Source organism: Macaca fascicularis, chromosome 13 (genome assembly GCF_037993035.2).
Source record: "Macaca fascicularis isolate 582-1 chromosome 13, T2T-MFA8v1.1".
NCBI classification, from domain to species: domain Eukaryota; kingdom Metazoa; phylum Chordata; class Mammalia; order Primates; family Cercopithecidae; genus Macaca; species Macaca fascicularis.
Window position 1 is genome coordinate 19,268,259 of NC_088387.1, and position 144,179 is coordinate 19,412,437.

A 144,179-nucleotide genomic window follows, 5' to 3' on the forward strand; every position below is an offset into this window, starting at 1 on the left:
ACAGCTGGGAAGTGAACCAATCAACCTGGGGGCAGACAGCAAAAGGGCACTGAGAGATGACTTGCTCTTCATTCTTCAGTTTCCTGCTTCTAAGGGTCTAGGATTTACCCTTGTTTCCTGCTTTCTTTGGTCTTGTCTGATAAACCTTTGCTTGGAGTTGATGCAATTCCCTTTCTTGCTTTAGTGGGATTAGATAACAACGAAAATAACTTTGATTCCTACTTTCAAATAGGACTTGGCTAAGAAGTATCACTAGCTTTGGTGTACTCTGTATGTCCAGCAAGTTGGTAATAGTATTACTTTTCCCAGCAATAAAACAATATAATGACGAGTTTCCATTTCATAGTATTTGTCCAATAATAATATTACTATATAAAACTGCATATTTAGAATCTCATTATTATTTGTACTTGGAACATTTTGTATTTGAATCTTGTGTTAATGATACCATCACACTCCTAAAGTTTGTAATTTACACAAGTGCATAATATGACTACAGTTTATAAACCAATGAGAAAGATAAATATTCTTATATTTTAACAACAGAAAAGTTAGGAACTCCAAATTTAGAAATGGTATAGTAAGAGATGTTGTTTCACTTTATTTATAATAGTAAGAAACTGGAAATAAATGTCTAACAATAGGAAACTGGTTTAAAAAAATCATAGAACCGTAATTTAAGCCCTAAAACGAACAACCATTAAAAATATGTTGTGAAACTATTTAATGTCATAAAGAGAACCAACTCTGTTTTTATGGTCCGTCTACCAATGTCTTCCGAGCAGTTCTCTCTCCTCAAACCTCCTCTACCTCTTCACCCACCCTCACTCAGCCTAATCTTGCTTCCTATTTTATTAAGGAAATCCAATCAATCAGAAGAGTTTTCTACAATTTACGATCATATTTACCCATCAGCCAGCATCTCTGCCATATATGCTCCTCTCCTATTCCAATGGCTGGAATGTCTCAGTGAAGACCAAGCCCTTCACTTGTACATTAGATCCCAGCTCTCTGTCCCATCCATTATGGAAGCTGCACATCACCCCAGTCACACAAGAGGGCACTCTGAATGAGGAATCTTGTAAACTACTCCAAATCACCAGTCTTGAACAGTCTTGAACAGGCATGGGTGTTAAGTACTCTTCATCTGTACAATGCTACCTACAGAAGAAAACAGAGAACAAAAACACATCAGCTCATGAAAATTACCAGCTTAGCCGCCCTTACTCCCAGCTCTCACCTCCCAAAACAACAACAAAAAACATACAGCTGAAGAAAACAATTAAGCAAAAATCCAAACTGAATTAAATACCCCTCTTTGGGAAAATTAAAGAACATTCTGAATTGAAATTCAAAAACTAAGACTAGAACTGAAGCAAAAAATATATATATAAATAATGAGACAAGAATTGACTCACCTCAGAAATGACAAACAAGAAAAAAATAACATTACAAATTAAGAGTATATTACAAGAAAGAATAAATTTGAATGGAAACATGATAAACATTATCAGACAAAAGCAGAAAGAGAACAAAAAATGAGATGAAAAAAGAAAAATTTAATAGAAAACAAAGAAAACACATTATAAAGAAAGAAACAGTAACAATAAAATGACAGAAACTAAACCAAACATTTGGTCATTTTAATAAATGTGAATGATCTTAATCCACTTATCAAAAGAAAAAGATTTTTGGTTCAGTCTGCAGAGCAAAACCCAACTACATATGTTCCATACAAGAAACAAACCTAAAAATTATTCAGAAAAGCTAAAAATAGACTGGGCGCAGTGGCTCACACCTGTAATCCCAGCACTCTGAGAGACCAAGGCGGGTGGACCACTTGAGGTCAGAAGTTTGAGACCAGCCTGGCCAACATGGTGAAACCCCGTCTCTACTAAAAATACAAAAAAATTAGCCAGACATGGTGGCACATGTCTGTAATCCCAGCTATTCAGGAGGCTGAGACATGAGAATCGCTTGAACCCGGGAGGCAGAGGTTGCAGTGAGAGAAGATCGTGCCACTTCACTCAAGCCTGGGTGACAGAGCGAGACTCCATCTCAAAAAAAAAAAAAAAAAAGAAAAGAAAAAAAGAAAAACTAAAAATAAAGTGATAGGTGAATGAATATTAAAAGCAAATGGAAACAAATTTTCAAGTTGCAGTATGAAATCTGAAACCGCATCAATGAACTTTTTATACTGTTATATTAAAATCCATTGGTCTTTATAGGGTGGATGGGTGCTTTATGCATGTATAATTTTGTCATATTGTGCATTGTTTATGTGGAAAATATCAGTTTACTAATCTATGCGGATCTTCTACATTTCATTATATAGTACAGTGTTTTTTAAAAGTCACATTCGTTAATATCACCAATGAACCTTGCCAAAACAGTCTTTAGGTAAAAGGAAAGCTTTCAAGCTCACAGGGACAGAGCAAATGTTCTAAAACTGTAATTTGTGCTTAAAAGCTTGAATTTTATCATTGAAGACATATTTTCAGTTGTCCTCCTCAAAGTGACAGTCACTCTGTTCATTTCTGAAAAAGTTCCTGTCAAACACCTATATCTGAAAAAAAAAACTGCCCCTCAGTTTTGTGTGTTTCTGTTTGTGTTTGTATGTGTGTCTGGTTTGTTGTGTGTTTTTTTTTGTTTTTGTTTTTGTAGAAATGGGGTCTTACTGTGTTACCCAGGCTGGACCTGAATTCAAACTCCTGCCTCCACCTCCGGAGCAGCTGGGATTACAGGTTTATACCAGCACACCCAGCTCTCAGTTGTTCTTTCATGTAAAAACAGCAGTCATGAAAAACAACTCATTCAGCTTGCAACTCAGATAGCACAGCACATGTACTTTTCTTAGGAATACAGTTGCAGAAGTACTTTGTATATCTTCCCATTCTGTTAGGCATAATATTGAAAAGACTGTATGTGAGGTTTAATAACATTAATAATTGTTACTGCTTCATCAAGGACATTCTTAAATGAACCTGACTCCAAAGGCAGATGTTTTTAGAAGGAAACTCTACTCAAGGTTTAGAAACCAGGCAGTCTCAATGGAACACAGACTCTTCTAGTGGAAATGCCTGTACTGTTTGCCCTATTGAGTATGGTGCATTCCTATTAAGGTATAGAATATTTTATCATGTTAAAAAAGTATCCCCCCAATGATCTTCTATGTAGAAAACCTCAACACACAATAATCAGAACAATGAACAGTCTAAAAAGGAAATTAAAACAATTCCATTTACAATACCCAAAAAGAATAGAATACAGTTGACTCTTGAACAACACAAGTTTGAACTGTATGAATCCACTTATATATAGATGTTTTTCAATAAATACTTTGGAAAATTTTTTGGAGATTCACTACAATTCGGAAAAATATATATATAGATAGATACGAGTCTACTTATGTGTTAATCGACTGTTTATGTTCTTGGTAAGGCTTCCTGTCAACAGTACGCTATTATTAGTTATGATTTTGAGGAGTGAAAAGTTATATGCAGATTTTTGACTGCACAACAGTTCAGTAATCATAATTCCTCTGTTGTTCAAGGGCCAAATGTAATTAGGAATTAATTTAATCAAGGAGGTGAGACTTGTGTAATAAAAACTATAAAACACTGCTGAAAGAAATCGAAGGCACATAAATAAATGGAAAGACATCCCATGTTAATGGCCTGTAAGACAATATTGTTAAGATGTTATTACTACCCAAAGCAATCTATGTATTCAATGCAATCTCTATCAGATTCAAATCGACTGTTTTTTCCAAATATAGAAAAATCCGTCTTAAAATTCACATGGGATCTGAAGGAATAGCCAAATATATATATATATGTGTGTGTGTGTGTGTGTGTGTGTGTGTATATATGTGTATATATATAGAACAAATTTGGGGGACTCACACTTCCTGAGTTCAATACAAAGTGATAGTAATCAAACGGTGTGCTAACAGCATAAAAGACAGACATATAGAGTAATGGAACAGAGTGGAGAGGCTAGAAATAAACCTTCACATCTGTGGTAAATAATTGTTGACAAAAGCACCAAGACCATTCAATTAAGGAAGGACAGTCTTTCAACAAATGGTGCTAGGAAAACTGGATCTCCTCATGCAAAATAATGAAGCTGGACCATTGTCTTAGACAACAAATTAATACAAAATGGATCAAAGATGTAAATGTTAAGAGCTCCTAGAGGAAAACATAAAGTCTTCACAACACTACTTACAATATTATTTACCCAGAAGCCATTCAGGACCAGGTTAACTTCCATGTAACTGTATAGTTTTGTGCAATTTTCTTTCTTTATTATTATTATTTTTTTGAGACGGAGTCTCACTCCGTCGCCCAGGCTGGAGTGCAGTGGCGCAATGTCGGCTCACTGCAAGCTCCGCCTCCTGGGTTCATGCCATTCTCCTGCCTCAGCCTCCTAAGTAGCTGGGACTACAGGTGCCCGCCACCACGCCTGGTTAATTTTTTTGTATTTTTTAGTGGAAACGGGGTTTAACCGTGTTAGCCAGGATGGTCTCGATCTCCTGACCTGGTGATCCACCCGCCTCGGCCTCCCAAAGTGCTGGGATTACAGGCGTGAGCCACCGCGCCTGGCCTTGTGCGATTTTCTTAGCATTGATTTCTACTTTTCTTGCACAGCGGTCTGAGAGTGTGAGTGGTGTGATTTTTTTTTTTTTTTTAATTTGCTGTGGATTATTTTATGCCTGGTTGTATGGTCAATTTTAGAGTATGAGTCATATGCAGATGAGCACATACAGGAGTATGTGTCATCTGCACATGAGCACAGAATGAGTACCTTCTGATGTTTTTGGGTGCAGAGTTCTGTAGATGTCCCCTAGGTCCATTTTGATCAAGTACAGAGTTCAGGTCCCAAACATCTTTGTTACTTTTTTACCTCAATGATCTAATACTGTGAGTGGAGTGTTTAATGTCTCCCACTATTACTGTGTGGTTATTTAAGTCACTTCATAGGTCTTTAAAAATCTTTGTTGGTTTAAAGTCTGTTTTGCCTGAAATAAGAATAGCTAACTCCTGTCTTTTTATGTTTTCCATCTGCTTAGTAGACTTTTTTCCATTCCTTTACTTTGAGCCTATGGGTGTCACTGAACGTGAGATGATCCTCCTGAAGACAGCATACCATTGGGTTTTGTTTCTATATTCAACTTTCCAGTCTGTGCCTTTTAACTGGAGTGTGTAGCCTATTTACATTCTAGGTTAGTATTGACACATGTAGATTTGATCCTGTCATAACACTGTCAGCTGGTTATTATGCAGACATGTTTGTGTGGCTGCATTATAGTGTCACTGGCCTATGTACTTTTAAGTGTGTTTTTGTAGTGGCCAGTAATGGTCTTTACTTCCCATATTTAGCACTCCCTTCAGGACCTCTTGTAAGGCAGGTCTGGTGGTAACAAATTCCCTTAGCCTTTGCTTGTCTGAAAAGGATTTAATATTCCTTTGCTTATGAAGCTAAGTTTGGCTGGATATAAAATTCTTGGTTGAAAATTCTTTAAGAATGCTGAGTATAGGCCTCTAATCTCTTCTGGCTTGTATGGTTGCTGCTGATAGGTCTGCTGTTAGCCTAAAGACCCCTTTGTAGGGCCAGGAGCGGTGGCTCACACCTGTGATCCCAGCACTTTGGGAAGCCAAGGCAGGTGGATCACCTGAGGTTGGGAGTTCAAGACCAGCCTGACCAACATGGAGAAACCCTGTCTCCACTAAAAATACAAAAATTAGCCAGGCATGGTGACGCATGCCTGTTATCCCAGCTACTCGGAAGGCTGAGGCAGGAGAATCACTTGAACCTGGGAGGTAGAGGCTGTGGTGAGCTGAGATCGTGCTATTGCACTCTAGCCTGAGCAAAAAGAGCAAAACTCCGTCTCAAGAAAAAAAAAAAATCCCTTTGTAGGTGACCTGCCCCTTCTCTCCAGTTGCCCTTAACTACTTTTTCTTTCATTTTGACCTTGGAGAATCTGATGACTATGTGTCATGAGGATGATCTTCTTGTGTAGAATTCTGCAGAGGTTCCCTGTATTTCCTGAACTTGAATGTTGGCCTCTCTAGCAAGGTTGGGGAAATTTTCATGGATGATATCCTGAAATATGCTTTCCAAGTTGCTTGTTTTCTCTTCCTGTCTTTCAGGGACACAGATTTGTCACAGATTTGGTCTCTTTACATAATTTCATATTTCTCAGAGGTTTTGTTCAGTCTTTGATATGGTTTGAATCTGTGTCCCTGCTCGAATCTCATGTTGAATTGTAATCCCCAATGCTGAGGGTGGGGAGGTGACTAGATCATGGGGGCAGATTTCTCATGAATGGTTTAGCACCATCCCCCTTGGTACTGTCCTAGCAAGAGTGAGTGAGTGCTCGCAAGATATGGTTGTTTAAAAGTGTGTAGCTCCTCCCCACTCTCTCTCTCTTGCTGGTCATGCAACATGCTGGCTCCTCATTCACCTTCTGCCATGTCTGTAAGTTTCCTGAGGCCTCCTCAGAAGCAGAAGCCTCCGTGCTTCCTGTACAGCCTGCAGAACCATGAGCTAATTAAACTCCTTTTCTTTATAAATTACCCAATCTAAGGTATTTCTTTATAGCAATGCATGAAGGAATACAGTCTTCTTTATTGTTTTTATTTTTCTCTGACTGAGTTATTTTGGAGAGCCAGTCTTCCAGCTCTGAGCTCCTTCTTCAGCTTGGTTGATTCTGCTGATAAAACTTGAGATTGCACTCTGAAATTCTTCTCGTCTGTTTTTCAGCTCTATCAGGTCAACTCAGTTCTTTCTTATAATGGTCATTTGGTCTATCACCTCCTGTATTGTTTTATTGTAATCCTTAGATTTCTTGGATTGGGTTGACTATCTCCTGTATGTCATTGATCTTTGTTCCTATCCATATTCTGAATTCTATTCGTGACATTTCAGCCATTTCAACATAGTTAATAACCACTACTAGGGAACTTGTGCAGTCATTTGGAGGTAAGAAGGCACTCTGGCTTTTTGAGTTGCCAGAGTTCTTATGCTGGTTGTTTCTCATTTGTATGGGCTGATGTTCTTCAATCTTTGAAGCTGCTGTCCTTTGGATGGATTTTTTGCTTTTTTCTTCTTGATAACCTTAGGGGTTTGATTACAGTATAAGATGGGTTCAGTTGACTGGCTTAGATTCTAGTCTGCTCCTGGGTCTTGGAGGAGCCCTCTCTGATTACTGTCTCTGTGCCCGTGTTTCTTTTGTTGAGTGTTCTTGTCCATGGGGCTCTCCCTCAGACAGGAACCTCAGTTGACAGACAAGTTGTATCCTTGCTAGGTCAGCCCTAATCTGTTGTCCGTGTACTTCCTGGGTAAACATGGGGTTTGCACCTGCCTGCAGAGTTCAAGTAGAAGTGGGACCACTGGGTTGGAAGCTCTAGCAGGTGTGGCCTGGCCTGTCTGGCTACAAGAGGTGGGGGTGGATGGAGTTGCCTACCCTTCTGTTTGGGTGTTTCCAGGGCAACAGGAGGCTGTGCCCTAAAGAAAGAAGAAATTCTGACATGCTACAGTATGGATGAATCTTGAGGACATTATGCTAAATGAAGTAAGTCTGTCAAGAAGGACAAATACCATATGATTTCACTTCTATGAGATACCTAAATTTGTCAAAATCACAAGGGACAGAAAATAGGATGGTGGTGACAGAAATGTCTGTCAAAAAGGATAAATGCTATATGATTTCACTTATACGAGATATCTAAAGTAGTCGAAATCACAAGAGACAGAAAACAGGATGGTAGTTGTCAAGGCCTTGAAGACAAGAGGAAATGGGGAGTTTTTGTTTAATGGATACAGGGTTTTAGTTTTGAGATTAAAAACATGAGCTCTGGTGATACACGTGGTGGTAATGGTTTCAAAACTATACGAATGAACTGAACATTACTTAACTATACATTTACAAATGGTTAAGATGGTAAATATTATGTGTATTTTATCACAATAAAAAACTTTTAAAGTATCCATCTATTCCTATTTTCTTTAGTGTTTTTTTAAAATAAGAAATGAGTGTTGAATTTAGCAGAAAGCTTTTCCAGCATCTACAAAAATAATCATGATATGAAGGACTGCTGTTTTTCCATGATTCTTGTATAACCTCTTGACTTTTTAAACTATCTGCATATATTACTTTTATAAGAATATTTAATTTAAAAACTTTGGGGATATAAGTAAAAGAGTACATTAAGAGAAATTTATAGGTTTAGATGTGCTAAGAAAGAAGAAATGCTAACAGTCAATCTTTGGGCAAAATAAGCCCAAACAATGTAAAAGGACTGATATAATCTAGAAGATAAATTGATGAAATAGAAAATTAGTATAAAATAGAATTAAGGAAAGCAAAGTTGGTTCTTTCTAGAGAATAATGTAACTATGAAACTCCAGGCTAATTAATCAAGAAAAACAGAAGGCACAAATAATCAACATAAGGAATAAAGGCCAGGCATGGTGGCTTAGGCCTGTAGTCCCAGCACTTTGGGAGGACAAGGCGGGTGGATCATTTGAGGTCAGGAGTTTGAGTCCAGGCTGGCCAACATGGTGAAACCCTGTCTCTATTAAAAATACAAAAATTACATGCCTGTAATTCCAGCTACTCGGGAGGCTGAGGCAGGAGACTTGCTTGAGCCTGGGATGCAGAGGTTGTGGTGAGACGAGATCACACCACTGCACTCCAGCTTGGGTGACAGTGAGACCCTGTCTCAAAAAAAAAAAAAAAAAAAGGAATAAAAAGGTAAACATAACTACAGATTTTTACAGCTATTAAGATACCATTAATATTATGCCAGATGTCTTCATATAATATTAATATTTGAAAACTTCACATTTATATTTAAAAATTTAGTTTATATCAGGAATGTAAGGGTGGATTAGTATTTTTAAATACATAGATATAATCTGTCGCTTTAGCAGAATAAAAAGAAAAACTCTGGTCACATCAAAAAGCATTCCAAAAAAGTCAACATCTCTTCATGATTATAAAACAAAGAAACAAAAAGCCCAATAACTCTTATCAAACTACAATTTGAAGAGAATTTCAGTAACTTGATAGAGTTTCTACCAGAAAATTGCAGGACACATTGTATTCAGTGGGGAAAATATTAACAGCAGTCTCTTTTAAAACCCAGGACAAAAATACACTATCACTGCTTTTATTTCAAATTACATTGCCTCAAAGACTTGAACACAAATGTTCACTGAAGCTTTATTTATAACACTCAAATGTCGATCAACAGATGAATAAACCAGTATATCCCTACAAAAGAACACAATTCAGTAATAAAGAGAAGTGTGCTGCTAATACACACATAAAAAAGGGAAGCATCAAAACACCATACTGGGCAAAAGACACAAGAGTGTAGACTATAGAATTCTGCTTATATGAAATTCTACAACAGGCAAAACTAATAGATACTTACTGAAAGAATACTAGTGAATGCCTGAGGTCTGAGAGAAGGAGAATGAGTTGTAGTAAAGTGTCACAGGGAACATTCTGGGGTGATGGAATGTCCTATTTATTGATTGTGGGGGTAGATACATGGTTATACACTCATGTCAAAACTGGTGTCCAAACTCATTGAACTGTATACTCTCCATTTATTTAGATCTTCAGTTTCTCTCAGTTTTGTAATTTTCAGTGTACAAGTGTACACCTTTTAAATTTATTCCTATTTTATTCTGTTTGATGCTACTGAATGAAATTGTTGTTTAAACCTCATGTTTAGATTGTTCATTGGTAGTATGTAGAAACAGAATTTATTTTTATGTATTGATCTTGTTTCCCGAGACTTTGCTGAATTTGTTTATTAACTCTAGTAGGTTTTATTTTGCATGTGTGCATTTAAAATGGGTGCAATTTATTGACTGTTCTGTATACCTCAAAATAGTTAATTGCTAAAAAAAAATATGCAACCCACTGGGGAAAATAATAAAATGTTATCAAAAGACATTTTGAAAGACTACAGACAACAATTAGCGAGGTGTAGTAGCACACACCTGCAGTCCCAGCTACTTGGGAGGCTTAGGTAGGAGGACTGCTTGAGCCCAGGAGTTCGAGGCTAAATTGAGCTATGATTGTGCCACTGCACTCCAGCCTAGGCAACAGAGCAAGACCCTATGTCTAAAAAAAGACTACAGTCAACATATTCATAGATTAAAAGCCTCAGTATCACAAAGCTGGCCAGGCAAAGTGGCTCATGCCTGTAATCCCAACACTTTGGGAGGCTGAGGCGAGCAGATCACTTGAGGTCAGGAGTTCGAGACCAGCCGGGCCAACATGGTGAAACTCGGTCTCTACTAAAAATACAAAAATTAGCTGGGCACGGTGGTAGGTGCTTGTAGTCCCAGCTACTCAGGAAGCTGAGGCAGGAGAATCACTTGAATCCAGGAGACAGAAGTTGCAGTGAGCCAAGATCATGCTACTGCTCTCCAGCCTAGACAACAGGGTGAGCATGGTGGCTCATGCCTGTAATCCCAACACTTCGAGAGGCCAAGGCAAGTGGATCACCTGAGGTCAGGAGTTCGAGACCAGCCTGGCCAACATGGTGAAACGCCATCTCTACTAAAAATACAAAAATTAGCCAGGTGTGGTGGCACACACCTGTAATCCCAGCTACTTGGGAAGCTGAGGCAGGAGAATCACTTGAACCCAGGAGGTAGAGGTTGCAGTAAGTTGAGATTGTGCCACTGTACTCCAGCCTAGGCAACAGAGTGAGACTCCATCTCAAAAAAAAAAAAAAGGAAATATTTTTATGACACAGAATTCAAAAGGTTTATAAGATAATACTATAAACAAATTTATACCAACAAAGTAGACAACTTAGATGAAATAGCGAAATTAATAGAAAGATACAAATTACCAAAGCTGTTTTTTTCTAAAAAAGAAAAATCTGAATAAACTTATAACAAGGACAGAAATTGAATCTGTTATGTAAAATCTTCTAATTAAAAAAAAAAAAAGCAGCCAGGCGCGATGGCTCACGCCTGTAATCCCAGCACTTTGGGAGGCTGAGGCAGGTAGATCACGAGGTCAGGAGATCGAGACCATCCTGGCTAACACGGTGAAACCCTGTCTCTATTAAAAATATAAAAACATTAGCCGGGCATGGTGGTGGGCACCTGTAGTCCCAGCTACTCGGGAGGCTGAGGCAGGAGAATGGCGTGAACCCAGAAGGCGGAGTTTGCAGTGAGCCGAGATTGCACCACTATACTTCAGCCTGGGCGACAGAGCAAGACTCCATCTCAAAAATAAATAAATAAATAAATAAAACAAAGAAGCTCAGGCCCAGTTATCTTACTGGTGAATTAAAGGAGAAATAATAACAATTTTTCATGAATTCTCCCAGAAAATAGAGAAAGCTGGAACACCTTTCAACTCATTCTAGGAGGCCAGTATTACCTTGATATGAAAGCCAGAAAAAGACATCACACAAAAAGAAAGCTACGCATGAATACCCCTCATAAACATGAAAAGATGCAAAAATCCTTAATAAAATATTAGCAAATGAAATCCAATAATAAATTATATACAACATGACCAAGTGGGGTTTATCTCAGGAATGTAAGATTTGTTTTACAACTAATATATCATGTGAATAAAGTAAGGGGAAAATTATATGGCCATCTCAACAGATGCAGAGAAATCATTTGATAAAACCCAAGATTCATCCATGATAAAAGTACTCCAAAAACTAGAAATAGGAGAGAACTTCCTTGAACTACAGTATCTATAAAAACCTACAGCTAAAATCATATGTAATGGTGAAAGACTGAATGCTTCTGCCAAATATCAGGACAAAGGCAACATTACCTGCTCTCACTTCTATTTAACCTTGTATAGAAGGTTTCAGCCAGTAAAATCAGGCACAAAAAGAAATGAAAAGCATCTAGTTTAGAAAGGAAGAGGTAGCCAGGAATGGTGGCTCACACCTGTACTCCCAGCACTTTGGGAGGCCAAGGCTGGTGGATCGCCTGAGGTCAGGAGTTTGAGACCAGCCTGGCCAACATGATGAAACCCCATCTCTATTAAAAATACAAAAATTAGCTGGGCATGGTGGCAGGTGCCTGTAATCCCAGCTACTCGGGAGGCTGAGGCAGGAGAATCACCTGAACCTGGGAGGCGGAGGTTGCAGTGAGCCAAGATTGCGCCATTTGCACTCCAGCCTGGGGGACGAGAGCAAGAATTCATCTCAAAAAAAAAAAAAAAAGGAAGAGGTAAAACTAAAAAAAAAAAGGAAGAGGTAAAACTATCTTTATTCTCAGATAACATAATCCTACATGCAAATTCCTAAGGAATTCCTAAGGAATACATGCACACACAAAATAAAACCTACTAGAGCTAATAAATGAATACAAAGTCTTGAGAAACAAGATCAACAAAAAAATAAATTATGTTTCTACATACTACCAGTGAACAATCTAAAAACAAAGTTTAAATGGCAATTCCATTCAATAGCATCAAACAGAATATGTAGGAATAAATTAACAAAAAAGTGTACACTGTACACTTGTACAATGAAAATTACAAAACTGAGAGAAACTGAAGATCTAAATAAATGGAGAGACATTCCACGCTCATAGATCAGAATTCTATGTGCAGTTTTCCACAGATTCAATGCAATCCCTATCAAAATCTCGGCATAGGTTTTTTGCAGAAATTTACAAGCTGATCTTAAAACTTATATGGAAAAGCAAAAGATCCAGAGTAGCCAAAACAATCTTTGAAAAGTAGAACAAAGCTAGACAGCTTACACTTCCTTATTTCAAAACTTAGGACAAAGTTATAGTAATCAAGACACTGTGATAGTGTATAAGGACACACATATAGAGGTCAATGGAACACAACTGAGTACAGAAATAAATCCATACATTTATAGTCAGTTGATTTTTGACAAAGGCGTGAAGGCAAGTCAGAGGGAAGGGGCAGTCTTTTTTAAAAATGGTGCTGGTGGCCAGGCACAGTGGCTCACCTTTGTAATCCCAGAACTCTGGAAGTTCAAGGTGGGCAGATCACCTGAGGTCAGGAGTTCAAGACCAGCCTGGCCAACGTGGTGAAAGCCCGTCTCTACTAAAAATACAAAAAGTAGCCAGACGTGCTGGTGCATGCCTATAATTTCAGCTACTCGGGATGCTGAGGCACAAGAATCACTTGAACCTGGGAGGCAGAGGCTGCAGTGAGCCAAGACTGTGCCATTGCACTCCAGTCTGGCAACAGAGTGAGACTCTGTCTCAAAAAAAAAAAAAAAAAAGTTCTGGGACAACTGGATATCTACATGTAAAAAAATTTTGCCCTTAACTCACACAATTCCTAAAAATTAACTCAAAATGAATCATAGACATAAACACAAGAGCTAAACCTAGAATATTTTTAGAAGAAAACATAAGAGCAAATCTTGTGACTTTGTGTTAGGCAATGAATTCTGAGATACAACACGGAAAGCATGATCCATAAAAGAAAAAACTGATAAACTGTACAATATCAAAATGAAAACTTTCATGCTTCAAAAGATAACATTAATAAAATAAGACAAGCCACAGATTGGGATATTTCCAAATAAAGTATCTAATGAAGGATCTGTATGCAATATATGTAAAGAACCCTAAAACTCAGTACGAAAACAATCTAATTTTAAAATGGGCAGAGATCTAAACTGGCTAATGGCCAATAAGCACATGCAAAGATGTTTATAGTCATTAGAGAAATGAAAATTACAACTACAGTGAGATACAGCGTCACTCCTACGGCAAAAGCTATAATCAAAATGACTGATAGAAACAAGTGTTGCTACAGTAATTAAGATAGTATATGCTGGACAAAAAAAAGACAAATGGAGAACTGACATCCCAGAAACAGACCTTCAGATCTTCACTTGATGGAAACTTGACATATACCAAAAGGGGCATTACAGGTTAGTGGGGGAAAGCAGGCTTTTTAATTAAATAATACTTGGGAGATTGGTTATCCATATGGGAAAAAGGGAACAACAAAAAAAAGAAAGGTATGAGGCCTCTGATACCATTTTTAAAAAGTCAATTACTATTATTTTTTCTTTTCTCCCTAGAGTTATAGTTATACTCTTTTTTCATTCATTCTAACAGTTCCTCCCACATGTAAAGTACAAAAGGTGGAGTACAGTTTCCTTCTCCTTGACTTTGGGCTTGGCCACATGACTTACTTTAGCCAAGTCAATGTGCTGTAAACAGGGCTTTGCCCTCTTGAGTTTCTGCCAACACCATGAGAAGAACATGCCCTAGCTAGCCCACTGGTCCCAGGAAAATTAGATAAGAACTGTCCCAGCAGATCTGCCATATGAAACAGAGCCAACCCAACCAAGGCCAGATGAGATCAGCCAACTCCCAGCCAATCTATATATGCATAAAAAATAAGCACTTTGTGTTATTCACTACTGAGAACCTGGTAGTTGTTTTTGCTAAACACCATTACTGTACCAACTGTTAATACAATTCCCAATGGATTAAAATATAAATGTATAAGGCAAAGCTCCAAAACTTAAAAAAAGAAAGTTAAATTACTTTACAGACTCACGATAGGGAATAATTTCTTAAACAAGACACAAAACATAAAACTAGCCATAAACAAAAAGATTCCCAAAATAAGTAATTCTACTCCCTGAGATGCCTAAAAAAAAAAGAAAGAAAGAAAAGAAAAGACCGTCCACAAAATGGGAGAAGGCCTGCCACACATAACTCACAAAGAATTATATAAGGAATATATAAAAATCAATGTATAAAGGGCAATCAGACCAATAAAAACATAGGCAAAAGACATTAACAGGCATTTCACCAAAGATGAAACTCAAAAGCCAGTAAGCATAAGAAAAGATGCAAATTAAGTTATGAGATTCTATTTTTACATCCACTAAATTGGTTAAAGTACTGACAATATAAAATATTGGCAAGTATAGAATGACAGGATTTCTTCTACACAGTTTGTAGGAGTATAAACTGGTATAACTACTTGAGAAAAAACTGATATTACATTTTATGATGATATGATTCTACACCTTGGCACATACTGTGGATAACTTGTACACATTCATACCAAGAGGTATGTATATGGATACTTACAAAAAGAGTTTGTATTTTTAAAAATTGAAAATAACCTAAACATTCACTAATAGAATGACTAAACAACTAACATAAACATAGAATGAAATGTTATATAGGAGTAAAAATGAATGACAGCTGCATGCATCTACATGAATGAATAATGTTGAGTGAAATAGCCATGTCATCAATTAATACAGAGAGTATGATACAGTCTGAATAAAATCCAAACATAAGCAGAACTAAATATATTGTTTTGTGACTTATATGTATTTGGTAAATCTACAAAGAAATACAAGAGAAGAATAAAAATATACCTGATAGACAAGCCCACACAAGGAAGCAGGCTGATGTCGATCCATATAGGTATGTAAATATATCAAATATTTTATAATACTTTTTTACTGGGGGAGGAAGAAGAAAAATACTTCTATTTGAGAACCCTATTGAGGTTGACATGCCAACTTCTGGAGATGTTTAGACAAGAAAAAAAGAAATGTGGTAAATTCTAATTTTACCTTTTTATGTCTATTTTATTTACATGGCTTCTTTTCAGTATCCAAAACCTAATATGAAAAAAAAAATCACATAGTCATTTTTATGCATTCATGTCTAATTCAGGTATACTGTCATACTCATAACTTTCAAATGATTCCAATCAAATTCATCCTAATAATCACCTAATATTATTTACTAATACTACAGGAACTGAAAAACTTATTTTATATATATCACTTTTCCATATCTATTTCATACAAATAAACAACAGAATATTTGGTACAACTTCTAATTCCACATTAACCATTCATATTTTACAACCTAAAAATATCTATAAACAAGCACCTTTGACTTTGTAATATTTGCATATGCTCAAGGGAACATTTTGCCACAAGATCGTATGGTTGGCTTCAAAAGAATCTTTTAAATTTTTATGTATACTTAAATTTTTAAGAGACTAGCTCCAACTAACATGAGAAATGAAAGAATACAAATGGCTGTAACTTTTCAATTACCTTTTCTCACAGACTGCAAGAATATCTGAAAACATTTTGAAATTACTACTTAACTATTATCTGATGTAATTCTAAAATGTTTATAAACCTGTAACTTGTAACTTTCCTTCCAAGAGTCTTTATAACAGGCGTACTGTTTTTCTTATTTGATTTGCTTTGTTTAGCTTAGCTTAGCTATTAAAATGGCTTACACTGAAGATTTTACATCATTCAACTTAAATCAGCAATGAATATACATCTTCCTTTCAGTTACAAGGAAACATATACAAATGAAAAATATTTAAGCTGAATTCTTAAGTTATCAGTCCTAATATATCCCATATGCTAACCTAAGAGGCACTCTCCTTAATTATCTTCAAATTCTCATCCTTAGTTCAAACATATTCCTTAAAAAAGAAAAAACAAAAGATTATTAAAAAGTATACTTACTTTAGCCAACAATTCTTGTGTTTCAGGAGTCAGTGGAGCATGAGAAAACTTGCAATATTCTCCCTGATAACATTTTGTTCCTGTATGGTAAAACTTACAAGGATATTCATGTAACCCAAGTGTTAAGGAAAAGAACAATTTTAATCCAACTGAAATGTTAGTAACTTAATTACTTTATTTTTCCTAAATAAAGACCTTTGTGGCCAGGGGCGGTGGCTCATTCCTGTAATCCCAGCACTTCAGGAGGCTGAGGTGGGCAGATCACTTGAGGCCAGGAATTCAAGACCAACCTAGCCAACATGGCGAAACCTTGCCTCTACTAAAAATACAAAAAAATTAGCTGGGCATGATGGCACAGGCATGCCTGTAATTCCAGTTATTCAGGAGGCTGACGCACCAAAATCATTTGAACCTGGGAGGCAGAGGTTGCAATGAACCAAGATTGTGCCACCGCACTCCAGCCTAGGCAACAGAGCAAAGAAAAAAAAAAAAAGAAAAGAAAGAAAAGAAAAAGACCTTTCCTACTAGTAGAAACTGGATTTCTCTATTTAAAATATGAGATAATAAATTAACTGGAATACATTAAAAAATCTAATTTTAGAAAGACTACATACATAAATCAAGTTTAACGGCTATCACAGGACATTTTCTTCCTTCACATCCATTCTTATAATAGAGTACAGGCATGTTTCATATATGAAAGGGTATATTTTAAATACCTTGATAAATGTGATCATTTTTAAAGCATTCCTTTGGGGGTGGAGGAATCAAAGTCAAAAACAACATATCTTACAAATCTGGATCCTTTGTACATTAGACTTGTTTACAACAGAATAAATCTATATAACTTCAATATTGTTTTCTAGGAAAACAATCCTCAAATTACATTTTGATACTCCTTATACTGAATGCCTGAAGAAAAAAAAATTTCGTGATAACTAAAGGTGCTGTTAACCTAAAATGTTTATATTCCATGTTTTTATAACTTGTCTGTGCCATTTGCACTGAAGAGCTAAGGCTATTCTACAAATTAAGGGACAATTAATTTCTACACAGTACAGAATACACAGAAAACAGGTACTCCCAAATTACGTAATCCCTGCCTTTTTATGAAGTAGCTTATTTGAATATAGATTCAATTAGTCAGTGTCACAGTAGAAATTGTGATATTCTTTCTGGGACTTGAAGAGGTCTCATGGACCCTCTATATCACCCATGTTGAACAGAAAGAATCATCATTTGAGAGATTTTCTAAAGAATTCCTCTTTTCTTGCTTATGAAAAAATCCATGTACAATTTAATCACTTTGATACTAAGTTGGACTTGAATACTATCATCTTGGTATAGCTAAAACACTGGTTTCATTAAAAATTTTGCACATTTAAAATGTTCATGTAAATATTTATAAAGAATAAAGTCACTATATCTTGTGATAAAGGATATTATGCAAATACAGACAGTTTTCACCTCTGGTACAATATCCTTGTACATAAAACTTACACATTTCCTTTTTCTTCTCTATCTCTGCATCATGATCAAATTTACACTGGTCTCCCTAAGCCAAAAGAAGGAGCAAGGAAAAGCCATTATTTCCCATAGTCATTATGATTTAATTCCCACTAAACTTTAAATAAGCAAACGATTCCAGAAAGAACCAAAGTCTTAGAGGTAGCACATTCTAATGGTTAATAAATTATAACCACATCACATATATTTGATTAAAATTCTCTTAAGTCCCAAACATTTTTAAACACAAAGCATTTTTAAAAATTATCGGTGGCCCACGCCTATAATCCCAGCACTTTGGGAGGCCGAGGTGGGCAGATCACGAGGTCAGGAGATCGAGACCATCCTGGTTAACACAGTGAAACCCCATCTCTACTAAAAATACAAAAAAATCAGCTAGGAGTGGTGGCAAGCGTCTGTAGCCCCAGTTACTCGGGAGGCTGAGGCAGGAGAATGGCATGAACCCGGGAGGTGGAGCTTGAAGTGAGCCGATATTGCACCACTGCACTCCAGCCTGGGTGACAGAGCGAGACTCTGTCTCAAAACAACAAGAACAACAACAACAACAAACCCAAAAAATTATCTGACTTAGGTGATCCACCCGCATCGGCCTCCCAAAGTGCTGGGATTACTGGCCTGGCTACTTTTTTAAACATAAAAGAATACTTCACTAAAAAAGAAAAATTATCTTTTTTCTTTTTGAGACAGAGTCTTGCTCTGTCGCCCAGGCTGGAGTGCAGTGGCTCAATCACAGCTTACTGCAGCCTTCACCTCCCAGGTTCAAACGATTCTCCTGCCTCAGCCTCCCGAGTAGCTGGGACTACAGACATGCGCTACCACATCTGGCTAATTTTTGTAGAGACAGAGTTTCACCATGTTGGCCAGGCTGGTCTTGAACTCCTGACTCAGGTGATCCACCCACCTTGGCCTCCCAAAGTGCTGGGATTACAGGCTTGGCTACTTTTTTAAACATGAAAGAATACTTCACTAAAATTTTCTAACTGAATTTTTTCCAGAATGAAACAGCTTTAAAAACCTAAAGGTATGAATTAGATAAGTATCAAACAGAAAGAGCAGTTTTACATTTTAGTAGATTTTTGCTTACACATTTTTATACCTTAATACATTTCCTTTCAAGAAAATATTTACAAATTTGTTTTCCCTTGCGTTCCACTGTATGTTGGTTGATGAATGCCTGACTCAAATGCTGCTGCTTCTCTTTAGGTTTACCATCCTTTAAAAACAAAAACAAAAAACCTAAATGTAAGAAACAGAAAATTAAATATTTTATTCTGTTACACAAAATTATTTAAACCAACTTCAAAGCCTTAAAGGGTGATTCTTCTAAATTGGCCTTCATATGTAATATTTGGATTTCGGTACACCAGGTTAAAAATGAATGTTTTGTCAGTTTCAACAGCATTCCATCATTGAATATCAGTGTTTGTATTGATTTGTATATTTTATTATACATTACCCTTATTTTGTAAAACTGAATGAAAAAAAAATTTTAAATGGGCCAGACGCAGTGGCTCACACCTGTAATCCCAGCACTTTGAGAGGCTGAGGTGGGTGGACCACTTGAGGTCAGGAGTTCGAGACCAGCCTGGCCAACATAGTGAAACCTCATCTCTACTAAAATACAAAAATTAGCCGCACATGGTGGCAGATGCCTGAAATCTTAGCTACTCTGGAGGCTGAGGCAGGAGCATCTCTTGAACCCAGGAGGCGGAGGTTGCAGTAAACCGAGATTGCACCACTGCACTCCAGCCTGGGCAACAGAACAAGACTCCGTCTCAGGGAGAAAAAAAAATTTTTTTTTTAAAAAAGTGATAATATTTATGATTAAAAAATGAAGTCTAAGAACAAAGATCTTTAGAGCGATAGAAACAAAGATGGAAATCAGAGTGAACCAAAAGCAGTAGAATCTATAGTTTCAATGAGATGCTCACTGGGTGTGAGTTGAGCACACTTATCAGCCCAAATTAACAAATACAAGTAGCAATACACCATCAAAGATGGTGATAAAGGTATAAAAGGAGATTTTCATATTAAAAAAAGGAAGGAGATTTTATAATGCATTTAAGCTCTTCAGAAACATAAGGTAATTTTTACATGTTAACTTATGCTACAGCTTATAGCTTCTGTATACCAAATTTCTGAATACAGTCTTAGGAATACAGTATGTGCAAACAAGGGAGCTGGCTGTACAGTCATTTACAATAATGTCAAATTTCCACTTAGCACCATCAAATTTACGTCTTATAAATATCTGCCAGTTTAAATCTTTTGTTTTATTTGGTAATGTTACTAAATTCTACTATGTATGTTTAGAATTTATTCCTTGTGTAGGAGGGCTGTCAGCTTTGGCTGAATAATCATTTGAGCCATGTAAATCAAATCAAAGAGAATACTGACAGGGTGTTGGGAAACAAAAATCCTAGTCCTGGCTCGGCCCTGTGTGACTATGGGTAGTTATCTGAACCATAGGGCTTCAGATTCCTCATTCATAAAATATGGAGGCAGGGGATAGACTGTATATAAATGCTTTTCAATCTAGAATATTTGGCATTTCTAATATTTTACCACCCTTTACCCTTGTCCCCTATAACCAAGTATAATAAAAAAGGTTGCCATCCAGTTAAAAGCCCTCAGAAAAGTGGAATCCAGAAAAGGTACTTATTATTCTACCCTGATTACATCTACAGACCAAGGAAAAGGAACTTCTAAAAAACAAAATCAAAATATAGGAAGTTGGGGAGATTTGGTAAGGCCAATGCTCAGAAATATTCATTTTTAATTTCCAGAAGGAGCCAGGATGAGGGACTTTAGATAGTAAAAAATTTGTAAGACTCAGTGACCTTTGAAATGCCTCATGACTATTTGATCTTCTCTGGCTTCCCATTTTTCCGGAGTCATTGATAGTATAATACTAAAAAAAAAAAAAAAAATCAAGGCGCCTAGGCTGGCCACAGTGGCTCATGACTATAATCCCAGCACTTAGGGAGGTGGCGGGTGGTGGGAGCCGAGGCAGGTGGATCACCTGAGGTCAGGAGTTCAAGACCAGCCTGGCCAACATGGCAAAACCCTGTCTCTACTAAAAATACAAAAATTAGCTGGGCGTGGTGGCATGCACCTGTAGTCCCATCTATCAGGAGGCTGAGGCAGGAGAATCGCTTGAACCCAGGAGGTGAAGGTTGCAGTGAGCCAAGATTACAACAGCCTGGGTAACAAGGCAAGATTCCATCTCAAAATAATAATAATAATAATAATAATAAAAATCAAGGAGCTTGTGTGCATATATTCAGGAACAATAGTGAGAACACTAAGGCTTAAAAGTAGTGTTGGCAGCTAATTAGTGGGAAAAAGAAAGCTGCAATAAGAAGGAAGAACACGGAGAACCCAGTGATAGTAAAAGGACATCTTCATCTGAAAACCCTGATTCTGTAGGATGCTTCCACCTCTCCATATCACACAGCACTTCTTGTCACTGAAGTGTAAGATAAAGTCCAAAAGCATGCAGGGGCCAGGAATTCCTAGAAGCATATGTTCTTATACCTCTTCCTGTGAGCCACTGTTCCTCAGCAAAGCATTTGATCCTTTGTTTCCAGTGCCAGGCCGTTTTCGCTTCATTTTCTTCTGTTTGCCGTTTTTGTGACCAGCTTTAAGATTTTTATTTTTTTGTTTAGCAGCTAAAAGTAAAAAATTAATTTAAAAAATGACATAAAGTTACAATAGCAGTTTACTTTTAAGAAGTACGGGGCCAGGTGCAGTGGCTCATGTCTGTAATCCCAGCTCTTTGGGAGGCTGAGGCAGAAGGACTGCTCAAGGCTAGGAGTTCAAGGCCAGCCTAAGCATTCAAGGCCAGCCTAGGCAGCCTAGAGATCTTGTCTCTACAAAAACTTAGCTGGGTGTGGTGGGTGCACGCCTGTAGTCCAGCTACTCTGGGACTATAGGCTAAGGCAGGAGGATTGCTTGAGCCAAGGAGTTCAAGGTTACAGTGAACTACGACTGCACCGCTGCACTCCAGCCTGGGCAACAGAGTGAGACCTGTCTCCAAACAAACGGAAAAAAGAAGTGTGATTTACAATAATTGAGGAAACTTCTCTAAGCCTCAATAAGTGAAAACTGGCATGATACTGACCAGTCTTTCTAGAAGCTCTGGGATTAAGGGACCAAGAAGAGAATTATGATAATACACCCTGGATTCTCCATTCATTGTTTTTAAAAATATATAAGGTATTATCAAGAAAAAAGTAAGATAATAAAATCAGTCTTACAAGCTCTAAGGCAGATCCTTTTGAAGTGTTCAGAGTATGATGGATCTAATTAGGAACTGTAACAGTAAAAGCTTTAAGTGTTTAAAATGACCTCATATATTACTGTCAGATTTTTCACTGAAAACATTTTAAATAGATTAAGTTTTTATTTATTTATCTATCCATCCCTGCATTTATCCATCCATCCTGCAATGGCATAATCACAGCTTACTGGAGCCTTGAACTCCGGGGCTCACAAAAAAATGACAGCATTAAAATTTTAATTTTTTTTTTTTTTTTTTGAGACAGAGTCTTGCTCTATTGTCCAGGTTGGACTGCACTGTGTGATCTCGGCTCACTGCAACCTCTGCCTCCTGGGCTCAAGTGATTCTTGTGTCTCAGCCTCCAGAGTAGCTAGGATTACAGGCGTGTGCCACCATACCCTGCTACTTTTTTTATTTTTAGTAGAGACAGGGTTTCACCATGTTGGCCAGGCTAGTCTCGAACTCCTGACCTCAAGTGATCCACCCGCCTTGGCCTTCCAAAGTACTGGGATTACAGGCGTGAGCCACCATGCCTGGCCAAAAATTTCATTTATAATTGCCATTTACCCTCATATTTATGGCTAAATCTCATTTTAGTAATCCAGAAGAATATATTTCTGAGTTACAGTCTGACATACAACCATTCCAGTCAATTCCTCTTTAAATGACAACAATACAAACAGGCTATCCTATCCTTCATACATGCAGAGGCCAGGGCTTTAGCATTCTCCCTTTAGAAATAGACATGGCCTTTGATAACCCGCCTCCATCCTCCATCCTCCTACAAACTGAGCATTTAATGCACCAAGTGGCCAGGTCTCGGATGAGGTCTCTGGCCATGCAAGCTCATGTCTGGTATAAATATCCATGAAAACCACAGTCTTACCATGAGAGAAAGTGCAAGGAAAAATCCTCTGTCCATATATGGACAACTGTGACTGCTTCTCTAGATAAACTTTAAATGATAAAATAGTTTGACTCTTACCCTGTGGGGTATCTTTTACTCCTTCTTTCTTTGTAGATTCTTCAGGTTGTGCAGCATTTGCCATTTCTCTGGCTTGTATGTACTGTTGAAGCTCTTTGGCAAAATTATCTTCTGATTCCTGACCGCAGGTATCATTATCACTATATACATCATAGTCCTTACTTCTTGATTTTCTATGCAGCGAACTTTTTGGTGATACTGCAGAGTTTCCAAAGTGCCTAAACTAAGTAAAAATTAAAACTTCAATTTTAAAAACCTAGCATGATTCAAAACAATCTGGCCATACAGAAGAAACAAGATTGGCTATGAACTGGTCATTGTTGAAGTTGGGTAATAGGTACATGGGGTTCATATACTATTCTCTCCACTCATATATTTGAACATTTCCAGAATTAAAAACAAACTAACAAACCACTATGACATATCTATCCTTAAAGATGATTTGAGGGAAGATTCTAAATTTGTACATTGTATGCATTTGACTGAATTAAACGTCTAAACCCCCAAATCTTAATTATTTGCTGTGAGAGGATTACAGTATTACAGTTCACACATTACATTTCTGCCTTTGCATTGACAGTACTTTTAAATGTCTTCAATAACTTATCATTTTGTAAAACACCAAGTAAACTGTAATGGTCCATATGAAAACCCACTTACACTTAAGATACATCTAAGTTACCAAAGCCTAGTCTTTCTCCTATAACTCACAGGAGTGGTAGCAACAATGATGACAAGGAATAAAGAACTACCCTGTTCTCTATAATCGAGTTAACTTCACTTTCAGAAAGTTTCCTAACTCTGTTGTTGCAAGTGCCCACGGAAGGGTGAAGAACCCAGGTATGGGAGCTAATCCTAGAGGAGCCCAAGGATCAAAGGGCTCTTATTCTGATGTCAGGAAGAAATGGCATGCCTATCATTACAGTGGACAATGATTCTGTTTCAAAGCATACTTTGGGGTCTGGTCCCTTATTTGCTTTCACATGATAACTAAGAAGCAAACTCAAAACAAACAAACAAAAAACAAAACAGAAGACTCCCTATTATAAAATATATTAGGTGGTCCGATTTAACAGTTTACTTTTTTTTTTCTTTTTTGATGGAGTCTCACTCTATTGCCCAGGCTGGAGTGCACTGGCACGATCCTGGCTCACTGCAACCTCTGTCTCCCAGGCTCAAGCGATTCCCTCGCCTCAGCCTCCCGAGTAGCTGGGACTACAGGTGTGTACCACCATGCCCAGCTAATTTTTGTATTTTAGGTAGAGATGGGGTTTCACCATATTGGCCAGGGTGGTCTCGAACTGCTAACCTCAAGTGATCCGCCTGCCTTGGCCTCCCAAAGTGCTGGGATTACAGTCATGAACCACCGTGCCTGGCAATAGTTTACTTCTGATGTTTAACTTCAAAGTTAGGAGTTGTTCCACCAGAGGATTAATTATAAGCCTAGAAAATGAACTTGCTCCCTGCTTAAAGAATCCAAACAAGCTGAGGAAGTTTCTTGATCTGACAATGGCCTCAATTATACCTTATCTTCACTACAACAGACAAGACTACCAACCAATCTAATATCTTCGGGCCACCAAACTTCTTGTCTCCAAGTCTTCAAGAAAGAGTGCCTTTTTCCCAATAACACCATAGAATAAACTTGTAAATATAACTTCTGGACTGATAGATCAGGGGTTGGCAAACTTTCAGCTTCACTACCTGTTTCTGTAAATACAGTTTTACTGTAACACCAATTACATCCATTCATTTACATACTGTCTTAGTTGTGACAGAGACAACATGGCCTACAAAGGTGAAAAGATTCACTAACTGATCCTTTATGAAAAGGTTGGCTGACTCCTGTGATAGATTATGTTTACCTTGGTTTTGGCCTTTAATTTTATTTAGTAGGAATGGGGGAACCAAAAAGATTATTCAGTATGTATTTAAAAACGACTATTATTATGTACTGAATTCTATCAGTCAAAGGTTGTGGAAATTTTTTTTGTCTCCTTCATTATATAAGTACCTACATAACATCCTCAATTTTGCTTCTTGGCTTAAAAATCTAAAATATTTATTGTCTTGTCCTTTATAGAAAATGCTTACCAATCCCTGATCTACAGAACATAACAAAAAAGCAAGAAAATGACTGAAAAACAGATCCAGAAGAAGCAACCATCATTTGAGAAAAAGAACTCGAAAATTAAAAAATACACAAAGATATTCAAAATGTATTCAAAAACAATGTTAGCCATCAAAACAAGAATAAGATCTCAGTTAAATTGTAATTTATGAAATGATGATAAATAGAAACAGAGGAGATATCTTGGGATACAAAGAAAAAAGAGATAAAAAGTAAGAGATCTGTCTCATATAAAAGGATGTAAGTAAATAATCTCACCACAATAGCACTAAGCAGAATAAAAAAAGATTCACAATCTCATAGAATTAAGAATGCCAAGAATGAAGAGAAGAGCCTTAAAGCTTCCAGAGAAAATGGGATACTTACAAAGATATTAGAATGAAATTGGTAAGACTTCACCTTTGTAACACTGGATAGTAGAAGACAAAGGAGCAGTAACCTCAAACTTAATCCTATTTCAGCCAAACTATCTATCAACAATGAGGATAAATTCAAGATATTCTCAGAAATGTGAACAAGAACTCAAAAAATCTGTCTTCCATGCATCCCTACATATGTGTGTATGCCAACCACTGAGAAACCAACAGCCAGAAAATGATACTTTAAAAAAATTATTCACAATAGTTTCATTAAACACTTAGCAATAAATATAACAAAAGGTATATAAGATGTGAGATATCTACAAAGAAAGTTATAGGAATATCTTATTTTAATGTCCTTCATTTTACCGTGTGTCACAAATAGCGCATTTCTTTACAAATTGAAGGTCTGTGGCAACCCTGCGTTGAACAAGTCTGTTGGCACCATTTTTCGAAAAGCATGTGCTCACTGTGTCTGTGCCACATTTTGATAATTCTCGCAATATTTCAAACTTTTTTGTTATTACTATATCTATTACAGTGATCTGTGATCAGTGGTCTTTGATGTTAATATTGTAATTTTTAAATTTTATTTTTATTATTATTATTTTTTGAGACGGAGTCTTGCTCTGTCGCCCAGGCTCGAGTGCAATGGCACAATCTCGGCTCACTGCAAGCTCCGCCTCCTGGGTTCATGCCATTCTCCTGCCTCAGCATCCTGAGTAGCTGGGACTACAGGTGCCCGCCACCACAACCGGCTAATTTTTTTTTTTTTTTGTATTTTTAGTAGAGATGGGGTTTCACCGTGTTAGCCAGGATGGTCTCGATCTCCTGACCTCGTGATCCTCCCGCCTCGGCCTCCCAAAGTGCTGGGATTGTAGGCGTGAGCCACCGCGCCTGGTTACTACTGTAATTTTTGAGGGAGTGCCATGAACCATGCCCACATAAGATGGAGAACTTAATCAATAAATGTTGCATGTGTTCTGACTGCTCCACCAACCATCCTGTCTCCTGTTTCTCTCCCTCCCTCTCTCCTCAGGCTTCCCTATTCCCTGAGACACTAAGATAGTGAAGTTAGACTAATTAATAACCCTACAATGACTTCTAAGTGTTCAAGTGAAAGGAAGAGTCATATGTCTCTATTGAAATCAAAAGCTAGAAATGATTAAACTTAGCGAGGAAGGCATGTCAAAAGCCGAGACAAGCTGAAAGCTAGGCCTCATAAGTCAAATAGCCAGCTTGTGAATGCAAAGGGAAGGTTCTTGAAGGAAATTAAAAGTGCTACTCCAATGAACACACTAATGATATGAACACAAAACAGCCTTATTGCTGGTACAGAGAAAGTTGTATTGGTCTGGATAGAAGATCAGACCAGTCACAACATTCCCTTAAGCCAAAGCCTGATCCAGGGCAAGGCCCTAACTCTCTTCAAATCTGTGAAGGTGGAAAAAGGTGAGGAAGCTACAGAAGAAAAGTCTGAAGTTAGCAGAGGTTGGTTCTTGAGGTTTATGAATAGACAATGTCTCCATCACGTAAAAGTGCATGATAGACCAGGCACAGTGGCTCATGCCTGTAATCCCAGCACTTTGGGAGGCCGAGGCGGGCAGATCACTTGAGGCCAGGGGTTCAAGACCAGCCTGGCCAACATGGTGAAACCCCGTCTCTACTAAAAATACAAAAATTAGCCGGGTATGATGGTGCACACCTGTAGTCCCAGCTACTCGGGAGGCTGAGGCAGGAGAATCGCTTGAACCCAGAAGGCAGAGGATGCAGTGAGTCAAGTCACGCCAATGCACTCCAGCCTGGGCAACAGAGCAAGGCTCTGTGTCAAAAAAAAAAAAAAAGAAAAAAAAGTGCATGATGAAGCAACAAGTGCTGATGTAAAAGCTGTAAATTATCCAGAAGATCTAGCTAAGATCATTGATGAAGGTGGCTACACTAAACAACAGATTTTCAAAGTAAATGAAACAGCATTATATTGGAAGAAGATGTCACCTAGGACTAGAGAGAAGTCAATACCTCACTTCAAAGCTTCAAAGAATACCCTGACTTCACCACTACAATCTATGCATGTAATCCAAAATTGCACTTGCACCCTGTAAATTTATACAAATAAAATACTTTAAAAGGTTTCAAAAAGACAGGTTAACTCTTGTTAGGAGCTAATGCAGCTGGTGACTTTAAGGTGAAACCAATGCTCATTTACCAGTCTGAAAATTCTAGGGCCCTTAAGAGTATACACTATATACTCTGCCTGTGCTCTATATATGGAACAACAAAGCCTAGATGGCAGTATATCCGTTTACAGCATGGTTTACCGAATATTTTAAGCCCACTGTTGAGACCTACTGCTCAGAAAAAATACCCTTTTCAAAATATTACTGCTCATTGACAATGCACCCAGTCACCCAAGAGCTCTGATGGAGATGCATGTTTCCATGTCCACAAACACAACATCCATTCTGCAGCTTATGGATCAAGGAATTGACTTTCAAGTCTTAAGAATGAAATACACTTTTTAAGGTTATAGTTGCCATAGAACGTGATTTCTCTGATGGATCTGGGCAGAGTAAATTGAAAACCTAGAAAGGATTCACCATTTTAGCTGCCATTAGGAACATTCGTGATTCATGGCAGAAGGTCAAATGTCAATATTAACAGGAGTTTGAAAGTTGATTGCAACTCTCAGGGATGACTGAGGAGTTCAAGACTTCAGTAGAGGAAGTAATTTCAGGTGTGGTGGAAATAGCAAGAAAACTAGAATTAGAAGTGGAGATTGAAGATGTGACTGAATTGCTGCAACTTCATGATCAAACTTGAACAGATGAGAAGCTGCTTCTTATGAGTGAGCAAAGTGGTTTCCTGAGATGCAATCTGTATCTGGTGAAGCTGCTATGAACATTGTTGAAATGACAACAGATTTAGAATATTATATAAACCTAGTTGATAAAGCAGTGGCAGGGGTTGAGAGGATTGACTCCAATTTTGAAAGAAGTTCTACTGTGGGTAAAATGCTATCAAACAGCATCACATACTACAGAGAAATCTTTTGTAAAAGGAGAAGTCAACTGAGGTGACAGACTTTACTGCTGTCCTATTTTAAGAAATTGCCAGAGCAATCACCACCCTGAGCAGCCATCAACACTGAGGCGAGACCCTCTGCCATCAAAATGATGACTCGCTGATTGTTAACATTTTTTAGCAACAAAGAATTTTTAATTAAGATATATACTGTTTTCTAAGATATAGTAGTATTGCACACCTAACAGACTACAGTATAGTATAAATATAACTTTTATATGCACTGGGAAACCAAAACATTCCTGTGCCTAGCTTTACTGCAATATTTGCTTTATTGTGGTGGTATGAAATCAAACCCTCAATATCTCTGAGGTAATGCTCTTTCTTAACTTGCAAAGTGTTTACCTGGGCGTTCTCTTTTAAATAAGCTGTGGTCGGGCATTGTGGCTCACATCTGTAATCCCAGCACTTTGGGAGGCCGAGGCGGGCAGATCTCGAGGTCAGGAGTTCGAGACCAGCCTGGCCAACATGGCAAAATCCTATCTCTACTAAAAATACAAAAATTAGCCAGGCAAGGTGGGTGGCAGTCACCTGTAATCCCAGCTACTCGGGAGGCTGAGACAGGAGAACTGCTTGAACCTGGGAGGTGGAGGTTGCAGTGAGCCAAGATTTCGCCACTTTACCTGCAGCCTGTGCAACAGAGCGAGACTCTGTCTCAAAAATAAGTAAGTTAATTAATTAGCTGTGATATTTATTTGACAATGTATTCACCTTTTGTGTACTTGTGAGTGAAGAGCCTGCGCTGAAGCAAGCCTGGTTGGGAATAACCTAGGAGTCCATCTTCTCACAATACTGTTTTGTGGAAACTACATAAGACAGTTGTAGAATGTTGTTTCTGCCTGTCTGCTGTGCAAGGTTATAACATATAATACAAAGACTGGAGGAGCTAAAAGTGGGCATAAAAGACTGAGGCCTATGTGACTCAAGTAGTAGAGAAAACTTGTGGGAAGTTGAAGTTGCAATTTCTTGCCGTCAACCTTGGCTCTCATCTTTGGAAGCCACACAGGCCCCAGAGGGCAAAAGAAGCTGCTTACTTGGGTAGCTCAGAGGCTTCCAAGAAGATGAAGATACTGTACCTGCTTTATCTTCTGTCCTGTATTCTTTTATAAAGCTAAGGAGGCTGGGCATGGTGGCTCAAACCTGTACTCCCAGCACTTTGGAAGGCCAAGGCTGGCGGATCACTTGAGCTTAGGAGTTTGAGACCAGCCTGGACAACATGGTGAAACCCCATCTCTGCTAAAAATACAAAAATTAGCCAGGTGTGGTGGCATGTGCCTGTAGTCCCAGCTACTCGGGAGGCTGAGGTGGGAAAATTGCTTAAACCTGGGAGGAGGAGGCTGCAGTGAACCAAGCACGCTACCGCACTCCAGCCTAGGCGACAGAGACTCCATCTCAAAAATAAATAAATAAATGAATAAATAAGCAAGCTAAGTAAAAGATATACTATTAAAAGTATATTTCTGTCTTATGAGTCTCGGTGACAATTTAACCCATTCTTCCATAGTGTGTTAAAACTCAATTTTTTTTTTTTTTTTTTTGAGACGGAGTTTCGCTCTTGTTGCCCAGACTGGAGTGCAATAGCACGATATGAGCTCACCGTAACCTCCGCCTCCCAGGTTCAAGCAATTCTCCTGCCTCGGCCTCCCGAGTAATAGGCACCTGCCACCATGCCTGGCTAATTTTGTATTTTTAGTAGAGATGGGGTTTCTCCATGTTCAAAAACAGAAAAGAAGGGCAAGACGGGAATAGACATTATCTGTGTTATGGGTTGAACTGTGCCCTCCTAAAATTCTTATAATGAACTTCTAATCCCTAATACCTCAGAATGTGATCTTTTCTGGAAATAGGGCCACTGCAAGTGTAATTAATTAAGATTAGGTCATTAGAGTGGGCCCAGTTCAATGACTGAGTTCCTTATAAAAAAGGGAAATTTGTCCGGACACAGTGGCTCAGGCCTATAATCCCAGCACTTTGGGAGGCCGAGGCGGTCAGATCACTTGACCCCAGGAGTTCGAGACCAGCCTGGGCAACATGGCAAAACCCATGTACGTTTTGTCTCTACAAAAAATACAAAACTTAGCTGGGCGTGGTGGTGCACCTGTAATCCCAGTTACTTGGGAGGCTGAGAATTGCTTGACTCCAGAAGGAGGCTGCAGTGAGCAGAGATCGTGCCACTGCACTCCAACCTGAGTGACAGAGCGAGACTCTGCCTCAAAAAATAGGAAATTCAGACAATTCAGACCCAGGCATGCAGGGAGAACACCATGTGAATATGAAGGCAGAGATGAGGATGATACTTTTGCAAGCCAACACCAAAGACTGCCAGCACTCCATCAGGAGCTAGGGGAGAGGAATGAATAGATTCTTCCCCACAGCCCTCAGAAGGAACCGACCCTGCCAACACCTTGTGCTGGGACCTCCAGCCTCCAGATCCTTGAGACAATAAAGTTCTGGGGGTTTTTTTGTGGTTTTTTTTTTTTTGAGACGGCGTCTCGCTCTGTCGTCCAGGCTGGAGTGCAGTGGCGGGATTTTGGTTTACTGCAACCTCCGCCTCCTAGGTTCAAGCAATTCTTCTGCCTCAGCCTCTCTAGTAGCTGGGACTACAGGCGTACAGGTGCGTGCCATCATGCCCAGCTAACTTTTTTTTGTATTTTCAGTAGAGATGGGGTTTCACCATATTGGCCAGGCTGGTCTTAAACTCCTGACCTCATGATTCACCCACCTCAGCCTCCCAAAGTGCTGGCATTTACAGGCATGAGCCACTGCACCCAGCTTAAGCCACCTGGTCTGTGGTACTTTGTTATAGCAGCCCTAATGAACTAATACGGGCTTTAAGCTATATAAATCACTAAGGTTGGTTAAGTTAACAAATCATAACCCTCAAAAATGTCAACCCAACTTGAAAGCAGCTTTTGAAACTGTTTACAATCCATTTTGGAAACAACAAAAACCAAAATAAAGGCAATTATTAAAAATAGGTCATGTTAAATGACAACAATGTTATTGAATAATAATTTCTTTAAAAAGTATAACCAGGTTTCTTTGATATAAGTAACTGGGTCCCGAATGCTGGTTAAAATGAGACAAGTAGGATCCTTCATTAATTTCTCATATCCATTTCTATCTGTTTTTTCTTTTTTTGTTGTTCCATGTGAAACTGAGAAAAAAAAATATGTGTTTTCAACTTAAACAGTTGTCAACTTAATCTTACTTTTTTGGGAATTTGCTCGTGCTCCAGTTTAATTTTCTCCTCTTGTGTTTCTTCAACTTCTGCATCATCTATTTCATCATCGATTCTGCAAAAATATCAAATAACACAAAAGGGTTTTTTCAACCTGAAGAGTTTATACCACAGTGTTACAATTCGCTGCTTTGGCTTGTCTTCACCTTGCCCTCAAATAAATTACAAATTCAAATTCTACACCAAATACTCCAGGTAATGTACAAAATTATGATGACCAATATATGTTTACGAATAACCTATAAAACTAAAATTTTAGATTATACCACCTTAATGTTCAAGCATTAGCAGCTATATAAATCATTCATTCATCTATCATTCCATTAATTCAATAGGCTCCAGGCCTTAGGCCCTGGACTACAGCAATGAAAAATACAGACCCTGTCACTGTCTTCTGAGAGCTTTCTATCTGCTTGGGAGAAAAAAATAAAGCTATTTCAATATGGTATACGTAAGTATAGGGGCATATACGCAGAACACAACCCAGACTTGGGGACCAGAGGCATTCAGAGCCTAAATGATACTTATGAGTTAGCCAACAAAGAGGAGAGAGGAATGTGAGGGAGAAGGGTATTTTAGGCAGAATGCAGAGTGCCTTTTGAGATTAGGAGCGAGACAAACACATTTAAGTGTAAAGACGAAAAAGAAGAACTGTTTTTAGACTTACAGGACTGAGAAGTTGACCATGCATATATATAACAGTCTGAGACAATTACTTGAGCATATTCCAGCGAAACTAAATATGAACCCAAGAGGGATGGGAAATATAAGAAACTGGTGAACAAAGAAGCCAATAAAATGTATAGGTGTATCTAAATAATGGTTGATACTAGAGATACAGGGAGCTGAAGAAAACAGTGTCTTAGTAAGTGGGACTACTGAACACAAGATTGGAAAAAGCTGTGAATTAAAATATGAGTTATGGCCGGGCGCGGTGGCTCAAGCCTGTAATCCCAGCACTTTGGGAGGCCGAGACGGGCGGATCACAAGGTCAGGAGATCGAGACCATCCTGGCTAACACGGCGAAACCCCGTCTCTACTAAAAACACAAAAAATTAGCCGGGCGAGGTGGCAGCGCCTGTGGTCCCAGCTACTCGGGAGGCTGAGGCAGGAGAATGGCGTAAACCCGGGAGGCGGAGCTTGCAGTGAGCTGAGATCTGGCCACTGCACTCCAGCCTGGGCGACAGAGCGAGACTCCGTCTCAAAAAAAAAAAAAAAAAAAAAAAAATATGAGTTATACACCAGATAAAGGCAAGGAATTGGGCAATATGTCCCATCTCAAGGAAACATGTTACAAAGGGAAAGCACTGACAGCACAAGGAGAATGTGAACAGTGGCTCTCTGGCTCTTCCTTCAAAGTTACAGGAGCTCAGGCTTCACGGCTTTGTCCAATTCAACAGTTTACACTGACTCAGAGCTCCTGAGTTACATCCATCAGATGAGGTACCAAGTTGTGAGCCTTCTATCGAAGCCACCATTACAAGAACCAAAAATCCCAAATACTTGTGAACCTTTATTGCTATACTTTCCAGTAATGAATCACCTGATGGAGTAGGAGGCAACCTCTCCTTAGGCAGAGGAATAATGACAATAATGACCTCGATAGCAGTAACAGCATCATCCAACACTTGAATGATGCTTACTCTGTGCCAGATGCTGCTCCATACACGTAACACTTATCACAAACAACAGTGTTATGACATACATACTAAAAGCCCATTTTACGGATGAGAAAACAATCACAGAAAGGATATGTAACTTGTCACAGAGCTAATACATGGTGGAGCTGAGATCTGAGCCCCAGCAGGCAGGCAGGGCTCCCAAGTATCTGCCCTACAATCACACTGTTATTCAACACTGCCCATTCTAAATAGATGTCTACTTTCACTATGAAGGTCTACAATACTCAGCACCCATATTAGACCTATGAGCAGGATAGGACAGAGTTGACCACCTCTTCTGTGTAAAACATGTTCTTAGCTTCAGGGATAGTGGGCTCTTCTAGTTTCTTCTTTCCTCACAGCTACAACTTGTCAGTCTCCTTTGTTGGTTCCTCATCTTCACGACTTTAAAAGTCAGTTCTCACCTCTTCTCTTTGTCTATATTCTCATTCTAGGCTATCACTTTCCATATCATCACTATGAATATCATCTGTATGTAGTTGATTTCAATATCCAAGTCTCCAGCCCAAACCCCTCCTCTTAAAACCAAACAGAGCTAACTTCCTACTCAACATAACCACCTGAACATCTACTAGACATATGTAATCTTAAAACATCCAACACTGAACTCTTGCTCTTCTCTCTGAAGCCTAATCCTTCTTGCTATCTAAATCGGCAGCGCCATGCCTCTCAAGATCCCCACCAAAACCTTAAAGTCAATCTTGATTCCTCTCTTACATCCCCATCCAATCTCGGAGGAAATCCAGTTTGTTCTATCTTCAACATACCCAAATTTGACCACTTCTTGCCACTAATACAACAATCCGAGCTGCTCTGGCACCCCTACATTCTACTCTCAACACAACTAGAATGACCCTGCTAAAATATTTCAAATGTCACTCTGCTGAAAAACCCTCCAATGGTCTGTTGTCTCATTAAGAGTAAAAGCCAAAGTCCTTATTTTGGCACCTACCAGTTACTCCATGATTGGGCTCCCATAACCCTACCCCAATACCTCGCAGACTTCCAAGTCCCTCTTACTCCACCCCAGCTGTCCTTCTGGCCACTCTGCTCCCCTAACGCAATCACACCAAGCTCACTTCCCCTGAGGACCTTTACACAGACTCCTCTCCACTCCTCTAGACTATGAAACCCCCTCACCTCCTTCAGGTCCCTACACAGGTTTTTAAAACTTACCAACGTTATCAGTGAGGCTTTCCTTATCTACCTTCTTAAAATATCTACACCCGCCTGGCCGGGCACGGTGGCTCACGCCTGTAATCCCCCAGCACTTTGGGAGACGGAGGTGGGTGGATCACGAGGTCAGGAGATCGAGACCATCCTGGCTAACACAGTGAAACCCCATCTCTACTAATACAAAAAAATTAGTCGGGTGTGGTGGCAGGCGCCTGTGGTCCCGGCTACTCCGGAGGCTGAGGCAGGAGAATGGTGCCAAAGCAAAAGGTGGAGCTTACAGCGAGCTAAGATTGCACCACTGCACTCCAGCCTGGGCGACAGAGCAAGACTCCGTCTCAAAAAAAAAATAAATAAATAAAAATAAAAAAATAAAAAAATCTGCCCCCTCCCTACCACCCCAACAGTACTTATTTTCCCCTTAGCCTTCATTCATTTTCTCAGGGTATTTAAATACGATATATTTATGTATTGTTTGTCTCCCCCTCCCCCTAATAACGTAAATTCATTAGTACAGAAATTTTCATCTCTTGTTCATTTACCGCTATATCCCCAAGGCCATAGCAGGTGCTGAATACAATTTTTTGAATGAATGAGAAGTACTCCCATCACAAATTACTAGGAAAAAAACCAGAAACCATATGAGAAAAGACTGATTCATTTGACTGGATAAAACAAAACCACAACATCCCCATTCCTTTATACCTTGAAAAATAATGCCATAGGCATGACAATTGGGAGTAAAGTACTCTCAAATAAGAGATCCTAGAATTTGAAAAAGACCAAAAAGAAGAAAAATGGGCAAATAATATGGACAGCTCACCATACTTCCATACCATCCTTCACCCATCATTTTGGCAAAATTCCAAGTGTCTTTTATGTATTGCAGTCAAGTTTTTGGGAATGGAATTTTCGTCCAATACACTTTCAAACTGATAGCTGCTGTTGGGATTTTTACATGTTGTTATCTTTTTTTTTTTGGTGATGAATTCTTATGTATTTTACAACGTATCAATTAGTTCCAGTTATTTTTCTTAGTAAATTATATCATCTGCAAGTAATTAGAGTCTTTGTCTCTTTCCAATATTTATAGGCCTTATTTTATTTTAGTCATTTTGCATGAGAAGCTTGGTGATAAAATCATGGGTCCTGGACATAGTTTTTCCACTTCCACTGTGCAATCTCGGCAGGTTATTTAGCCTCTCCGTGCCTCATTTTCCCATTTGTAAAACAAAGACAGCATCATCTTCAAGTTTGTTTTGAGGATTAAATGATTTCATGTAAAGCACGAGGTAAAGCTCTGGATGATCAGTTAAAATTTGAGATAGAGTGAACAGCTGAGCAATATCGAGAGGTAAAATCAACCATAATTGGAAATATATCTCAGTTGAGGGAAATAAAAGACGTAGGTTTAAGAACAAAGATACTTTTTAGCATTTCAAATTCAAAGAATAAAAAGAATGAACATCTATCTGGGTGTAAGCACTATGCACTGCTCCAAAAATGAAATCTACAAATTAGGGCCATTTGACCAAAAGTCTCCTTTGCTTTTCCAACCTAATGGAAATTTTAAGTCCAAATGATGTCTGTTGCTTTATTGTGGTCTTTAGGGTCTTTCCATGTCAATCGGTGGACTAATGGCAGAGTATTCCCTATTCTTTACCTTTTAATAAACTTGTGATTTCGTCCTTTCTACAGAAAAGAGCCTAGCATGTGTCAGTGAAAAAGGTCCAATCAGTGTCCTCTGGGAGTTTACGGTCTCGTGGAACCAAGCAATAGTAAAGACAGACGCTACCGGACCACAGAAGCGGGCTCCTAACCCGCTGCTGTGCAGAGAAAGGGGCGCATCCCGGAGCCTTCTCGCTTCCACCCCGCTCCCCCGCCCAGGCTCTCGGCAGCCCCGGCCGTGGCGGCCTACGCCTGAGCCCCGTGTTCAGCTTCTGCTCCCACCCGGACCCTGCACGACCTCTATAGGTCAGACGGTGGCGTCCGGCCGGCCCACGTGCTCCCCACGGGCTCTCCCGACGCGGCCCGGACGTGGTTCCGGACGGCCTCCAATCCTGAAGAAACTAAGAGGCGGAGTCCCGCTGAGCCCCTGCATTCAAAGGATGAAAAGATGGGGGATCACCTTTCGTCAGAGTCCGTGGCCGTTTTGCCGAGGGCCGGGTTGGGGGGTTTTGAGAAAAGATTCTCAAAATCCATGACCCAGACAGGTCCTCCCTTTCGCGAGCCGGGAAACTACAGAGTAACAACCCGAGAGAGTGACAACTGGGACGCGACAGGACGGACCCAGAGCCGCACCAGGGCCACAGGCTCCGCCCCGCGCAGCCCCACCCACCCCGCACATGCGCCGAGCCGCCCTCCGCGACTCTGGGCAAGCCCGCTCCTTCCCTGCCACCTTCGCCTCGGCTCTGCGCAGGCGCCGCCGTTGTTGCCCTTCCGTAGGCTTTTTCGTCTGTTACCTCAGATAGTAGACTTTAATTTAATTAAATTACTTAATTTATTATTTATTTATTTATCTATTTTGAGACAGAGTCTAGCTCTGTCGTCCGGGCTGGAGCGCAGTGGCATGATCTCGGCTCACTGCAACCTCCGCCTCCCGGGTTCAAGCAAGTCTCCAGCCTCAGCCTCCTGAGTAGCTGGAATTACAGGTGCATGCTACCACGCCCGGCTAATTTTTGTATTTTTAGTAGAGACGGGGTTTCGCCATGTTGGTCATATTTTTAGTAGAGACGGAGTTTCACCATGTTGGCCAGGATGGTCTCGATTTCTTGACCTTGTGATCCGCCCGCCCCGGCCTTCCAAAGTGCTCGGATTACAGGCGTGAGCCACCCCGACCGGCCCCAGCCCAGAATTTTTAAAAGGATTTGTTAGGATTCTGCTTTCACCTTGGTGAAAACTGTTCCATCAAAATCACAGTATTTCTAAGGGATGGTAGTAACAGCTAACATTGATCTGAGCACTCCACTACTATTCCTTAGAAATAGCGTTTCATATGTTAGCTAACTTAATCCTCACAACAGCCCTGTAAAAGATGTTCTATTACCATCCACATTTTTGAAATGAATAAGCAGATATGTAGTCTGGTAATGTAACTTGTAGGGTCTCTACAATTGAATGGGATTAAAATGAATACACAAGTAACCTCAAGACCGAAAAGTCCATTAAAAAGTACCAAATACTAAGAGGATTCAGAAGAGGGAAAAAATTGCATCCAGTTGGGAAGGCTTCTTGAGAAGGGAGTATTTGGGCTGGGTCTTGAGATATTTCCATAGGAAAAGATGAAGTTAAGAGTAAATGGGCATTCCAAGTAGAGAGAATTGTATTAAGGCAGGAAAACAGAGCATGCTGTTGCAGAACGGGGAATTGCTCAGTTTTGCTCAGTGTAATACCATTTAAGGCAATAGTAGAAAGGAAGGCGCAAACCCTAGTTTGGGCCAATGATAGAGAACCTGACTTGCTTCTGTAAGTGAAGGAACTGATTCTTGGCATGAGTCAGGATCCCTCTACCAATTAGTGAAGGGAACTATATGAAGCCAGACATCTTCCCTGGGGAAATTCTACTTTCCCGTGTTGTTTATGTTATAGGCAATCACCTATGGAACATGAATCATTACTAAAAATGGAGAGGAAAAAATGAATTAAGGAAATGAAAACTAGAATTACTCCCTCTTTAGCAGGAAGCACTATTATAGAACTCAAATGGTTACTATACACATTTTTTTATATAAAATGTCCAGCATACAGCAAAAGATAACCAGACACAAATGAAAATTCAATTAGCAGGTAAAAAGCAGCTAAAACATCTGACCTGCAAAGGCATCAGACACTAGCATTTTCAGACCAAGACTATATAAAAGGCTACATATGTTTGTGTTAGATTGATGCCAAAAATGGCCCCAAATTCTCCAACTTTTCCCGTATCCATGTCCTTTGCGGTGTGACTTTGCAGCTCCTCCCACAAAGAGGTAGGATCAGTTTCACCTCCTCTTTAATCTAAGTTGACTTTGCCTCATAGAACAGCTTGTTTTAGCTAGTAGAATGCAGAAGTGGCCTGCCAATACCAAGCCAAGGCCCCAAGGGGCTTTGTATGTGTTTGCTCTCTCTTCTATGCCTGCTTTCTTCAGGACAATAAGTTCAGGCTACCCTGCTGACGATAAGGGAGAGACATGTGGAAGATAAGGCAAATGGAGGAGAGCGAAAACACCCAGTCAACAGCTAGCAAAACCCTAAAAGCAAAGCCTCCTAGGCAGCATACAGCTGAGCACACACATGATGAAGTCCTGCAGAGAACCGAAGACTCTCAGATGATCCCAGTCCAAATTACTAACCCACATTAATTGTGAGCTAAATAAATGGTTCCTGTTTTAAGTCACTAAGTTTTTAAGTAGTTTACTATATGGTAATATCTAACTAATGAAAAAGAAACTATAAAAAATGTCATAGAGGAACTGGGGAGAAGTAACCAAGTAGAACTTCTAGAAATAAAAAATATAATCCTGAAATTTTAAAAAATCAGTGGATGGGGCCGGGCGCAGTGGCTCACACCTGTAATCCCAGCACTTTGGGAGACCAACGTCAGTGGATCACGAGGTCAAGATACAGAGACCGTCCTGCCAACATGGTGAAACCCCGTCTGTACTAAAAATACAAAAATTAGCTGGGCAGGATGGCACGCACCTGTAGGCCCAGCTACTTGGGAGTCTGAGGCAGGATAATCGCTTGAACCTGGAAGGCGGAGGTTGCAGTGAGCCGACATCGCGCCACTGCACTCCAGCCTGGCGACAGAGTGAGACTCCGTCTAAAAAAAACCGAAAAAACAAAAAACAAAATCAGTGGATGGTGTGGTCATATTAAAACGTGTTCAAAAATTCCTTAACACTTCTCCCTGCAACAGGTGGAGACTTAGTCCCCTCTTCTTTAATGTGGATAGGGTTTACTGATTTATTTCTAACAAATACAATGTGGCAAAAGTGATGATGCATGATTTGTGAGGTCGTAAGAAGACATTGTAGTTTCTGCCTTATTCTCTTGAATCATCTGCATGAAGGGAAGTCAGTCACCATGTCCTGAATCACTCAGGCGCCTGTGGAGAGCCAGCCGTTTGGGTGAGGTACCTTGGAAACAGATCTCCCAGCACTAAGCAAGCCGGAAGCCATCTTGACAGCAATCCCATGAGAAACTGTGGGACAGAACCACCCAGCTAAGCAGCTCACAGATTCATGACCCATAGAGGATATAAGAAGATCAATGTTGGGCCAGTTGTGGCGTCTCACGCCTGTAATCCCAGCACTTTGGGAGGCTGAGGCAGGTGGATCACCTCGAGTCAGGAGTTTGAGACCAGCCTGGCCAACACGGTGAAACCCCATCTCTACTAGAAATACAAAATTAGCTGGGCATGGTGGCACATGCCTGTAGTCCCAGCTACTTGGGAGGCTGAGGCAGGAGAATCGCTTGAACCTGCGAGGCAGAGTTTGCAGTGAGCCTAGATCATGCCATTGCACTCCATGGGCAACAAGAGTGAAACTCCATCTCAAAAAAAATAATAATAATAAAGAAGATCAATGTTTTTTTTTTAACCACAAAGTTTTAGGCTAATTTGCTATCCTGTATAGCAATAGATAAATGAAATTCCCTATTATTATAAAGCAGCTGGCCTAAACATAAAATTATCATATGACCCAGCAATTCCACTCCTAGGTATATACCCAAAAGAATTGAAAACAGGGACTGAAACATATATTTGTACATTCATGTTAATTGCAGCATTATTCACAATAGACAAAAGGTAGAAACAAACCAAGCGTGCATCCACTGATTAATGGATAAATAAAACGTGATACACACATAGGATATTATTTACCCATAAAAAGGAATGAGGCTCTGATACATGCTGTCAGAACTGAATTTTGTATCCTGGCTGAACTTTGAAAATGGTATGCTAAGTTAAATAAGTCAGGCACAAAAGGACAAATATTGTATGATTCCACTTATACGAAATATGTAGAATAGAGAATTGTATAGCGACAGACAGTAGATTAGAGGTTACCAGGGACTGAGAGGGGGTGAAACGGGGAATTGTTGCTTAAAAGTGACAGAATTTCTGTTTGAGGTGATGGGAAAGTTTGGAAATACATAATGGTGATGGTTGCACAACAATGTGAATGTAACTAATGTCATTGAATTATACACTTAAAAATGGCTAGTTGCTCACTCCTGTAATCCCAGCACTTTGGGAGGCCAAGGTGGGTGGATTATCTGAGGTCAGGAGTTCGAGACCAGCCTGACCAACATGATGAAACCCCGTCTCTACTAACAATCCAAAAATTAGCCAGGCAGGGTGGCAGGCGCCTGTAATCCCAGCTACTGGGGAGGCTGAGGCAGGAAAATCGCTTAAACCTGAGAGGTGGAGGTGAGTAGGTGGTAGTGAACCGAGATGGCGCCATTGCACTCCAGCCTGGGCGACAGAGTGAGACAGCGTGAGAGTCCCTCTCAAAAAAAAAAAAAAAAAAAAGGGTTGAAATGGCAAATTTTATATTTCTTTTACCAAAATAAAATAAAGCAGCTGACATGTTAAAATGGTGAAATGGCCTGTGATAACTCAGTTCCAGTATGAGCTAGGTATAATACCTCATGAGTTTGTGCTATAAATCAGCAATCACCAATACGTGGTGCTGTTTCTCCCATAGCCAGGAGACATGGGGTCTGGGAATCAAAGCTTGCAAGTGGGAGTAGATCCTCTCTGTATTATTCCTAGTGATGCCCTAGAATAATGTTTGCTTCCTATCTCCACAACTTTGGGCTCTGCTGGTTTAGAGGAGACTTTTTCAACCTCAACATTATTGTCATTTCGGCCTGGATGTTTGGGAACAGTCTTGCGCACTGTAGGAAGCTTGGCGGCATCCCTGGCCTCTACCGCTAGATGTCAGTAGCGGCTGTTCCCCAGTTGTGGCAACCCAAAATGTCTCCAGACATTACCAAGTGTCCTCTTGGGGGAGCAAAATCTTCCTCACTTGAGAACCACCGGTGTAGAGTTAATCCCGAAAGTAGGAATGTTTGCCTCGAGGAGCATGACAATGAGTCCATTAAACTTGAGGTTGAGACTGCCGTTTGACCACCTCGGGTTCCTCATGCCAGGGAATTAACAGGTAAAGAAGGGGCTTATTGTATTGGCAGGGGTGATTAATCCTAACTAACAAGTTATCCTGACTACACAGTGAAGTTAAGGAAGAGGATGTCTAGAATGCAGGTGATTTCCCGGGCAGGGGACTCAGTAATCCTACGTTCCATGATTGAAGTTAATAGAAAACACCACCACCACAGGCAGCGCTGAAAGTGCCCCAAACCCTTCAGGCAAACCACCTGTTATCGGAAGGCGGGTACTTGAGTGTAAGTTGTCGTGGTCCTTGGTATTTTCAACAAAGAATTAGACAAAACTCACAAACGAAGTGACAAAGGAATGAAACACACGAACGAAGCAGCAAAAGCAGGAATGCATGAAAGCGAGAAAGCACTCCACAGGGTGGGAATGGGCCAGAGCAAGCAGCTCAAGGGCCCAGTTGCGAAGTTTTCTGGGTTTTAAGTACTCCTTTTGAGGTGCCTATAGATGAAGGATTTGGTCTCTGGCTAATTAAAGGCTGAGGTGTATTGGCACCCCATGCAGATGAAGCGATGGTCCCTACTAGGCCCTCGGCCAATCCAGGGCACTTTCCTTTTCCATCTGAGATGTGGTAGAGGGGAGAGAGTTGTAGGGAGAGTAGCCTTTGATCCTTTGCTACTCTGGTGTGAGGAGATGCGGGGGCGGGGCGGGGTTCCTTTTGGTTCAGCTTTAGGATATTTACAGTAATTGGTCTTAGGGTCCGTTTCCCCCAGACCCAGGTGTTTTCCTTTTGATCCAGCTTTGAGAAGTCAGCGTGAATTGGCCTCAGATTCCCTGCCCCCAGACCTTGGTGTTTTTCCTTGATTCAGCATGAATTGGCCTTAAGTTCCCTGCCTCTAGACCCTATTCTCCTGCCTCACACCCAGCAAGGAGTCAAGACCAGCTTGGGAGAGCAAAGAGAACATGGCAAAGGGTAGGAGCAGAAGGTGGTTGTACAAATATCAGCTGCAACTGATACAGGAGCTTAAAAGAAATTGTTTAGGCTGTTAGTGAGGGTAAGAGAGTCCTCAGTAAGTTTTCCCTTTTAATAAAAAAGCAGCTCCAAAATCATTTCTTTTCTAACAAAGAGCAGCCTGAAAAATCAAGCAGCAGACATAGAAAAGCAAGCTAGAACCTTGCAGAGGTAAATGCCGGCAGCTGTGCCAATAGAAAAGGGCCACCTAGGAGCCAGGCATATTCAACATGGAGGCTGCATCTTTCCTTTTCTTTGTCACCACATGTATAGTCAGGGAACAGACAACATGGCGCCAGTCACGCAGCAAACCCATCTGCATAATCAAAGGTTAGGGTGAGTTTGCTAGCTTCTTCAAGCACCATATAAATGGCACACCTGGTCCAACCAATCCTTTGCACCCTGTGTAAATCAGATACCACCTCCTCAAGCTCATCTATAAAACCACATCTCTCTCTGAACCTGGAAATTTTGGGGACCCCTTCCTCTGCACAAGGCAGCTTTTCTCTTTCTTTCACCTATTAAACTTCTGCTCTTAAACTCAGTCCTTGTGTGTCTGCATCCTTGATTTCCTTGGCATGAGACAATGAACCTCAGGAATTACCCCAAACGAATGATGCTGCTTCCCAACTACATGACCAGTAGCAAAAATGATTGCAATATTTATGAATATATCATTCTTAATTTGATATAAATTTGTGGAAATATGGGTGTAGAAATACACACACATAGACACACACACACACACATATATATTTAAAATTTTCCCTTCTACTATTCCCCTACCATCGGACACAAAATATGTTAATAGTAGTTAACTTTATATCTCATTTAAGTTATAGGATATAAAAGGAGGCATGTGACTGAGCTAAAAGAAGAATTCAAAGAAGAATGAACATCACCCAAAAGTGAAAAAGGTATGTTTTGTCCTTTCTTGGGAAAATAGGTAGCATGTTTTTGGTTGAATGGGGGATTGTTGCATCATGTTAGGCTGAGGCATGACTTTGCTCTTGCTTTTATCTGAAAACTAAATACGGGTTAAAGAGACATTTATAGGTACCTAGTTAAAAAGTGTATACTTGAACCAGGCACAGTGGCTCACGCCTGTAATCCCAGCACTTTGGGAGGCTGAAGTGGGCAGATCACGAGGTCAGGAGATCGAGACTATCCTGGCCAACATGGTGAAACCCCCTCTCCGCTGAAATACAAAAAATTAGCCAGGCATGGTGGCAGGCTCCTGTAGTCCTAGTTACTTAGGAAGCTGAGGCAGGGGAATCGCTTGAACCCAGGAGGCAGAGGTTGCAGTAAGCCGAGATCACTCCACTGCACTCCAGCCTGGTGACAGCACAAGACTTTGTCTCAAAAAAAAAGTGTATACTTGGTGATTTTGTAACATGTCATCTTAGTGTATACTTGGTGATCTTGTAACATGTCATCTTAGCTAGGCTAACCCATGTTTTCCAGGATTCTTATCCTGCATTTTTCTAGTTAGGGTGAACCACAAGATAGATTTTGCATAAAATTTGGGAGGTGGAAGTAAAACAGCAGCCATATTGCTTTTTACATTCGGGAGGTCAGTGAAGGGGCAGAAGATGCTATTGCAACTCATGCACATTGTTGTTTACTGATTTACCTTGTTGATATGGGACAGCAACAAGACCTGATATAACTCACCCCAGATCCTCCTTCAGATTTTCTAAATTCTGGGCCAAGCATGTCTTTAGTTCCATGATAAAGGGCTCAAGATTCTCCTGCACAACACCTACATCATTAAAGTAGAGCAGACTAAGACACTAATACAGGTTCTGGTTTATGCTCAGGGATTCTAGTTTGTCCTCATTCTCCCCACTTTACATCCAAATTCCCTTCCTGAATATGTGCCTTGCAGATTTTAAAAGTTTTTTAGACAAGGTCTTGCTCCATCAGTGGCAAAATTATAGCTCACTGCATTCCCTTGGGGTGTCACTGTGTTGCCCAGCCTGGTTTCAAACTCCTGGTCTCAGCAATCCTCCTACCTCATCCTCCCAAAGTACTGGGATTACAGGCATAAGCCACTGTGCCTGGCCCCACCTTGTAGCTCTGAAGCTCCAATATCAGACAAGATCTTTACAGACTGTTTTAAACAGCTCCCACAATTGCATAAGGTCAAATCCCTGTAAATCTAGCTAGCTATCATCTGTCATCTATCTATCTATCTATATTCTAGTGATTCTGATTATCCGATTAGACTTTGAGTAATAAGATGGCATCAATAGAGTAGACAGGGTTTAAAAGAAAATTGTGAACTGGAAGATAAGTCAGAAGAAATTATCCAGAGTACATCATAGAGAGACTGCCACCCAAAAAAGGGAAGTTACAGAAGAGATTATTATAAAAACATAAATAATATATTTAAATGTCTAACATATAACTAATAATAATTATAAGAAGAGAAGAAAAAAAGAATGAGGAGAAGGACATATTTGAAAAGAAAAGACTGGCCGGGTGTGGTGGTTCACGCCTGTATTCCCAGCACTTTGGGAGACCGACACGGGTGGATCTCTTGAGGTCAGGAGTTCAAGACCAACATGGTGAAATACTGTCTCTACTAAAAATACAAAATAGCCAGGCGTGGGGGCTCACACCTGTAATCCTAGCTACTCAGGAGGCTGAGGCAGGAGAATCACTTGAACCTAGGAGGTGGAGGTTGCAGTGAGCCAAGATTGTGCCACTGCACTGCAGCCTGGGTGACAGAGCAAGACTCTGTCTCAAAAAAAAAAAAAAAAAAGAAAGAAAAGAAAGAAAAGAAAAGGCTGAGACTTTTCCAAATTGTTGAAACTCACCAATTTACAGATCAATACATTAAACAAATACTAGGCAGGATAATTAAAAGAAATCCAGACTAAGACACACCATACTGAAACTACAGAAAAGCAGAGAAAATATGTAAAATAGCCACAGAAACGTTTTAAAAGTTTACCTTCAGAATAACGACAATTAGACTGCCAGTTGTCTTTATAACAGCAACAAGGGAATCCAGAAGACAATAAAATTGTATCTTCAATAAATTGAAAGAAAATAAAACTTCCAAACTAGAATTAATTCTATACCTTGAAACTATATTATTCAAAAATGGAGGTGATCTATAAGATATATTTAGGAAAACAAAAACAGAGAGGTCACTATGAGCAAATTAGGAGAATTCTGAATAAATTTAGAAATTAGAAAGAATGAATTTGATAGCAGCAAATCTTAGGTGAAAGGTTTGAGTTGTAAGAAAAAAAATGGAGAATGAAGAAACTGATCATTCTAAGTAAATATTTAGTGAATAGAACAATATTACTAAGGTATTTGGTGGTTAAAATTTATATATATTGGGATTTCTGGTTCTCGGTAACATAGTAAAGGCACACTATATCCCCTGAATACAGGTTTACCTAGCTAGGATGCATGGAATTGTTTGAAGACTCTAGAAAATAATTAAAGGAGGTGTATTGGTGATGAAGATGAGAATTCAAAGTACCACTGAAATAGTGTTAAGGGTTTTTTTTGTTTTTTTTTTTTTTTGAGACGGAGTCTCGCTCTGTCGCCTGGGCTGGAGTGCAGTAGCCGGATCTCCGCTCACTGCAAGCTCCGCCTCCCGGGTTTACGCCATTCTCCTGCCTCAGCCTCCCGAGTAGCTGGGACTACAGGCGCCCGCCACCTCGCCCGGCTAGTTTTTTTGTATTTTTTAGTAGAGACTAGTGTTAAGTTTTTAATTTTCTTTTTTCTGTGGTCCTCCTGCCACCAAGCCCAGACATAGGTACAATTGCAAACGTGTGCAGAAGTGGGGGCTAACTGAAGCTCAAGCTTTCTGGTTGGACAACCAAAAACTAAAGCTCCAGGGACCTGAAAAATTTCTAGGAGACCATAATGAAGAAGGGGCCTAGAAAAGTGACATCATCAATTTCTGAACCCCTGGGCTTACCACTGAGTTGTGCACGCATGGATGTGATCATAGTTGGCATGCCAAAGACTTTTGAGAGTTGAATAGACATAATTCATCCATGTCCTGACTGGTCCCTGGTAGTACAGATCTAAGATTCAAATAGCATTGCAGAGGCATTCAGTTGAACAGGCACTGGAATCGCAGTGGGTAGAAATCGAGGCCTGAACCTAACCAGGTCTATTACCTATAAAAACAAAAACATAAACATTCTGCATAAGATTTAACCAAGATCCAGAGGCTTTATAGCATATTATTATTCCTAATCTCCAGGATACAATTCAGACTTATTTGGCATATGAAGAACCAGGAAAATCTCAAATTGCCTGGGAAAAGACAATCAACAAATGCCAAAGCTGTGATGACTTATATGTTGGAATTATCTGACAGACTTTGAAACAGCTCTTTATAAAAATACTACACTAAATGCCCTTGAAACAAATGGAAAAAGTAGAGCATCTCAGTAAAAAAAGAGAAGACATAAAGAAGAACCAAATGGAATTTTGAGAACTGAAAAATATAAAAACTAAAATTAAAAACTCAATGAATATTCAAAGACACAATAAATAAATCAAATATGGAATATCCCAAAATGTTAAAGCAGAAAAGAAAAAAAATAGAAGAGCACCAAGAGAATGAATAGAAAAAATGTTAAAGATAGACTTAAAATCAAACATATTAATAGGTACATTGAATGCAAGTGGGATAAATTTACCAAATAAAACAAAGGGGTTGTCAGAATGGATAAATATGATCTAGCTATGTGTTCTCCACAAGAAACTCATTTTATTTTACTTTATTTTATTTTATTTTATTTATTTAGTTTTTGAGATGGAGTTTCGCTCTTGTCACCCAGGCTGGAGTGCAGTGGCACAATTTCAGCTCACTGCAACCTCTACCTCTCAAGTTCAAGGGATTCTCCTGTTTCAGCCTCCTGAGTAGCTGGGATTTCAGGCGCACTCCGCCATGCCCGCCTAAGTTTTGTATTTTTAGTAGAGATGAGGTTTCACCATATTAACCAGGCTGGTCTCGAACTCCTGAGCTCAAGTGATCCTCCCACCTCAACCTCCCAAAGTGCTAGGATTACAGGTGTGAACCACCACCCCTGGCAAGAAACTCACTTTAAACATGATATGGGTAAGTTAAAAATAAAGGTTGGCAAAGTACATACTAAGAAACACTAAACCAAAGAAAGCCAAAGTGACTGTATCAAAGTGGACCTTAGAGTAAAAAATTAGCAGAGATAAATATAGATGTTATGTAACTACAAAAAGGTAAATTCACCATAAAGTCATAATGGTCCTAAATAGGTGTGCACAATATCCAAAGCACATGGAAAATTCACCAAGATAAATCATAAACTGGGTTATAAAATAAACTTTAACAAATGTAATAGTATTGAAATAATACAGAGTATATTCGCTAACCATAATGGAATTGAATAAGAAATCAATAATAAATAACAACAACAACAACCACCTCCAAATACTTAGAAATTAAACAACATACCTCTAAAAATTCCATAGGTCAAAGGAGAAATCACGAAGTGAATTAGAAAATACCTTGAACTGAGGCCAGGTGTGGTGGCTCACACCTGTAATCCCAGCACTTTGGGAGGCTAAGGCGGGTGGATCACTTGAGGTCAGGAGTTTGAGACCAGCCTGGCCAATATGGTGAAACCCTGTCTTTACCAAAAATTAGCTGGATGTGGTGGCACGTGCCTGTAATCCCAGGTACTCGGGAGGCTGAGGCAGGAGAATCGCTTGAACCAGGGAGGAGGAAGTTGCAGTGAGCCGAGATTGCGCCACTGTACTCCAGACTGGGAGAAAGAACAAGACCCCGTCTCAAAAAAAAAAAAAAAAAAAAAAAAAGGAAAGAAAGCAAGATAGCGAGAAAGAAAGAAAGAAAGAAAGAAAAAATATTTTGAGCTGAATGAATGTGAAAATGCAACATAGCAAAATTTGTGAGATACTGCTAAAGCAGTGTTTATAGGAATTTTAGAGCTCTGAATACTTAAAGATCTCAAATAAATAAACTTCTACCTTCAGAAATTAGAAAAAACAAGCAGAAAGAATGATACATTAAAGATAAAGGCAGAAATCAATGAAAGGTAAGAGCAGAAAAACGATAGTTAAACCAAAATCTAATGATTTGAACAGATAATTGATAAATCACTAGCAAAACTGAAAAAGAAAAAGGAGAAAAGATACAAATTACCAATCAGATATGAAAGAGGATATTTCAGTACAGACTGTACTGATAAAAAAAAACAGAAACAAAAACCGTAAGTCAATTTTATGAAACACTCTTAGATTAAAAGGCCAAATCCTCACAAACTACAAACCATGTAAACTCATCTAAGGTAAAGTATACAATCTAACAGAACAATAACTATTGAAGAAATTAAATTCATAGCTTAAAACCTTCGAAAATAAGAAATCTCAAGCCCCAGATGGTTTTTCTGGAGAATTCTACCAAACATTTAAGGAAGAAATACCAGTTTTATATGCTGTCATGCAGACAACAGAAAAGAAAGGAACACTTCCCAAATTATTTTATTAGGCATGCATTAACCCAATTCCAAAACAGTCAAAAACAAAGAAAGAAAACTGCAGACCAATATCCCTCTTGAACATAGATTTTTAAATCCTTAACTGTTTAAAATCAAATCCAACAATATAAAAAGAATAATATGCAACAACTAAGTGGAGTTCATATCAGAAATATAAGGTGGTTTGCTACTTGAAAATCCATCAGTGCAATCCAACATGTTAGGAGTCAAAACAAGAAAATCTATATGATCTCATCAACTGATGCAGAAAATTATTTGACAATATCCAACATCAATTCAGCAAATTAGGAATAGATAGGTTTCCTTAACAGAAAGATTTCCTTAATAGATAAACCTCAACAAATGTAATAGAATTGAAATAATATAAGTATGTTGTCTAACTATGGTGGAATTAAAAAAGAAATCAATAATAAATAACAAAAAAACCCCTCCAAAACAAAAAAATAGATTTCCTCCATCTGATAAGGGCATGTCAAAAACTATGGCTAATAGCATACTTCATATGACTGAATGTTTTCCCTCTAAGATTTTGAAAAAGCAAGAGATACAAAAACTGAAAAAAAGACAATTTTTAGCATAAAAAATAAATGAAGAAAGTCATTTTTCTGAGTGAAAAAAGCCTTATACAAAACAGCATTTATTCTATTTATAAATCATAACCATGTTTTAAATCAGGCAAAACTAATTTATAGTGAAAAAAGTCAGAGGAATGGTTGCCTCTGGATGCAGATGAGGATTGAATGGGCAGGAGCAGAGGGAAATTTCTAGGGTATAGTCATGTTTTATGTTTTCATAAAGATTTGGGTGACGCAGGTGTATGTATTTCCTGCATTTTTCAGAACTCATCAAATTGTTTTCTCAAGATTCTGTACCTCATTGTATGTAAAATTTACCTTAAAATGGTAGTGTAAAAAATATTACATTCTAATTAATGATTTGTATGCTGAAGTGTTCAGAAGGTGCTATAAATGGAATGTTTGTGTTCTCCCCAAATTTATGTTGAAAATTTGAAATTCCATACGTTGAAACGTAATCCCCAATGTGATGGTATTTGAAGATGAGGCCTCTGGGTGGTGATTAGGTCATGAGGTTGGAGCCCTCTTGAATGAGATTAGTGCCCCATAAAAGAGAACCCAGAGGGTTCCCTTGCCGATTCCACCATGTAAAGACGCAGTGAGAAGACAGCCATCTGTGAATCAGGAAGCAGACCAAATCTTCTGGCACCTCGATCTTGTACTTTCTAGCCTCAAGAACTGTGAGAAATAAATTTCTGTTGTTTATAAACCACCAGTCTATGAAAATTTGTTATGGTGGCCCAAACAGGCTAAAACCAGTGAAGTCTGCAACTTACTTTGAACTGTGTCTAAGGATACAATCGGCTGATGGATGGATAAAGGAAAGAATAGATAGCTAATAGTGTAATAAATATGATAAAATGTTAACAAAGTAACAAGTAACAGAGAAATTTGTGCAAAATGTCTGGAGATGCAATAGTGATGGTGGAGTTTGTGGGACTAGGTGCTGTTTTAAACTGATGTCTATGGGTTGGTGTCTTAGTATGTTTTGTGCTGCTATAACAAAATACCTGAGACTAGCTGACTTAGAAACAACAATTCTGAACAACAGTTCTGGAGGCTGGGAAGTCCAAGATCAAGGCACTGCCATGTGGCCTGGTGAGGGCCTTCTTGTTGTGTCCCCACTGGTGGAAGACGGAAGGGCAAGAAAGGGAAGAGCACCATGTCCTCACATGGTGCAACTGCAGAAGAGAGAGAAACAACTCCTGCAAGCCCTTTTTTTTGGCAGCATGAATCCATTCATGAGGGCAAACCCCTCATGACCTCTGCACCTCCCATTTGGCCCGCCTTTCAATACTGTTGCATTGAGGATTAAGTTCCCAACACATGAATTTTGGGGGTCACACTGAAACCATAACAGTTGGTGTCTTGGGCCTGGGGCAGGAAGCAGCTTGGGAAGGTTATGAGAGGAGAAATTAGAAAAGAAACAGTTCCAATTGTACCCTAGTTTCCCTCACCACTGCCTTGGACAGACAGTGACCCACATTTTATATTGGTGTCCTCCAGACAAAAATCAGGGTAGTACAGAGCCTTGAGCTTGTGAAATGCTGAAAGGACAATGGAAAAAAAAAAAAGGCTCATTAGACAGAAACTAAGAAAGATTTTATAGCTATATGAATATTAAAAAAAGATTTAAAAGACTTTAGGAAAACAGCATCATTAGAAAAGGAGAAAGTTACTAAATAACTTACTAGGAAGGGAAAACAACTTTAGACACTTATGTACAATGTCCTTGTAATAAATGAAGACTATGTGATATAACTGTAAAAGAAGTGGAGAAATACATCATTGTGAGGGATTTAAATTACTTTACTTGATTGTTTTATCAAACAGACGAAGAAAAATCTGCAAGGATATAGAAAATAAGAACTTTACAATGAATAATCTTGACCTACTGGACATATATAGAGTTCTGCATTTAACAATGAGAGAATTTACATTTTTAAAGCCCAAATGGAACATTTACAAAAATGAATCTTATACACAAAACCTCAAAATTGTAAAGAATGGGTATTATACAGACCAAAACTTATGACCTCATGGCAGTGAAGCTAGAAGTACTTCTAATGTGAAGCTAGAACACTTCTAAGTAACTCATAGGTTAAAGAATAAATTATAATAAAAATTGTAAAATAACTGAACGAAAAAAAAAATACCACATGTTAAAACTTATAGGATTCAGCTAAAGGAGTTCTTCAAGATAAATTTATAGCCATAAATACTTATAATAGAAAAGATGCATCAAAATTAATGAATGAAGAAGTTAAAAATAAAATAACCAAAAAGAAAGCAGGAATAAAGATATAATATGATTGAGTGAAATTGATGAAAGAAACAATAAAAATAAGAGTGAAAAATTATGACCTATAGTAAAAGGTGAATTCTTAGGGGAAAAAACCAAGGATTCACTTATATGAGAATTTGTTTCAACCAGACTTGGGAGTAGCATAGGGGTGCAGAAAGCAGCGTATATAAAGGACCCACTTTTCATATAGTAGAGTTGCCAATAGAGTTTCATATAATATGCATGGATTTTGGTACATGCAGGGGTCTTTGTACCAATCCCCCATGTATGCTGAGGGACAACTGTATATAAAATCTCCAGATATCACCCTAAATGGGAAAACTTTATAGTCATCTGGGGAAACAAGACAAGGATATCCAATAAAACCACTTCTATTTAACACAGGATTGAATGTCCTAGTGCTGGAGATCCTAGCCAGGGCAGAAAAAGAAACTGGAGTCTAAGGATTGGAAAGGAAGAAATAAAACACTAGGTGTGTGGTAACTTGTTATGCAGCAACAGAAAACAAATACAAATACAAAATACTTAAGAATAAATCTATAAAAGATGCAAGATATTTATATAAATGAAAGACACATAGGAAAAATTTCAACATTGTATTAAGAGATAGGAGTCCTAAATAAATGGAGAGATATTACATATTCATAAAATGTAAGACATAACTAAGCAATTGTCAGTTCTTTCAAAATTGGTCTATCGATTCAAGGCAATGCTGATAAAAATCTCGTTTTCTTTACGGAACTTGATAACTCTAAATGTTGTAGCAAATTATAAATTCTAAATTACTTCTAAACTGTATATTAAAACTTAAGGCCATGTGTGGTGGCTCAATCCTGTATTGCTAGCACTTTGGAAGGCTGAGGCTGGAGGATTGCTTGAGGCTGGGAGTTCAAGACCAGCCTGGGCAACACAGTGAACCCCTGTCTCTACAAAAATAAAGACATAGGAAAAACTTACAAAATTGTATGAAGAGAAATGAGTCCTAAATAACACAGTGAGACCCTGTCTCTACAAAAATACAAATAAATTAGCCAGCCTGGGCACAGAGTAAGACCTCGCCTCTACAAAAAATAAGCTAGATATGATAGAGTGTACCAGTGGTCCCAGCTACTTGGGGCGGTGGGGATATGTGGGGGGTATGGACAGCAGGTGATGATGGTGGCTGAGGTAGAAGGCTGCAGTTCTAGTTCTTGTATTATCTAGTGTGATATCGGCAATACATGCACTCCTCCTTAACTGAGGCAATTAAAGACAAGGTGTCACAGACCACTAAACACTATAGTTGTGCCACTGCACTCCAGCACATCTGGATGTGCTGAGGTCATAACAAGGCTTGAGGTGGCACATCTCACACGTGCTTTTGAAAATCTAATCATCGTGCTTATGAGCTACAAAAGAATTGGAGGCAACATTTTAAAAATACTTTTTCAGGCCAGGTGCTGTGGTTCACACCTGTAATCCCAGCACTTTGGAAGGCCCAAGCGGGTGGATCATCTGAGGTCAGGAGTTAGAGACCAGCCTGGCCAACATGGTGAAACCCCGTCTCTACAAAATACAAAAATTAGCCGGGTGTGGTGGTGTACGCCTGTAGGCCCAGCTACTCAGGAGGCTGAGACAGGAGAATCACTTGAGCTCAGGAGGTGGAGGTTGCAGTGAGCCGAGATCATGCCACTGCACTCCGCCTGGGTGACAGAGTGAGACTCTATTTTAAAATAAAATAAAAGCACCTTTTCAAAGACATGGCTACTGTTCAGATGCTTGTATTTTTAGGGTATGTGTGTGTGTTAAAAAACTTTCCAGTGAATAACGCAAGTATTTATTCGTAACCTCAATGTGTACTGTACAGGGAATTATTCCTGCCAAATTAATTCTGCCTCTAAGCCCCTATTTTGGTAGGTAGGCAGAAAATAGTTGTAACTGGGGCTCCCTCCCCCTGCCTAGGGCCACATACACATTTAGGGTTTGTATAAGCTACCAGGAAGGATGGGGAAAAGTCCCCCTAATCCTCCAGCTAGGATGATCACCTAGGAGATGTCTTTGTCCCAAGCCTGACCAGTCTCTGAATGTCTAGTGGTCCGCAGCTCCTGTGTCACTTTGTTGCACTGTAATTTGTGCCAATATTGGGAGCCTTGGGATACCAGGGCTTATTCTTACCATCTGGGACAAAACGCGGGCAATAAAAGGAATTTTTCTTACACTAAATGTAAAGGAATTCAGGGTGGATTAATTGGCTTTTTAAAGTATATCCTTGGCCAGGCACAGTGGCTCATGCCTGTAATCCCAGCACTTTGGGAGGCCGAGGCGGATGAATCACTCAAGGTCAGGAGATAGAAACCAGCTTGGCCAACATGGCAGAAACCACCATCTCTATTAAAAATACGAAAATTAGCGAGCATGATGGTGCGTGCCTGTAATCCTAGCTACTACTCAGAGGCTGAGGCATGAGAATTGCCTGAACCCAGAAGGCAGAGGTTGCAGTGAGCTGAGATGGTGCCACTACACTCCAGCCGGTGACAACGTGAAACTCTGTCTCAAAAAAAACAAACAACAAAAAAAACCAAGAAACAAAAATAATGATATCCTTTCTACTTTTTTGATGTTAAAATGTCTTTTATGAAATAACCATAAGATGTTTAATATGTTTAATTTATTTAGCAAAATAAAGTGTTGGTACCTTTATGTCCATTACAATTTTTGTGTGCGTAGGGGGTGGGGAAGGTTGTCAAAGATAAATAAAACTGGACATTAAAGTGGTGAAAAACAATTTTATTCAGTAATTACTAACAGTAGGGGAAAGAGCAGCGTTCCATTTCAATGTAGAGGTAATTGAGCAGCTTACAGAGAGAATAAAGGAGGGTGAAAGAGCCGGAATGCATGCAAAAAATTTCAAAGTCAGTCAGTATAAAAGTGATTAGACCAGCTGTGTCAGCTAGCCGGCGATTATCACTGAAGTCAGGATTCTACCCTCCCACCAAGAATGGGAGACAGTAACCTTCCAGATGATTAAACTTCAAAGGAATGGCTTTCAGGTCCTTAGATACTCCTGAATTGTAGGAGAGAACACATACATGTCAAGGGGACAGAGGAAGGACTCACAATTGTAAGCTCTTTTTTTGTAAATGCTCCAAGAAAGGGGGTCAAGGGCCTACGGCCAGGTGGGCAGTGTTGAGTTTTCTCTGGGAGACATTTAACTGAGAGGCCTGGGGAGAGATCTGTAGTCATCCTAGGAACACGACCTTATGCTGCTACAAGCCTCACTACAGTCTGGTGGTCTCTTTTTGCTGAGGTTTTGACAAGGTCATTAAGTAACAAGAATTCTGTGGTTCTCATGATCCATATGTCATTATTAGGTAAAATCCGTTAGGTTTAAAATTAGTGTAATCTCTTTGATACCTACATTGCTCCCTGAGGCAATTAAAGACAAGGTGTCACAGATGTCTAAGCACTTCTAGATTCTACAAACCCACAGCCTCAAAGGAGCACTGCCCCTCAAAGCTCACCCACACACACCTCCCCTTTGTTACCTAGAGAAAAAGACCAAGGCCTGATGACAAATTTTATCATCAAACTTAAGTGGCACATGCCAACAATTAGAAAAGGAGGCTTTTCATCCAGAGAGAACTGCACTGTCCTACACACCATCACAAACCAAACACCTTAATTAAAGTTTTAAAGAAATTCTCAGACCTCCAGATACAGGGGACAGGGAAAACAGAAGTGCAAGAAAGAACAGCAACTGTTTACCACAAGGGCCTTTGGATAACTTCAAGAAATCGGCTACCCAAATGAGCTGCAGAAAGGCCTAAATTAACTAAAACAGTTACAATAAAACCGAAGTCCTGAGATTTTAATGTAACTCCAAATGCTAATATAGTTTCTTCAGATCTATCTTTTGAAAGCTTCCTAGAAACATATTATGGCAAAATGTGGCTGTAAGTACAGGTCTTGTCACTGGCTGTATTCAACTTAAAAAAAAAAAAAAGAAAAAAACAAAGCGCGACTTTTTTTTTTTTTTTTTTTAAGATGGAGTTTCACTCTTGTTGCTGGAGCGCAATGACTGGACCTCGGCTCACTGCAACCTCCTCCTCCCAGGTTCAAGCGATTCTCTTGCCTCAACCTCCCGATTAGCTGGGATTACAGGCATGCACCACCAAGCCCAGCTAATTTTGTATTTTTAGTGGAGACGGGGTTTCTCCATGTTGGTCAGGCGGGTCTCGAACTCCCGACCTCAGGTCATCCGCCCGCCTCGGTGTCCCAAAGTGCTGGGATTACATGCGTGAGCCACCATGTCCGGCCTTTATTTTCAATGTATATGTTAATATCAAAAACTTTACATTTCTAATTTAATCCACTCATTGCAATTGTTTCTGAATGCATTCCATTTATGCATTAGCAAAATGCATTATTAAGGAAAGACAAATTAAGTCAGATATTTGGATTAATCATTAAGTCTATTGTAGTATAAAGCAAGGAACTTTCCTTCAGGACATTTAATATATTACATGGGCCAAAACACTGACTTGTCATTTAAAAATGTAAGGTCACGTTCATAAGTGTAAAAAAAAAAGTCATGCATAGCCGTGCGCAGTGGCTTACGGCTGTAACCCCAGCACTTTGGGACACCCAGGCAGGCAGATCACCTGAGGTCAGGAGTTCGAGACCAGCCTGGCCAAAATAGGGAAACCTCATCTCTACTAAAAATACAAAAATTAGCCAGTCGTGGTGGCGCGTGCCTGTAGTCCCAGCTACTACGGAGGCTCAGGCAGGGAAACTGCTTGAACCCAGGAGGCAGAGGTGGCAGTGAGGGGAGAGCGCCACCACCACACTCCAGCCTGGGTGACAGAGCGAGACTCCATCTGCCCCCCCCCAAAAAAAACCATGCCTAATGGTTATTTCTAAAATACTCGCATACATTTTACGTTAACATTACGAAATAAAGTAACGTTTATATAATTATTTCAATAGCTATTCCTATTTCAAGTAATAACGGGTAAATTTAGCACTAAATATTAAAAAAAATTGCATGGGCGAGCTGTTTTCCTTAAAACACGATTCTGAGCACTAAACGTTACAAAAACCTGCTACAACTGTGAAGGATAAACCGCATTTCCCTATTATTGCAAGAACAAAGGTTTTAACAAAAAATTTCAAGGACTCTACAGCCGCCTTGTTCTTTGTTATCCCACCCCTGCCCGCCTCGGCTAATGGTTTTGGGGGCCGTTTGCTTGGTGCGTCTGGAACTCCTCAGGCGGCGGGCCTCTGGCAGGAAAAACCGCGGCCCGCACTGGGCCGGGAGCTGAGGCGCTGGTGGCCCTCGTTGGTCCCGTGGGCCGCCTCCCCCTCCTGCAGACACTCGAAGAGCCATCCGGCCACGTCTCTCGCCGCCCGGCCCCGCCACTAGGCTGCCGCCTCCGCCGCCGCACGGAGAAGGGCGAAGACCCGCCCCTGCAGGTGATTGACGGGCAGTCTCCTCCAATGGTCAACGCGCTCGGCCCCGGCGGGCTGGGCAAGGGCCGCGGCTCGCGGAGGAATCTCTCTTGCCCTTTAGTCCCGGGCAAGGTGTTGCGGCCGGCGCCATTTTCTCGAGCCGCCTGTTTCGGGTGCCGCCATGTTGGTGAGGAGAAATCACCGTTACGGCCACTGTCCAAATCCCCGCGTCGCTGCACGCCGCCCGCCCGCTCCCACGCCACAGCCACCGGCGGCGAATAGAGACTAGAGCGGCAGCGCCGGCAGCGCGGGGCCGTTGCCCAGTGTTTGCAGTTAGAGCCCCACCTCTCTGGCGTGGTTGTTAATAGACTGGAAAGTCTGTGTCTGTGTCGCTCACTAGTAACCGTGAGTTTTTACCACTTCGTCACCTGTCGGCGGCGGCCGGGAGCAGGTTCCCGCAGGCGGCGCAGGGGTCTTCCCCGCGCCCCGTCGCCGCCGGCCTCGCAGACCTGCCCTCCAGCCCCGCCCCGTTCTTGACCAAACATGACAGACTCTGAACATGCAGGGCACGACAGGTCGGGAACCCTTCTTGTCTGTCTTTCTGTCGGATGAGAGGAGGGGTCTGGGGCGGCGGGAGCGGGCCGGGGCCGGGCGCCTCCTGCATGACCTAGACGTCTCTGTGTGGCTCCGTCAGTTCCATGACGCGCACCCTTATGTAAACTGCTGGATCGCGGCCGCGGGGGAGGTCGGCCCGGCCGCGCCCGCCTCCCCGAGCCGGGGTCGCTGCTCGCCGGCGCCGGCCCCGCCCCCGGCTGGGCACGTGCGAGCCCCCCGCCCCCGGGCGGGCTCCGTGTGCGCCGGGCGGCTCTCAGCGTCCCGGCTCGGTGCTGCGGTCCTGCCTCTTCCCGTCCAGGGGTCGGTGCTCCCGGCCAGATAGGACCAGCCAGGAATTTTCAGGAACGGGTGTTTTAATATTTGACTACTTCCCGAGAGCCGAGAACACCTCTAAAAAATAAACATGTTTGGTTTTCAGGGAAGTTTTAAGCAGCACCAAAAAGCCATCTGTTGTATACAGTCTTACCCCTTGGAATTTGAGATGGCAAGTTTCAAGTTCAGTATGTTAACACAAAATAGGGTTTGCAGAAACTTAGTGTAGCATAGTTTTACCCTAACGGAAAAACTCCATCGATTATTCAGGCTTGCCCAATTTTCTAGTTGGTGTGTATCACTTGAATGTTTAATTGAGATTCTGATTTTTTATTTTTTGCTCTGTGCCTTAAGAGGCACATTCTGGATTCCACTCAAGTTTGGGGACATTTACAAAGTATACTGTAGTATACTTAAATTTTGGTTATAATTCAAATTTTCGTTCGTATATATCTTTAATAATGAGAAAGGGGGGCTTTCATTCATTAAACTTACTGAAACAAAATCCATTGCATCTGATTCTTACTTAGAATATTAATTTGAAAATTTAGAACCTCACAGTTACTACTTTGTGAATAGAAGTAATCAAAAATATACATTTTACTGTAGACTATATACATTGCTGAAGTTTGATCTGTAGTAATGTGATCTGCTTGGTAAAGCATCCTAAACCCGTTTTTAAAACCCAGAAGGAAAAATCACAGACACTGCTGAAATTTGAAATATCTAAATGCCTAGCAATCTTGAGAGGGATAAAAGTGATATTTCAACAACTTCAGTATTGTAATAATAAAAGTGGATTGCCAGACGGCACGTCGATGAAAGGTATAATGATTTTTAGAAAGTAAAATGCACTCTTAAAAATGATAAGCTTGCACTTGGCATATTTTTAATGATTTTTTTAACGTTATCTTTTCTATTAAAAAGAATGTTCTTAGAATGGGTTGACTAATACCTTGAGAAGTTTCCCACTCTTGAGTATCTATGGACAAACCAATGATGGGGTTTTGCTAATGGAGCGAAAATCCTTTTTTTATATGGAAGAAGGAAATCTGTTTCCCTCTCTTAGTGCACAATGTAACTTCAATATATGGAGTTATGTATTGTACATCATGAAAAAACCATGTCATCAAATTCAAGTATCAAAATAATTTTGCTGGTAAGGAACTGTGATGACAGACCTTTTAAATAGCTTGAAATTTTAAAATACTGATTTAGAGGTTAAAAAGAAAACCTTAAATAATTATTTGTAAGATATGTTAATAGCTTGGTAGTAGGAGCTAAAGATTAGTCTATTTTATTTAAAATTAGGACTAAGAGTATTTTCCAGCGATTTCTGAAGCAAAAAGATTAGCTCCACTTTAACTTAGCCATTGTTAAGTGGCATCTTGGTTCTGAGGTGAAAGAGATGGTTTATTTTTTTTTCACACTTTTTTGTCAACCCACATGAAAAACAAAACAACTACATCAAAAACAAAGTGAACTAGAAGTCAGGAGAAATTCTCCAAGATCAGATCGATGGTTCTAACCTTCCCTGGGGAACTTTTTTTTTTAAGTATTGCTGCTATTTCTGTTGGTCTGGACCTCCGCCTGGGTTTTAAGAGTTCTAAAAGCTCCCCAGGAAATTGTAATATGTGCCAAATTGAGAACTGCTGTACTTGATCAGTGTTTCCCAATGTTAGTTAATCATCAGAATCACTTTGGGGAGTAAATTTTTGTTCTGCCCAGAACAACTGAATCAGAATCTCTAGAGTATTTTTCATAGGATCCCTGGATAATTCTTAAGAAATTTGGGGAAAAAATAGACTAATCTGCGGGGTCCCAAAATACTGTATCTTGCCATGTTATAGCTATTTTATGCTGTTATAAAAGTTTCTGTGAATTAAGTGGAGAAAAAGATATGAAACTTGGTGTATGGAGCTAGGCTTTGTCTCAAGGATTATTACTATTTTTTATTTTTATTTTTTTTGAGACGGAGTCTCGCTGTGTTGCTCAGGCTAGAGTGCAGTGGGGTGATCTCGGCTCACTGCAAGCTCCGCCTCCCAGGTTCAGGCCATTCTCCTGCCTCAGCCTGCCTAGTAGCTGGGAATATGGGCACCCGCCACCACACCTGGCTAAGTTTTTGTATTTTTAGTAGAGACCGCGTTTCACCATGTTGGGCAGGCTGGTCTTGAACTCCTGACCTCAAATGATCCACCATCCTTGGCCTCCCGAAGTTCTGGGATTACAGGCGTGAGCCACTGCACCCAGTCAAGGATACTCTTTTTATAACATTTTCAAAAATTAAGGCATATTGTGTGTGCAGGGAAAAAAACGAAGCCTATGATTTATATTTACAATTGCTTTGATTTTATACAAATTAAAATATTACTGTTTATGTGAGAATGAGATTCTAAATGTAAATGGAATTCACAGAATGCATAGTTTTTTTCTCCTTTAAAGAATAGAGTCTTGCTATATACCCAGGCTGGTCTTGAACTCTTGGGCTCCAGCCATCCTCCCATTTCAGTCTCCCAGAGTGTTGGGATTACAGGCGTGAGCCACCATGCCTGGCCTTGTACATGTTATATAGTGAACATTTTGCACAAGATTGTTTGCCAAATGAATAACTTTAAAAAAAATCCATTTAGTGTACTTTCCTTTAAATATTTTCACACCTGGAGTTAAAACATTGTATTTTATAAAATGTTATTAATATAAAAATATTTGTAAATAAATTTGTGGCTATGTAGAATATAGTAGAGGACTTTTGCATAAGCCTAGAGCCTAGCTTCTAAAGGTCTTTAGAAATAGATAATAGACTTGGAGAGGAAAGAGTTGGGGGAAATCAGAGGGAGGTATAATTCTGGTCTCTTGTCATTTAGTTCTCTTTCATTCAGTTCTCTCAGGCACAACTTCAACCGCTTAGTTTTATATTTCAGCTGGATGTTCACCCAATTAAAACAATTCACAAACAACAACTGAAGACGAAACACTGAGTCCCTTCTTTGGACACATCTGTAGTAGAGTAGGAAAAGATAAATATAACCCAAGTAATTGTTACAGAATTTTCTGAAATATACTAATGGTAAAAGGTTTTATAGGGAATGTACTGGGGAAAAAGATAATTTTTTAACATGAACCATCTAAGAGCTTGTAAGTCTCAAAGAGTCTTTGATTGATAGGTGGTATGAATAATACTCTCCTTTGGGAGGAGATTTATAATATATGAACAACCTCCCCACCCTGCCCTCGCTGCTTGTGTCCTGTACAACAAGAACAACAAAACTCCAGCTAGTCAGAATTGCAAGTGGTTTATGCCCCCCCGCCCCCCCAATATAGATTGAAAACTTGCTAAGAGACTGCACTGGAGAATCTGAAGGGATGAGGATGGAAAGGTGATTATACTTTTCATTTGCAACAGGGCTTTCATTTGATTCTCACATTAATCCCATGTAGTAGTTAATTAAGGTAGTATTACAAGGTTCAGTGAATTGTCTGAGAACTCACAAATACAACCTAGATAAGAACCCAGGTATTATTATTTTCACTCTTGCAATATTATTTTCCTACTTGGATATTGTTTTCCCTCTTCATTAAGTTTGCACAGCAAAGTAATGGAATAAGTTCTGGGCTTTGATTCTTGAGTAGCTTGGAATTGTAATGTGTTATGTTTGAGAGAGAGCCCTTCATTTTGAATAAAACCTTGATTCTGATCCTAATCTTCTAAGTTGGTTAAAGCTCTTCCCCTTTTCATGATTTTTTTCACTTGTGAAATGGAGTAGTTGCACTAGATCATTTTCAATTTTCCTTCCCTCTTTAAAAAATCAATTTTAGTTTAAAAAATTGCAGATGCCTTTTCTCAGATCAGAGTACACTTTTTGCTTCACACAATATCTGGTTTGTAAATTAGTATGTTCCGTGGAGTAAATACCTTTCCTGACTAGCCATTAACTCAAAACTTTTTGACTCCTGAATCCACTAATTTAATTATTGTTGAAATTACTAAAGGAAATTTTTCTTTAGCAAATGTAAAAACTCCTATCAGGTCTCAGGTTTGATGTTGGAAAGCACTCTTACTCTTAGGAAGACTCTTTTTTTCCCCCAACCTCTCATAAAGAAATTATTTCATTCATTTTAAAATTTCATTTATTACATTTTCATTCTTAAGACTTACAGTGTTTCCTCTCTGCTAAGTATAGTGTTAAGCACTGGCAAAACAACTCTGTACACAACATCATGAACTTGCTCTCTGGGATCTTATAATCTAGTTGCAGAAACAGATTGGTAAATACATAGTTATAGCACAAGTACTATAATGGAGGCCTGAACTGAGTGTTGTGGGGGTACAGATGAAGGCTTCTGGGAGACATCATGGCATAGCTAGACCTGGAGGATGAATAAAACTTGGGCCAAGTAAATGCAGAGATACACAAAAAGCTTGGAGAAATGGCACAAGTAGGTTCAGGGATGATAAAAGTGTTAGTATGTGGAGAGTGTACAACTATTTTGGGGAATGGGGAAACGGATTAAATTTGCAGCCAGACCCTGAAGGATGTGGGGATCCCATCAAAGTCCTTTAAGCAGGAGAATGATCAGATGCATTTTTTGGTATACTACCTGGGGGATAGGAAGACATGGACTACAGAAGGGGAAATCAGTAGAAGGAAGACAAGTTAGGAAGCTTTTCAGTCATTTTCATTAAACATGAAGCTTAATGCATATTGTTCTAGGATTAGGAATACAGCAATGAAGAAAAAAAAATTCTTGCTGTAATGAAACTTACGTTTTCTTGGGAGAGACAGAAAATAAATGTGAAAAACAGATGTGTTAGATGGTGATAAAGCAGAAAGGGAGATGGGGAGTCAAGTGGATGTGGGGAGGGTGTTTAGGGAAGCACTTGTGAAAGAGTAACATTTGAGCAAAGAACCCTGATATAACAATCCAGACCCAAGGTATTTGAGGAAAGAGCATCCAAATAAAGGGAATGGGAGGTAGAGAAAGCCTGGGCCAGGAATGAGCCTGATTTGATTGAGGAAAACACAAGGGATGTGGCCAGAGAAAAGAATGAGCAAGGGGGAGAGTAATAAGAGAATAAATTAGAGGGGTAATAGGCAATTGTATAGGGCCTTGTAAGCCATTGTGTGGACCTTGGATTTCACTCTTGAGTGACCTGGGAGCCACTGGGGGATTGACCATAGGAGGGACAGGATCCTCTATGGTTATATGGTAAATGAGTAGTATGGTAAATGCAGTAAATGAGTAGTAACAGGAACTGCTGTGGTAATTTAGGTAACAGATGATGATGGTTTAGGTGAAAATGGTTGGATTCTGGATATGGTTTAATTGGTGTTAGAACCAATAGGATTTGCTGGTGGCTGGCTGTGGACAATGAGAGAATAGAATGAGCCAAATCTATTGTAAACATCTGGAAATCAGATGAGGACTTAACCAAAGGCATTGGCAATGAGGAAGTAGACAGGCAAAATTCATGAGGTATTTCTTAGCATTGATAGAGTTGGATATAAATATCTGGAATTTTTAGCTGATTGAAATGTTAGTTGAAATGAATGATACCACTCCAAGTATGTATGTCAAGAGGTATGAAGAGCACAGAAGTTTTTGGAAACCAAGGGAGAAGAAAAGAAGGGATAGTCACAGAGCAGTAAAGAAAAATTAAGGTTAAAAATAGGTCACAGGATATACCTTATTCTAAGTTAAAATATTTTAAAGTTTGAATGAAAGGGTGCTGCAGGGTTTGCACACTGGTGGGCTTCAGGCTTAAAATCTGCCTATACTGTTTTTGCCTGACAGAGTGTTTTAAAATATCTGTATTTGAAAGCATTTAAGGCTTGACTTGTGCTCTGCCCTCCACAGTCTTATCACTCATAGTTTCTTGGCAAACTCACCACTCAAGGTGTCCCTCACTTATCTAGGGGATCTGCCTCACTAGGATAGACATTTAGGTTTATGACTCTTATGTATTAAGTCAAGTTTTTGCCTGGACAGATTGGCTGCAAAAAAGAACCTCACAGATGGGTGACCTTGAATTCACCAGGTCATGCCTTTAGTTCAGAGCAGCCGGCAAACTCTATTCTCTTGTGCATTGATGCCCCCGGAGTTGTGGAACACAGTGGCCCTGCTTTAATTTTTCAGATTTAGAAACTGATCAGTGTCAGAGCAATCAGACACAGGAATGTTAATTCATGTTCAAAAATAATAACAAGGCTAGCATTTGTTTAGCACTTGCTATATGACAGGTGCAGTTTTAAGTGCTTTACATGAATTGTTTAATCCTCACAACAACCTTGGGAAATAGGTCCTATTATTAGGCCTCTTTTCTACAGATGAGGAAACAGACAACAGATTGGTAAGTTTCCCAAGATCACAAAGTCACTCAGTAGGAACTCAAAGTAACCTGACTCCAGAGCCCACACTCTTATCTGAGCATATACATCCCCATCACAAGAGAATGCCAGTTTATTTAAGTAAAATAAGGACTAGAAATTTACATCAGGGAGTGTATTCTTTCAATGTAGAATGCTGAATGGAAAACCAAATTTCAGCATGAGATAACAAGGGAGTTGATTATAAATGACTAGAAGTTTTAAATGGCATCAGCTCTGATAAAGTGATAATCCCAGCTCCATAATATACTTGTCAAGCAGTTGCTTACATCAATCTGCTTTATAGGATATCCTTTCTCCTGGGTAATGCTTACATGATAGTGTTTGGTACCTTTCCTTTTTCACTGCTTCCATTGCTGACTGAACTACTCACCTCCATATTTCTGGTAGATATATTTCTTTTCATTGCATGTTAGTATCTTAAATTTAGTTAGTCCTATCTTTTACTTGATCCTCTGTGCTTGACTTCCTAATCTCTGTTCTGGTTTATGTTTTAGTTTTACAGTTGAGCTTTCTGAGGACATTCTTATTCCCAGTATCTTTTTTTGGGTGGTTGGGTTCTGGGAGGTGTTATTTGATTGCTGCTGATGTGTACCAACCAAGACAGTAGTCATTGAGTGACTAACAATAATCAGCAGATTATTATTATTCTTGGCAAAGAGCAAGCTTTCTCTATTATGATTTTGTATTTGTTTTGTTTTGCTTTATTTGTAATTTGAGTTCTAGCTTAACGTTAATACTTCAGATAACTGTTAATACACTTTCATAAATCATACCCGCATTCTTGAGTGGCAAATAAATAAATAACCAAGTTCCAAGTAGTTTCTAAAGAGAGTAAACATTAAAAGTAAGCATAAAACTACATAAAAATCAATTGCAGTCTGTTCATACAGTTGGTATGAAAATAACCTAGATTTGGAACCCTCAGATACTCAATATTTTACATATATCAGAGTTTATAATTTCTATAACTTCATTTGGTACATATAGACAGAGAAGATATTAATATATTCATTTTATAGTTTAGGAAACAGACTTGGAAGGGCAAATAACTTGTCCAAGATGACTAAGCCCTGGGTGAGAACCACAACCTATCTATGGCATTCAGTTTCAGCCGTCTTTCCCTTGCTTCATAATGATGGTTCTTCTGGTATCAGTTGCTGGATTGGGATTTTGGGCATTTATAAATGTGTTTTATTTTGGATATTACTGAATCACAGACAATTTCATCTTAGTTAATTAGAAATTCATCTTATGTGACACTTGTCTAAATCTTAAAATATACCTTTTTCTAAATCTTAAAATACTAAAATTTTAATGTATAAGGATGTTAATAATCTTTATATTTTAAGAGACTATGAAATCAAGTCTAGCTAACTTAGCTCTGTAAGTTTTTAGCTGTAGAAAGCAATTCTATTGTGTACAACTTTCAGCCTGTGAAGGGAATTCATTGAAAATGCATAGAGATCAGAAGAACTAACACCTTTCTTGCATGGATTTTTCTTGATTATTGGCAGTTAACAATAAAATGTTATTAGATCACTGGTGCTTCTGTGTGGGGTTGAGTTTTTGTGATATCCCCTGTTAGATCCATAAGGGAGGCTGTTTTCTACATCCTTGAGTTGTTTTCTACATCCTTGGAATATATAAGATCCTCTTTTAAAATTACATTTTGTATAAGCACATGAAAATGGAATTAAATAATGAATTGATACAGGAATTACCTAAGTATTTTGGCTGTACATTTAGTGCACAAAATACCCTTTTTTGACTGCCAAATGGCCAAGTGTGAAAACAAATATTTGTTAAAGCTAGAGCAGAAGTCAGTATCATCATCATAGAGTAAACTTCTGGCATATGTTAAGATATGAAATGTTATCCCTGAAGTTATTATAATTTATTCTTAGAAATATTAGTAATCTTATTTTAAGAGTAGGACATTGTAGTGCAGTAACGATAATTTTCTCAGTGCTGCCTGTTGCTAAATTGTTCCTGTGATTGCTGTAATGCACATACACACACTAAATTGAGGGTCACTTTCCACTAAAGTTAGTGGAATACAAAATAGGTGGAGGAACTTTCTTCCTCTAACGTCTTTATATGTGTCTGTGTTTATATATATGTGTGTGTATATAATATCAAGCAAAAATGATTATGTTGTATATAACTTTGGAGGTTTTCCTCATAAAATTCTAAAGTGGTAGAGTTTATAACATTCTGCTGTTAATTTATCTACAAAAAAAGTGAAGAATCCTCAAAAAAGGTTTTCTCTTAGAAGATTCATGGATTTTGAGTGAGTCTCAGAAAAGGAAGAAAAAAATTCATAGAATAAAATAAAAATTAAATATAGTCTTTAGAAATGATTTTGTTTAGTATAATGAATACTGGTAATGCAACTGAATACAATTGAAATTATGACAAAATTTCTATTCTGCTTTGTATTTTTCATTAAAGGTTTTATAATTATTTGTTGTCTGAAAAAGGATTTAATATTCTTCTTAAATTCGTTAGCTAACTCTCTCAATATTATTACACTATTTGCCTATTTGAAAAGTGTTAATTTCTTTTGTACATAAATAGCATTCATAATTATTGTGACATTTTCCTCTTGCATTAATGTACATTTATACTTCATCTAATTGAGAAAATTTCAACATATAAAGTGAAACAAAAAGATTTTCATTCCAAGTTTTATGTAAAACACCTTAAATTGGAAAATGAATATTTAGATACTAAGAGTAAATTTTTTTTCTTTTTGAGACGGGGTCTTAACTCTGTCACCCAGGCTGGAGTGCAGTGGTGGGATCTTTGGCTCACTGTAACCTCTGCCTCCTGGGTTCAAATTATTCCCCTACCTCAGCCTCCCGAGTAGCTGGAACTACAGGCCTACAACGCCATGCCCGGCTAATTTTGTATTTTTTAGTAGAGATGGGGTTTCACCATGTTGACCAGGCTGGTCTCAAACTCCCAACTTCAAGGAATCTGCTGGCCTCACTCTCCCAAAGTGCTGGAATTACAGGCATGAGCCACTGCACCTAAATGACATACTTGAAAAAATATTCTCAGGCCAGGTGTGGTGGCTCACGCCTGTAATCCCAGTACTGTGGGAGGTCGAGGGTGGATCACCTGAGGTCAGGAGTTCAAGACCAGCCTGGCTAACATGGTGAAATCCCATCTCTACTAAAAATACAAAAATTAGCTGGGTGTGGTGGTGTGTGCCTGTAATCCCAGCTACTCGGGAGGCTGAGGCAGGAGAATTGCTTGAACCCAGGAGGCGGAGGCTGCAATGAGCCGAGATTGCGCTGCTGCACACAGCCTGGGTGAGAGAGCGAGACTCCTTTAAAAAAAAAAAAAAAAAAAAAAATTCTCACTTTTTGTTGTTGTTGTTCAATGATTAATAGACTATTTAAGCAAGAATACATATAGTCATCATTGCCAGACTTTTTGACAGGTTAAATTTTGGATCCAATTTTCGTTCCCAGATAAGTTTTTCTTTCTTATCCCTGTCAGTTTGAAAACATAATACCAGAAGAAGAGGGGCCCAATTCCACACAGAGCTCCCAAGAGTGAGTTTTAAGGAGTGGGTCTGAAAGTAAATCAATTCTAGCTTAGATACCCAAGAGAGTAAATGAAATATAAAAAGAGACTCGGGAGGCTGAGACAGGAGAATGGCGTAAACCTGGGAGGCGGAGCTTGCAGTGAGCTGAGATCCGGCCACTGCACCCCAGCCTGGGCGGCAGAGCAAGACTCCGTCTCAAAAAAAAAAAAAAAAAAAAAAAATATATATATATATATATATAAAAAGAATAACTTTTAAAGTGTCTCAAAAAAAGCTATGGCAAGTTAATTCACAGTTTGGTTTATTCACGCAATAGTCTGTCTCTGCTTATGACATAAAGTATAATATATTTTAGGAATAGTGTGGTTTTCTTCATGATGTCAAACATACAAGCTTATGGATATATTTACAAATTCTTAATTTTCTAGATTAATGTTCAGCACTACTTCTTCCATCTTGCATTGGATGGGGGCAGATAATTAATAATTAGCAAATATTTTCTTATCAAAAACCAATTTGTTGGAAACATTTTGAAGGAACTCTTTGTAAATAAAATACATGGCATGCCTTTCTGTTTTACCAGACAGTTGCTGATTTATCCTTTACTTGGTTACTTTGAATCATCATTAACATCTATTGTCACCATAATCCCTGTGATCACTAGATGTCATACTCCATTTTATGTTTTAGTGTTGCCTTGGGGAGACTTTGAGAATATGAGAGGTGTTCATGCAGACTGCTGCTGTGTGTTGCGTAGAGATGGACTGAAGTACAAATATCTTCAGGAACAGACTCCAAACTTGGTTTATTCCAGCTTCCTTTCCTTTTTTTTTAAAACCTGTTCCAGATAATTTTTCATTGTTATCCTCTGAAGGAAAATAAGAGAAATTTCCACTTAGAATCCCTTCTCCTTGGATTTATAACCTTTCCCAGTTCATTTCTGTGGAAGTATTTGTAGTCCAGCGTAGTAATTCTATTCAGATATGTATAGTTAGGTAAGTCACGAAGGGAAAGGAAGCTTTCATTGAGGGCTATCTACTAGGTGGTACAATGATAGGTAATTACTTAACTTTGTCTCAATCCTTAAACAACTCTGCAGTGGTAAGGGTGATTAATTCATCCCGTTTTGTAGAGAAGGAAACAATATTAGAGGGATGGCATAATTTGTTCATATTCATATAGGTAGTACATTGGGAAGCAGAATTTGAACACAGATCTTTCTGATTCAAGAGCTTTGTGTTCTTCTACCTTACTATGATGCTAAGTAATTAATTTTAATGTGCCACTTAAGTTTAAAGCCTTAAGTAGTCCTTTTAAGAAATCTTTTGTTGCTGGTTATTCTCATTTAACACTCCTATTTTAATTTCCAGGTTCAGGTGATCTCACTTTGCCAGAACCGTGGGTCTTCATTAAATAAGAGATTTCGTTCGGTTTTTGTTTTGGTTTGGATTCTCTCTAACTTTAGGTAGAAATTGCTGTTCTGGCAATCACCTACCTCACTATATTCCACTCTCTCTTCTAGATATTGGTGCTCAGCCCTTTTTTGAACTGCAAACCTTATTAATAAAATAGTTTTCATTTCTTTGAGCATTCTTCTTCTCACTGCCACCACCCCCCACCACTGACTTTGATGTGTAGCTGAACTGAGACACTCTTTTTTTTTTTTTTTTTTTTTTGAGACGGAATCTTGCTCTGTTGCCCAGGCTGGAGTGCAGCGGCACAATATCGGCTCACTGCAACCTCCACCTCCCGGATTCAAGCGATTTCCAGCTAATTTTTGTATTTTTAGTAGAGACAGGGTTTCAACATGTTGGCCAGGCTGGTCTCGAACTCCTGACCTCAAGTGATCCACCCGCCTCGGCCTCCCAAAGTGCTAGGATTACAGGCGTGAGCCACCATGCCTGGCCCTGAACCACTCTTTTTCTTTTGAGATGGAGTCTCGCTCTGTCACCCAGGCTGGAGTGCAGTGACGCGATCTCAGCTCACTGCAAGCTCTGCCTCCCGGGTTCACACCATTCTCCTGCCTCAGCCTCCCGAGTAGCTGGGAATAGAGGCACCCGCTACCATGCCCGGCTAATTTTTTGTATTTTTTTAGTAGAGACGGGGTTTCACCGTGTTAGCCAGGATGGTCTCAATCTCCTGACCTCGTGATCTGCCCTCCTCGGCCTCCCAAAGTGCTGGGATTACAGGTGTGAGCCACTGCGCCTGGCCCTGAACCACTCTTTACCAACTTATCTGGGACCCTGAAATGAAATAGGGTGACCTATTTTCTAGCTTTATATGATTTTCTAGCTTCATATGGTTAAGCCTTTTTACCTTTTTTTTTTTTTTTTTTTTTTTGAGACAGGGTCTCTGTCACCCAAGCTGAAATACAATGGCCCAATGATAGCTTGCTGTAGCCTCAACCTCCCAGGCTCAGGCGGTTCTACCACCCCAGTCTCCAGAATGGCTGGAGCCACAGCCACGCACCGTCACACCTGGCTCATTTCTGTATTTTTTTTATAGAGACAGGGTTTTACTGTGTTGCCCAGGCTGCTCTCATGCTCCTGGGCTTGACCAGTTTACCCTCCTCAGCCTCCCAAAGTGCTGGTATTATAGGCATGAACCACCGTGCCCACCTTTTGAAAAACCTGTACAGGCCGGGCGCGGTGGCTCAAGCCTGTAATCCCAGCACTTTGGGAGGACGAGACGGGCGAATCACGAGGTCGGGAGATCGAGACTATCCTGGCTAACACGGTGAAACCCCGTCTCTACTAAAAAAATACAAAAAACTAGCCGGGCGACGTGGCGGGCACCTGTAGTCCCACCTACTCGGGAGGCTGAGGCAGGAGAATGGCGTAAACCCGGGAGGCGGAGCTTGCAGTGAGCTGAGATCCGGCCACTGCACTCTAGCCTGGGCAGCAGAGTGAGACTCCGTCTCAAAAAAAAAGAAAAAAAAAAAAAAAAAAAAGAAAAACCTGTACAATAAAAGGTTTGGACTAATGTTATCTGAGCACTTAAAAAAATGCTATTCAATTAAAAAAAAAAAAAAACCTATAGCATCTTATAACTCCAAATCCCATGCTGTCACCCAGCTGGTCTGCCCTGGTGGCCACCATTTCCTGACAAACATTCAAATAACTCCTGAGGAATTGAAGTAATTCACATTTATGACTCAGTGACACTGGCCTTGTCTCAGTTCCTATAGTGTATCATACTCTTTTCTACACAGAAGTTTTGCTCATCATATTCATTTGTTTGCAGAGGTCCCTTCCCTATCCCCTGTCTCTCAGGCAGACTCCTCATCTCAGTTTATTTACGACTTCCTCAGGGAAAGCCTTCCACACTTCCCTGATGGATGACTTTCCCCTGTTGTGTGCACTCATAGCACCATTTACCTACTTCATATACTTGTGTGGTTATTTTATGTTTATTTGTGTGATTCTTCGGTGTCTGTGCTACCCCAAGATTAAAAACTTCATGAGAGAAGAAATCATGTCTTTTTCTTGTTTTTGTTTGCCATTGTATCCCCACTGAGAATGTGGTGAATAAATATATGTTAAATGAATGAATGGCCTTTTTTTTTTTTTTTTTTAAGCTGGAAGGACATACAATTTTTACATGCATATAGTTTTTAAGAATTGCGACTCCAGATATTTTGGATTTCATCTCTGGATTAAGTCAGAATGTCAGACAATTGTGTACTCGCACAGTAGTACTTTGTTCCTTTACATAATTGTTTTTTCTTAATTGAACTTTGGTAGTGTGCCCTTGGCTCAAATTGGCATATTCTGTAAGCAATAAAATGTTGCATTGATTGTATGGACACTCTTGAGGACAGTGTCTGTCATATCAAGTACTGTCCATTACATCAGGTAATATTGTCATTATGAGGACTCAGAGGAGAAATTTCTCTCTGATCTTACTCTCAGAAAACAAAGTGTGGTTTTCTTGAGCAACTGGTCTGTTTTTTGTCTTGGAAGTACTGTTGTCTTAGGCCTAATTTTTGTTTCTTGAAGCTCAAAGCCAGATTTGCCACTCACATCTAAAAATTAGTTAGGGGTTTCTGGCATACACTATGTAAGCTAATCTTAGTTTCATCTTAATCTCTAGAATTTTAACTGTGATTATGTGATTATTTACATATTTTATAGATTGTTTAATAAAATACTCTTTTTTTTTTTTTTTTTTGGAGCAGAGTCTCACTGTGTCGGCCAGGCTGGAGTACAGTGGCACGATCTCAGCTCACTGCAACCTCTGTCTCCTGGACTCAAGCAATTCTCCTGCCTCATCCTCCTGAGTAGCTGAGATTATAGGCATGTCCCACCATGCCTGGCCAGTTTTTGTAATTTTAGTAGAGATGGGGTTTCACCATGTTGGCCAGGCTGGTCTCGAACTCCTGACCTCAGGTAATCGCCCACCTTGGCCTCCCAAAGTGCTGGGATTACAGACATGAGCCATCGTGCCAGGCCTCAATAAAATATTTTATAAATACTTCTAAGGAATAATATAAATACCACCAGGGCTTAAATAAATAAATCTAAATCAGTCTGCTTGCTGGTTAAGTAATGTTTCTCGCCACACAGAAAGTGGAAGAGATGGATGAAGAAGAAAATAAAGCTTATTACATGTTGGGAGGGATTCTAGGCGCTAAGTTCCTTTTTTTTGAGACAGAGTCTCATTTCTGTCGCCCAAGCTGGAGTGCAATAGTTGGATCTCAGCTCACTGCAACCTCTGCCTCCCAGGTTCAAGAGATTCTCCTGCCTCAGCTTCCCAAGTAGCTGGGACTACAGGCACCCGCCACCACGCTTGGCTAATTTTTGTGTTTTTAGTAGAGATAGGGTTTCACCGTGTTGGCCAGGCTGGTCTCGAACTACTGACCTGAAGCAGTCTGCCCACCTTGGCTGTCAAAGTGTTGCTATTACAGGCGTGAACCACTGTGCTCGGCCAATTCTAGGCATTACGTTCTAATTGGTTCACTTGGGGACTGGAAATTCTCCATTTTATTTTATTTTATTTTATTTTTTCTGCTTATGTCACAAAAGCACAGACATTCTTAACAAAGAGGTCTGAGATGGGATGTGAGTGTTTGTTAAGCTAAGGGACATAGGGTCAACACTTTTGAGTGCACAGACTGGGAACCTGGCAGAGGTTTTTGTTTTTTGTTTGTTTTGGTTTTTTTTGAGATGGAGTCTCCCTCTGTTGCCCAGGCTGGAGTGCAGTGGCGTGATCTCAGCTCACTGCAAGCTCCGCCTGCCGGGTTCACGCCATTCTCCTGCCTCAACCTCCAGAGCAGCCGGGACTACAGGTGTGCGTCACCACGCCCGGCTAGCTTTTTGTATTTTTAGTAGAGATGGGATTTCACCGTGTTAGCCAGGATGGTCTCGATCTCCTGACCTCGTGATCTGCCCGCCTCAGCCTTCCAAAATGCTAGGATTACAGGTGTGAGCCACTGCATCCGGTGAACCTAGCGGAGTTTTAACAATTAGCTCCCCTATTTTGACCATCCCTTAGTCCTGTAGAAATAGAACAGATGATTACGTATTCACTACTGTATGGCTTATTACCTTTGTAGGAATTCTGACTGAAGGACTTGGCATTTGGCCTGACTAAATGTCAGAATCCCTTTATTTTTCCTTCCATTGCAAAATAATTTTTTGTACCATCAGTGAAATAACAGCTATGCAGTGGCATATACAGCTCTGGAGACCAGGCATTAGAAGAACGAGAGACAAGAATAACCAGAATGATGATAAGGAGAGACTGGAAGTCACTTTAGGTTGATGACCAAAGATTTCCTTACTTTGACCAGGAGATCAGAGCTCAAGGGTCCTTCTGAGTCCACTTGTGATGAGCCAGATTGTCTTTTCTTTCAGTTTGGCTGTAGGTTAGTCAACCTTCCCTCCACAATCATCAGGGAATATTAGTGATATGTCCTATTTTTTTTCTTGGCGTGCCATTAAGAAATCTAAAGCTATGCTGTTACCCGTAACCACTTGGATTAATTATTTTAGATTAGTTTGTTATACTTCTAGGGCTTTATGGCTTAATCTTTTCAGTCAGCATTATTAACCAAGTTTTGATAGCTTTTTCGAGTTTTGTAACCCCCATCCAGGGAGATCAGTGTCCTCTCGGACACTCCCAGGTAAGCATGATCTCCTGGAAGACATGAGAAGTCTCTTAAATCATCTAATTATTACATTGTTACCAAGAGTTATTATGTGTATATGCAAGTTAGGTTCTAATGAGGCAAATATAAGTAAATATGTTGTTGATTCAGGAGGTAAAAATTAGGAGAGCCACCTGTAGTTTCAAAAACAAAAGAGGAATTACTTGTAACAAAAGTAAATAAGAAAGGAATTCTCAGTTAGCTCTTGGGTAGAGATATGGTGCATAGAGTTAAGCAAAAATTGCAAAGGTTGTCACAGGACTATGGAGGCCATTAGGCTAATTAAAATTTATAATATTGCCCATATATTTGTACTAAGTCTCATTCCTGAAGGATTTTATATTTGGGTTGAGGCTTTGACAAATTCTAAGATGGGCTTGAGTAGTAAAACAAACCAAGTAAAAATTGCCATTGCTGTAGATAGTCAAAAAGGGGTAAGCTAAGTTTCTGCAAATTAAATAATTTCAGAAGGTGTAAGAATGTATTGGATAAAGGATAAAGATAAAAAACACTTTGAAAACTATTGATACTCATCAGATTTTACCAGTAATTTTTCAAAAGGAACTGTTTATGAAACTATAAAGAGAAAATGGAGATACGGAAAGCCATCCAAGATACAAATGCCCAAGGCCAAGTTTTGAGATGAACAGAAAATCACAAAAACTCATGTCAAGTGGATCTTCCATGGCCCCAGTATGAGCAGACAGTATTTTCCTTGAGGAGAAATATCTAGTTTGGTAGGGGTAAGGTAGGGAGTTAGTTTAACAATTAATCAAGAGAACTATACATGTGCTATTTAGGTTGAGGGAAAAGATCACAGTAGGCATGGGCAAAGCCTAGACTCAATCAAGTTATCTATCAAGCATGCTGACAGATTCAGACAGTTTATTAATTACATAGACAAATGCATGATCAGCATGGTGTCAGCTCCTCATGTCCCTCATCCACAGGATAACACTGAAACCAAACGGGGCCAAATGATAGGTAATGTGAGTGGTGGGCACTCTGTTGCTGAGGAACAGTTTCCATCCTGTAGCTAAGCAATTTTTTAGCCTACGGCTACATCCTAAGGAGTGGGCAAGGTGGTGAATCTCAGACCTCATGGAACCAGGGAAGGTGGATGAGAAACTGACTCCCAGCAAGCTCCCACAAAATATGGAGGTAGGTAAGAAATAGCCTTGTAGCAGCACCTCACAAGACTGCCTGTCTTTCCGTATTCTGAAGGAACACGGGGCATTCTGCCAAGGCTTAGGTCAGCCTATCGTTGGGCTTACCTAAGTGGCCTGTGTGGAGGCATGCAAGTTTTCCAGGGCAGCAGTACAGAGCAGTTATCCTACCCTATCATCTATAGTAAGGAAGAAATGACTGTGTGAATTTGTACAAAAGCAGAAACAGAAAAATGTTACAAGTAATCATTTCAAACATCTAGGAAATTTTGTTCTGTTGGTCTTAGGGTAAGCAGTCTAATTCTATTAAGTCGCTTGCTCCTGGACTGGAAAGAAATCCTAGAGATTCCGACACAGTCACTTGGTACATTCTGAAGATTGTCTTTTTTGTGATTTTCATATTATCCCAAGAAGTTTGCATTCATGAGTAATGTCTTTGTACTGTCATCTATCAGGAGTACTTGTATAGTCTTTTATAGAGGCTTTTGTGTTTCTTCCAGAAGACTCAGTTTCTGATCTGTAGCTTGTAACAGGAGCCTTTAGGCAAGCATAAAGAAAAAGCAGAAACTACCTGTGGAGGTAAGACTGAATAGTTCAGGTTAATTTATTTTAATAGCCATCAATATCAGAATAGAAAAAAGTAGAATCTTCTATTAAGGCATATCAGTTTGTAAAGATTTAATGAATAATTACCTTAAAATAAGAACATCATGAATGACAAGGGTACTGACCATTTTCAGAGTCTTGAATTTTTATATCATAGTGTATTACGATTTTCCCCAGTTGTCTCCAATCTAGATATTTAAATCTAGAGAAAAAATATTTTTAACTGTTTTTAAAAATAACAGCTTTATTGAGATACATTTCACTTTTAAAGTGTACAGGTTTTTAGTATATTCAGAGTAGTACAGTCATTACCACTATTTAATTTTACAATGTTTTCACCACTCCACAAAGTAACCCTTTACCCACTGGCAGTCACTCCCTGTTTTTCCCTTTAATCTACCTGGCAACTCCTAATCTACGTTGTATCTATATAGATTTGCCTAAGAGATAAAATCTATTAAAATTAATTTTGTTTATTAACTGGACAGTTATTTACCAGTCATTGGTACAAGAACATGAATATGCTCCTTTTTAAAAAAAGACAATCTCTCTATTATGTTTATATTAATAAAACATCACCTATATATAATTAATTGACTTAGGAACTTATTTGATGTATTACATTTTTAAAAAATCTTTAGTAAACAAAACAGCTCTTGTAGTATTAAGGTAGTTCAAAATCTGGAGAATGATAAGCAGTCTTAATTATTTCTGTTACCTCTTCTAGGTGTTTCTCAAGATCACTAAGTTAGTATCTGATACATTACTAGGTGCTCAATTAAGAAAGCTTTTTTTTTATTTTGGTGATAGAGCTGGAGTAAGAATCCAGCTTTCCTCCCATGAAATCTCCTTCTCTTTCCATGATACCACACATGCTTTCCACATGTGTCCAAAACTGACTTTCAAAGAGTATGGAAGCAGTTCATAGTGTGAATTGTTGTTCTCTATTTTCTCTTTCTTTCACATTTTTTGTAGCCATACAAAAATGTACAAGTTTAAATCTGCTATTGTATGAATGCTGAAATAAGTAGGGTAAGGGAAAATAAAGAGAAAATTTTAAAAGTTTGCAATGTTTTATGTCTCATAACAAATATAAATGGCCCATATTTCACACTTAAATAATGTATGTAAAGTAGGACATGAATTTATGGGCATTTTTAGCCTGTGTACTTTGTTTTTAAATAGCTCTAGTTAAAATGCTAAATATGAAGCAGTGATTTCCAGGTGTAATTTTTTTTATGCTTTAAGGAGCTCACGTTGAAGGAGAGAGGCAATAAAAGAAAGGATAAACACAGATATTTTTGTCATTTGTGTTTTAAATTTTATTGTATAAATATAGGTAACAAAGTACACAGTACTTAAATGTATAACTTGATGAGTTTTTACAAATATGTATAGTGTATATATAGTAATCACCACACAGATCAATATACAGAATATTTCAATACCTCAGAAGTTTCCTTAATACCCCTTTTTTTGTCACTTGCACTTCTGCAAGAGGTAATCACTATTCTGACTTCTGTTATATATTGGTTTGTCTGTTTTCGACAGACAATCTGTCGAAAATGAAATCATTTCATTTATGAATGAAATCATACAGTACTGTCTCGTGTCTGGCTTATTTTGCTCCTCATTATGTCTATAAGATTCCTCTATATTTTTTGTAGCAGTTGTTAATTTTTTTCTTTTTAGTATTCTGATATAAATAAAGTATAATTTATTTATCTGTTTGCCTGTTGATAGAGATTTGTTGTTTATAATTTTTTACTATTATGACTAGAGCTGCCAAAAACATTCTTATACTTGTCTTTTAGTGAATAGGTGCACTCATTTTTTTGGATTATAAGGTTTTATAGTTTATAAAAGTTCAAAACATTTTAACTGAAATAGCCAGAATGTCAAGACTGCCTCATAAGCAATTTTCAAGTCTAAGTGAATATATATCTCTTTGATTTTATAATAGAAGCTGGGGAAAATTCCAGTGACTTTATAGCCACTTTAGGATAGTATCATATACCTGTTCTATGATGCAAGAGTTATGGGTATTATACATTCAGTCATTCAGTAAATAGCAAAGTGCCATGCTAGGTGCTAGAGATACCTCTGTAAAAGACAGTCATACACCCTGCTTTCACCAACGAACAAACAAGTCATTTGACATAATGTACAGAGTGCAATGATAAGAGAAATGAGAGCTAGCAGAGGAGTACTTAGAATGAAGCATCTCACCTAAACCTGGGTAGTAATGGGAGACATCTTATAGGAAATGACATCTAAACTGCATCCGAAATATTGAATTGGAATTAGCCAGGTGAAGGAGTTGTGGTGAGGCTGGTGACGTGAGCTGGGCATTGAGAGATTTTAGGCACTTTTTAAGGCTTGTAGACTTGAGAAACTGAAAGTAGCTGAGTAAGCAGAGGGAACCATTGAAGATTATGTTTTTATTACAGAACCTCTTAAATGTATAAAGAATAGAATGAATCCTCATATACACATCCCACAGTTTCAGCAGTTTACCAACTCATGGCCAATCTTACTAAGACCACTTCCACTATCCGTAGTGGATTATTTTGAAGCAGATTTGAGATATCATATCATATCATTGAAGATTTATGGCAGGAGAGTGACATTATCAGTTTCATGTTTTAGAAATTACACATACCTGGTAATTCTAAATTACCTTTAAAATGCACACACCATAGTTTAGTTGTTTTTCATTTGCTGCCATATATACATAGACATTTGCCTTTCTGCATGTACTATTTGTAGTAGTTTGCATTTTTTCAAACTATAGTGTTTTGGAAGTATGATTAAATGTTAAAATTGTTTTATGTATTCATCTTTCCATGTGTATCGATTGGTTCATTTGCATTTTAAAATACTGTTAATGAATATTTTGGTTTCCATCTTTAAAAATGTCGTAATCAATATAAAAGTCAGCTTGTTTCTAGGATTCAACCTCCACAATAGCAAAGATACTAGTATTTGGAAAGAAATTTGATTTATAGTTTTATTATGAAGCCTTTTTACAGATTCACGTTAAGGAATTGTTTTGTGGCTTGAGTTTTGTTACTATCTGTATGAAAATTTTTTTTTTGTTTGTTTGTTTACTTAGTGTTTTACTTTGTTGGTAAGAATTAATATAGACTGGCTGGGCATGGTGGCTCATGCCTGTAATCCTGGCATTTTAGAGGGCCAAGGCAGGCAGATCACTTGAGGTCAGGAGTTTGAGACCAGCCTGGCCAACATGGTGAAACCCCCATCTCTATAAAAATACAAAAATTAGTCAGGTGTGATGGCGTGTGCCTGTAATCCCAGCACTGGGGAGACTGAGGCATGAGAATCGCTTGAACCTGGGAGGCGGAGGTTGCAGTGAGCTGAGATTGTGCCACTGCACTTCAGTCTGGGTGACAGAGTGAGACCCTGTCTCAAAAAAAAGCTTTTTAAAAACTTTTTTTTTTTCAAATTAGGAAAATCATTTGTATTAAATATGACCAACAGTACTAGTTTTGAATAAAATTTTATACAGATAAGCTTAAAAAAATGGTGTGACCCCAATCCAAAAGAAGGACAGTGACACAAACAGATAAAGTATGCATGCAATATAACAGGCAGGGAAAATTCAACTTCACTAGTCATCAAAGAAAGTAAAATTTTAGACCTATTAAGCTGGCAAAAAAAAGCAACTGAAATTCCACCACCACCATTAGTAAAGTTGTAGTAAAACTAATCCACTGATTCACTGCCAAAGATGATCTAAATTGGTGCAGCCCCTGTGCAAAGCATCATGGCGATACATGTCAAAATTCCTGAGCATGGTAATTTCTGTAGACCAGATATCTGACTCTTAAGTAAGCCCCATATCAAGAATAAAGTTCAACCAAAGAATAACTTCACACTTAAAATGCTTATTGCTGAGTTATCGGCAAGCAGTCAAATGCCCAGCTCCATGTGAATTATTTATGATATAAAAGAACTTGATCAAATAAATATACAGCCATGAAATGTATAATATTTAAGTACAAAATACAAATTCTGCTATGCACATCTACTAAAATTTCTGAAAATATGTAAGCACAGGAAAGGGAACATATAATAAAGAAAAAAGAAGTTATGATATTCAAATGAAGAAATGTTTAATTATTTGATAGTGATACAGTATTTTTTAACCTAAAATGAGACAGATCCTTTTGTGCCTTTTGAGGTTTCCCTTTAAGCCACATGCCTGTATTATCTATTTAAAGAATTATTTTTTAGAAATAAAATAATAATTTAAGGACTGTACGCATAGTGACAAGCCATAAGCTGAAGCCATAAGCTGCATCAACCGGATTCTAGATCCTCTTTCCCCAAGGGCAGCCCATTCTTGGTTCTTAGGTTGCTTTTAGTTTAAAACTATAGCTGTCTATGAGCTACTAAGTTAAAAATACCTTCTTGTAAATCGAGTGTTTCTTGTAGCATTTTAGTTTAATTCCTTTTTTTGAAGAAAGTTTAGTAGATGGTAACTGTTGCAGTACTTTGGGATAGCACTGTATTCATTCATGCATTCATTTTGTGAGAATCAGTGATTGTAATCTAAGAGGTTTGCAAACTTCGGCTGCTGAGAATGGTTCTTACATTTTTAAAGGAATGTTAAATGAAGAAGAATTCGCAACAGAAACCATATACAGCCTGCATATGTAAAATATTTACTATCTGGGCCTTTATAGAAAAATTTTTCAAGCACTTGTCTAAATGAATATAACATAAATTCTTAGCATATGCTTTTTTTCTTTTGAAAATCTTTCTGTAAGATTTGTTTTAGAATTGATATTTGAAAATTAAAATTTTCCTTCTGTAGAGAAGATGGCGAATTAGAAGATGGTGAAATAGACGATGCAGGATTTGAAGAAATACAAGAAAAAGAAGCAAAAGAGAATGAAAAGCAGAAAAGTGAGAAAGCCTACAGAAAATCAAGAAAAAAACATAAGAAAGAGAGAGAGAAGAAAAAATCCAAAAGGAGAAAACGTGAGAAACATAAGGTTAGTTAGAATCTACTTTTTATTCTTTGATAAATTTTTATGAAATATATTAAAAATTAGAAAGCAGAAGTCATGATTTTATTATAAAACATATGGATTAGATATTTTCATTTATGTGGTTAAACTTTCTAAACAAAGATTATATTAATTATCTTAAAGATTTAAAAAGTAATTAAGTTAAATCTTTTTTTGTTGTTGACACAGGGTCCGTTGCCCAAACTTGAGTGCAGTGGCACAATTTTGGCTCACTGCAGCCTCGACCTCCCAGGCTTCGGTGATTCCCCTACTCAGCCTCCTGAGTAGCTGAACTACAGGTGCATGCCACCACACCTGGCTAATTTTTTTTTTTTTTTTTTTTTTTTTTAGTAGAGACAGGGTTTTGCTATGTTGCCCAGGCTGGGCTCAAACTCCTGGGCTCAAGTGATCTGCCGATCATGGCCTCCCAATTTGCTAGGTTTACAGGTGTGAGCCACCATGCCAGGCTTCAGTTAAATTTTAATACAGATTGAAATAAATAATATTTTAATTGATGGAAAATTGTATACATGGATATTGGAAGGTTAAGGAAAGACAGTTTCATTCTCTACAGATACAGATTAGTGCATTCGCATTGTCCATCTATTTATTTACGTATTCATTTATATGTATGATCGAGTGCTTACTATGGAAACCTTTATGCTATGTGCTGAGGGTTATAGTAGTGAGTGAAATAGTTGGCTCTTAAAGAGATTACATTGCAATGGGAAGGAGAGAGGCAACACACAAGTGAAAAACAAATGCTATCAGAAAAACAGCAGGGTACTGGATGGAGAATTATGTGTATTTGGGGTAGGGAAGAAGGGGAACCTATGCTGACTGAGAAATCATGGACAAGTTGGCAGCAATGGAGGAGCAGGTTTTGAAACTCCCTGAATTTTCTCCATTAAAATCGCATGAATTAGGATAACACAACCAAAACCCATTGACAACATCTACGAAAGAAGAAAGAAACAAGTTATCTCTAATAAACCTAAAAAATACAAATGATTGGAGCCAAACCATAGACAGCAACAAGACCAGTGTCGCAACAGCATCAGTACAGATGAAGCAGAGGGAAAATAAAGGGACTTCCAGAAACCAAGTTGCCAACAGATATTCACCTCAAATGGTCCATGCCCAGCATGGAAACCTTATGGGCCTGAAAACAGCAGCAGAAACTGGGAGGGGCTATACTATCACCAGTTCATGCATGAATGTAAGGTGACCACAGAAATTGGATGGTGCTGAAAAGATCTGGACCTGATGAACCCCTAATACGAATCAACCAAATCCCTTTCTACGACAGTCCCACACTGAGGAGGTAACTGCTGGAAGTAGAATCTACATTGAGAAACAGGCATATAGGGCCAAGGAAAGAAATAGATAACAAGTGGGGGAAGGAAGCAGAAGAGGCATAGCTCAGAAAATAGCCATATTTTTGAATACTTCATGCTAACAGCAGAAGAGATAACCCTAGAGCTATGAAGCTAGGAAAGTTTTCTTGGCCCATTCCATCCATTTTTTTCACATGAGAAGCAAGATAGGACTATGGTCACATTTCATAGTTGTTATTGTAAGATAAAAGGGAATAATGGTGAGTAAGTCTTCCAGAAAAGAAAGCATGCCCACAAAACATATGAAAAATTTAACCTAATACTTAAAAATGACAAAAAATTAAGAAAACAATATAACCTATGATCAAACAGCATAGAATAATAACAAAACAAAAAGGAAGTACTTAATAAAGTTATGAGCACAAGTGAATGCATTAGAATGAAAGCCAATAGTTTTTTTAAAAAGATCAACAACATATTTATCATTGACCAAACTAATCAATAATAAAAAGGAAAAGAAAAATAAATGTATATATGCTGAGGGTGAAATAACTATCAAAAAGGAAATTAAAATCATAAGAAATTTATGTATATAATTTTATGAAAATAAATATTAAAACCAAGATGAAATGGAAAATTTTCTAGAAAAGTACTGCCTATTGAAATTAATTCCAGAGAGTCAAAAAGTCTGAGACTTTTTGGAGTTTGTAATCTACCCTACCAAGAAACACAAGGACCAGATCTTTTCAGAGTATAATTCTACTAGTATTTTTCAGGTAAAAGGTTTTCCTTAGAGCTGGAGCTGCCTTCTCATGGTGACTGAGCAAACTTGGCTTTTAAATATATACTATTTATCTTAAATCCTAGCCAAGAATGATTAGATACTTAAAGTTGAAGCGTTTGACAGCATAATTTAAAAATATTTCTTCATATCACCTATCAAATCAGCAAAGACAAAAGCAATAAAATCATAAAAACCAAACTCCAGACCATTTAGGAACAAGATGGAGGAAAGCAATTTGTCTTTCCTAAAATAACATTTCAGGATGGGTTAGAGAAAAACAGAGCCTTCCCTTATAAAAGCATCAGAGTTCAATCATTGCAGCAAATTTTTACTGAGTTTGTACTAGATCTAGATGCTGGGACTGCAAGGATAGTAATACACAGAGCCAGTGTCTTCATTGCTAAGAAATGTAAGAACTCTTTAAAGAGAATGCTCAACTCGGGAGGGTAATCATTTTGACCAGATGGAGAAGATTTGGTCCCATTTTTTTTTTTGAAATTATATTAATACTTGAAAATGGTTACTCTTGATATCAATTATCATTATACTTGACATCAATAATCATTATCAGTTACTTATGCTTTTCATTTCACTTTTGTTCAATTTTGTGGGTCAGATTTATTTTATTTTTGTAATTTGTAATGTTTTGGTATCTTTTAGTTTTAGGGTACTCATGCAATAGAATAAGAACTCCAAAGCCATTTTAGGTAAAAACAAATTAATACATATTCTACTCATGTTCTCTGACCCTTTTTGGTGATCTAGGAGCCAATTTTACTTTCTTTAGGTTTAGCTTAAATGTAGATCATTTTAGAGCACAGGGGTGGAATATTTCTGTTTAGGTCAAAGGGATAATGAGGAAAATGTCATAAAGTTTCTGAGCAGAGAGGAAGATACACTTTCTTCTCAGAAAACCTCAGCGAAGTTGGAATGGTGGTGGCCTTTGGAGCAAGAATTTTTCAGTAGTACTTCAGAGTCTCCTGGAATAATATAATCTACTGGTTGGTACCTTTGGCTGAAACAAGCTTATCTAATTACTAGTAAAATTTTCTTCCTTTTGCAAATGTAACATATTTGTCTTTCCCCTCCCTTCAGCATAATTCCCCATCTAGTGATGATAGTTCGGACTACAGCCTTGATTCAGATGTTGAACATACAGAAAGTTCCCATAAAAAAAGAACTGGTTTCTACAGGGATTATGACATTCCATTTACTCAGGTATTGCCATTTTTTTGTTTTGTGGTAGAACATAGATAGCGTAAAATGTACCATTTTAACCCTACAATTCAGTGGTATTAAGCATATTCACAGTGTTGTTCAGTCATCACCACTTATCCATTTCTAGAAATTCTTGATCATTCCAAACAGAAACTCAGCACCTATTAAGCAATAACACCTCGTTTTCCCCTGCCCCCAGCCCCTGAAAACCACTATTTTCTGTTTCTATGGATTCGCCTATTCTAGGTATTTCAAATAAGTGGAATCATACAGTATTTGTCCTTTTGTATCTGGCTTATTTCACTTACCATAATATTTTAAAAGTTCACCCAAGCTGTAGCATGTGTCAGAATTTCTTTCCTTTTTAAGGCTGAATAATATTCCACTGTATGTATATATCACATTTTGTTTATCCATTCATCTGTTGATGGACACGTGGGTGTTCATCAAAAAAAGCTTCTACCTTTTGCTATTGTGAATCATGCTGCTTATGAACATGGGTATACAATAATCTTTTTAAGACTTCTTTCGGTTTATTGGGGTATATATTTAGGAGTAGAATTGCTAGATCATATGGTGATTCTATGTCCAACTGTCTGAGGAACCATGAAACTGTTTTCCACAGTGGCTGCACTATTTTACATTATTTACAATATTTTCATATTATTTACATTACAATAATGTAAGTATAAAAATACATTTACATTATTTACAGAATGCCTGAGGGTTTCAATTTCTCTACATCCTTGCCAACACGTGTTTTTTTTTTTTCTTTGTTTTCTTTTGGAAACAAAATGGTATGAAGTGGCATCTCATTGTGGTTTTGAGTATTGCCCTTTTAAGAGAAAAATTAAACTTTGAATTTTATTCTTTCTGGTCTTTTATCAGACACAGGCTATAAATTTGAAATCTTTGAACATAAAGAATACATAATGTATTCGTTTGCTAGAGCTAACATAAAATTTTACAGACTAGGTGGCTTAAGCAGTAGAAATGTGTTTTCTCACAGTCTGGAATCTAGAAGCCCCAGAGCAAGGTGCCAGCAGGGTTGGTTTCTTTTGAGGGCTGTAAGGGAAGGATCTGTGCTAGGCTTCTCTCCTTGGTTTGTCGCTGGCCTCCTTCTCACTGCTTTGTCCTTACATGGTCATGCCTCTGTGCACAGGAACCCCTGGTGTCTCTCTTTGTACAAATTTCCTCTTACTGTAGGAACACCAGTCAAACTGGATTAGAGCCCACTTTAACAGCCTCATTCTGATTTAGTCACCTCTTTAAAGGCCCTATCTCCAAATATACAGTATTTTGTGCTAGGCAAGTAATGATGCTCTCAGAGTCACTAGGAAGTATTCGGATCAGTGTGCACTTATCTGAAAAGCCCCAGAGTTTCTGAGTTCTCATTTTTGCCAGTCTGTCACTGTTCTGGTCTACAGCAGCACTATTCTTTCTCCTAATTTGGTGTTCCTAATCTCTTGTGAGTTAGAAACCAAAAGACTATTTTTGTTAGTTATTTCTATTGTCTGATTCACTGTTGCCGCCTTTATAGTTGAGATTGCTAAGTGACCATTAAATAAATGAGGTTTTATTAAAATATCTTCTCAAAATTTGAAAAGAATTATATATTAGTTAATAATTTTGTCTAGTTAGGTAAATGTCAAAATGTTTGTAAGGTCAATATGTCCAGTGATTTTAGAGTCAGTGGTTGTTGCTATTTCTCAGAACATTTTATAACTATTCATTAAAAAATATTTTTACCACAAATGACAAAACTTTTAATTCAGCAACACTGATATGTAGTTAGATTTATTCTTTAGAAATATTCAGAAGTCATTTGGAGACTTTTACAATGGATGAAAAGATGCTCAGGATGGGCATTATTATTTTAGGTAAGAAGACATTTGAAAATATCAAGTAATGAGACAGGTTCTGGATTCATAAGTTATCACTGAAAGTATCCCCAAATAGGAAGTTCCAAATATTTAAAATAGTGGCAGCATTATTATAATAAGTACATAGCCTTCTATGTAGCCACTGTGGGAGGCAAGATCAATTTGTATGTATAAACAATAGTGCAGTTGTTTGGGGTATCTCACATTTTTTAAACATTATGCAGTTATTTATTGTTAATAAATATGTATTGTTAATATTAAATAGACTATTATATATCCCTATAGATATTCTGTTATTATTTTTCCTTCAAAAATCAGTTAAAGAAATTAAGAAAAAGGATGGTCTTTTATATTTATCTACATTTCATTTCCAGTGTTTTTCACTTTTTTGTAGATCTGAGTTTTAATATGATACCATTTTCTTTTAGCCAAATGTGCTACATCGTTTAGCCTTTGTTTAGCATATCTTATTGCGCAGGTTTGCTATCAGTAAATTCTCTCAGCTTTTATTTATTGGGCCATTGTGTTTATTTTATCCTCATGTTTTATAACTTTTCATTTTGTCATAATTTCAGGCTTACAAAAAAGTTGCAAGAATGGTGCAGAGAACTCCTGTATATCTTTCATCCAGATTCCCCAGTTAACATTTTACCACATACGCTTTACCTAATTTTTCTTCTCTAGTCTTCTCTTCCCTTCAGAGAGATCTAATTTGCCTTTATTTATTTATTTGTTTATTAGAGACAGGGTCTTGCTCTGAGCCACCCAGGCTAGAGTGTAATTTGCCTTTAAACCCATCTATTAAGTATTTTTCATATATAGAAATTTGGTTCTTTTAAAATCTTCTAAGTCATTTTTATAGTTTCAAGTTTGCTACCGAAATGCTCATATTGTCTTTTTCTTGGAAATAGCAGACTTCAGATATAAATTTCTATATCTGAAGTCTGTATTTCTTTTTTTTGAGACAGAGTCTCACTTTGTTGCCCAGACTGGAATGCAGTGGCGTGATCTTGGCTCACTGCAACCTCTGCTTCTCGAGTTCAAGCGATTCTTTTGCCTCAGCTTCCCAAGTAGCTGGGACTACAGGCATACGCCACCACACCCAGCTAATTTTTGTAGTTTTAGTAGAGACGGGGTTTCACCAGGTTGGCCAGGTTGGTCTCGAACTCCTGACCTCAGGTGATCTGCCCACCTCTGCCTCCCAAAGTACTGGGATTATAGGCGTGAGCCACCGTGTGCGGCCTGAAGTCTGTATTTCTATTGCTTGTTATTTTTTGCTGTTTCTCTTTCATGTGATCCCACCTCTTCATAAGCCTATTTTTGTTTTCAGTTTTGTCTATTCTGTGCTGAGCATTTTGTAGAAATAACTTGAGGCCTCGGGTAATGTTCTTTTCCTTCAGAAAGGATTTTTACTTACTTCTGCCAGATTTCTGGTGACCCTTACAAACTTTATTCTAGTTTCAGGATTTGAGACTTCTGAGCCACTCAGATTCCTGAAGGCTGGGCTGCAGTCTCTGATTCACATTTTGCAATCCCTTTACAATTGAGGATGGGGGTTACTAAGCTTCCACCTTTTCCAGACTCTGGACTCCACCTTTTGTTTCCATAGACAACAGAGACAGTCAAAAGTGCTGTTGGATCTTTCACCTGGTTCTTCCTGATGGGGTGATACTCTTGGAGCAAATGCAGCTCCAAATGCTGCCCACTTCTCAGAATTTTCATCTACCTCATGGGTATTGGTCTAGTAATCCTTCACTAATTTGTTAGCTGTCTGATGTCTACAAACGGATTTAAGAAAAATATTTTGTCTATCTTTTCTAGCTTTTTAAGAGAGACAACTAGTCTGAATTACCCCGTCTGCTATTTACAAGAAGAGAAAGTTGAATACCATTTCTTCCATATATATATTTTGGAGTTGACTCACTGAGAATTAAGATTATATCCTAACTGTAACTAAAAATCCGTTTTTGTTAGATAACAAGTATCTGCTATATAACTTCTAAAATTACGGGGCAAAATTAGAATATACTGTCAACACCTAGCAGTTAAATTAGAGAACTTAATATAGCTTCCTTTTTTCTCATCTTTTTCAGGGCCTCCTTTTCCTTTATTTGTTTCCAGTGATTGCTGTGGGGCCCATTTTTGTTTTACGGAAACCAAATCTATCCCTACAGACATTCTATCAGTTTGTATAGCCTAATAATCAGTCGGCAAAGTGATTAGAAAAGCTATCTATTTTTGTGGGATTTGTTGTCTTTTTCATTTATCTTCTCTTGGTTGGACTTGAAGAAATACTTGCTAGACCCTTGCCTGTGAGTGCATTTTGTTCATCCCAGTGATGAATGTATGAACCGCTCTAGAAAAGTGGGGCTGCTCTGTAACCCCTTTTTCATTTCATGCTTCCTGGAAAGCTCATACCACATGGTATGAATGCGAATGTGAAGACCTTAGCAGTCCACACTAGAAGTCTTTAACCACAGAAGGAGCCATGGGATGGAATGTGCATTCTTAGGGGACTATTAAGAATATTTACAGTTGGGAAACTAGGGAGGAGGTAAATGAAAACTTAGGGATAATTCTACTGAAGGTAGGAATACAGAGATTATTTTGATAAAGCTATGCAAATCGGAGAACTGAATTAATATTAAGAATTTAAAACTTCTATGAGAAGCATCTAATCTTCAGAGAAAAATTTATACTCATCTATTAACAGAGTAATCTTCAATCATAAAGTGTTGAAATATATCAAGTATTAATATAGTCACAGTTTTAATAAAAGGAAATGTAACCATCATTTAACTAGTTAATTTAATCTTCAACTTAATCTAAGCAATTATTTTTTGTTTTGCTTTAGTTTTCATAGTGGCTTTTAAAAAATGTCAGAAACACTGTGTTTCGACTACAATCATAAATTCCCTTCTGAACTTCTGAAGTGCTAGACTAAGAATGGAGTTTATAAACTTTAAAAAGTACTACTTAAAACAAATAAAAAATATGATATAATGTTTTAAAATTTAAAATTAATGAGTGAATTGGTTTTCTTGATTATGCATTTTTTTCTCTATTTTATAATTAGAAAGATTTAATACTTCATTGCGTTTCATTAAATACATAGTCTCATATTGGTGTGTTGCCAGAGTAGTATTTTATTTTGTTTGTTTGTTTGTTTATTTGTTTATTTTGAGACAGGGTCTCACTGTGTTGCCCAGGCTAGAGTGCAGTGGTGCAATCTTGGCTCACTGCAACCTCCTTTCACTTCTTGGGTTCAAGCAATTCTGCCACCTCAGACTCCCGAGTAGCTGAGACTACAGATGTATGCTACCACATTCAGCTCATTTTTGTATTTTTTAGTAGAGACGGGGTTTCACCATGTTGGCCAGGCTCTTCTTGAACTCCTGATTTCAGGTGATCCGCCTGCCTCGGCCTCCCAAAGTGTTGGGATTACAGGCGTGAGCCACTGTGCCTGGCCAGAGTAGTATTTTAATATCACATTTAAAATGCACTAAGCTGACTGGGCACAGTGGTTCACACCTGTAATCTCAGCACTTTGGCAGGCTGAGGTGGGCAGATCACGAGGTCAGTAGTTTGAGACCAGCCTGGCCAACACAGTGAAACCCCATCTCTTAAAAATATAAAAATTAGCCAGGCATGGTGGCACACGCCTGTAGTCCCAGCTACTTGGGAGGCTGAGGCAGGAGAATTGCTTGAACCCGGGAGGCAGAGGTTGCAGTGAGCCAAGATCGTGCCGTTGCACTCCAGCCTGGGCAACAGAGCGAGACTCTTTCCAAAATAAATAAATAAATAAATAAATAAAATAAAATGCACTAAGCTAAAGATGAGTTATTTGGTTTGGATTTTTCTAGATCCGTAAGTTGTAAGTATGTGCAATTTTTTCTCGCTTTATTATAAAATATTGACAGAGGATACAATAGAGCTAATAAAAATATTTCAGGGAATAGAGACAGACCTGAATAATGTCATTTAATAAACTTCTAGTACTAAAGTGTATTCTTTGTTTTCACATGCTTTAGTAAGGAAGCAATAAAATTAATAATATTTGTTGTAATAAACAGTTTCTAATGAGCAACTTATTCACTAGATGTTTTTCACTATTAGGGAAAGCTCTGTTTTTTCTGTTAGACCCTTGATACAGACATTTTCTTTTTATGAAATTTTCCACACATACAGTTTTTTATTAAATATAATGTAATTTGAGAATTTCAGTGTTAGGAGAAATAGTATGTTTTACCACACTCCCCCACCTCAAGCTATTTAACTGTCTTTTCCCTGTTTTCAAAAAGGCTTTTTCATTTTTTGGAGGAAAAATGTATAGTATGATGGTGTGTATTTTTACTTTTTCCTGTGTGTAAGATACTGAGACATAGAACATAGAAAACAAAGGCTAAAGCATAAAGATTACAATATTTAATTATCTCAGGGTAACATTTAGGCTTTTGAACTTAGTGTTAAGTAGTATCACAGATAAGTGCTAATGAAGAGTCAGAACTAGTAACTATCTTTTCTCCTTTCTCCATACTTGCTGGGGGGAAAAGGATGTCCTGTGCTACTGTCAATTGCTATATATAATTGAAAAATCCTGATAATGATTGTCCATTTTCACTTAGCGTGGACATATATCAGGAAGCTACATGACATCAAAGAAGGGTCAACATAAAAAATTTAAAAGTAAAGAATATGATGAGTACAGCACCTACAGTGATGACAACTTCGGTAACTACAGTGATGACAACTTTGGTAATTACGGTCAGGAAACAGAGGAAGATTTTGCCAATCAGCTGAAACAATACAGGCAAGCTAAAGAAACCTCAAATATTGCTTTAGGGTCATCATTTTCTAAAGAATCAGGGAAAAAACAGAGAATGAAAGGAGTTCAGCAAGGTAAGTTTGAAATTACAGTCTGTCTTAGAATGTGAGAACCTTATTAAAACAGGCATCTGTGGAGTAAAAACTTAGAAACTTCTTATCCCTGCTCAAGATTAGCTTATTCTTGTAGAACCTAAATTCGTTTTCTTTTATTTTGTAGACCTTTAGAACAGAATCTGCAAATATTTCAATCTGTATGATATATGAATATTTCAATTGGAAAGATATTCTAATGATTTACAAATACATAAAAATGCAATCCAACTTTCTTACATTTTTCCCCTTGCTTCTATATGATGTCAGTATACAGTTGTCTCTCTTGCTGTATGTATTGCTTTAAATTTAGACCTGCTGGGAAGCTATTGTTTTATTAGGCTTTAAAATACAGCAGTCATTTTTGCTAAACAAATGTGCATAAACTGTGAACATCCTTTAAAATTGGAGATAAAAACATAATCTAAAGACATTTCTGCACTGATCACCTTACATGGTCCCTGGAGAGACAGGACAAGTTGTCAGCTGTTGACAATAATTGAAGAAACTATGGGTCATGTAAGGCTCAAATCAGCCTTAAGTATTGGCTAGTCAAAATACATGCTTCAGGAAAAGTGGAGCAATATGAGACTGAAATGAAGTAGTGAGGAACCACACTCTATATAACTACCCTTTAATTATCTTTGCGTACAGGAATCCATTATGAGTAAATTTGGTTATTTCTATGACTTTATTTTTTTCTTGATTTCCTAGCAAAATTTCTTTGAAAAATATGAATGTAGGCTTTAGCTGAAATAAAGGGAAAATAATTTTTCTACACATATGCTGTTGTACTGAGCAAGTTTGTTCCTGTAGTCTAGATGTTGTGGTATCAGGGATCATCCCACTTGGAGAATAAGGGTAATGCAAAGAAGTCTTGCTCATCCCTTCCCACCTGGGGCTTTTCTTTTCAAGCTCCTACCTGTTTGTCCTCTTAAAGGACTGAGTATTGGCCAGGCCAATGGCTCACACCTAAAGTCCCAGCTTCTCAGGAAGCTGAGGTGGGAGGATTGCTTGAGCCCAGGACTTCAAGGTTACAGCGAGCTACGATCTCACCACTTTACTCCAGTCTGGGTGACAGAGTGAGACCCTGTCTCTAAAAAGAAAAGCAATTTTTGTAATTTGGGTATCTTTTTATATACTTTTAAATACCAAGTTTTTCAAAAACAAAAAAAGTATAATTTTTTCATGTGTATATATCTACTCAAAATTATCAGTGGAAATTTGATTTGCTGCTAATTAACCACTGATACCTACAATGTCTTCCTTAAATAGGAATATAATATTTGATTCTCTTAAAAACAGAAAGGCTTGTTCATGATCTTATGCTAAGGAAAATTAAAAATAATAAAACTCGATTTTGCTTCTCTAGCCATGCGTATCCTTGTTCCTTGCCTTCCAAGTTGTTAACATCCCTTAAGAAACAGTACCAAGGAGATAAGATATAAAGATTTAATTTTTTTCATTGAATCTAGAAGGAGAAAAAAATGCACTATTATAGACTATTAAAATGTGCTGTTCCTTATAAACTAATAAATTGAAAGGTATGCTGTTTTTCTCTTAAATTTAAGTACATTTTAACTTTTCTAGGTATTGAACAGAGAGTTAAAAGTTTTAATGTTGGTCGTGGACGTGGCTTGCCGAAGAAAATCAAACGAAAAGAACGTGGGGGAAGAACCAATAAAGGGCCTAATGTTTTTTCAGTATCGGATGACTTTCAAGAGGTACTAAGAATTTATATATAAGGAAGGGAGGAGCTTTTTCATCTTTTAATTTATTTGGTGGCAAAGAAAGCATTGTGATTTTAATGATACTTTCCTAGTAAATGAAAAATTACCAGCTCAGATAAAATGAGTATCAGTAACCTCCAAAAAATAGTTGTTAATTAGTTGTGAAACTAGTATAGAAGTACAAATGTTGGTGACTTTGAAATAAAATTGTTATGTTTGAAGGAACCTCAAAATAAAATTGATAAGTTTAAAAGCAAAAATATATCCTCTGTTAGTCTTCTTTTGTGCTTTCCTTTCCTAGGAATCATCTTCCCCAGATGTAATTGGCAATAAAATGCTAATAGCTCAATATGTAGCGGGGACAAGAAGGGAGGCAGTGGTAAATTAACTTCCTTTTTAGAGTTGAAAGCATTGAAAGAGAAGAAAGGGGGATATAAATGGTTGGAAAGGTGAACTTATTTATGTTACATGTGGTAGATATTCAATAAATATATGTCAAATTGAGTTGAACTCTGAACATGAACTTTAACCTTGTAGTGACTCCCTGGATTACAGTGGTCCAATTCCTGTATTCTACTGCTGTTCTAGTAAGATTTGATTGAATTATAGAGGCAATAGTGGGTCATTAAAAGCTGCAGTTTTGGCCGGGCACAGTGGCTCACGCCTGTAATCCCAGCACTTTGGTAGGCCAAGTCGGGCAGATCCTGATGTCAGGAGTTCAAGACCAGCCTGGTCAACATGGAGAAACCCTGTCTGTACAAAAATACAAACATTTGTCGGATGCGGTGGTGCACGTCCGTAGTCCCAGCTACTTGGGAGGCTGAAGCAGAAGAGTCATTTGAACCCAGGGGGCCGAGCTTGCAGTGAGCCGAGATGGCTCCACTACACTCCAGCCTGGGCAACAGAGCGAGACTTCATCTTGGAAAAAAACAAACAAAAAAAACAACTGCAACTTTGAGTAAGAGCTGAGAGCGATAGCTATATACTATAATTTGAAAATACTTGGTTTTCAGATCTCTCAGTTTAAAGATAATGGGCAGAGATTGCTTAATATGCACTCCTTAGTATACTATTTAGAGAGATGTTAACAGGTGTGACCTAAAAAAAGTTCAGACCCAAATAAATTTGCATAACACAGCACATGCCATCTGCTTTTAGAGATTCTCAGTTGACATTAATGTAGTAAAGCTTCTGAGCAGCTTAGGCAGAAAGAAGCTTATTTTGTTCAACCCATCATTTACTCAACTACAAACTATTTTTTTTCCCTACACACCTACTAACATTCACTGAGCCACTCACTGTTCCATGGAACAGCAGTTTTGGAATTATTATAGTTATTATTTTAGAATTTTAGGGTGACTAAAAACCTGCCTGTCATCTTCAGACACCAGTAGACCTTTAGAATGTGCTGATTTCCCTAACCCAAACTATTACGAATGCTTTCTGAGAAAGCCTGCTCTTACATCCAGCTCTTACACCCTATACCTTTAAACAAAATTAGCTTCCAGGAAAGTGTGACTTTGAGCAAGTTTTACCTGTCTCTTTGCCTCAATTTGCTTAATCTGCAAAGTGAGGGTATAGTATTAAGTTAACTCTAAGGGCTCCATCAAGCACAACATTTTAGATATCTATAGATCTGGACTATACCTGAAAGATACTCATATAACAGAAATATCAAGATAAAAATGCATTATCAATCATGTCAGTTTATTGGCTATCATGAGAGTCAATTCTTAAGATTCCATAAACAACTGGGAGTGTGCCAGAGCCCAAGGAAGCAGCTCATTTTCACAAATGGTCTGCAGGTGGCCCATCCAGCATAGCGGGAACATGCAGGCCACACCAGAGTGGCCAAGACAGGTCTGGCTCCGCCCTAGGCCTTTCAGAGACTATGAGTCTCCAAAGCCAAATCAATTCAGGGGTGCCTTCAGATTCATCATAATTTTTTTTTTGAAAAATCAAGAGTAGTCACAGAAGAAGCAAACTTTCACTGAATTTTAAAGGATTTTTCATTTTATTGGCCATAATACTCTTAAATTGTGTTAGTGTTTACTGTACCTACTACATTTTTTGTAATATTTTTTTCCTGGTAGATCCTTGCATTTCCTCTACCTGATATATATATTTTATGCTCTTGTCTCTTGTATCAATATATCTTCTAAAGTAAATAAGTTTTAAAATGACCAAGTACAGTAGTAGGTAGCTTGTTTTTTTTTTCCTCCCTGCCTCTCTCCCTCTTTCTCTCTTTTCTTGTATTGTTTTTTATTTGCAGTACTGTGTTGTAATGCAAAGAATATAGGAGTTGCAAGGCACAATTCCTGAGTTCTGTCAGTCTGCTAACTCGCCATATCTTCTAGGCACTTAATTTTGCCCTAAAAATTTATTTGTTAAAGTTGCTTTAGATTTTCTATAGTACCTTGACTATAGTCAGGTTTCCCATAGCTGTGGACACTGAGATACTTTCTACTCATTTAAGTGGAACTAAACTAAAAAACAAAACAAAACACTTCCCCACCACAATCCTCTGTTAAAACAATGAAACATTATTTGAAAGTAATATATACAGGAAGAGTAAGTTATTAATGAAACATAAGTACAACTTGTTGCATTTTTCAGGGTGTGTATGTGTGTGTGTGTGATTACCTAATTTGTTTACTTTTTAATTTCAGAGTTGTATTCCTCAGGTTGGCTCATTGATTTTTGCATAATTCAGTTCCTTTGGCTGTTTATTTTGTTTTATAACAGCCACGATTCTTCATACAGAATGCCTATGTGAGCTGGTCTTTTATATCTGCTTATTCTGAACAAATCTGTAAACATAAAAATGTGAATCAAATTTATATAGATTTGAGACACTTTAAACGAGTCTATCAGAGTATATTATAAGCACTTTCATTGTGTTTTACTGGGGTAAATTAGGTATATTTATATTTTTAAAACGAATCTCTAGGATTATCTGTTTACTTGGTATTCTCGTACCTTTTTCAGAATTCTTTTTTTTTTCTTTTCTTTTTTTTTTTTTTGAGACGGAGTCTGGCTCTGTCGCCCGGGCTGGAGTGCAGTGGCCGGATCTCAGCTCACTGCAAGCTCCGCCCCCCGGGTTTACGCCATTCTCCTGCCTCAGCCTCCCGAGTAGCTGGGACTACAGGCGCCCGCCGCCTCGCCCGGCTAGTTTTTTTTTTTTGTATTTTTTAGTAGAGACGGGGTTTCACCGTGTTCGCCAGGATGGTCTCGATCTCCTGACCTAGTGATCCGCCCGTCTCGGCCTCCCAAAGTGCTGGGATTACAGGCTTGAGCCACCGCGCCCGGCCCCTTTTTCAGAATTCTTATAGTAAAATGTGATTTCAGCTGTGAGTGCTGGGGATCACATTTCAATTTGGACATCTATTGCCTCAGTTTTTGCTGTGAGGCAGTTTCTTGTTTTCAGTAGATTGAACTTTATGCTCTGTCTTTTAGCAAATTAAGAGAAAAGGGAAAACAGAAATCAGAAGAGTAATTCCTGTGATGTACAGGGCACAGTGCATGCCAGGTGCTTGAAAAGTATTGTTGTTTTTTAGAGTTGATGAATGTAACTCATTACATTTAGCATGGTTAAGCACCATACTCTGCCTTGTTATTCAATCTTACACTGAAAGCAGAAGTTGAATAGGGGACTCAGGAGAAGTAAGGAAAACAAGTAGGGCTATAAGATTTCTTTTCCTTTAATTTTCTTCAGTTTTTTTCTTAACTTTTTAAATTTAAAAGTTAAAGGTAATACACGCTCCCTGTTTCTTTGCCCTTTTTTCCCCTAAAGAAAATACAAAATAACCACACACACATGCAATCTCTAATCCTGCCATCCAGAGACATATACACCGTAAAATATGGGGGTATATTGTTTTTGTCTTTTTTCCTTTGCCTTTATTTATTATTGTAGAATTAGGATCAATTTTTTACTTCAAAAATTATTGTAAACTTTTTTTTTTTTTGTGCTTTGTTCTTTTTGAGACATTCTCACTCTGTTGCCCAGGCAGGAATGCAGTGGCATGATCTTGGCTCACTGCAGCCTCCACCTCCCAGGTTCAAGCGATTCTCATGCCTCAGCATCCCAGGTAGCTGAGATTACAGAGGCGTGTGCCACCATGCCCGCCTAATATTTTGTATTTTTAGTAGAGACAGGATTTCACTATGTTGGCCAAGCTGATCTCAAACTCCTGGCCTCAAGTGATTCCAAAGTGCTGGGATTACAGGCATGAGCCACCATGTAAACATTTTTTATGATCCAAAGTTGTTGATTTTTTTAATGACTGCATAATATTCTGCCACCTAAATGTATCATAATGTATTTGACTAGTCTCCTAGTTTTAGATGTGTAGAGTGTTTCTCGTTTTTCTGTTTGTTTTACTATGTCAGTATTTCTGCAGTAATTTATTATATGAATAGATCTTTATGTGTCTCCCTGATAATTCTTTCAAAATAATCCCCAAAAGTACAAATTGTATGTCAAACAATATGGATATTTCAAAGTCTTTTATAACATACCTATCAATAATATTAGTGCATATTTTATTGTGCCTTTGCCCATATTGAGAATTATTGTGGATTTTCAAGCTTTTAATAATTTTATTTAAAAATAGTTATTCATCTTCATTAAAATAGAAAGAAATACTTTTTTTTGTAATCACTAGTAGCATAAGTAGATTACTAGACACATATCTTTCTCCAAATAAATGAATAACATCAGAATGTTCAGTCTTGATCACTTTTTGTAGTCAATTTGTACTTTTTTCCAGATTAACTTAATTATACATTTTGATACCTATTGATGTTTCATATGTTGCATTCAAATGAAATTTTTTTCTTGCAGTATAGTAAACCAGGGAAAAAATGGAAGGTTATGACTCAGGAATTTATTAATCAGCACACAGTGGAACACAAAGGAAAACAAATCTGTAAATACTTCCTGGAAGGGAGATGTATTAAGGTAAATTTATAGAGGTATCATAAGTCATTTTAACTTCCAAAATAATCTTTAAAATTAAAGTCTTTTGGGGGGTGGTTAATTTTTTTCTCTTCTCATGTAGTTGTAATAAAACTGGGTCTTTAAAATGTATCTTGCATGGAAATACCATACATTAGAGCTCATTTAATTATGTTCTGGGACAATAGCATAATTTGTTGAAATTATGTTTTAATTTTGTTTAAAAGACACATAATGCTACCTGGCAAGTACTGTTCAAAGTACAACTAATATTAAATGATGTAATCCTACAGTGACCCTACAAAGTAGTTAATGTTATTATCCCCATTTTATTCATGGCACCAAGAGGTTAAGTAAGTTCCCATGGTAGCTCAGCTAGAAATGGTGAGTGCTGGTTGAATTCAGGCAGTATCCTGTGAGGTCTTGCTCATTGTGCTGCCTCAGTGCATGTAGCTACATCCACTGTCTTGGGCAGGAATTCTAAGGGGTCATTTGAGTTATTATTTGTTCATTATTAAAGACTTCATGAAGATAATGACCATAATTTTACCATGAGACACCATGTAGAAAATTCAGCTGTTGTTTCTTTGTTTCTCTTTGTTTCTTACCGTTTTTTTCTATCTCTTTTCTTTTTTTGTGTGTGTGTGAATAGGGAGATCAGTGTAAATTTGATCATGATGCAGAGTTGGAGAAAAGAAAAGAGATCTGCAAATTTTATTTACAAGGATATTGTACCAAAGGAGAGAACTGCATTTATATGCATAATATCCTTTATTTAAAATGTATGTTAAACAAAATGCTGGGGTTTTAAAGCATCATTGAGGTTTTAAAAAATAATAAATACACCCTAAAAGCCTAGTTTGGTTTTAAATTTAAAACAACACATTACATAAAGCCAGTCTAGTCAAACTTTGTACTTCAAAAGAGCAAACCGACTTTTATTCTTTAGGGAAATGAGATAACTGCCCTTTGGAAAAAGTTCTGTGAAGGGAAGGTACCTTAATATAATCAGCTTAAAGTATTTCAAAAGACTCTGCTTCCTGAAGGAGTAGTTGGCAAAATACTTATCTTATTCCATAATTATTTTACTCCATAATTATTTTGCTTAAGTTCAGGAGTAATAAAATTATCATTGTGAAAATTATAAAAGTCTTATCAAATCTTACCACTCAATGATAGATGCTATATAGTCCCACTCTCCCTTGGGAAATATATACATGTAAATTGTATTCCTGCTCCTACCCAAATTGGAATTTCACTATATATAGTGTTCTGGTCCTTTAAAAAATGTATTCTGCAATTTTTCCATGTTAATTTCCCCCCAAATATCTTATCAGGTTGCTCACTACCACTTATGACTAATAAAGCTTTCCCCCACGGAATTGAAACTATCATCGATAATATGTTTATATGTATGGATTTTTTTTTTTTGGACTTCGTGTTTGGCTTCATGGATTTGTTCACCCTCGTGTCTGTGTTGCTTTGCTGTGATTATTTCTGCCACAACAGCACACTGTAATATTTGGTAGATTCTGCTGTTTATTTTTCCAGATAAATTTTTAAATTCTGTTGTCGTGTTTAAAAAATGTGAAGAAAAGAAAGTGAATAAAATGGAAAATGAAAAATGCCTGTTATCATAGATCAAAATGTCAAAAAATGGAACCATGCAATTACCAGAGGAATACTTGATGAATTTCTTTATAACCCAGGAGAACAGAAAAATTTCCTTGTCTCAAAATCCAGAAGCAAAAAGGGAATAGATTGAAAGTTTGACTCCATGAAAAAGCTTGCATTTGCAAAACAAATACATATAACATGAGCTAAATAAAAAGATAAATAATAAAGTGAGAAAGATTATGTGTAATTTATATCACTTACAAAGAGGTCATACCCTTAATATATGAGTTTCTAAACACTGAGAAGAAAAATGAGGCAAGAGATACAGATTCACAGAAAGAGAAATGCAAATGGTCCCAAAACATAGAAAGATATTCAGTCTTGTTCCTAATAAGGGGAATGTAATTTAAGCCACACTGAGATAACATTTGCAGCTGTGTCAGGTTTGCAAAATCAAAAAACCATGACAGCAAAGTTTGTTAGCAAGGATGTGAGAAAACCTTGTTTCTGGCAGTGTCAAAATGGTGCATTCCTATGGAGGAGAGCTTGGCAATGTCTGGCAAAATTATATATGCATTTACCTTTTGATCCAGCAATCCTAAGTTTTGCAGATTCTCCCCAGTAGACCTGGGCAGTGATTACTGATGCCTGCTAAAATCATGAGGTGAAAGTTAATTAGGAACTTTACAATTGATGGATGAAGCTGACAACACCTGAAAGGACTGATCAGTCTTAACATTACTAAAAAGAAACCACCAGATATTAAATGCCTTTTGATATGATACAGTAGAGAGTATTTGAATACCATCTATGACCGATATTAAAATTAACATGATACAAAAATAAAAGGGAAAGGGGAACTTCTAGAAATCAATAAAAGTAACTTGGGAGATAACTAGATACAATTTGTGGATCATCTTTGTGTCCTGATCTGAAGAAAGGAATTATAAAAATATACTTTTTTAAGAGTCTGGAAAATTTGTATATTGACTGGTTACTAGTTGAAATTAACACATTAATTTTGCCAGGTTGGTAATGAAGTCTTGATTGGTAAGAAAAAGTATTCCTGGCTAGGCATGGTAGCTCACACCTGTAATCCTAACACTGGGATGCTGGGTCGGGAGGATTGCTTGAGGCCAGGAGTTGACCAGCCTGGGTAACGTAGTGAGACACCTCCTCCACTCCCATAACTAATTTAAGGAGGAAAGGGACCGGGCGCGGTGGCTCATGCCTGTAATCCCAGCACTTTCGGAGGCCGAGGCTGGTGGATCACCTGAGGTGAGGAGTTTGAGACCAACCTGGCCAACATGGTGAAACCCCATCTCTACTAAAAATACACAAATTAGTTGGGCGTGGTGGCATGGGACTGTAATCCCAGCTACTTGGGAGGCTGAGGCAGGAGAACTGCTTGAACCTGGGAGGTGGAGGTTGCAGTGAGCCGAGAGATGGTGCCACTGCACTCCAGTTTGGGCAACAGAGCAAGACTCTGTCTCAAAAAAAAAAAAAAAAAAAAAAAAAAAAAAAAAAAGAAAGAAACAATAGAAACAATATTCCTTGTCTGTTCAGAATAGGTATGGAAATATTTACAACAAATGATGAAAGTTACTGAACCTATGAGGTCAACATGAGAGGGACTTCATTTTATTATTCTTTCTACTTTGGTATGGTTAAAGACCTTCAAACAAACTTAAAAAATCCTAAGTAATGTCATCCTACAGAGATAACTATGCTTGCATTATGGCATAAAGCCTCTGAGACTTTTTTTTCTGTGCTATGGTATATATATATGAATGGATGTGTATATGTTTATACACATAATTCTTTTTTTTTTTTTGAGATTGAGTTTCACTTTTGTTGCTCAGACTGGAGTCCAATGGTGCGATCTCTGCTCACTGCAACCTCTGCCTCCTGGGTTCAAGCAATTCTCCTGCCTCAGCCTCCCTAGTAGCTGGGATTACAGGCATGCACCACCACGCCCAGCTAATTTTTGTAATTTTAGTAGAGACGTGGTTTCTCCACGTTGGTCAGGCTGGTCTCAAACTCCCGCCCTCAGGTGATCCACCTGCCTCAGTCTCCCAAAATGCTGGGATTATAGGTGTGAGCCACTGGGCCCAGCCTATACACATAATTTTTTACAAAAATGAAATCTATAATGATTATGAATATTGTATTTTTAAATTTGACATTTACATGAATGTGGACTGTATTTTAATACACAGTGTGTTATAAGGACCTTTTATTTTCCAGATGATTAACTCATTGCCTCATCTTTACTGATTTAAAATGACATCTTTACCAGACCCTAAATTCTCATTTTTACACAATTCTGCTTCTATACTACTCTTATCTATTGTGGTATTTGATTATTCCCCTCTGTAAGAGTATGTTTGGTATTTGATAAGGCATATATGCCTTCCTTTTTTAAAAAAAAGTTGTAATATTCTCAGGTTAGAAGTGATTTGGCAAACAATAAAAACAAATAAAATGTAATAAATTTGTCCTAATCAAGAAAAATAAATTTTTTCAGATTTGACATATTTTTTTAGAAAACAAATACTTTACTCTGTTTCTGAAAGCTTTCAATCTATTCTTACAGGGTTTTTGTAACATAGTCATGCTGTTTGTAAATAATAATAATTTTACTTCATTTACAATATTCATACTTCTTATTTAATTTTAATTGTATTGGCCACATTTCCAGAAGAATGTTAAATAATAGTGATTGTGGCAGACATAAACATGTTTTAATGATAGTGCCTTTTTGTTTTAGCTTGAGCACACATCATCTGAGAATGGTACATTTTTCACTATACTTCTATATTTAATATTTTCTTTATAAGTTTGTCTCCAAAATCTTAAGATTAGTCTGTAGTTGATTATTGGGATATTTGCCTTTAACATGACGTATACATTTTTTTTTTCTTTAAAAAGTGGCTTTCTAGTTTTAATAGAGAAAAAAGCTCTTTGAATGTTTTTGTATAATTAAAATATCTAACCTTAATAGAATAAAAAATAAGCTGATGTGATTATAGTAAATTCAGTATAATATATAACAATACAGCCTTATTGATTCAGCACAGTTATGGTTTAGTGTGTGTATGTGTTAAGAACACTTAGCATGAGTTCTACTCCGTTAACAAAATTTTAAGTATACAATACAGTATCGTTGACTATAGGTACAATGTTATATAGCAGATCTCTACAACTTAACCATCTTGTCTAACAGTTGTAGGTTTTGGTTTTAAAATAAAAAAAAAATAGACCTTGATTTTACCTGGTCTTTTCCTTAATATTTTTATTTACATGAATTTCCTTGCAAGTTCTATCATAGTGGAGCAAAATGTTACCAGGGAGACAACTGTAAATTTTCCCATGATGATCTAACTAAAGAAACAAAGAAACTTTTGGACAAAGTGAGTAATATTTTTGTACCTTGATTACATCTCTCCACAAATACATTTGACTTGAATAATATTTTATAAATGATATTTTGTGAAACTGCTGAGAAATTGAAGGTTTACTATTTTATATTTTATTCTATTTGAAGAATATTCTTTACCTTTTTGAACCTCATTCTGTTTATAAAAAATGAGGAGTTAGCTATCTCCAAACCATTTCAACTGTTTTTTTCTTTCTCTCTCCCTTCCCTCCTTCCCTCCTTCCCTCCTTTCCTTCCTTTCCTTCCTTTCCTTCCTTCCTCCCTCTCTCCCTCTCTCTCTTGCTTGCTTTTTCTTTCTTTCTCTCTCTCTCTCTTTTCTTTTCTCTCTTTTTTTTTTTTTTTTGGCAGGGTCTTGCTGCATTGCCCAGGCTGGGTGTAGTGGTGCGATCTTGGCTCAGCTTATTGCAACCTCCACACCCTGCTCCTTGCCAACCCCCTATCCTGCACCCCCCCGCCACCCCTGGGGCCATCCTCCACCTCAACCTTCTGAGGTGGGCACTACCATGCGCAGCTAATTTTTGCACTTTTTATAGAGACGGGGGATTCTTCATGTTGCTCAGGCTGGTCTCTTGGGCTCAAGCGATCCACCTGCCTTGGCCTTCCAAAGTGTCGAGATTATAGGCGAAAGCCACTGTGACCAGCTCATTTCAACTTTAATGTTATTTTTCTACTAACAAAACTTAAGTCTTCCTAGTTTTAAATGTGAGGAAAAGACTCACTTTGAAATAGTAATCTTTGCCAATTATTTTTAGGTGTTGAATACTGATGAAGAACTCATAAATGAAGATGAAAGAGAATTAGAGGAACTTAGAAAGCGTGGCATAACTCCTCTTCCCAAACCACCTCCAGGGGTTGGGCTTCTGCCAACCCCTCCAGAGCATTTTCCCTTTTCTGATCCTGAAGACGATTTTCAGACAGATTTCTCTGATGATTTTAGGAAAATTCCATCTCTTTTTGAAATAGTTGTAAAACCTACTGTGGATTTAGCGCATAAAATTGGGAGGAAGTAAGTGAAAACTTTCAAAATGACATCAACTTTTTTTCCTGAAAACGATCATTAAGAAACTAAGTCATATTCCAAGCTAATCGTATAATTAAACTTGGTTAGAGATAGCACACATCTGGCATGCACGCAGATGGCTGCTTCTCCTTTGTTTTCCATTCCCACCCTCTGCTGCTTGCAGTCAGTGGTTTCCCATATGGGATCCTTACACAGCTTCTGAAACCTCTCAGCATAGTAATCCTGAAGGACCCTGCCTGGTGGGTGGATTTGGCATTCTCACTTGATTATGAGGCTGCATTGTCGTTGATAATGCCTTCAGATTGTGGGAAATAGGTCTCCACGTATTTGATTGTTTTTGAAGAGCAATTCCTTAGGCTATTGGAGGAAAACCTCTGGATCCAGATTTTCATTTTCTAACACCACCATTCCAGCCCTGCTGCCAGTTCCCCAGGGTCTGTGCATCTGGGCCTTAAGTCGCATTGTGGAGCATTCATTTAGCCTTGACAACTCAGGAAAGCAAGGAGGTCTCAGCCAATGAGAAACAAGAAATCTATAGCAAATATCACAATTCATTTGAACCATTAAAAGTATTTCTACTAATGTCAAGAAGATAAGTATGTCCACTGTTTTGCTAATATATATTGTATCCTGGTCAATGAAATCAGATAAAGTTATAAAGATCAGAAGTGGAGTGGCAGCCTAATTACTTGGGAAGTTTCCCTCAACCCAAAGGAATCAACAGACAAAACTATTGGAAATAATAATTAAATTAGCAAGATGTCAAGAAAGAAGAGCAACATTCAAAAACAATGTCTTTTTATATGCCAGCAATAACCAATTACAAATTGTTATAAAAAGTTGGATGTTTATATATAATAGATTCTAATTTTATTGTAAAAGGTTACATATACCTGAAAAAAGGGAGTAGTAAGAGAGAACCAATAAAAAATTTTATCTCTGAGTAGTGGGATTAGGGATGATTCTTATTTATCTTTGTACTTTTCTGTATTTTTCAAAACAGAGTAAGTTTTAGAACAGCTGACAGTAAGCAGCAAGTGGGCTAAAATGAAAGCAAGAGTGTTTCTGCCTATCAACGATATGGAACAAATTGGTTCTTAAACACACAGTATTCTGATATTAAAAAAACATACTTAACCAATATCTGTTTAGAAGTGTTAATGTTCTTGTTTGTTTCTTTTTCTTTGAAGTAAGAAATACTATTATTTCTGTCTACAGGCCACCAGCATTTTATAACAGTGCCTCACCACCAGGACCACAATTTCAGGGAAGCAGTCCACACCCTCAACATATCTATAGTTCTGGGTCAAGTCCAGGTCCTGGACCTAACATGTCTCAGGGACACAGTAGTCCTGTGATGCACCCAGGCTCCCCTGGACATCACCCATGTGCAGGACCTCCTGGTCTACCAGTGCCACAGAGCCCACCTTTACCACCTGGTCCACCTGAAATTGTAGGTCCTCAAAATCAAGCTGGAGTACTTGTTCAACCAGACACATCTTTGACACCACCAAGTATGGGTGGGGCTTACCACTCCCCAGGCTTTCCAGGACATGTGATGAAAGTACCCAGAGAGAATCACTGTTCTCCAGGTTCATCATACCAGCAAAGTCCTGGTGAAATGCAGCTTAACGCCAATTATGAGTCCCTGCAAAACCCAGCTGAGTTTTATGATAATTACTATGCACAGCATCCTGTACATAATTTTCAGCCACCCAGTAACTCTGGTGGTAAGTTTACTTTTTGAAATAATTTATTCCTAATTTAAAATGCAGTCCTATTTTTCATTAAAAGCATGATAGAAATGTATGTTTTAAGTAAAGCTAAATAAAATTGATGATTGAAACCTTAAAATGTTTTCAGCTTGCCAAACTTTTGAAACAATAGAATTTTAGATAACTTTTAGAAATATTTTAAAATGGCCGGGCGCGGTGGCTCAAGCCTGTAATCCCAGCACTTTGGGAGGCCGAGACGGGTGGATCACGAGGTCAGGAGATCGAGACCATCCTGGCTAACACAGTGAAACCCCGTCTCTACCAAAAAAAAATACAAAAAACTAGCCGGGCGAGGTGGTGGGCGCCTGTAGTCCCAGCTACTCGGGAGGCTGAGGCAGGAGAATGGCGTAAACCCGGGAGGCGGAGCTTGCAGTGAGCTGAGATCCGGCCACTGCACTCCATCCAGCCTGGGCGACAGAGCGAGACTCCGTCTCAAAAAAAAAAAAAAAAAAAAAAAAAGAAATATTTTAAAATGACATAATTTGATAATCCAGTGTGCCTGTTATGAAGGTTTTCATTTCTTATGACTCTGGTGGAGTTTTGTGCTCACTCAATGACTGTCTCTCCCCATGTTATACATGTAGATGGGATGTGGCATGGCGAATTTGCCCAGCAGCAGCCTCCTGTTGTTCAAGACTCACCTAACCATGGGAGTGGGTCTGATGGCAGCAGCACCAGGACAGGCCATGGCCCTCTGCCTGTACCAGGCCTCCTCCCTGCGGTGCAAAGAGCTCTTTTTGTCAGACTTACTCAGAGATACCAAGAAGATGAAGAACAAACCAGCACCCAACCTCATAGAGCACCAAGCAAGGAAGAAGGTGTGTCAGAAGTTATTAATAGCATCTTACCTATTTGGATGGGTTAAAACTTTTAAATGGTCGAGGCAGGTGAATCACCGGAGGTCAGGAGTTCGAGATCAACCTGGCCAACATGGTGAAACCCCATCTCCACTAAAAATGCAAAACTTAGCTGGTTGTGTTGGCATGTGCCTGTAGTACCAGCTACTCAGGAGGCTGAGGCAGGAGAATCGCTTCAACCTGGGAGGCGGAGGTTATAGTGAGCTGAGACCTCGCCACTGCACTCCAGCCTGGGCAACAGAGTGAGACTCAGTCTCAAAAAAAAAAAAAAAAAAATTAAAAATGAGCTCTCTTTTCTATTTCCAATTTATCTCATAGCAACTATCTTGTGATTGATTTTGGTTTCAGTGCCATTAATTGCATTAATACTTAATTGCAAAAGGTTTGACTTGAAGCAGTAAAAATATCTGAAGCTAGAGTTCAAGGTTGTGCAGACTTGCAAGCAATTAAGCCTTTTGCTTTTTTTTTTTTTAGAAGAAAAGAAATAGAACAAGAAAAGGACACCTTTCAGTTTGAGGATTTTGAATTCTAGCCCAATTTCAAAATGATTTAGTTATTAGAGATATTTTTATGTCATAGGCTATATAATTAAGGATCTGCTATAATACTAAGAAACATTTTTAAACATAAAAAGATTATATGGAAACTAAGTTTATCTTAGTATTTTTGATATTGGTAAGTATACAACAGTTCAGTAAAGGATGAGAAAAGTTTAAAGCATTCAGTTCTGTTTATGAATTACAAAATTGATGTTTGGCCACTCAAACATGACATTTATGTAAAACTATGTAATGCTAGGTAGCTATAAGCTATTATATGAACGTTTAAAAATATATATTTATAATTTTAAAATTATTTTTGTGGGTACATAGTAGGTATATATATTTATGTAGTACATGAGGTATTTTGATAGAGGCATGCAATGCGTAATAATCACATCAGGGTAAATAGAGTATCCATCACCTTAAGCATTTATCCTCTGTGTTACAAATAATCCAGTTATATTCTTTTAGTTTTTTTTAAATGTACAATTAAATTATTATTGACAATAGTCACCCTGTTGTGCTATCAAATACTAGGTCTTATTCATTCTATTTAACTTTTGGTACCCATTAACCATCCCCACTTCCTCCCTATCTGCCAGCTACCCTTCCCAGTCTCTGATAACCATCCTTCTACTCTCTATGTCCATGAGTTCAGTTGTTTTAGTTTTTAGCTCCCACAAATAAGTGAGAACATGAGAAGTTTGTCTTTATGTGCCTGACTTATTTCACTTAACATAATGACCTCCAGTTCCTTATTGCAAATGACAGGATCTCATTCTTTTTATGGCTGAATAGTACTCCATTGTGTATATATGCCACATTTTCTTTACCCATTGTCTGTTTTTTGTTTTGTTTTGTTTGTTTTGTTTTAAGAGTCCCACTCTGTTGCCCAGGCTAGAGTTCAGTGGCACATCTCGGCTCACTGCAACCTCTTCTTCCCAGGTTCAAGCAATTCTTATGCCGCAGCCTCCTAAGTAGCTGGGATTACAGGTGTGCACCACCATGCCCAGCTAATTTTTATATTTTTAGTAAAGATGGGGTTTCACTGTGTTGGCCAGGCTGGTTGCGAACTCCTGACCTCAGGTGATCTGCCCACCTCGCCTACCAAAGTGCTGGGATTACAGGTGTGAGCCACCATACCTGACTGTTGTCTGTTGATGGACACTTAGGTTGCTTCCAAATCTTGGCTATTGTGATGCTGCAGTAAACGTGAGAGTACAGATATCTCTTTGATATACTGATTTCCTTTCTTTTGGGTATATACCTAGCAGTGGTATTGCTGGATCAGATGGTAACTTTATTTTTAGTTTTTTGAGGAACTTTCAAACTGTTCTCCATAGTGGTTGTACTGATTTACTTTCCCACCGACAGTGTATGAGGGTTCTCTTTCCTCCACATCCTTGCCTGCATTTGTTATTTCCTGTCTTTTGAATAAGAGCCATTTTAACTGGGGTGAGATGATATCTCATTGTAGTTTTGCTTTGCATTTCTCTGATGATGAGTGATGATGTGCACCTTTTCATACACCTGTGTGCCATTTTTATGTCTTCTTTTGAGAAATGTCTATTCAGATATTTTGCCCATTTTTAAATTGGATTATTGATTTTTTTTTCCTATAGAGTTGTTTGAGCTCCTTATATATTCTAGTTATTAATCCCTTCTCGGATAGGTAGTTTGCAGATATTTTCTCCCATTCTGTGGGTTGTCTCATCATTTGTTTCCTTTATAATGCAGCTTTTAAACTTGATATGATCCCATTTGTCCATTTTTGCTTTGGTTGCCTGCGCTTGTGAGGTATTAAGAAATCTTTGCCCAGACCAGTGTCCTGGAGAGTTTACCCATTGTTTTCTCGTAGCAGTTTCATAGTTTGAAGTCTTAGATTTAAGTATTTAATCCATTTTGATTTGATTTTTGTATATGGTGAGAAATAGGAGTCTAGTTTTACTCTTCTGCATATGGATATCCAGTTTTCCCAGCACCATTTATTGAAGAGATTGTCCTTTCCCCAATGTATGTTTTTGGCACCTTTGTCAAAAATCAGTTCACTGTAGATGTATGGGTTTGCTTCTGGGTTCTCTGTTCTGTTCCATTGGTCTATGTGTCTGCTTTTTTGTTAGTTCATTTTTTTGTTTTTGTTTTTGTTTTTTCTTGAGATAGGGTCTTACTCTGTTGCACAGTGGTGCAATCTCAGCTCACCACAACCTTTCACCTCCTGAGTCTGAGCAATTCCCGTGTCTCAGCCTCCCAAGTAGCTGGGACTACAGGTGTGCACCACCATGCCCAGCTAATTTTTTTTGTATTTTTAGTAGAGACAGGGTTTTGCCATCTTGGCCCGGTTGGTCTCAAACGCCTGGCCTCAAGTGATCTGCCTGTGTCAGCCTCCCAAAGTGCTGGGATTACAGGTGTGAGCCATTGTACCCAGCTTATGTGCCTGTTTTTATGCCAGTACCATGCTGTTTTGATTACTATAGCTCTGTAGTATAATTTGACATCAGGTAATGTGATTCCTCTAGTTTTGTTCCTTTTGCTCAGGATAGGTTTGACTATTCTGAGTCCTTTGTGGTTCCATATAAATTTTAGGATAGTTTTTTCTATATCTGTGAAGAACGCTATTGGTATTTTGATTGGAATTGCATTGAATCTGTAAATTGCTTTGGGTAGTATGGACATTTTGAACAATATTGATTCTTCCAATCCATGAACATGGAGTATCTTTCCAATTTTTGGTGTCCTCTTCAGTTTCTTGCATCAATGTATATGACCATTTTTTGCTACATTTTCAAAGAAGATATTATTAATTCTTCATTTACCTAACATCACAGGAGAATGAAAGATTCCTAATAAGTGAATTTCCTGTACAATTTAAATTATAAACATTTTAATAGTAATCTTTCAGCTGGGCACAGTGGCTCACGCCTGTAATCCCAGCACTTTGGGAGGCCAAGACAGGTGGATCACGAGGTCAAGAGATTGAGACCATCCTGCCAGCATGGTGAAACGTCTGTACTAAAAATGCAAAAATTAGCTGGGCATGGTGGCACGCATCTATAGTCCCAGCTACTCAGAAGGCTGAGGCAGGAGAATCGCTTGAACTCAGGAGGCAGAGGTTGCAGTGAGCCGAGGTCACGCCATTGCACTCCAGCCTGGGTAACAGAGCGAGACTCTGTCTCAAAAAAAAAATAAATAAGTAATCTTTCAGTAGTCTTAAAGTTTCATAAACAAAGATATTAAAACTTTTAGATAATAGAAAATTTTATTCTTTAATGTTATGTAATTGGTAGTGTTCTATGGGAGTTGTTGGCTCTGATACAGAAATATTTTGAACAGCTAGGTTTACTTGTGTTTGTGTTAATTTTTATGGATTTTAATGCTTTTATGCATTTTATCTCTGCTTTGATAAAAAGCTGCTAATTATCATTTTTTATCTAATATCTGTTTTCCACCAGCCTGTCTGTATTCTTCTACTCTCCCTCTGTTACTATTTTCACTCTCATTTAAGAAAGATTTTTAAGTATGCTTTATAAATTATAAAACATATATATAATGCTTATAAAATATATTGATATGGGAATGAAAAAGTAAGGATAGAAGTAACAAATACTATGAGGAGTGAAATTACTATACAGAAATATTTAAAGTAATCGCAGCTGGTAAAAGAGAATCACAAATCCATCTGTAGGTTTCCTTGATGTTAAAGAGAAGAAAAGAGATCTAGTGTCTAGAAGTAGTTTTTTTCAGACTGAGATCTGAGTAAAACTTTTTGCAGTTGTGACATACCATATGCTGTTTTAACCCACATTCCACCCTAAATACCAGTGCTTGTTTTGTTAGCACTGCTCTGTTCAAACTAACCCTGTAACACTAAAGTTTCATGTAGTAGGCATGCATTAGTGAGCAGTGAGATGAGGTAAAAATGAGAATGTCTAGGATATTCTGCTGATCCAAGATACTCTAGGATGGAGATACATATATGCATATACAGTATATCTATATATCTGTATCCCATGTTCTGACTCTTACGTTCTGGCAAGAATATGAACAGGAGATACGTTGTGGCCAATTCAGAGCCAACCTGTGTCTATTTTAATGGAGAGGAGAGAGAATCACCCTTCTGAAATATCAGTTTGTAATTCCTTCTGCTAGAGAAAAGACTTATGATAGGTAGGCTTCTTAAACTTGTGTCTAATACACTAGAGTTAAATAGGCTTTAAAAGTAAGACTCAAAGTGTTCTCATAAAGTATATAAGTTTTAGGATGTTAGGGTTTTTGTTTGTTTTGTTTTGTTTTGAGATGGAGTCTTGCTCTGTCACCCAGGCTGGAGTGCACTGGCTCGATCTCGGCTCACTTCAAGCTCCACCTCTTGGGTTCATGCGGTTCTCCTGCCTCAGCCTCCTGAGTAGCTGGGACTACAGGTGCCTGCCACCGCGCCCGGCTAATTTTTTTGTATTTTTAGTAGAGACGGGGTTTCACCGTGTTAGCCAGGAAGGTCTCAATCTCCTGACCTCGTGATCCGCCTGCCTCGGCCTCCCAAAGTGCTGGTATTACAGGCCTGAGCCACCGCGCCTGGCTAGTTTTGTTATTTTTAAAGTTAATGTTTGAATAGCTAATATAGTCACACAGGTCAAATATCTAAACATATAATAAAGAGTAAATGAAAAGTCTCCACCCCATTTCTCATTTGCTCAGTTTCCATTGCTACCTTAACCATCACTTTCAATGTTTTGTTTTCTTTTCAGTCCATTGTTAACTTGATAAATTCAGAGCTAGGAAGCTTAAGGAATGCTTGATTTGAAGAGACCTAGCGCATTTTAGAATGCTAAGAGCATTTTCCTTTCTCCTACAGCCCACCACACATAAAACACACATATCTGAATTCCCTTTGGCCAGTTGGAAGGAAAGGTCCTGCCTTTTCTCTGACTGGAATGACATTACACATATTCTAGTATCACCCTGCTTCCTTAATAGAGTATAATGACTGAATTGATAGTTTTCTTACCACATCTTATTTTGTTCCAGTTTTGAAATCTGGCATTTTTGTTACGCATTTTCTTGAAGTTAGACTATACTTATTTCAGAAATAGTATGTGTTTTTTTAATATTAATTAAGTCTACATAAAAATGCTTCATTCTTTATAATAAGTTTTTGTCTGCATTTAGATGATACAGTTAACTGGTATTCCAGTAGTGAAGAGGAAGAAGGAAGCAGTGTCAAATCAATACTGAAAACATTACAGAAACAAACAGAAACTTTAAGGAATCAGCAACAACCTTCCACAGAACTCAGCACTCCTACTGATCCAAGACTTGCTAAAGAGAAAAGTAAAGGAAACCAAGTGGTTGACCCTAGACTTAGGACTATCCCAAGGCAAGACATTAGAAAGCCTTCTGAGTCTGCCCCACTGGATCTTAGATTTGCGTGGGATCCCAGGAAATTGAGAGGGAATGGAAGTGGTCACGTAGGCTCTTCTGTTAGTGGAGCAAAGTTTGATTTGCATCATGCAAATGCTGGCACTAATGTCAAACACAAAAGAGGCGATGATGATGATGAAGATACAGAAAGAGAACTGAGAGAAAAAGCTTTCTTAATACCTTTGGATGCCTCACCTGGCATAATGCTCCAGGATCCAAGGTCACAATTGAGACAGTTCAGTCACATTAAAATGGACATTACTCTAACCAAACCCAACTTTGCAAAACACATCGTGTGGGCTCCGGAAGACTTACTTCCAGTACCTTTACCTAAACCTGATCCAGTGTCTTCAATCAATTTACCTCTGCCCCCGCTTATAGCTGACCAGAGGCTAAATAGGTTATGGAATACCAAAAGTGATCTTCATCAGAACACAGTGTCCATTGATCCAAAATTAGCAGCCAAAGCGAAAATTAATACAACAAGCAGAGAAGGCTACCTAGAACAATTTGGAGACTCACACAGTTCAGGAAGTAAATTAGGAGATCCTAGACTACAAAAAAATTTTGATCCTAGGCTTCACAGGCTACCCAATACAGAGTCTCATCAAGTGGTTATGAAGGATTCACATACATCAAAGGGTGCCCCTCACTTAGCCAGACCAAACCCTGGTTCATCACAGCCCTCAGGGGCAGGAGCTAGCAATTCTGGTTCCGGGGCTCTGCCTCCGTATGTCCCTAAACTCTCTTCCTCAGCTGGCCTTCCACTGGGAACTTCAACTTCAGTTCTTAGTGGTATTAGTTTGTATGACCCTAGGGATCATGGTTCATCATCCACATCAGAACTAGCAACAGCTTCTTCAGGAGAAAACTCAAAGAACCAGAAAAAAAGTGGTGGCTTAAAAAGTAGTGACAAAAATGAGCCTTCTCCTGGAGAAGCTATCCTTCCACAGAAAACCAGTCCAAATGTGGAAGTCACTCTTGATGGGCCAGCTGACCCACAGGCAGATGTTCCCAGGAGTTCTGGTAAGGTTCAGGTCCCAGCAGTGCACAGCCTTCCTGTTCAGGCATTAACAGGCTTAATTAGGCCACAGTACAGTGATCCAAGGCAGGCAAGGCAGCCAGGACAGGGGAGCCCAACCCCAGATAATGATCCCGGAAGAGAAACAGATGACAAATCTCTGAAAGAGGTTTTTAAAACTTTTGATCCAACTGCTTCACCATTTTGTTAGCTATTGTGTAATTGAGCAATTCTTTTCACTCTTGTGACTATCTCAGTCCTCTGCTGTTTTGTAACTGGTTTACCTCTATAGTTTATTTATTTTTAAATTATAAACACTTTTCAGCTGCTAGTATCAGAACCACATGAAGTTATAGCCTCTAAAGCCTGTGGTATTTTATATAATATTTTTATAACTTTAAGAGACTGTAGTAATTGACCTAAAAACTTATGTTAGCTTCAGTAAAAGTACTTTTATTGTAAATAAACAATCATGAACTCAACACTCTGCCTGAGTATATGCCAGTTGTCTTTCATAATCAATGTTTAGATAAATGATTGCCACTTTTTATATGGTTGTTTAGTTTCAAGCAATATGATGTACATTACTTTTGAGAAACAGTATTTTGACTAGGACCTCTCTATTTGTCAGCACAGAACTGATTAATATGTAATGCTAACTGCTAATTAAAATGTAAAATCAAGTAAAGAAAACATTTTAAAATTACAATTAGCAGAGCAGTTCATGTTTAAGGGCATCACTTTTATTAGTATTGGCAATATTATTTGTGTAAATGAAGCATTTGAATGTCATATCTTTTTAAAGTATTTTATTGTATACTGTATCATAGAAGTTGGAGGTATATAAATAGAACATTTTGCTAAAGTGAAAAATTTCCAAGTTCCCTAGCATAACTTTTTACATTTAATTTTTCATATGAAATAGCAATTAGTTACTGCTGTGTTACATTGTGATGTTTATGTATGTCAATGTTTTTGTCTTTAGCAGCATAATTTATATCGCTTTTTCAAATGATGTAGCTGCATTAATTGTGTTCATCATGACTTTGGCGATTTTTAACACAATTTTTAAAGATCCAGTGAGAGTCTGTAGTGATTATTATATGAATAATGTTTTAAATGTCAAGGTTCTGTATTTTTTTCTTAAATAGCAAGAAAACACAGATTGCTAGTATAGTCAACAATATTTGGCTATCAATAAAGAATCTCTTTCAGATCTCACCCGGCTGGCATTCTGTAACAGAGGGGATTACCTGGTGTTTTAAGTATTTAATGTCCTCATAGTGTGGAAATCTCCTAAATTGATTAGAAATTGTATTTTATGAAAAATAACTTGTATTCATTCTTGTGTATTTATTGCAATATATAAATAATGGCAACTCTATTTGTTTTATACGTATATAATTTATAACTGAATCTAAGTATTACACCGCTACTCATATTTTGAACTGGAGGTGTAGGACAATGTTTGCTGGTAACAACTCCAATGCGTATTAATAACTTGAAAAGGAGCATTTCACTATAAAAGATAATGAAAATAGTTAATGAAATCAGTCCTCTAATGAAAGCAGTGCCCTTGAGAAGGGATTTTTTTTTTTAATGAACAGTAAAATATTTTGTGGGAACCTAACACTCACATAGCATAAGGTTTATTAATAATGCATATCCTTTCTAATCACTTCTTCAATTCTTTTTGATGCAATTCTGTGCTAAAATGGGGTGTGGTTAAGTGAACGAGAACTCTGCCCACCTAAGAAGTTCAGTGTTTTCTAAGTGGAAGGAGAGTTACTGAAAGGAATGCGAATTTTTACTGATTGTACTTCGGATACATTTATTATCTAAAATGGCTCTGGATAACATTTTTGGGTTAAAAAATGTAATTTAAAGCCACCATAGAAAGTATTTTCTGATTTACTGTCCAAATGAACTTTGTTGTTAATCGAGAAGTCAATAAAATGGATTAAACTGACAGAAAAAATATATATATATCCCAAAGTGTAATTTACTCTTTTGTCAGGATAAAATCAGAAAGATGGCTGATTTTAGTAAATGAAATTTTTAGCAAATCTTTAATTCATTCATGTAGTTTATAATTATTGTGTCAAGCAATGCTGTTTACATTTTAAGCATCATACAAAAAAGATAATTTGGCTTGTTAAAGATCAAAATAGAATCCAAACTGTTAACAGAATATCTTTTTTACAACTAAAGGAGATATTCCAAGATTTATTAAAAAGTCAGGTTTAAAAGTTATTAATGCAAATTATGTAATGTTCATGCATTCAGTATTCTTGGGTCCCTATTACCTCAGTTGGTGTTCTAGAGGCTATTTTACAAGAAAGCTTGAACTTAGTTTCAAATTTGACAATATATTTTATATGAAAATGTTTAATTTATGTTTAAAATAATTGTTATTATGCAGCATTTTTATTGTGATAACATTAGTTTATGGGCCATTCTGTCATATCCTGTAAACATAGTTTGTTTTTCTTTTTTTTTTCCCCATTTTCTCATACAAATTGAGTAAGTAGCCATTTTCCCCCAATGAATACCTCTTCTTTTAGGTCAATTGGTGTTTTTAGAATCCATGTAATTTGATTTGCACTGTTAGATCGAAAAGTAACTTATGTTCCTATTCTTAGAAGCCACACATTTAGAGATAACAGAAATAACTTGAGTCTTAAGAGTCTGGATAGGCTCATCCATTGAGATGTAACTTAATTATTCATACTGTTTGTGACAGAAATTCTATACCTGTTTACTGTGATGCTGAATAGAGTGGATATATCGGGGGTTGAAATGCAACACACAAGATCATGACAATTTAGATTCAGCAACTACTTTCCCATACCTTGGTTAAGACCTCATTGTGAACCTTGAAAACAAATCAGATGTTGGAGTGATTTCAAACTCTATTTCAACAATTGGGTCTGTTTCTATATGGACCCTCTATTTCCCAGCTGAATGTTTCAAACCCCCGAATTAGGCTGCAACCGAAAGAGCCTAATTGTGAAATGAGGTGTGCTTAGGTTTCTGTTTATCCTTTAGCCATGGAACTTTAAAGAGTAGTGTTCCTCCTACTTATTTTAAGCATGGAAGAAGAGTTGAGTAGTAAATCTTGTGTGAACTTGTAGCTCAGCTACTCTGCTGAATTAATTAGAGGTTAGGAAGGACTTACAAGGGCTGGAAGTTTAAAGATAATAAATTCATATTTTTTGTTCTGAATTGATTTCTGTGCAATTTAAATCAATATCTAATTGCTTATCTGTGAAATTAGGTTAATTTTTATTGATCACATATTTGATGTAAAGTATGAATTATTTTTGTAAAGTATTTGTAAATATAAAACTATTTTATAGCTTGAATGAACACAATCATTATGCTCCCATTAGGGTGCATTAAGTTGTACAAATTCCAAAATAACATGATGTGGTTTGTATGGTTTAACAATTTTACGAAGCTTCAGATGACACGCACTGATGACACAACAGTAGAATTTCCTGAGAGGTTGAGTGAATATTAACCCATCAAGTTAGCAATTTCCTTAAATACATGTGTATCAGGAAGACAGGACTTCCCTACCTTAGAGCTATATAGACCTGCGTCTCTTCAAGATCTGACTTCTCTACCCATTTTATACAGGTTGGGTATTGATGGAGGGTTAAAAATGCTATGACAGTTCATGGTGCATGGTGTGTTTGTTTAAATCATAGCATGTTTAGGCAAAGTGGCCAGCTCATTCAATGTAAGAGCCACCGAAACAGCAGATGTATTCACACCCAGCCTGTAGTATGTATTTCTTCAGGCATGTCCCATTGAGGTCTTCCTGAAAGACCACTTACTTCATAAAGGTATTGCGTTTCTTTAGTTAATGGCCACTAGAAGTTAGGAACATCTTTCCATTTGCATGACATGGCATCTGTAGTGGAGATGTTTTCCCTGATGTTTTTGGAGGGCTGGACTGTGCTGAAGGCTGTACCTTGGTGGGGGTGGTCTGCAGTCATGCAGCCCACTGATAGGGTCCTCCCCACCCCCACAAGCTTCAATAATTGAGCTTTCTGTTAATTTCTCAAATTATCTTTTCAAAAATGGTTTGGCAGTACTTGATGAGATTATGTTCAAAATTAAGTCCAGTAAAATACATAAGCATTTGTAAACTCTAATTAGTTTAAATAAGACTTAGTTTAGGAAATCTAAGCTTTGACATATATACCAAACAGGGCCTAAGGGTTCAAAGCTATTTTCTTAGGTATTACACCTTAGCATTTACAGAATGCCTTTTCCCCAAGCAGTTTAATGTGGTTTGCAGAAAGTTTCAGTAGCTACCAATCACTATATTGCTGGAGTTCTGTGTTTGAGTACGTCATTTATCAGCAGTATCTGCCGGTTGTGACAAAGCCCACCATATTCACCTGCCTTTCCTGGAAAGGATACAGATCCAAGAAAGGTTAACATCTACATAGGACTTAGAATTTCTAATTTTAAAATAAGAAAAAGCACATTTGAAATAATATTTAATGCTTTTGGAGGCAGGACCCACATGTATCTCCTTATTTTTATACTTGCCATAGGAACAAGCCTAGTTGTAGGCACACAGTAGGTGCTTTGTTAACTGCCTGTTGATGGCTTCCTGACATCCATCCAAGGGTCACTTTTACAGGTGCTGTCACCCATTAAACAGGTGTGGCAGAAGTATTCCTTGACGGCATTAGGAAGAATGCACCTTAAGTGTTATATCACTTTCAGTAGACACAGAGAGCCCACCTGCTCTTTTTTGTCCCCACCCTCACCCCAAGCAATGTGAAGACAGATTATGGCAATTTAGGAGCTCCATGTTTCTATAATAAGAGTCCTCTAGACTTACGAGATTACTTCATGGTGACAGTTTGGATCGATCAATAATTTATTCCTATAAATGTCTGCAGGATTTTTTCTGTAACCAGAAAAGTAACTGCATAGCCAGTCTTTTTTTTTTTTTTTTTTTTTTTTAATTTTTAATTATTTGTTGTTTTTGTTTGAGACGGAGACTTCACTCTTGTTGCCCAGGCTGAAGTGTAATGGTGCAATCTCAGATCACTGCAACCTCCCCTCTCCCGGGTTCAAGTGATTCTCCTGCCTCAGCCTCCCAAGTAGCTGGGCTTACAGGCATGTGCCACCACACCCAGCTAATTTTTTGTATTTACTAGAGACAGGGTTTCACCATGTTGATCAGGCTGATCTCGAACTCCTGACCCCAGGTGATCCACCCGCCTCAACCTCCCAAAGTGTTGGGATAACAGGCGTGAGCCACCATGCTCAGCCTGTTTTTTATTTATTTTTTGAGACAGTCTCACTCTGTCACTCAGGCTGAAGTGCAGTGGCGCGATCTCAGCTCACTGCAGCCTCCGCCTCCCAGGTTCAAGCAATTCTCCCACCTTAGCCTCCTGAGTAGCTGGAACTACAGGTGTGTGCCACCACATCCAGCTAATTTTTGTATTTTTTTGGTAGAGACAGGGTTTCACCATGTTGGCCAGGCTGATCTTGAACTCCTGGCCTCAAGTGATCCACCAGTCTTGGCCTCTCAAAGTGCTGGGATCACAGGCATGAGCCACCATGCCTGGCCCAGTATTTTTATTATTATTATTTATTTTTATTTATTTATTTATTTTTTGAGACGGAGTCGTGCTTTGTTGCCCAGGTTGGAGTGTAGTGGCATGATCTTGGCTCACTGCAACCTCTACCTCCGGGTTCAAGCAATTCTCCTGCCTCAGCCTCCTGAGTAGCTGGGATTACAGGCGTGCACCACCACAACCAGCTACTTTTTTATGTTTTTGGTAGAGATACGGTTTCATCCTGTTGGCCAGGCTGGTCTCGAATTCCTGACCTTAAGTGATCTGCCTGCCTCGGCCTCCCAAAGTGCTGGGATTACAGGTATGAGCCACTGCGCCTGGCCAGTCTTTTGTTTTAAAATATATACTTAGGCCTAACCTAGTGAATTATCAATAGCATTTAAAATTCCTTTTATCCTGACACCATGAACAGTAATTTTCCCTTTCAAGTTATGATTTGACTCTAATTTTGGATCTTGTATCTGGTCTTTAAACACCTTTCGTTACCCTTTGGAATAGAACAGTCATGCTACTGTTAGCAAAATTATTGTAGGCATAAGGAAGAGCTGTGAGTTCAAAGAAGATTGTGAGTTCTTGGAATAGTATTTTACAGCATTGTTTATTATTGACCCTCTTGTTTTTTAAGCTTAGAGTTTATAAGAAAAAAGTGAATATATAGCTAATCATAGCATTTTAGAAAAAATCAGCTCTGCAGATAGGCCCCATACTTCTTGGCTCATTACTGATTTTAATACCTTCATGAGAATATTAAGGTTGAAAGGAATGGTGAAATTTGCATTATCAGAGGTCTGATATGTAATTTATTGTAAAGAAATTAAATATACAGAGGCTCAATTTAAAAAGTTAACCATATTGTGCTCAAACCTCCATTACCACCAACCTTTTGGGGTTGTCAGTGATAGACTCTGTGTGTGTGTATATATATACTTTTTTTTTTTTTTTGAGACGGAGTCTCACTCTGTCACCCAGGCTGGAGTGCAGTGGTGCCATCTCAGCTCACTGCAACCTCCACCTCCCGGGTTCAAGCAATTCTCCTGCCTCAGCCTCCTGAGTAGCTGGAATTACAGACACCTGCCACCATGCCCAGCTAATTTTTTGTATTTTTAGTAGAGATGGAGTTTCACCATGTTGGCCAGGCTGATCTCGAACTCCTGACCTCAAATGATCCACCCACCTGAGCCTCCCAAAGTGCTGGCCTTACAGGCATGAGCCATCACACCTGGCCTAGACTACCTTTTATACACTTTTAAATAGAGAAAGTGAAAAATGATAAACTAACCATTATAAAATAGAGGTTTGAGTCCACCTCTATTTTACAGAAATTTGCCCTGAAATATTTGAGAGGGAAGTCACATATGAGAGAAGAATATCTTTTCAAGGGTAGAATGATATTTCCTTATAAAAGTGACAATCAAAAACCAGTCATTTGTATACTTGCCAAAGTTTAAAAATTTTTTACATTCCTTACCCTAAACCCACTGTTGCATTCACCCAGGATTCAGAAAGGGTTTGGCAGAGATCCAGGGCTCCAGGGCCCAGATCATTTTGTTATTAGTCTAGCGTTTTTGTCCTGCACAGTCTAGGCAGGGCATCTTCATTTGTGTGTTGCTGGTTGGGGCCAGGGAGGGGGGCGGGTGGGAGTTGTCCAGGTTTAAGATTGTTTCTTTTCCATCAGATCCACAAACAATATCTGTGGACTGAAATCCAGGTTATATCTATTCACTATGACTTTTTTTTTAAACTTTCTACTGCAATTATTTCAGTTCCCCCAAGTTGTATCTCAAATGTTGGGGAAATGCTGCCTTGACTATTTTACTTTGGAAGGTTTTACTAGATACCAGTTTAGTAGATTAATGACATTGTTAATCTACTGTCTGCTCAAAAGACACCAGCAAGGGGGTACACTTTGCTGAATTGATAAATTGTTCCATTAAGGACTAACCAAGTACTGGTAACAACTTTTCCTCTCGTTCTTTACTAATAAATTTTCCAAGTTCCATACTGTTGTTGCAAGTTTCTGTAATTTTTTTCTGCAATACCTTTCTATTGTCTGAATTTAAATAAAAATGTTTCTAATAATATCTGTCTGGCAGTGTGATGCTTTGCTTTAATAAATCTTCAGCATTTAAAGACAGCACATAGGGGAACCATGTGCACATTTAAGAGCTTATTATTGGAACCCATCCCAGACTTTTCTGGGAAAAAAAGGGGGATAGCATTAAACTGTTTGCCCTTCAATTTATCTTTGGTACACAGAAATTGTGCTTCATTTAACTACATAGATGCTGTTAGCATTTAAAGCCCCATTTCCTGATACTACCTTCATTCCAGGAAATGTCTCTTACATTAGCTAAAGTTAATTTTCTGTTAGAAGATCTGAACCTAAGACGTTGTTAGCAAATGCACTGCTTAACAGAGCAGGAACTCTTTAGGATCAAAATGGGATCTCATTGCAGGAAGGACTTTCAGAGAAATGGTCATGCTTCCCTTGAAGTCAGGAAATGTCATGAAAAGATGCTTTCTGGCTTCTGTTCTAACATGTTCAATGGTCAAGAACACACTGTCTTAAACACGGGAGCCTAGTAGATTACTGGATGTAATTCCTAAGCAATTCTGTCAGAAGCTTCTTCCTTAAGAGATAGCATAGTCTAGACTTTGTACCCTCTCTTCTGAGCAATGTAATATTGGGCAAGTCAGGACTTCACTGAGCATTGCTTTCCTCATCTACAAAATACAGATTTATTCATTCATTCATTTAAGAAACACTGAGCATTTAGCATATGCTATTAGGTGTTGAGATACAGAGATGAGTAATAAGATGGTTTGCTTTTTGACTATGGCTTACTGCAAAGTGAATGAAGCCACATTGCTTTGTGGTGGATATCAAATGATCAAGCACACAAGGATACATTTTAGTGACTAAAGGGACCAAATCAAGTATGGTGGATAAAGGGTTACTAATTTTTTTCAAATCAAACAATGCCCCACTCTGCCATCCTCACACTGGTGTTGGTTTCACCCCTTTGACTTCATTCTCCACAATGGCACATTAGTCTACCCAGCATTTTTGAGCCCCAAAGTATTTATGATGATTACGGTAAAACCTCAATATATGCGAATTGGGTGATGGTGTGCTCGAGGGCTTATGTGCGTCATCTTATCAAATCCATAGCTAGTATCCAGGACAGTCCAGTAAGGTGAGCCCTGGTTCCCATTTTAAAGATGGGCAAACAGCATAGTGAGGATAGATAGCTCGCCTAAGATCACAGCTGATGTGTGACAAAGCTGGGATTTAAACACACCTGCCTGGGTCCAAACCAGCGTTCTTAACTACAACAACATGGCTGCTCTTCAATACTCAGAAACCAGCACAAACTCTTAGAATAGCGATTTCCAACTTTAGCTGCAACTCTCAAGACCTCATTCCATTGTCTGCAAGTGGCTTTTGGCAGGTGTTTATATTTAGCATTACTTAGCGCAAAATTAATTTGACTTTGCTAATTCAACAATAACTTCTCAAGTAATGGTGTTCTCGGGTTTTACAAAATGAGAACTAGGGTTGACCATTTCTAGGTTCTTTCCTGGGACTTGAAAAGCACATTCTGTATTTTGTTGAAGTGATTGGCAGCTCAGTACTTGAAAATAGGATCTACCACTTTCCCTCCTTCCACGTCTTCCATAAAGGGCCAGCTGGGATCACTCTTGGATGATTTAACAGATTCATTTTTGCTATCCAAAGACTGGGGTTTGACCCCTCCATATACAGCAAAACTTCATGTCCACTCAGGACATAGTATTTACAGCCCAAAGAATAGTTTAATTTTATCTAGGGAATAATTAAACTCATAAAGGTCTTTTTTTTTTTTTTTTTTTAAAGCCTCGAAAGGGACTTCGGACTAGATGATCTCAAATCCCTCTCTTTATCCCATAACGAAAGGTTTAGAAATGATAAAGAACTCAAGTTTATGCCACTGGTTACAATTTTACTTTAAGCTAAAGTAGTTGACCAGATGGAGTTAAATAAATACAGACCAGAAGTACATATTCATTAAACATTCACCGTGAGATATACATGTAGGTTACTTTTTTTTTTACTACAATAAGTTATTAGAAACCCCATGAATGAAGTGCTCAATAAATATTTATTGACTGAAGAAATTAATTTCAATTTAGAAAAACTTTGGAAAGGTTCACATACTTGCAATTATTTTCTACTGTACATTAAGTACTTAATGAGTAAGAAAGAATGCTGATTGTTTTTTTCCTCAGGGGTTTCCAAGACAATAAATCAATCAGCTGCTGAAGTTGGAGTAATGACACATGGGCAATGTTGTCATATTAATGGCTTCCGAGAAAGCAAAAATACCTAAAACATTCCTACAAAGCAAAGCAAAATTCCAATATGGAACACATTAGCCACAACCAAAGATTGCAAATGTCTCCACTGATCTTACAAGCATGCAATACAGCAGGTCTCTTGAGTAGCCTCAAAGTGTCTGATTATCCATGGAAGCACTTTTTCCAAAAGTGAGCCAAGTCTCTCTCCATTCCTGATATCCACCTCCTGCCCCTAAGTAGCATCAGAAACTGTTTTTAAGCCGGGCGTGGTGGCTCACGCCTGTAATTCCAGCATTTTGGGAGGCCGAGGTGTGTGGATCACAAGGTCAGGAGATTGAGACCATCCTGGCTAACACGGTGAAACTCCGTCTCCACTAAAAAATACAAAAAATTAGTTGGGTGTGGTGGCGGGTGCCTGTAGTCCCGGCTACTTGGGAGGCTGAGGCAGGAGAATGGCGTGAACCCAGAAGGTGGAGGTTGCAGTGAGCAGAGATTGCACCACTGCACTCCAGCCTGGACAACAAAGCGAGACTCTGTCTCAAAAAGAAAAGAAAAGAAACAGTTTTAAAAATACTTTTTAAATTATTAATGGATTTTCACTTTTTTTTTTTTTTTTGAGGTTGCAAACGATTGCATCATTGGTTTGTGACAACCAGTCACCTGGGACAGTGAGGTGAAGAGACGAGACTATTATGGTTTGTTATAAGGAATGCAAAGCAAATAAACACAATAATTCAGCTTTGACACCCGAAAACCAGACTTATCCTAGCCCGGCTTGAAATGATTGTCTAGATTCCTTTCTCCTCCTTTCAACCTACCAATAACTAGAGTTTTACTCAAAGGAGGGCTAAACTATTGAGGAATGGGGTGGAGGATGGAGTCGGGGAAGGAAGTCTTTTTCTGTCTCTCCTTGGATAATTCCAAGAAAAAGAAGAAGAGAAAAGGGTTAGAGTGGGTTGACCAGATGTGCATCCAGAATTCTTTCTTTGTGGGTGCTGGGAAGTGTCTGAGATTCTGGGAGGAGACTTTGTGCAAAGGCCCCATGGCTAACGTAGGGCAGCCAAGCTTAGGCAAGAGTGTTTGCTCAGGGTGTCCTGATTCTCCTGGGGCACGCTCAGTTCCTGTGTAATGTGGGTGCCCTTTGTGATAGGATGAGGTGACTACACAAGGGAGCGGTTCCCCAAGGGTCTTCAGCCGTTGAGAAGCAGAGACAATGAGGGAAGCTGGTTGGTGCTCCCTGCAAGCACCTTCCAAGCAAAAAGAAAAAAAAAAAATCACCGTTTCCCCAGGTGTAGACACAGCATGAGAGGCCAGCAGCTGTTGTGATTAGTGACTAGTGCAATGATTATCCATCAGTAGTAACCCCAGGACCAGCACAAAGCCTACCCTACCCCGATGCCATGAAGGCATGAAAACCATTCTTGTCTTCTCCCTCCCTCATCCCCAGATGCCATCTTAGGGACAGATTAGATAGTACCAAGCTCTTCAACCAGTTTGGGATTTGATTTTTTTTTCTTGCTAATCACTGGGTATGAGCTAAGGAGAAAGGCCAGATATATTATAGAGCAAATTGGGCAGATTCTTTCCGCTTCTGAGTTTTGGGAGCTGCTACAGTAGCAGCAACCCAATAGATACTTACTGAAGACTAGTCTACTTCCTGTCAAGCAGCTGGAGGGTGAGGTGCTCCAGAGCTCACTACCACAGCCTGGGCAACAGAAGCTAAGGGTTTTCTCTGAGGCCTTAGCTGCTATTTCCATTGAACACTGGCCCAGAGAGTCTTCCTGATGTCCCAAAGGGTGTGCAGTTCTCACACAGAGCCCAGGGTTTACTAACAAAATATCTCATTCAATGTTTCAGGAGGCAGTGTTGGCAATTTAGTCATTGGCATCCACTTCCAAAAAGACACTGAAAATTTAGTAATGCATTGCTCAAGAGGGCTTCCATACATGTAGAAAGGCAGAGAAGGTGGCATGGGTGAGGCGAGCAAGCATAGCTGGATGATAACTTAGGTAGGAAATTAAAATGAGTCCCAGAGAAAAAACAGATGTGCAGGCTGAACTGGGATTTTATGTGATAAACTGAGTATAGAAAACAACTGAAACTGACATCATTGGCCCAGCTAGCAGTGGGGTGACCTCACCAAGGATTGCATTTGGTTTCATAATTGCTCTAAGACTAATTTGGAAAGTTTAAGTTATTAACATTATATCAAGATCCTATCTATGGGATTTGATTATCTCCTCAGTCAAATATCCTTAGTTTGACAGATAAAATTTATTATTCAAAAATCAAAATGATAAATATGTATGTTTCTGGGTCTATGTATGCATTTATTATTTAAACGTGCATGTGTGTGTTGTACTGATATACCAGCTACCAGGTGTACCTGATACCAGATGTACCAGGGTTTAGTTTGGTTTTAGAATTAGTGCCAGTTGCCTTTTGGGTTCAGATAATTAGTAAAAAAAGTACCAGTTCAGTTCAGAGTTATATGCAGGAAGTTAAGAGAAACTCCCTCATACTAATTACGTGAATTAAGTGTAAACCATCTCAGGAGGCTGCTAAGTCTCATAAAAATGCTAATACAGAAGAAAAATGTTTTCTTTCTCCTTAATATATTAATACAAGTTTTCTGGGTATTATAGTTTGAGTGCTATTTTATCTAACCCTTAAAATGACCAGGACAGAGCCAGGCACGGTGGCTCAAGCCTGTAATCCCAGCACTTTGGGAGGCCAAGACGGGCGGATCACGAGGTCAGGAGATCGAGACCATCCTGGCTAACACGGTGAAACCCCGTCTCTACTAAAAAATACAAAAAAACTAGCCGGGCGGTGGCGGGCGCCTGTAGTCCCAGCTACTCGGGAGGCTGAGGCAGGAGAATGGCGTAAACCCGGGAGGCGGAGCTTGCAGTGAGCTGAGATCTGGCCACTGCACTCCAGCCTGGGCGACAGAGGGAGACTCCGTCTCAAAAAAAAAAAAAAAAAAAAAAAAAAAAAAAAAAAAAAGAAAAAAAACAGACCAGGACAGAGAGGGGGAGGAAGAACTGTCGGCCCAGTCCTCTTTTCTTTTCTAATCTTCAGACTTACCTAGGTTTTTACAGGTAAAAACCTCGATTTTTGCCTCTCTTCTTTTTATTTCAGAGAAAGGGGTGTTTGTCCTACCTCCCCCCTACCCTGACTTTTTTTTGAAACAGGATTTCGGTTGCTCAGGCTGGAGTGCAGTGGCGCAATCTCGGCTCACTGCAACCTCCACCTCCTGGGCTCAAGCGATTCTCCTGCCTCAGCCTCTCAAGTAGCTGGGACTACGCGTGCGAGCCACCAACGCCTGGCTAATTTTTGTATTTTGTAGAGATGGGGTTTTGCCATTTGCCCAGGTTAGTCTCTAACTCCTGGGCTCAGGGATCCGCCTGCCTTGGCGTCCCAAAGTGCTGGGATTGCAGGCGTGAGCCACCGCACCAGACCCTATCTCCCATTTTCGAATCAATTAGGACCTCCTTCGCCTAAGAATTTGCTTTTCCAGGCATCCCTTTTCTGTTCCGTCTGTGTACTCCACTAACTTTACCTATACACAGGTCTATATCCTCCCGTTAAAACCACTGACCGGGACTGCTGCTTCTGGGTGAGGTGTAATAACAGGCATTGGATTCCTCCTCTTCCCTCAAACAACTAGAAAGCTGGAGGAAATAAACGACGTTGCTGTTAGGCATTGGATAATAGGCCATGAAAGACAATGATCTACTAAAAAAAGAAAACCAATCAGGTAAGCCCTGCAATCGCCCCAGCTTTTTCCCTATAGTCCCATTCTTGACCACAGAGCAGGGGATTCCGGGCAGAGAGCAGCTGCACAGCAATCTTGCTAAATGGAGCAGAGGTAGAGATGAGAGGAGCCAAGGCACTGGCCGACACAGAACTCCAGACGTCTATGTAAGGGTCCTCTACAGTTTTTGTTGAATACTAAAATGTGAATTTGGGCTGCCTTCCCATGCAGGATGAAGAGAAGGAGGGTCCAAGCCAGCGGGAGGGGGTGCCCACCCAGCACTCCCTCGCCCTCCCCGTCTCCCAGCAGCCACAAGGAAGACAGGCAGATGATTCTGGATGACCACCTATCCAGGGTCCTCAAGACCTCTGGCTGCCAGCCACCAGACTCAGGCCACTACTACCTCCTGCTCCTGCACCCCAGACTACCACCACCACCATCACCACCACTACCACCACCACCACCACATTCATCACCATCACCACCACCACCACCATCATCACAACCACCACCACCACCACCATCACCACAATCAGCAACACCATCACCACCACCACCATCATCACCACCTCCACCATCATCACTACCACCATCACCATCACCACCACCATCACCATCACCACCACCACCACCACCACCACATTCATCACCATCACCACCACCACCACCACCACCATCACCACCACTATCACCACTACCACCACCACCACCACCACCACATTCATCACCATCACCACCACCACCACCACCATCACACCACCACCATCACCATCACCACCACCACCATCACCACACCACCATCACCACAATCAGCAACACCACCACCACCATCACCACCACCACCACCATCACTATCAGCAACACCATCACCACCACCACCATCGTCACCATCACCACCATCATCACCATCACCACAACCACCATCACCACCACCATCGCTACCATCACCATCACCACCACCATCACCATCACCACCACCATTGCCACCACCATCACCACCACCACCACTATTGCCACCACCACCACCACCACCACCATTGCTGCCACCATCACCATATCCATTGCCACCACCATCACCACCACCACCACCTCCATTGCCGCCACCATCACCATATCCATTGCCACCACCATCACCACCACCATCACCACCATCACCATCACCACCACCATTGCCACCACCACCACCACCACCACCATTGCCACCACCATCACCATATCCATTGCCACCACCATCACCACCACCACCACCTCCATTGCCGCCACCATCACCATATCCATTGCCACCACCATCACCACCACCATCACCACCACCACCATCACCACCATCACCATCACCACCACTATCACCATTGCCACCACCATCACCACCACCATCACCACCATCACCACCACCACCACCACCATCATCACCATCACCACTATCACTATCACCACAATGATCACCACCATCACCATCACCACCATTATCACCACCACATCACCAGTACCACCATCATCACCACCATCATTATCACCAGCATCATCACCACCAGCATCATCACCACCACCACTGCCACCATGATTGCCACCATGACCACCACCATTGCCACCACCATCACCACCACCACCACCATCATCACCATCACCACCATCACCACCACCATCACCACCATCACCACCACCATCACCACCACCGCCATCACCATTACCACCATCACAAACAACACCATCACCACCATCACCACCACCATCACCATCACCACCACCACCACCATTACCACCTTCACCACCATGCGCATCACCAACACCACCACCACCATCACCAACACCATCACCACCATCACAAACAACACCATCACCACCATCACCATCACCACCACCATCACACCATCACCACCACTGCCAGCACCCTCACCACCACCACCATCATCACCATCACCACCACCACCATCACCACCACCATCACCGCCACCATCACCGCCACCACCATCACTGCCACCACCATCACCATTACCACCGTCACAAACAACACTGTCACCACCATCACCACCACCACCACCATCACCACCATCACCACCACCATCACCACCACCATCACCACCACCACCACCACCATCACCACCATCACCACCATGCGCATCACCAACACCACCACCACCACCTCACCAACACCATCACCACCATCACAAACAACACCATCACCACCATCACCATCACCACCACCATCACCACCATCACCACCACTGCCAGCACCCTCACCACCACCACCATCACTACCACCACCACCACCACCATCACCAACACCACCATCACCACCACCACCACTACCACCATCACCACCATCACCACCACCACCATCACCACCACCACCACCACTGGATGTGCCACACCCTGCCCCTGCCATGGGCAGTATCCAGGATCCAGAAATAAAGGCATATCATGTACAGAGAAATAAGCCTCATAATAACTGGAGACCTCTGTTCAGAAACCAAGCAAAGGGTAAGGCAATGAAAAGACATCTATAAAGTACTGAAGGAAACTCAATATAGAATGAGGTAGCCAGGGAAAACAATTTTCACAAATGACAGAAAAAGATGATTTCACACAAACAAAAGCTGAGAGAATTTGTTGCCGTCAGACCTACATGATATGAAATGTTGAAGAAAGTTCTTTGGGCAGAAGTAAATGATTCAAAGGAATAAAAAGCCTCGGATAGTAAATATTTAGGTAAATATTTAAAAAATTTGTCAGACTTTTAAATTTCTGTGAGAGACACTGTTTAATGCATATATAATAACACTGGATTGTGGGGTTTATAAAATATGTATGACAACAGTAACGCATAGGAGAGAAGAGGAAAGTGTATTATTGAGAGATATGCAATAGATGAAGTAGTAAATATCATATGAAGGTAGACTATGATAAATTAATTATGTATATTGTAAACCCAAGTGCAATTAATATAAAAATAAATCTGAGAAGTATAGCTTACAGAACAATGTGGAGGTAAAATGGAACTATAAAGAAATGCTCAAGTAATCCAAATGAAGACAGAAAAAGAGGAGAAAAGGAGCAAAACAAACCATATCTATAATTTTATTAAATGTAATGGTTTAAACACTCCAATTAAGCTACAAAGGTAATCAGACTCACGGTAAAACCATAGTAATCAAAAGAGTATAGGATTGGCATAAGGATAAACACATAGGCCAATGGAACAGAATATAGAAATCAGAAGTTGGCCCACACGTGCATGGTCAACACTGAGACACTGCCAAGGTATTTCAATGGGGAAAGCATAAACACTACAACAAATGGTGCTGGGACAAGTGGATATTCATATGCAATAAATAATAAACACACACAACTTATAGAAAAACAGAGAAGAAAATCTTTGCAATCTTGCGGTAGGCATACATTTCTTAGATATAACACACAAGCATGAATTGCAAAGAAAAAAGTAAATTTGCTTCCACCAAAAAGTTTTAACTTCTCCTCTTTATAAGACATCTTTATGAAAACAAACAGGCAGGTCCCTGACTGGAATAAAATACTAGTAACACAACAGACTTGTATACAGGATATATAGGAAATTTTATAACCCATTGTTAAGAAAATAAGCAACCAGCCCAGGTGTCGTGGTTCACACCTGTAATCCCAGCACTTTGGGAGGTTGAGGCAAGTGGATCATTTGAAATCAGGAGTTCAAGACCAGCCTGGCCAACATAGTGAAAACCTATCTCTGCTAAAAATACAAAAAATTAGCTGGGCATGGTGGTGGGTGCCTGTAATCCCAACTACTCAGGAGACTGAGGCACGAGAATCACTTGAACCCAGGAGGCAGAGGTTGCAGTGAGCCGGGATCGTTCCACTGCACTCCAGTCTGGGTGACATAGCAAGACTCCGTCTCAAAACAAAAACACAAAAACAAGCAAACAAACAAACAAAAACAAGAAGCAAGGCAAAGAAAAAAAGATATGAAAACGGCCAGTAGGACCAGAAAAGATGCTCAATGTTATTAGTCATTAAGGAAATGCAAATTAAAATCACAATGAGACGTCATTACACACCTTTGAGAATGAACAAATTTACAGACTGGCAATAACAGGTGGTGTGAATGTCAAATGGAACAACCATTTTTGAAAATAGTTTTGTAGTTTCCCATACAAGTAAGAATGCAAGTAGCATTTTATTCAACAATTCTACTCCCTTGCATAGTAGTTCCCTCTTACCTGCAGTTTTGCTTTCATTGGTTTCGGTTACCCATGGTCAACTGTAGTCCAAAAATACTCAACAGAGACTGGGCGTGGTGGCTCATGCCTTTAATCCCCAGCGCTTTGGGAGGCTGAGGTAGGAGGATCACCTGAGGTGAGGAGTTGGAGACCAGCCTGGCCAACATGGTGAAACCTTGTCTCTACTAAAAATACAAAAAAATTAGCTAGGCATAGTGGCATGTGCCTGCAATCCCAGCTACTTGGGAGGCTGAGGCAAGAGAATCACTTGAACCCAGGAGGCGGAGGTTGCAGTGAGCCAAGACCACGCCATTGCACCCCAGCCTGGGCAATAAGAACGAAACTCCGCCTCAAAATAAATAAATAAAAATACTCAATAGAAAATCTCAGGAATAAACAATTTGTAAGTTTTAAATTGCACACTGCTCTGAGTAGCATGATAAAAATCTCACGCCATCCTGCTCTGTCCCACTGGGGACATGAACCATCCCTTTGGGTAGTGTCTCCACGCTGTATACACTACTTGCCCATTACTCAGTAGCCATCTTGGCAATCAGATTGACTGTTGCAGAATCCCCAGGCTTGTGTTCAAGTTACTCTTATTGTACTTGTATTACAGTATATTGTTATAATTGCTCTATTTTATTATGAGTTGTTGTTTATTACTCTCACTGTGTCTAACTTATAAATTAGACTTTATCATAGGTATGCATGTGTAGGGAAAACATAGTTTCAGGCATCCACTGGAGTCTTGGAGTATCTCCCTCACAGAGAAGAAAAGAATGCTCTATTTACTCAAGAGAAATAATAAATCTGTTCACACAATACCTCGTACATTCAGACTATATTCAAAATAGCAAAAACCTGCAAAGAATCCAAATATCTATAACATGCAAATGGATGGTGGTGGGTGCCTGTAATCCCAACTACTCAGGAGACTGAGGCACGAGAATCACTTGGAACCCAGGAGGCAGAGGTTGCAGTGAGCCGAGATCGTGCCACTGCACTCCAGTCTGGGTGACACAGCAAGACTCCGTCTCCAAACAAAACCAAAAACAAAAACACAAAAACAAGCAAACAAACAAACAAAAACAAGCAGCAAGGCAAAGAAAAAAAAGATATATAAACAGCCAATAGCATATTATCTTCAGATAATATGCTATATCCACAAATGAAATGCTCCTCAACCATAACACGTAACAAACTACTGGCACACAGAGTAACACGCGGTATATCAAAAATGTGGATGAAAGAATTCGGATGCAAAAGTTACCACGTGATTCCTTTTATATAACATTTTAGAGCAGTCAAAACGAATCTGTAGTTACTGAAAGCAAATTAAAGCTTGCTTGGGGCAAGGGATGGGGAAATTTTCCTTTTAAGGTGCACAAGGAACTTCTGAGGACCCGGGAAACACTCTATAGAATGAGTGTGGGTGGTTACACAGTGTATCCATTTGTCAAGCTGCTGCTAAGGTCCACATCCTATTCTCTTTAGTCAGCAGCTCATGAAGGCATATTTTTTCTTTTTTTCTTTTTTCTTTTTTTTTTTTGAGACGGAGTCTTGCTGTCTCCCAGGCTGCAGTGCAGTGGCACGATCTCGGCTCACTGCAAGCTCCGCCTCCCTGGTTCACGCCATTCTCCTGCCTCAGCCTCCCATGTCGCTGGGATTACAGGCCTGTGCCACCACGCCCAGCTAATTTTTCTATTTTTGGTAGAGATGGGGTTTCGCCAGGCTGGTCTTGAATTCCTGGCCTCAAGTGATCCACCTGCCTTGGCTTCCCAAAGTGCTTGGATTACAGGCGTGAGCCACCGCGCCCAGCCTGAAGGCATATTCTTAATGCGAAACACAGGAACATAAAGGAATAAATCCAACTATACGAGCACATTTCAAGTCTCTGCTCACATCACATCCACTGACATTCTATTGCCACAGCAAATTACACAGCCAAGACTAACATCTAGTCCAGGAAAGTGTGCTCTGCCACAGTGGAACTAGTAGCAGGGTAAGTAATTGCTGAATAATAATCCAAACTATCCCAACACTCAAATCAATTCCCTGCATCACATATTCATACTAACTCATCAAATATTTATTGAGCACTTACTCAGGGCCAATACTTGGTTCCTTAGTGAACGAAAAGACTGTCCTCAAGGAGTTTACATTCTACGTTTTCCAAATGAAGCATTTCTGTGAAACCCCAGTGTACAACATGGATAACGGCAGAGACATTCTGGCTGAAGTTGGGGTGGGGGTGCTGGATGCCACTCCTGAATCACCTCAAAGGTGCAAGGAACACGGGGAGAGAACACCATTTGAAGTGCCCTACGCAGCAACCGGTGATGCAGCTAGCATCCCGCCACTCCTTGGCTTAAAAACCCTCCACGACTTCCTCATCTCTACAGGAAGTCTAAACTCATTGGCTTGGCAGTCAAGACCCTTTTCTGGTGGCTTCACCACTTGGTCTATCACACAACTGGATCTGCATGGGAGGACTGAGTGTGTTCTCTGTGTGCTCCCATGGTACTGATCAGATTCCATCTCAACTGGCTGTCTATGTCTCCTCTGTTGCACTGTGAGCTCTCTTTGTATTTGCCTCCCTCTCCCCAGTACCTCACACAACATCTGCTCCTCGGCAGGAGTTCAGCCAATGCTAGCTACGACATGACAGACCAAGATTTCAAATCAGGGGCCTCTATCCATGAGGTGTGTCCACATTCCCAGGTCCCCTAGCATTTTTTTTAAGAGATGGGTCTCACTATGTTGCCCAGGCTGGCCTCAAACTCCTGGGCTCAAGCAATCCTCTTGCCTCGGCCTCCCAAAGTGCTGGGATTGCAGGCATTAGCCACCGCACCCAGCCCTCCAGCTTCTTCAAAAATCTACAAAAATGTTTGAGACTTCAAAAAGGACTTTGGTTTCAAAATGTTATAAGAAAATTGTAAAGCACCTGTAATCCAGCAAGTCAGGAGGTCGAGGTGGACAGATCACTTGAGGACGGGAGTTCGAGACCAGCCTGGCTAACATGGCAAAACACCATCTCTACTAAAAATACAAACAAATTCGGCTGGGCATGGTGGCTCATGCGTGCAATCCCAACATTTTGGGAGACCGAGGTGGATGGATCACCTGAGGTCAGGAGTTTGAGACCAGCCTGACCAATATGGTGAAACCCTGTCTCTACTAAAAATACAAAAATTAGCCTGGCGTCATGGTGTGCACCTATAGTTCCAGCTACTTGGGAGGCTGAGACAGAATTGCTTGAACCTGGGAGGCAGAGGTTGCAGTGAGCCGAGATTGCGCCACTGCACTCTGGCCTGGGCGACAGAGCAAGACTCCATCTCAAACAAAACAAAACAAAAAACAAAAGAAAAATTAACCAGGCATGGTGGCAGGCACCTGTAATCCCAGCTACTTGGGAGGTTGAGGCAGGACAATTGCTTGAACCCAGGAGGCAGAGGTTCTAATGAGCCGAGATCACAATATTACACTCCAGCCTGGGTGACAAGGAGGCTCCGTCTCAAAAAAAAAAAAAAAAAAAAAAAAAAAAAAAAAAGGAGAAAAAGAAAATTGTAAAGGTGGATGTATGATTTGAAACGCAAAGTTATTTTCATAATGCTTATATATCATTAAGATTATATATATGAGTGTACAAACAATGTAGAACATGGATGCACAGGCTGAATATAGATGCACATGGATGTCATCTGCTGTATGACAGAATAGGGTTTTGGAAATTAGAGTACCTAGGGCCTACGGATGTTATCACATGGCCCAGCTTCCAATTCAGAGTTTACATCCAGAAAATATACTGAAATAGAGAAAACAGGGCTCACGGTTCTGTAAATCTGGAGGATCCCACAGACCACAAGTCCCAACTTAATGTGGACGTTCTAGCCCCAAGGGTTTAGGGATAGCCCTCACTCTTTGGTCAGGCACTGGCCCAAGATCTAGGCCATTTCTCAAGTCCAGGCACTCTGGTCCTTCAGTATGTGGATGATTTACTTTTGGCTACCAGTTCGGAAGCCTCATGCCAGCAGGCTACTCTAGATCTCTTGAACTTTCTAGCTAATCAAGGGTACAAGGTGTCTAGGTCGAAGGCCCAGCTTTGCCTTCAGGAGGTCAAATATCTAGACCTAATCTTAGCCAGAGGGATCAGGGCCCTCAGCAAGGAACGAATACAGCCTATACTGACTTATCCTCACCCTAAGACAGTAAAACAGTTGTGAGGGTTCCTTGGAATCACCGGCTTTTCCCGACTATGGATGCCCAGATACAGCAAAGATAGCCAGGCCCCTCTATACTCTAATCAATGAAACCCAGAGGGCAAATACTCATCTAGTAGAATGGGAACCAGGGGCATAAACAACCTTCAAAACCTTAAAGCAGGCCCTAGCACAAGCTCCAGTTGTAAGCCTTCCCACAGGACAAAATTTCTCTTTATACATCAGAGAGAGAGCAGGGATAGCTTTTGGAGTCCTCGCTCAGCCTCGTGGGACAACCCCACAACCAGTGGCATACTTAAGTAAGGAAATTGATGTAGTAGCAAAAGGCTGGCCTCACTGTTTATGGGTAGTTGCGGCGGTGGCCGTCTTAGTGTTTGAGGCTATCAGAATAATACAAGGAAATGTTCTCACTGTCTGGACTACTCATGGGCATACTAGGTGCGAAAGGAAGTTTACGCTATCAGACAACCGCCTACTTAGATACCAGGCGCTACTACTTGAGGGACCAGTGCTTCAAATATGTGCCTGTGTGGCCCTTAACCCTGACACTTTTCTCCCAGAGGATGGCGAACCAATCGAGCATGACTGCCAACAAATTATAGTCCAGACTTATGCCACGCGAGAGGATCTCTTAGAAGTCCCCTTAGCGAATCCTGACCTTAACCTGTATACCGATGGAAGTTCATTTGTGGAGAATGGGATATGAAAGGTAGGTTATGCCACAGTTAGTGATGTACTTGAAAGTAAGCCTCTTCCCCCAGGGACCAGAGCCCAGTTAGCAGAACTAGTGGCACTTACGTGAGCCTTAGAACTGGGAAAGGGAAAAAGAATAAATGTGAATACAGATAGCAAGTATGCTTATCTAATCCTACATGCCCATGCTGCAATATGGAAAGAAAGGGAGTTTCTAACCTCTGGGGGAACCCTCATTAAATATCACAAGGAAACCGTGGAGTTATTGCATGCGGTGCAAATACCCAAAGAGGTGGCAGTCTGACACTGCCGAAGCCATCAAAAGGGGAAGGAGAGGGGAGAACAGCAGCATAAGCGGCTGGCAGAGGCAGGGAAAGACCAGCAGAAAGAAAGAGAGAGAGACAGAAAGTCAGAGAAAGACAGAGAGAGGAAGAAACAGAGAGGCAAAGAGAGAGACAGAGAGAAATAGAGAGAAAGACAGAGAGAGGAAGAGATAGAGGCAGAAAGTCAGAGAGAGAGAGGAAGAGAGAAACAAAGAAGAAGTCAAAGAGAAGAAAGAGAGATGGAAGTAGTAAAGAAAAAACAGTGTACCTTATTCCTTTAAAAGCCAGGGTAAATTTCTGTCTACCCAGCCAAGGCATATTCTACTTACTTGGATCTTCGACCTATATTTGCCTCCCCACTAACTGGACAGGCACCTGCAGCTTAGTCTTTCTAAGTCCCAACATTAACATTGCCCCAGGAAAGCAGACCCTATCAGTATCCCTCAAAGCGCAAGTCCGTCAGTGCAGAGCCATACAACTAATACCCCTACTTATAGGGTTAGGAATGGCTTCTGCTACGGGAGCCAGAATAGCCAGTTTATCTACTTCATTATCCTACTACCACACACTCTCAAAGGATTTCTCAGACAGTTTGCAAGAAATAACAAAATCTATCCAGTAAGGATAGTAACTACACTGCCAAATAGACCCTTTGGCAGCAGTGACTCCAAAACCACTGAGGCCTGGACCCCTTTACTGCCGAGAAAGGAGGACTCTGCACCTTCTTAGGAGAAGAGTGTTTTTACACTAACCAGTCAGGGATAGTACGAGATGCCACCCGGCGTTTATAGGAAAAGGCTTCTGAAATCAGACAACATCTTTCGAACTTTTATACCAACCTCTGGAGTTGGGCAACATGGCTTCTCCCCTTTCTAGGTCCCACGGTGACCATCTTGCTGTTACTTGCCTTTGGATCCTGTATTTTTAACCTGCTTGTCAAAGTTGTTTCCTCTAGAATCAAGGCCATCAAGCTACAGAGGGTCTAACAAATGGAACCCCAAATGAGTTCAACTAACAACTTCTACCGAGGACCCCTGGACCGACCTGCTGGCCCTTCCATTGGCCTAAAGAATTCCCCTCTGGAGGACTCTACAACTGTAGGGCCCCTTCTTTGTCCCTATCCAGCAGGAAGTAGCTAGAGCAGTCATTGGCCAAATTCCCAACAGCAGTTGGGGTGTCCTGTTTACCGGGGGGATTGAGAGGTGACAATGTGCTAGCAGCCCTCGCTCACTCTCAGTGCCTCCTTGGCCTCAGCCTCAGCCTCCACTCTGGCCACGCTAAAGGAGCCCTTCAGCCTGCTGCTGCGCTGTGGGGGCCCCTCTCTGGGTCTGGCTGAGGCCAGAGCTGGCTCCCTCTGCTGGCAGGGAGGTGCAGAGGGAGCGGTGCAGGCAGGAGCTGGGGCTGTGTGTGGCACTTGTGGGCTAGTGCGGGTTCCGGGTGGGCATGGGCTTGACAGGCCCCACAGTTGGCACGGCTGGCTGGTGCCTGCTGGGCTTGATTGGAGGCTGGGTCCCATGTGTGGACTGCCTTTCCCTCTTTGCAGGGTCGTTGGCCACAATTGCAGATCTCTGTCTCTTTCTTACTTCCCCTTTTTTCCTCTTGATTATCTGGGATGAGCTCCCTCTGGGCTGCCAGAGTGCCCGGGCTAGGTGCCGCAAAGTCCTGCGGCAAGTGCCAGTGAGAGGTGAAGCCTGCTGGGCTTCTGGGACAGGTGGGGACTTGGAGAACTTCTCTATCTAGCTAAAGGTTTGTAAATGCACCAATCAGCACTCTGTCAAAATGGACCAATCAGCTCTCTGTAAAACGGACCAATCAGCTCTCTGTAAAATGGACCAATCAGCAGGATGTGGGTGGAGCCAGATAAGGGAATAAAAGCAGGCCACCTGAGCCAGCAGCGGCAACGTGCTCAGGTCCCTTTCAGCTGTGTGGAGCTTTGTTCCTTAGCTCTTTGCAATAAATTTTGCTGCTGCTCAGTCTTTGGGTCCGTGCTGCCTTTATGAGCTGTAACACTCACCCTGAAGGTCTGCAGCTTCAGTCCTGAAGGCAGCGAGACCACGAACCCACCAGGAGGGACGAACAACTCCAGACGGGAGGAAGGAACGAACAACTCTGGACGCGCCACCTTTATGAACTGTAACACTCACCGGGTCTGCGGCTTCATTCTTGAAGTCAGCAAGACCAAGAACTCACCAATTCTGAACACAATGTTATGACTGGCCTGCAGTCAATAAATATGTGGGTAAATCTCTGTTCAAGGTTATCATCTCTGAAGGCCGTGAGACCCCTGGTTTCCCACTCCACGCTCTATATTTCTGTGTGTGTGTCTTTAATTCCTCTAGTGCCGCTCGGTTAGGGTATCCAAGAGCGAACAGCTCTCAGCAGGATTGCTGGATCAAATGGTATTTCTGGTTCTAGATCCTTGAGGAATTGCCACACTGTCTTCCACAATGGTTGAACTAATTGACACTCCCACCAACAGTGTACAAGCATTCCTATTTCTCCACATCTGCTCCAGCATCTGTTGGTTCCTGACTTTTTAATGATCGCCATTCTAAGTGGTGTGAGATGGTATCTCATTGTGGTTTTGATTTGCATTTCTCTAATGACCAGTGATGATGAGCTTTTTTTCATATTGTTTTGGCCGCACAAATGTCTTCTTTTGCAGCACTATTTACAATAGCAAAGACTTGGAACCAACCCAAATGCCCATCAATGATAGACTGGATAAAGAAAATGTGGCACATATACACCATGGAATACTACGCAGCCATAAAAAGGAATGAGTTCACGTCCCTTGCAGGGACCTGGATGAAGCTGGAAACCGTCATTCTCAGCAAACTAACACAGGAACAGAAAACTAAACACCGCATGTTCTCACTCATAAGTGGGAGCTGAACAATGAGAACACATGGAAACAGGGAGGGGACCATCACACACTGGGGCCTGTCAGGGGTTGGGGGCAAGAGGTGGGATAGCATTAGGACAAATACCTAATGCATGCAGGGCTTAAAACCTAGAGGATGGGTTGACGGGTGCAGCAAACCACCATGGCACATGTATACGTATGTAACAAACCTGCATGTCCTATACATGTATCCCAGAACTTAAAGTATAATTAAAAAAAAAATTACAGTTTTTTGTTTTTTTGTTGTTTTTTTTTTGTTTTTTTGTTTTTTTTGTTTTTTTTTTTGAGACGGAGTCTCACTCACCCCCTTGCTGGAGTGCAGTGGCCGGATCTCAGCTCACTGCAAGCTCCGCCTCCCGGGTTCAGGCCATTCTCCTGCCTCAGCCTCCCGAGTAGCTGGGACTACAGGCGCCCGCCACCTCGCCCGGCTAGTTTTTTTGTATTTTTTAGTAGAGACGGGGTTTCACTGTGTTAGCCAGGATGGTCTCGATCTCCTGACCTCGTGATCCACCCGTCTCGGCCTCCCAAAGTGCTGGGATTACAGGCTTGAGCCACCGCGCCCGGCCTGGTTTTTTTTTTTTTGAGACGAAGTCTTGCTCTGTCACCCAGGAGGCTGGAGTGCAGTGGCACGATCTCGGCTCACTGCAACCTCTGTCTCCCGGGTTTAAGCAATTCTCCTGCTTCAGCCTCCCTAGCAGCTGGGACCACAGGCGCGGACCACCATGACCAGCTAATTTGTTTTGTATTTTTAATGGAGATGGGGTTTCACCTTGTTGGCCAGGCTGGTCTCGAACTCCTGATTTCAGGTGATCCACCCACCTCGGCCTCCCAAAGTGCTGGGATTACAGGCACAGCACCTGGACAGAAATATTATGAACAATATTATGTCAATAAATTTGACCACTTAAATGAATGCTCACAGCAGTCTTACTCCAAATAGCCAAACAGTGGAAACAAGCCAAATGTCCATCAACTTATGAATGGATAAATACAAAGTGGTATATCCAAACAATGGCAATATTTGGCAATAGAAAAGAATGAGGTACTAATACATGCTACAATATGGATGAACTTTGAAAAAAAATTATGCTAAGACAGACATGTGAAGAACCAGCAGATCATTCATCATAGGGACTGGGTAGGAGGTGGGTGATTACAAAGTGGCTTGAGGACATTCTGGCAGACAATGTGTATGTTCATCATCTCGACTGTGATGATGGTTTCACAGGGGCATGTGTGTCAAAACTCACCTAAGTGTGCCCTGTTTTTTTTTTTAAAAAAAAAAAAAAAAAGGAAAAATCCTTGTCTTTATTTACTATAAATCCAAACCACCACCGCACCCCATTCAGGGCAATTCAATCTCATGCAGTATCTAGTTGGCCCCTCCCCGCAAAGGGCTGCGCTGGAATCTAGGAGGCTTACAGTGACCCCCAGACAAGCAAGACCCTTGCCCCTGCCTCCAGGGTAACCCCCATCCCAGTCTGCACCCCCAGCCTCCTTCCCTGACCCTTGGCGGAGACTCAGGTCTCCTCTGCTCCTGGCCGTGAGCTTCAGCCTCTGAGGTGAAGGTCACCAGTCTCCTTGCTCTCCTTCACCCAAATAGGTTTTGTGAAAGGCACCGAAGAACTGAAAAACTCCTACTGCCTCGGCAAAGGCCTTAGCTCCCAACTGCTCCTCTCCATCCCAAATGCTAAACCCAGATTTACAAGATAGCGCCTGAGCTCAGCGGCCCCGATGCGCAGACCTTGCATCCTGTCCCCTGACTAGCACACCTGGTTCCCATCAGTTCGGAATTTGAACAGTGTCTGATACCTGAGCAAGGGGAGCTCTGACTCACCGCCTCTATCTAACTTATACATCTTTTTTTTTTTTTTTTTTTTTTTGAGACGGAGTCTCGCTCTGTTGCCCAGGCTGGAGTGCAGTGGCCGGATCTCAGCTCACTGCAAGCTCCGCCTCCCGGGTTCACGCCATTCTCCTGCCTCGGCCTCCCGAGTAGCTGGGACTACAGGCGCCCGCCACCTCGCCCGGCTAGTTTTTTGTATTTTTTAGTGGAGACGGGGTTTCACCATGTTAGCCCATGTTGGGATGGTCTCGATCTCCTGACCTCGTGATCCGCCCGTCTCGGCCTCCCAAAGTGCTGGGATTACAGGCTTGAGCCACCGCGCCCGGCCCTAACTTATACATCTTTCAGCTCCTGGCTCCCTGCAGAAAAAAAACATTCTGGGAATGGTCTCCCATCGTAACACCTTAATAAGGGCTTAAGCTGACGGTACTTGGATGTTTTCCCTCTCCTTCCACAGTTTACATGTGCTGTTCTTTCCAAGCCAAGAAACCTGTGTCCTTCCCACGAGGAAATCAGCCTCACCAGGGTCCCAGGGATGTTCCCTAACAAGTAATGTTGTCAGGGCAGCCTTGTGCAAGGCTGGACCCTGGCCATACTGCACCCACCCAAAACCACCGCATCACCCTGTAACTCTGTAGTCTGATTCAACTTAAAAGGCACTTCCCAGGCCGGGCGCGGTGGCTCACACCTGTAATCCCAGCACTTTGGGAGGCCGAGGCGGGTGGATCACAAGGTCAGGAGATCGAGACCATCATGGTGAAACCCCGCCTCTACTAAAAATGCAAAAAATTAGCTGGGCGTGGTGGCGGGTGCCTGTAGTCCCAGCTACTGTCGTGAACCCAGGAGTCGGAGCTTGCAGTGAGCCGAGATTGTGCCCCTGCACTCCAGCCTGGGTGACAGAGCGAGACTCTGTCTCAAAAAAAAAAAAAAAAAAAGGAAAAAAAAAGGCGCTTCCCACAGGCTGCCAGAGTGTCAGGTCAGAGAACAGGTCAACAGGGAGCTTGACTGGGAGCTATCTCTTCGCTTTTATACTGCTTCCTGAACCAGGGTAGCGAGTGTTGGCGGTGGTTTAGTGCTTGTTTTCCGCAAGCCCAGCTCATCGCAGGCCGTGTGTGAGGTTTCTTGAAGTCTCTGCTTTAGCAGCTTCCTCCTCCACTGCAGGCAGAAGGCAGCAACTTCCAGTTCCTCCGGATCTGGGGAAGCTTCTCTCAAACCCTGGAGGAGAGAAAGATAATTCAGCACTGGGGGACGCTGTGCACTTGCCCAGTTTCAGCTGATTGCAGTCTTCCTTATGGGATTCCTCTGAGCGGGGTAGGGACCAGCTTTCTGATGTTCCAGCCCTAATTGTACAGGGATCAGGGAATCACATCTGCAGAGCTGCCCTGAATTGGAGCCTACCCATTCTGAAAGAAGGAGCAAAATGCACCAAAGGGCTTTATATTGATCCCAGTGGAAAGTTCTGAGAATGTAGCTGGTTTTTAGAACTTTTCCCTCCACTCCAAGTTCTTCCTCCCTTTAGATATTACTTTATTCGGTTTGCTTCATGCAAAATATCCATGGGTCTTTAGGCCGGTGGCCCAAGCAGAGCCAGGGCACAGGTGTATGTCACGGATGCTCAGCCCGGCTCTCAGGTTCTCTTGCATCCAAACAGTCCAGAGATGGGGGAAAGGCAGTAGTCCTGCCTCAGTGCTGTGGTTGGCACTGCGGGATCAGCAGAAAGCCATGGGCTGTGACCAGAGCTCGCGGGGAGGGAGAGACGCTGGTCCACAGGGGCCAGGCCTGAGCTTTTCTCTCAGCTTTCTTTATATTCAAGGAACTCTGGAACTTGTAGTTGAAATGTGCACATTTTAAAAATGTTTTCACTGAGCATGTCTCATCTATGTGCTATGAACTGAACTGGTACAAAGTTTCTTTAAACTTGAAATGAAAACTCTCATTCTATTTTCAACACCTCAACACACTAGACCACTGGTCAGGTCTGTGGCT

General features: G+C 39.4%; 2 protein-coding genes and 1 pseudogene across 6 annotated transcripts; 1 reads left to right on the top strand and 2 right to left on the bottom strand.

Moving 5' to 3' along the window:
- Window positions 1–565: 565 nt before the first annotated feature.
- Window positions 566–37,332, bottom strand: ZC3H8 (zinc finger CCCH-type containing 8). 4 transcript variants are annotated; one of them, XR_006691593.3, is made up of 9 exons: window positions 37,125–37,332; window positions 32,112–32,196; window positions 23,330–23,552; window positions 21,600–21,733; window positions 19,159–19,275; window positions 18,036–18,090; window positions 16,536–16,628; window positions 15,612–15,659; window positions 566–1,161 (listed from the first exon to the last, which is right to left on the bottom strand). XR_006691593.3 is itself a non-coding variant. In XM_065526806.2 (9 exons), exons 1-8 carry the CDS (start codon window positions 37,196–37,198, stop codon window positions 15,627–15,629), a joined length of 888 nt encoding a protein of 295 aa, XP_065382878.1. In that variant the 5' UTR covers window positions 37,199–37,332; the 3' UTR covers window positions 566–1,161; window positions 15,612–15,626. The 4 variants fall into 4 exon arrangements, 2 of the variants coding, with proteins under 2 accessions (XP_065382878.1, XP_065382880.1); XM_065526806.2 differs by having other exon boundaries at window positions 16,536–16,643; window positions 17,977–18,090; XM_065526808.2 differs by lacking the exon at window positions 566–1,161 and adding an exon at window positions 8,605–8,724 and having other exon boundaries at window positions 16,536–16,643; window positions 17,977–18,090.
- Window positions 37,333–53,826: 16,494 nt separating this feature from the next.
- Window positions 53,827–53,923, bottom strand: LOC123568538 (small nucleolar RNA U13; annotated as a pseudogene).
- A 4,146-nt stretch (window positions 53,924–58,069) lies between these two features.
- Window positions 58,070–116,269, top strand: ZC3H6 (zinc finger CCCH-type containing 6). Of its 2 annotated transcripts, XM_005575268.5 has the most exons (12): window positions 58,070–58,525; window positions 81,583–81,763; window positions 84,995–85,117; window positions 91,626–91,899; window positions 93,508–93,641; window positions 98,494–98,610; window positions 99,260–99,371; window positions 103,528–103,637; window positions 104,416–104,669; window positions 105,903–106,414; window positions 107,044–107,277; window positions 113,019–116,269. In XM_005575268.5, the coding sequence occupies exons 1-12, from the start codon at window positions 58,494–58,496 to the stop codon at window positions 114,500–114,502; spliced, it is 3,567 nt and encodes a 1,188-aa protein (XP_005575325.2). In that variant the 5' UTR covers window positions 58,070–58,493; the 3' UTR covers window positions 114,503–116,269. The 2 variants fall into 2 exon arrangements, with proteins under 2 accessions (XP_005575325.2, XP_073867365.1); XM_074011264.1 differs by lacking the exons at window positions 84,995–85,117; window positions 91,626–91,899.
- The last annotated feature ends 27,910 nt before the right edge of the window (window positions 116,270–144,179 follow it).

Coding starts and splice junctions, on each gene's coding strand:
- ZC3H8 (XM_065526806.2), bottom strand. CDS start 37,198: ATGGATTTTGAGAATCTTTTCTCAAAACCCCCCAACCCGGCCCTCGGC. Junction 21,734..23,329: donor AGTAAAAGATACCCCACAGG/GTAAGAGTCAAA, acceptor TTTTACTTTTAG/CTGCTAAACAAAAAAATAAA. Junction 15,660..16,535: donor CACAAGAATTGTTGGCTAAA/GTAAGTATACTT, acceptor TTTTCATATTAG/GTTTTGGATACTGAAAAGAA.
- ZC3H6 (XM_005575268.5), top strand. CDS start 58,494: ATGACAGACTCTGAACATGCAGGGCACGACAG. Junction 106,415..107,043: donor GCCACCCAGTAACTCTGGTG/GTAAGTTTACTT, acceptor TTATACATGTAG/ATGGGATGTGGCATGGCGAA. Junction 107,278..113,018: donor AGCACCAAGCAAGGAAGAAG/GTGTGTCAGAAG, acceptor GTCTGCATTTAG/ATGATACAGTTAACTGGTAT.